The sequence below is a fragment of the Rutidosis leptorrhynchoides genome, chromosome 2, assembly GCF_046630445.1.
Source record: "Rutidosis leptorrhynchoides isolate AG116_Rl617_1_P2 chromosome 2, CSIRO_AGI_Rlap_v1, whole genome shotgun sequence".
Lineage (NCBI taxonomy): Eukaryota > Viridiplantae > Streptophyta > Magnoliopsida > Asterales > Asteraceae > Rutidosis > Rutidosis leptorrhynchoides.
Window position 1 is genome coordinate 423,822,513 of NC_092334.1, and position 144,179 is coordinate 423,966,691.

Below are 144,179 nucleotides of genomic sequence, written 5' to 3' on the forward strand. Positions count from 1 at the left end.
TTATCATTCAGCAAACAAACGCCAATATATTTGGAAACTTTGGTAAAAATTTAATCATTTTCACACTAATCACCCTCAATAATTTAAATTGTTACTGATTTCTTGCAAATGAGGGCATTGCAAGATCTTAAGTGTGGGAAGGGGTTAAATTCTTTCGGATTTTAAAAATTTTTACTTTATACACTTGGTTACCATTAAAAATACTAGTAAAGCAGTAGTTGTATTAGAATCTAGTGCTCGCTGATAATAAAGAACAGCCCTGGTCTTATATACTGACTACCCAATTCTAGTAAAATTTTTCAAAATTTTCAATTAAATGAACTCGAAATCATGTTTATACATATTTATGAACGATAAAACTAGGTTTTAACACCGAAATTATTGTTACCTCGGAAAGGACATAAATTGAGAAACAAACCAAAATGCTAAAATTCATTTAAAATGGAATAGAGGACGATAAAAAGGAAAATAAAAGTCAAGTGTGGGAAAATTTACCAAGTTATCTTAAACATATGTCACATATTTCTGTAACAAATAACTGAAAATACTTTTGCTTTGGGCTAAACTAAACTGTTTTACCCGATGAAAGAAAAGAAGAGATGGATCTACACGATGAATTAATTCCATCATTAAAAGGAAGTAAAGTCTTCCGAAAAAGACACGCGCTTCTTGATTTAGGTCATGAAGTTGTCGTCCAGACCAGCTGTAGGTTGACGAAAAATCTAGAAAAGTCATCACTAAAATCAGCAGGAAATCCACGGACCTCAGCATTAAACAGGGTCGCCAAGTGGTCAGATTTATCCTAACCATGAGAAGGATTTATCTTGTACAATGGGGGGGCACCATGCAAATTAGCTGGATAAGACTAATGAATCAGATCCCCAGAAAGGATAATCTCCTTAAAGATTAAAAATCAGCTTTTAAGACTGATATTACTCAATCCTAGAGATTGACCTTAAAGATTGAGAATTCAAACTCATGGAATTCAATGATATCTAAACTCGAGCTTGAACGAGAAAATATTTTGATCAAAATTATAAACCGATTTGTTTTCTGAAAACCCTATTTTCAATGCGTTCATTACCATTGAACGTAAAATCCTAGGAATTCACCTGGAATTCATTAGGTCACCTGAACTAAATCGGGTGTCAACCGTAAGAACGGTGGTTGCATAGCATGGTCAAAGACAGGACCTTGTGCCATACCGAAAAATTATAAGGGTGAGCTTTACTATTGCTCCTACCAAGGATAGTAATTGCGTCCGACACGTTATAGACCATAATTAAAAGCATGTCAGGGGACATTGCCTTAAAAGTTGCTTGTTCAACGCTTTCCTTTACAACCGGACGGTAGTTTACCGAAAGGTAATATACGGGACAAGTAAACTGGACGTGTTGCTTTCCAAATACAAGGTTAGCAAGTGGGTGACACAAAACCGCAAGTTTTGAGCTAAAATTTTCAAATCTAAAACCCACCAAACCCACAAAAATATTTTGCAAACACCGGTAAAGGGTTATTCCGGAAAACTTATCTAGGGTAAAAACTAGATTTAATTTTCAAAAGATCAAATGTTTTCATAAAGATCCAATTTCCTTAATGGATCTAAATTTTTATAGTCATGTGGGACTGTAAACCATATCGTTACTACCATTGTTTATACCGCCGTATAGAAATCACTGATGTACAAAGTGTGAAGAATAAAGAAGTGATTCTAGTATTTCAAGACGATATTGCTTGAGGACAAGCAACGCTCAAGTGTGGGAATATTTGATAATGCTAAAAACGAACATATATTTCATAGCATTATTTCTCAAGAAAGACAAGATTTTAGTTGCAATTGTTCTATTTACAAGTGATATTCGTTTAAATAATAAAAGGTGAAGACAAAAGACAGATTCGACGAATTGAAGACGCAAACGACCAAAAAGCTCAAAAGTACAAAAGACAAGCTAAATGGTTAACCGATGGCGTTTTCGCGAGCGTCGTTCCCTTGTACTATTGGTTAACCATGGTTATTTGTGTTGTAAGCGTATTATATTATTCGAGTTATATTCATATGCGGTTGTTATGCTAGCTTGTGGTATTGGAGATTTATAGCTTGTTATTGTGACGATAAGCTAAATGTGCATGCTAGCGTGTTTGCGGTTTGGTGTGTAAGTGTATGCAAGTAGGTATAATTATATATGTATTCGTATAATTATTGCATTCACTAAGCTTTGCTTACCCTCTCGTTGTTTACTATTTTTATAGGTTCGGTTTTGGACAAGGGTAAGGGCATCGTTTTGGACTAGAGATCCCGCTTGATGCTAGGGGACGCTTTTGGCTTTAGTAGCTCTTGGAGTTTGACCGATAGTTGGGTAGTTTAATCCCAAACGCCATGCTCATTGTGTAGTTTGGAACTTAAACTTTTTGGTGGTCGAAACTCGTAAATTGTATTAAACTCGTAAAACGGCTGATGTGGGCCTCGCTTGTAAAACATTGATTTTATATTTGAAACAGGTTAGTTTTACATATTTGGATGTATGGTAAAAAGCGTTTCGTCTAAAAGTGTCGGGAACTAGTCAATCTTTTTCGCATTTTGAGACTTTCCGGATAGACCCGAATGGCGCGCCGCGCGGCCATCCTGGCGCGCCGCGCCATTTCACTGTGCAGCAAATTTTTTTTATTTTGTATTTTCACGTGGTTTGTTCGTGGGTTGGTTTGGGTCGTTACATATTATTATTATAAAGGTAGGTTTTTACCGTTTAATGACCGGTTTGTCGATTTTAAAACTTTAGTCGCAGTTAAAACCAAATGTAAAATATCAAATAAATAAAAGACTTAATTTAAAGCGTAAAGTAAATAACGATAATGAAATTGCGATAAATGAAAGTGCGATAAAATAAACTTGCGATAATTAAAAAGTACGATAATTAAAAGTGCAATTAAATACAATAACAATAAAAATGCGATAATTAGAAGTGCAATTAAATATAAAATAAAGGAAATTAAATATGAAATAAAAGAATTATGCTTATTTAAACTTCCATAATCATGATTTTTGACGTGTTGATTTTAGTTTTATGCCCATGGGTTAATTGTCCTTTGTCCTGGATTATTTAATATGTCCGTCTGGTTTTTGTCCATAACAGTCCATCAGTCATAAATATAAAGTGCGAGTGTCCTCGTCAAATTATTCTTATACCCGAAGTTAAATATTCCAACTAATTGGGGACTTAAACTGTAACAAGATTTTAATACTTTGTTTAATAATTACACCAGGATGTCGACTGAGTGTAACCCAAGGTTTTAATATTTTGTTATCAATTATACCAAGTGTCCTTGTACATAATTTCACCTATGTTTTAATTATTCTAGTGGCTATTAATCCATTCCCGTGTCCGGTTAAATGAACGATTATTCGTACATATAAATACCCCGCCCATCTTGTCCGATCGAGTGTATATGGTAATTTATAAGGACGCCCAATTGTAAATCTTTATATTAACAATAACAAACTATCATTTAGTTAAACAAATATAAAGCCCATTAATAGCCCATAGTCTAATTTCCACAAGTGTCGTTCTTTTATCCAAACCCCAATTATGGTACAAAGTGTAGTGACCCGAACTTTTCCATGTTATATATATTAATTGAGATTGATATTTACATGATTAAATGTTTCCAACATGTTAAGCAATCAAACTTGTTAAGACTTGATTAATTGAAATATGTTTCATATAGACAATTGACCACCCAAGTTGACCGGTGATTCACGAACGTTAAAACTTGTAAAAACTATATGATGACATATATATGGATATATATATATATATATATATATATATATATATATATATATATATATATATATATATAGTTAACATGATACTATGATAAGTAAACATATCATTAAGTATATTAACAATGAACTACATATGTAAAAACAAGACTACTAACTTAATGATTTTTAAACGAGACATATATGTAACGATTATCGTTGTAAAGACATTTAATGTATATATATCATATTAAGAGATATTCATACATGATAATATCATGATAATATAATAATTTAAAATCTCATTTGATATTATAACCATTGGGTTAACAACATTTAAAAAGATCATTAACCTAAAGGTTTCAAAACAACACTTACATGTAACGACTAACGATGACTTAACGACTCAGTTAAAATGTATATACATGTGTTGTTTTAATATGTATTTATACACTTTTGAAAGACTTCAATACACTTATCAAAATACTTCTACTTAACAAAAATGCTTACAATTACATCCTCGTTCAGTTTCATCAACAATTCTACTCGTATGCACCCGTATTCGTACTCGTACAATACACAGCTTTTAGATGTATGTACTATTGGTATATACACTCCAATGATCAGCTCTTAGCAGCCCATGTGAGTCACCTAACACATGTGGGAACCATCATTTGGCAACTAGCATGAAATATCTCATAAAATTACAAAAATATGAGTAATCATTCATGACTTATTTACATGAAAACAAAATTACATATCCTTTATATCTAATCCATACACCAACGACCAAAAACACCTACAAACACTTTCATTCTTCAATTTTCTTCATCTAATTGATCTCTCTCAAGTTCTATCTTCAAGTTCTAAGTGTTTGATAATGCTAAAAACGAACATATATTTCATAGCATTATTTCTCAAGAAAGACAAGCTTTTAGTTGCAATTGTTCTATTTACAAGTGATATTCGTTTAAATAATAAAAGGTGAAGACAAAAGACAGATTCGACGAATTGAAGACGCAAACGACCAAAAAGCTCAAAAGTACAAAAGACAATCAAAGAGGTTCCAATTATTGATAAGAAACGTCTCGAAATTACAAAAGTACAAGATTCAAAACGCAAAGTACAAGATATTAAATTGTACGCAAGGACGTTCAAAAATCCGGAACCGGGACATGAGTCAACTCTCAACGCTCGACGCAACGGACTAAAAATTACAAGTTAACTATGTATATAAATATAATATAATATATAATTAATTATATTAATTATATATATATTATATTTATAAATAAAAACCGTCGGCAGAGAAAGACTCCAAGTTGTGAGCTGTAATTTCAAACTCCGCGACTCGCGGAGTTTGAAGGCCAAAATGGCCGCGAGTCGCGGAGCCCCAAAATGAAAAACTCCCTATAAAGCAAACCGAAATCTGATCATTTTCATCAATCTTTTTCTTCCTCATTCATACGTAAAATTTATATTTATATTTATAATTTATATTTTAATTTTAATTATAATTCTAATAATAAGGGTATGTTAGCAAATGTTGTAAGGGTGTAAGTCGAAATTCTGTCCGTGTAATGCTACGCTATTTTTAATCATTGTAAGTTATGTTCAACCTTTTTACATTAATGTCTCGTAGCTAAATTATTATTATGCTTATTTAAAACGAAGTAATCATGATGTTGGGCTAATTACTAAAATTGGGTAATTGGACTTTGTACCATAATTGGGGTTTGGACAAAAGAACGACACTTGTGGAAATTAGACTATGGGCTATTAATAGGCTTTATATTTGTTTAACTAAATGATAGTTTGTTAATGTTAATATAAAGATTTACAATTGGGCGTCCTTATAAATTACCATATACACTCGATCGGACACGATGGGCGGGGTATTTATATGTACGAATAATCGTTCATTTAACCGGACACGGGAATGGATTAATAGCCACTAGAATAATTAAAACAGGGGTGAAATTACATTCAAGGGTAATTGGTGTAATTGCTAACAAAGTAGTAAAACCTTGGTTTACACGCAGTTGATAACCTGGTGTATTCATTAAACAAAGTATTAAAACCTTGTTACAATTCGAATCCCCAATTAGTTGGAATATTTAACTTCGGGTATAAGAATAATTTGATGAGGACACTCGCACTTTATATTTATGACTGATGGACTGTTATGGACAAAAACCAGGCGGACATATTAAATAATCCAGGACAAAGGACAATTAACCCATGGGCATAAAACTAAAATCAACACGTCAAACATCATGATTACGGAAGTTTAAATAAGCATAATTCTTTTATTTCATATTTAATTTCCTTTATTTTATATTTAATTGCACTTCTAATTATCGCATTTTTATTATTATTGTATTTAATTGCACTTTTAATTATCGTACTTTTTAATTATCGCAAGTTTATTTTATCGCACTTTTATTATTCGCAATTTCATTATCGTTATTTACTTTACGCTTAAAATTAAGTCTTGTATTTATTTATTATTTTACATTTGGTTTTAACTGCGACTAAAGTTTTAAAATCGACAAACCGGTCATTAAACGGTAAAAACCCCCCTTTATAATAATATTACTTATATATATGTATTTGTATTTTTATAAAAGTAAACTAATATAGCGTTAAGCTTTGTTTAAAGATTTTCCTGTGGAACGAACCGGACATACTAAAAACTACACTACTGTACGATTAGGTACACTGCCTATAAGTGTTGTAGCAAGGTTTAAGTATATCCATTCTCTAAATAAATAAATATCTTGTGTAAAATTGTATCGTATTTAATAGTGTTTCGTTGTAAACTTCAATAGTATTTTATACCCCTTAGCTTTGACATCAGTGTTCTTCATAAATTCTACAAGTTCTAGTTACATAAAATCAAGAATACTTTCAAGTTTGCTAGCTCACTTCCAATCTTGTAAGGTGATCATCCAACCTCAAGAAATCTTTGTTTCTTACAGTAGGTTATCATTCTAATACAAGGTAATAATCATATTCAAACTTTGGTTCAATTTCTATAACTATAACAATCTTATTTCAAGTGATGATCTTACTTGAACTTGTTTTCGTGTCATGATTCTACTTCAAGAACTTCGAGCCATCCAAGGATCCGTTGAAGCTAGATCCATTTTTCTCTTTTCCAATAGGTTTATCCAAGGAAATTAAGGTAGTAATGATGTTCATAACATCATTCGATTCATACATATAAAGCTATCTTATTCGAAGGTTTAAACTTGTAATCACTAGAACATAGTTTAGTTAATTCTAAACTTGTTCGCAAACAAAAGTTAATCCTTATAACTTGACTTTTAAAATCAACTAAACACATGTTCTATATCTATATGATATGCTAACTTAATGATTTAAAACCTGGAAACACGAAAAACACCGTAAAACCGGATTTACGCCGTCGTAGTAACACCGCGGGCTGTTTTGGGTTAGTTAATTAAATACTATGATAATATTTGATTTAAAAGTTGTTATTCTGGGAAAATTATTTTTATTATGAACATGAAACTATATCCAAAAATTATGGTTAAACTCAAAGTGGAAGTATGTTTTCTAAAATGGTCATCTAGACGTCGTTCTTTCGACTGAAATGACTACCTTTACAAAAACGACTTGTAACTTATTTTTCTGACTATAAACCTATACTTTTTCTGTTTAGATTCATAAAATAGAGTTTAATATGAAACCATAGCAATTTGATTCACTCAAAACGGATTTAAAATGAAGAAGTTATGGGTAAAACAAGATTGGATAATTTTTCTCATTTTAGCTACGTGAAAATTGGTAACAAATCTATTCCAACCATAACTTAATCAACTTGTATTGTATATTATGTAATCTTGAGATACCATAGACACGTATACAATGTTTCGACCTATCATGTCGACACATCTATATATATTTCGGAACAACCATAGACACTCTATATGTGAATGTTGGAGTTAGCTATACAGGGTTGAGGTTGATTCCAAAATATATATAGTTTGAGTTGTGATCAATACTGAGATACGTATACACTGGGTCATGGATTGATTCAAGATAATATTTATCTATTTATTTCTGTACATCTAACTGTGGACAACTAGTTGTAGGTTACTAACGAGGACAGCTGACTTAATAAACTTAAAACATCAAAATATATTAAAAGTGTTGTAAATATATTTTGAACATACTTTGATATATATGTATATATTGTTATAGGTTCGTGAATCAACCAGTGGCCAAGTCTTACTTCCCGACGAAGTAAAAATATGTGAAAGTGAGTTATAGTCCCACTTTTAAAATCTAATATTTTTGGGATGAGAATACATGCAAGTTTTTTAAATGATTTACAAAATTGACACAAGTACGTGAAACTACATTCTATGGTTGATTTATCGAAATCGAATATGCCCCTTTTTATTAAGTCTGGTAATCTAAGAATTAGGGAACAGACACCCTAATTGACGCGAATCCTAAAGATAGATCTATTGGGCCTAACAAACCTCATCCAAAGTACCGGATGCTTTAGTACTTCGAAATTTATATCATATCCGAAGGGTGTCCCGGAATGATGGGGATATTCTTATATATGCATCTTGTTAATGTCGGTTACCAGGTGTTCACCATATGAATGATTTTTATCTCTATGTATGGGATGTGTATTGAAATATGAAATCTTGTGGTCTATTGTTACGATTTGATATATATAGGTTAAACCTATAACTCACCAACATTTTTGTTGACATTTAAAGCATGTTTATTCTCAGGTGAATACTAAGAGATTCCGCTGTTGCATACTAAAATAAGAACAAGATTTGGAGTCCATGTTTGTATGATATTGTGTAAAAACTGCATTCAAGAAACTGATTTCGATGTAACATATTTGTATTGTAAACCATTATGTAATGGTCGTGTGTAAACATGATATTTTAGATTATCATTATTTGATAATCTACGTAAAGCTTTTTAAACCTTTATTTATGAAATAAAGGTTATGGTTTGTTTTAAAAATGAATGCAGTCTTTGAAAAATGTCTCATATAGAGGTCAAAACCTCGCAACGAAATCAATTAATATGGAATGTTTTTAATCAATAAGAACGGGACATTTCAGTTGGTATCAGAGCGTTGGTCTTAGAGAACCAGAATTTTGCATTAGTGTGTCTTATCGAGTTTGTTAGGATGCATTAGTGAGTCTGGACTTCGACCGTGTTTACTTGAAAAATGATTGCTTAACAAATTTTGTTGGAAACTATATATTTTTAACATGTGAATATTATGTGATATATTAATCTCTTAACGCGTTTGATATTATGTGATAGATGTCTACCTCTAGAACAAGTCCCATTGACTCACCTAATAATAATGAAGAGTCAAATATAAATTAGAATGATTCGTGGACTGATTCACAAGTTCCCGAAGAGGAACCGGAAGAAGAGTCGGAACCGGAAGAAGAATCGGAACCAGAAGAAGAATCGGAACCGGATGAAGAAATAGAACCGGTGGGGGAAATAATAAAACGGTTAAGTAAAAGAAAATCCTCAACCAACCGACCAAGGTTAATTATGGTCAATGATGTTTCCGCCAAGGAAGCAAAATATTGGGAGGATTACCAATTCTCCGATGAATCGGATTCCGACGAGAATTCCGATGATGTTATAGAAATTACCCCAACTGAATTTAAAAAGGCAAAAGAAAATAATAAGGGAAAGGGCATAAAAATAGAGAAATCTAATTCCAACCCCGATGAACTTTATATGTATCGTCAAACCCCGAAGCCCTTAAGTTGTAACAATGACCCGGGAACCTCTAAACCACCAGGTTTTTCTAAACCAATGTGGAAAACGATGGCTCGTATTAGGGGAACATCATATATCCCTAGAAACTTGGCAAAACGAACCAAAACCGAAGAAGAAGAAACAAGAGAGTCGGAATAAGATAGTTGTATTCGTGTGGTGTAATATATGTAATATAGTGTGCTTATGCTTTATGATATATGTAAAAATTGCTTGTATTAATAAGTATTTTTTTTATGAATCTAACTCTTGTCTATTTTACAGTATAAAAACATAAAATGGATAGACAACCCAATATTTTAAGAGACCTATCCGGAGACATGATTGATGAAATCTTGTCTAGAGTCGGTCAGAATTCTTCGGCACAACTATTTAAGGCGAGATCAGTTTGTAAGACATTCGAAGAACGTTCCAAGAATGCCTTGGTTTATAAAAGGCTTTCGTTCGAAAGATGGGGGATATCACATTGGGAAATCCATAAGTTACGATGTGTTTACTTTGACGCATATATTGCGGGGAACCCAAATGCTATTTTACGCAATGGGTTAAGAAATTATTTTGACTCAATATATCCGAATATTGGACTTCGTGATTTAGAAAAAGCGGCTAACATGCAACATAAAGAAGCATGTTATGCTTATGGATTAGTAATGTTCGCTTCTCACCAAAGTGAGAACAAGAACATCGGGCTACAACTATTAAACAAAACGTTCCCACAAGTGACAGAGTCGGTAATTGGGGTAAGAAATGAGGTTTTTAGATTGTTACGGGACTGTTGGACATTACGTAACCCTCGTCCCTTTGACGACGTTACAACACGCTGTATTATCAACGGCCATAACGGTTATGTTCCACAAGACCAAGGATGGGAAGTAGTCCTAGTAAAACCAGAATGCATGACTTGTTTCTGGACGTATGAATTACGTGTCTTTATTGCCTTTGCTGAACGACTTGTGTACTAGCTAGAATTATCTTCACAACTATCTTGTATCAAAGTTATTGTGTGCTATATTTCATGCTATATGTAAAATAAGCGGTATTGTAAGTTTGTAAAATATTGTATAAAAGTTTGAACGCGAAATATTATTATAATCAGTTTTTCATATAGAATTGTAGTAGTTGAATTGTATATTAGCTACTAAGTATGAACTTAACGGGTAGGTACTACCCAAATTTAAACTTATAAAACGCTAATATGAAGAAAAAGCTTTTATAAATGAGTTCATATTATGCTACGAAATACTATTAACTACTCTTAATATTCTGTATGATTAACTTGTTCTATTTGACTATTTTGAAGGAAATGGCACCGATTACTCGACACACCGTGAATATGAATGAAGAGGAATTCCGTACTTTTCTAGCTTCAAACATAGTCGCAGTACAGGCTGCGCTACATACCAACAATAACCTTGGATCTAGCAGTACAGGAAATCGTGTAGGATGCACCTACAAAGAATTCACTGCCTGCAAACCTTTGGAATTTGATGGAACCGAAGGACCGATCGGATTGAAACGGTGGACCGAGAAGGTCGAATCGGTGTTTGCCATAAGTAAGTGTACTGAAGAGGACAAAGTGAAGTACGCTATGCATACCTTCACAGGTTCTGCGTTAACATGGTGGAATACCTATCTAGAGCAAGTGGGACAAGACGATACGTACGCACTACCGTGGTCAGCATTCAAGCACTTGATGAACGAGAAGTACCGTCCCAGAACTGAGGTCAATAAGCTCAAGACAGAACTTAGAGGGTTACGAACCCAAGGATTTGATATTACCACGTACGAAAGACGATTCACAGAATTGTGCCTATTGTGTCCGGGAGCATTCGAAGATGAGGAAGAGAAGATCGACACGTTTGTGAAAGGATTACCGGAAAGAATCCAAGAAGATATAAGTTCACACGAGCCCACCTCCATACAACAGGCATGTAGAATGGCTCACAAACTAGTGAACCAGATTGAAGAAAGAATTAAAGAACAGACTGCTGAAGAGGCCAATGTGAAGCAAGTCAAAAGAAAGTGGGAGGAAAACGGTGATAAGAATCACCAATACAACAACAACAGCAATTACAACAATAATCGCAACAATTATCCCAACAATCGCAACATCAATCGCAACTACAACAAACGGCCCAACAACAACAACAACAACAACAACAACAGCAACTACAACAATCATCCCAACAACAATAATAACCGCAACAACAACAACAATCAGAAGCAGCTATGCCAAAGGTGTGAAAAGTATCACTCGGGGTTCTGCACCAAATTTTGCAACAAGTGTAAAAGAAATGGTCATAGCGCGGCGAAGTGTGAGGTCTACGGACCAGGGGTTAATAGAACGAAAGGAACAAATGGTGTCGGAACGAGTAATGGCGGAGCAAGTAGTGTCGGAGCAAGTTATGCCAATGTAGTTTGTTATAAATGTGGAAAACCGGGCCACATTATTAGAAATTGCCCGAACCAGGAGAACACGAATGGACACGGCCGCAGAAGAGTTTTCAATATTAATGCGGCAGAGGCACAGGAAGACCCGGAGCTTGTTACGGGTACGTTTCTTATTGACAATAAATCTGCTTACGTTTTATTTGATTCGGGTGCGGATAGAAGCTATATGAGTAGAGATTTTTGTGCTAAATTAAGTTGTCCATTGACGCCTTTGGATAGTAAATTTTTACTCGAATTAGCAAACGGTAAATTAATTTCAGCAGATAATATATGCCGGAATCGAGAAATTAAACTGGGTAGCGAAATATTTAAGATTGATTTGATACCAGTAGAGTTAGGGAGTTTTGATGTAATAGTTGGCATGGACTGGCTGAAGAAGGTGAAAGCAGAGATCGTATGTTATAAAAATGCAATTCGCATTGTACGAGAAGAAGGAGAACCCTTAATGGTGTACGGAGAAAAGGGCAACATGAAGCTACATCTTATTAGTAATTTGAAGGCACAAAAACTAATAAGAAAAGGTTGCTATGCTGTTCTAGCACACGTCGAGAAAGTACAAACCGAAGAAAAGAGCATCAATGATGTTCCCGTCGCAAAAGAATTTCCCGATGTATTTCCGAAAGAATTACCGGGACTACCTCCACATCGATCTGTTGAATTTCAAATAGATCTTGTACCAGGAGCTGCACCAATAGCTCGTGCTCCTTATATACTCGCACCCAGCGAGATGAAAGAACTGCAAAGCCAACTGCAAGAACTATTAGAACGTGGTTTCATTCGACCAAGCACATCACCATGGGGAGCTCCTGTTTTGTTTGTCAAGAAGAAGGATGGTACATTTAGGTTGTGTATTGACTACAGAGAGTTGAACAAACTTACCATCAAAAACCGTTATCCACTGCCGAGAATTGACGACTTATTTGATCAACTACAAGGCTCGTCAGTTTATTCGAAGATCGATTTACGTTCTGGATATCATCAAATGCGAGTAAAGGAGGATGATATTCCAAAAACTGCTTTTAGGACGCGTTATGGTCATTACGAGTTTATGGTTATGCCGTTTGGATTGACTAATGCACCAGCTGTGTTCATGGACCTTATGAACCGAGTGTGTGGGCCATATCTTGACAAGTTTGTCATTGTTTTCATCGATGACATACTTATTTACTCAAAGAATGATCAAGAGCACGAGGAACATTTGAGAAAAGTGCTAGAAGTATTGAGGAAAGAAAAACTGTACGCTAAGTTTTCAAAGTGTGCATTTTGGTTGGAAGAAGTTCAATTCCTCGGTCACATAGTGAACAAAGAAGGTATCCAGGTGGACCCGCCAAAGATCGAAACCGTTGAAAAGTGGGAAACCCCAAAAACTCCGAAGCATATACGTCAATTTTTAGGATTGGCTGGTTACTACAGAAGATTCATCCAAGATTTCTCCAAAATAGCAAAACCCTTGACTGCATTAACGCATAAAGGGAAGAAATTTGAATGGAATGATGAACAAGAAAAGGCGTTTCAATTATTGAAGAAAAAGCTAACTACGGCACCTATATTGTCATTGCCTGAAGGGAATGATGATTTTGTGATTTATTGTGACGCATCAAAGCAAGGTCTCGGTTGTGTATTAATGCAACGGACGAAGGTGATTGCTTATACGTATAGACAATTGAAGATTCACGAGCAAAATTATACGACGCATGATTTGGAATTAGGCGCGGTTGTTTTTGCATTAAAGACTTGGAGGCACTACTTATATGGGGTCAAAAGTATTATATATACCGACCACAAAAGTCTTCAACACATATTTAATCAGAAACAACTGAATATGAGGCAGCGTAGGTGGATTGAATTGTTGAATGATTACGACTTTGAGATTCGTTACCACCCGGGGAAGGCAAATGTGGTAGCCGACGCCTTGAGCAGAAAGGACAGAGAACCCATTCGAGTAAAATCTATGAATATAATGATTCACACTAACCTTACTACTCAAATAAAGGAGGCGCAACAAGGAGTTTTAAAAGAGGGAAATTTAAAGGATGAAATACCCAAAGGATCGGAGAAGCATCTTAATATTCCGGAAGACGGAACCCGGTATAGGGTTGAAAGAATTTGGGTACCAAAATTTGGAGATATGAGAGAAATGGTACTTAGAGAAGCTCATAAAACCAGATACTCAATACATCCTGGAACGGGGAAGATGTACAAGGATCTTAAGAAATATTTTTGGTGGCCAGGTATGAAAGCCGATATTGCTAAATATGTAGGAGAATGTTTGACGTGTTCTAAGGTCAAAGCTGAACATCAGAAACCATCAGGTCTACTACAACAACCTAAAATCCCGGAATGGAAATGGGAAAACATTACCATGGATTTCATTACTAAATTGCCAAGGACTGCAAGTGGTTATGATACTATTTGGGTAATAGTTGATCGTCTCACCAAGTCAGCACACTTCCTGCCAATAAGAGAAGATGACAAGATGGAGAAGTTAGCACGACTGTATTTGAAGGAAGTCGTCTCCAGACATGGAATACCAATCTCTATTATCTCTGATAGGGATGGCAGATTTATTTCAAGATTCTGGCAGACATTACAGCAAGCATTGGGAACTCGTCTAGACATGAGTACTGCCTATCATCCACAAACTGATGGGCAAAGCGAAAGGACGATACAAACGCTTGAAGATATGCTACGAGCTTGTGTTATTGATTTTAGAAACAGTTGGGATCGACATCTACCATTAGCAGAATTTTCCTACAACAACAGCTACCATTCAAGCATTGAGATGGCACCGTTTGAAGCACTTTATGGTAGAAAGTGCAGGTCTCTGATTTGTTGGAGTGAAGTGGGGGATAGACAGATTACGGGTCCGGAGATTATACAAGAAACTACCGAGAAGATCATCCAAATTCAACAACGGTTGAAAACCGCCCAAAGTCGACAAAAGAGCTACGCTGACATTAAAAGAAAAGATATAGAATTTGAAATTGGAGAGATGGTCATGCTTAAAGTTGCACCTTGGAAAGGCGTTGTTCGATTTGGTAAACGAGGGAAATTAAATCCAAGGTATATTGGACCATTCAAGATTATTGATCGTGTCGGACCAGTAGCTTACCGACTTGAGTTACCTCAACAACTCGCGGCTGTACATAACACTTTCCACGTCTCGAATTTGAAGAAATGTTTTGCTAAAGAAGATCTCACTATTCCATTAGATGAAATCCAAATCAACCAAAAACTTCAATTCATCGAAGAACCCGTCGAAATAATGGATCGTGAGGTTAAAAGACTTAAGCAAAACAAGATACCAATTGTTAAGGTTCGATGGAATGCTCGTAGAGGACCCGAGTTCACCTGGGAGCGTGAAGATCAGATGAAGAAGAAATACCCGCATCTATTTCCAGAATATTCGTCAACACCTTCAACAACTTAAAATTTCGGGACGAAATTTATTTAACGGGTAGGTACTGTAGTGACCCGAACTTTTCCATGTTATATATATTAATTGAGATTGAAATTTACATGATTAAATGTTTCCAACATGTTAAGCAATCAAACTTGTTAAGACTTGATTAATTGAAATATGTTTCATATAGACAATTGACCACCCAAGTTGACCGGTGATTCACGAACGTTAAAACTTGTAAAAACTATATGATGACATATATATGGATATATATATATATATATATATATAGTTAACATGATACTATGATAAGTAAACATATCATTAAGTATATTAACAATGAACTACATATGTAAAAACAAGACTACTAACTTAATGATTTTTAAACGAGACATATATGTAACGATTATCGTTGTAAAGACATTTAATGTATATATATCATATTAAGAGATATTCATACATGATAATATCATGATAATATAATAATTTAAAATCTCATTTGATATTATAAACATTGGGTTAACAACATTTAAAAAGATCATTAACCTAAAGGTTTCAAAACAACACTTACATGTAACGACTAACGATGACTTAACGACTCAGTTAAAATGTATATACATGTGTTGTTTTAATATGTATTTATACACTTTTGAAAGACTTCAATACAATTATCAAAATACTTCTACTTAACAAAAATGCTTACAATTACATCCTCATTCAGTTTCATCAACAATTCTACTCGTATGCACCCGTATTCGTACTCGTACAATACACAGCTTTTAGATGTATGTACTATTGGTATATACACTCCAATGATCAGCTCTTAGCAGCCCATGTGAGTCACCTAACACATGTGGGAACCATCATTTGGCAACTAGCATGAAATATCTCATAAAATTACAAAAATATGAGTAATCATTCATGACTTATTTACATGAAAACAAAATTACATATCCTTTATATCTAATCCATACACCAACGACCAAAAACACCTACAAACACTTTCATTCTTCAATTTTCTTCATCTAATTGATCTCTCTCAAGTTCTATCTTCAAGTTCTAAGTGTTCTTCATAAATTCTACAAGTTCTAGTTACATAAAATCAAGAATACTTTCAAGTTTGCTAGCTCACTTCCAATCTTGTAAGGTGATCATCCAACCTCAAGAAATCTTTGTTTCTTACAGTAGGTTATCATTCTAATATAAGGTAATAATCATATTCAAACTTTGGTTCAATTTCTATAACTATAACAATCTTATTTCAAGTGATGATCTTACTTGAACTTTTTTTCGTGTCATGGTTCTACTTCAAGAACTTCGAGCCATCCAAGGATCCGTTGAAGCTAGATCCATTTTTCTATTTTCCAATAGGTTTATCCAAGGAAATTAAGGTAGTAATAATGTTCATAACATCATTCGATTCATACATATAAAGCTATCTTATTCGAAGGTTTAAACTTGTAATCACTAGAACATAGTTTAGTTAATTCTAAACTTGTTCGCAAACAAAAGTTAATCCTTATAACTTGACTTTTAAAATCAACTAAACACATGTTCTATATCTATATGATATGCTAACTTAATGATTTAAAACCTGGAAACACGAAAAACACCGTAAAACCGGATTTACGCCGTCGTAGTAACACCGCGGGCTGTTTTGGGTTAGTTAATTAAATACTATGATAAACTTTGATTTAAAAGTTGTTATTCTGGGAAAATGATTTTTATTATGAACATGAAACTATATCCAAAAATTATGGTTAAACTCAAAGTGGAAGTATGTTTTCTAAAATGGTCATCTAGACGTCGTTCTTTCGACTGAAATGACTACCTTTACAAAAACGACTTGTAACTTATTTTTCCGACTATAAACCTATACTTTTTCTGTTTAGATTCATAAAATAGAGTTTAATATGAAACCATAGCAATTTGATTCACTCAAAACGGATTTAAAATGAAGAAGTTATGGGTAAAACAAGATTGGATAATTTTTCTCATTTTAGCTACGTGAAAATTGGTAACAAATCTATTCCAACCATAACTTAATCAACTTGTATTGTATATTATGTAATCTTGAGATACCATAGACACGTATACAATGTTTCGACCTATCATATCGACACATCTATATATATTTCGGAACAACCATAGACACTCTATATGTGAATGTTGGAGTTAGCTATACAGGGTTGAGGTTGATTCCAAAATATATATAGTTTGAGTTGTGATCAATACTGAGATACGTATACACTGGGTTGTGGATTGATTCAAGATAATATTTATCTATTTATTTCTGTACATCTAACTGTGGAGAACTAGTTGTAGGTTACTAACGAGGACAGCTGACTTAATAAACTTAAAACATCAAAATATATTAAAAGTGTTGTAAATATATTTTGAACATACTTTGATATATATGTATATATTGTTATAGGTTCGTGAATCAACCAGTGGCCAAGTCTTACTTCCCGACGAAGTAAAAATCTGTGAAAGTGAGTTATAGTCCCACTTTTAAAATCTAATATTTTTGGGATGAGAATACATGCAGGTTTTATAAATGATTTACAAAATAGACACAAGTACGTGAAACTACATTCTATGGTTGATTTATCGAAATCGAATATGCCCCTTTTTATTAAGTCTGGTAATCTAAGAATTAGGGAACAGACACCCTAATTGACGCGAATCCTAAAGATAGATCTATTGGGCCTAACAAACCCCATCCAAAGTACCGGATGCTTTAGTACTTCAAAATTTATATCATATCCGAAGGGTGTCCCGGAATGATGGGGATATTCTTATATATGCATCTTGTTAATGTCGGTTACCAGGTGTTCACCATATGAATGATTTTTATCTCTATGTATGGGATGTGTATTGAAATATGAAATCTTGTGGTCTATTGTTACGATTTGATATATATAGGTTAAACCTATAACTCACCAATATTTTTGTTGACATTTAAAGCATGTTTATTCTCAGGTGAATACTAAGAGATTCCGCTGTTGCATACTAAAATAAGGACAAGATTTGGAGTCCATGTTTGTATGATATTGTGTAAAAACTGCATTCAAGAAACTGATTTCGATGTAACATATTTGTATTGTAAACCATTATGTAATGGTCGTGTGTAAACAGGATATTTTAGATTATCATTATTTGATAATCTACGTAAAGCTTTTTAAACCTTTATTTATGAAATAAAGGTTATGGTTTGTTTTAAAAATGAATGCAGTCTTTGAAAAATGTCTCATATAGAGGTCAAAACCTCGCAACGAAATCAATTAATATGGAACGTTTTTAATCAATAAGAACGGGACATTTCACAAAGCCCAATTACCCAATTTTAGTAATTAGCCCAACATCATGATTACTTCGAATTAAATAAGCATAATAAAAACTTAGCTACGAGACATTAAATTAAAAAGGTTGAACATAACTTACAATGATTAAAAATAGCGTAGCGTTACACGGACAGAATTTCGACTTACACCCTTACAACATTCGCTAACATACCCTTATTATTAGGATTAAAATTAAAATTAAAATTAAAATATAAATTATAAATAAATATTACGTATATAGATAGAGAGATTGATATATTATGTTTTTAAAATGATCAGAATTCGTTTGCTTTTATAGGGAGTTTCAGTTTTTGGGGCTCCGCGACTTACGGCCCTTTCCTTCTTCAAACTCCGCGAGTCGCGGAGTTTGTAATTACAGCTCACTACATTTTGGCTCTTTGTTTACCGACGGTTTATTATATAAATATAATATATATATAATTTATATAATTAATTATATATTATATTATATTTATATACATAGTTAACTTGTAATTTTTAGTCCGTTGCGTCGAGCGTTGAGAGTTGACTCTGGTCCCGGTTCCGGATTTTCGAACGTCCTTGCGTACAATTTAATATCTTGTACTTTGCGTTTTGAATCTTGTACTCTTGTAATTTCGAGACGTTTCTTATCAATAATTGGAACCTCTTTGATTGTATTTTGTACTTTTGAGCTTTTTGGTCGTTTGCGTCTTCAATTCGTCGAATCTGTCTTTTGTCTTCACCTTTTAATATTTAAACGAATATCACTTGTAAATAGAACAATTGCAACTAAAAGCTTGTCTTTCTTGGGGAATAATGCTATGAAATATATGTTCGTTTTTAGCATTATCAAATATTCCCACACTTGAGCGTTGCTTGTCCTCAAGCAATATAGTCTTGAAATACTAGAATCACTTCTTTATTCTTCACACTTTGTACATCAGTGATTTCTATACGGCGGTATAAACAATGGTAGTAACGATATGGTTTACAGTCCCACATGACTATAAAAATTTAGATCCATTAAGGAAATTGGATCTTTATGAAAACATTTGATCTTTTGAAAATTAAATCTAGTTTTTACCCTAGATAAGTTTTCCGGAATAACCCTTCACCGGTGTTTGCAAAATATTTTTGTGGGTTTGGTGGGTTTCAGATTTGAAAATTTTAGCTCAAAACTTGTGGTTTTGTGTCACCCACTTGCTAACCTTGTATTAGGAAAGCAACACGTCCAGTTTACTTGTCCCGTATATTACCTTTCGGTAAACTACCGTCCGGTTGTAAAGGAAAGCGTTGAACAAGCAACTGTTAAGGCAATGTCCCCTGACATGCTTTTAATTATGGTCTATAACGTGTCGGACGCAATTTTTGTAGGAGCAATAGTAAAGCTCACCCTTATAATTTGTCGGTCTGGCACAAGGTCCTGTCTTTGACCATGCTATGCAACCACCGTTCTTACGGTTGACACCCGATTTGGTTCAGATGACCTAATGAATTCTAGATGAATTCCTAGGATTTTACGTTCAATGGTAATGAACGCATTAAAAATGGGTTTTCAGAAAACAAATCGGTTTATAATTTGATCAAAATATTTTCTCGTTCAAGCTCGAGTTTAGATATCATTGAATTCCATGAGTTTGAATTCTCAATCTTTAAGGTCAATCTCTAGGATTGAGTAATATCAGGCTTAAAAGCTGATTTTTAATCTTTAAGGAGATTATCCTTTCTGGGGATCTGATTCATTAGTCTTATCCAGCTAATTTGCACGGTGCCCCCCCCCCCATTGTACGAGATAAATCCTTCTCATGGTTAGGATAAATCTGACCACTTGGCGACCCTGTTTAAGCTGAGGTCCGTGGATTTCCTGCTGATTTTAGTGATGACTTTTCTAGATTTTTCGTCAACCTACAGCTGGTCTGGACGACAACTTCCTGACCTAAATCAAGAAGCGCGTTTCTTTTTCGGAAGACTTTACTTCCTTTTAATGATGGAATTGATTCATCATGTAGATCCATCTTTCTTACAGTAAATCAGGTAAAACTTTTTAGTTTAGTCCAAAGCAAAAGTATTTTCAGTTATTTGTACAGAAATATGTGACATATGTTTAAAATATCTTGATAAATTTTCCCACACTTGGCTTTTATTTTCCTTTTTATTGTCCTCTATTCCATTTTAAATGAATTTTAACATTTTGGTTTGTTTCTCAATTTATGTCCTTTCCGAGGTAACAATAATTTCGGTGTTAAAACCTAGTTTTATCGTTCATAAATATGTATAAACATGATATTGAGTTCATTTAGTTGAAAATTTTGAAAAATTTTACTAGAATTGGGTAGTCAGTATATAAGACTATGGCTGTTCTTTATTATCAGAGAGCACTAGATTCTAATACCACTACTGCTTTACTAGTATTTTTAATGGTAACCAAGTGTTTAAAGTAAAAAATTTTATAAAATCCGAAAGAATTTAACCCCTTCCCACACTTAAGATCTTGCAATGCCCTCATTTGCAAGAAATCAGTAACAATTTAAATTATTGAGGGTGATTTGTGTGAAAATGATTAAATTTTATCAAAGTTTCCAAACATATTTGTGTTTGCTTGCTGAATGATAAATGGTGCATATCATTTGTTCATTCCGTCTTGTTGTTATTTCACATATATTTTGCATCTTGTCGTCAAAATTAGTTGCTTTTGCTGAACTTAATGCCAGTATTTGAAAATGCGTTGTTTTACACTGTTGTATACATAAGATAAACTGCAAACATATATACATATTTTTGAAGTTTGGTATATTACCCCACATTCAAAAATTATTACAATCTAATAATAAAATTTAGAAAATTATAAAACTATTACAAATCCAGCATAAGTATTAAATGTATTAACATTACAAATAATAAAATAAATAATAAAACTAAGTAGACTAGGGATGATACTGATACCAGAAGGGGTTCCATGCATAACCATAGGTGCTATAAAATGCTTCGGCTGGGTTATACGTAGGATACGGTGGTTGAATTTCTATAGACCAAGGAGGGAATATGGGCGATGGAGTAGGAATATAGTTTCTACCTATATGTTGGCAATAAGCTATGATTTGGTTTTGATGACCTTGCCAATCTTCAAATACTCTATGTCTAGCATTTTCATACTCTTGTGAAGCTATAAACCTTTGCATTTTTGCCATTTCATTCCCCCATCCTACATTACCTTGCTGTTGGTTTCTCTCAACCTGTGGATGTCTACCATTATATCGTGCTGCGGCATTATTTCGCCTCTTCAAAACTTTCGCACCATGGTATAAATTTAAACCTATTGTATCGCGGGGTTCTGGTTCTTCGATTAGTAATCCCCCCGACTTATATCCACACTGAGATATTCAGCAATCAAAGTAATAAATATACCACCTCCTATTATGCTATGCGGTCTCATCCCCCTAACCATAGCTGATAGATAATAACCCACACAATAAGGTATACTTACAGCGCTTTGTGGGTCTCGAATACACATATGGTAAAACAAATCCTGTTAATTTACCTTTTCCTTATTCTTACCTCTTTGTGTAATCGAATTAGCTAAAAACCTATGAATTACTCTTAACTCTGCTCTATCTATATCCAAATAAGAGTAATTTCCCCCTTTAAATCGGTGATGGCTAGTCATTTGACTCCATACACCATGCGTATCAAAATTTTTGTCTATCTTCCTACCGTTCAATATCAACCCTCTACAATCGGCAGATGCTAACTCCTCAGGCGTATATATACGTAAAGCCTGAGCCATGTCTAGTAAAGACATGTGGCGCATCGAACCTCCTAACAAAAATCTAATAAAAGATCGATCGGTTAAAATAGCTACCCGATCATTTAATTCTATACTACACAACAATTCTTCACACCATACTTTATATACAGGTCTACGCATGTTGAATAACCGTACCCAGTCGTTAAAAGTAAAATTACCATACCTCTGTGCAAGTAATTCCCTAATTGGCCTGGCCAATTCTACAGCTTCTAATGGTCCCCATTCTATGACCCTAGGTACTTCAACAACTTTAGAATGAAGAGTATGCAAACCCCTTTGGTATTTTGGATAATCTATCCAAAGTCTGTCAAATCTCAGGTTCGGGAGCAAATCTTCCAAGTGCATATCAGAAAATGTCATGACTGGATGAGGTATATCTTGTTTGTAGTAGTTATCCACCTCCTGTTGTTCCGCATTCTCAGCAGGAGCATTGCGAGCTTGGGATGAAGATTCACCCCTTTCAGTCTGCAAAACACATCAAACACAATTTTTGTGCATCCAAATATGCATTAGTGTCAGCAAAATCATCAATCAAAATAATTACAATGACATGTCCAATTTATATCAAACTTAAGCTCATTTTCATATTTTTATCAAATCTACACTTTTTTAAATAAGCATATACGAAAATGTTTGCCAAGTTCATAAGCATTCAACTCAAATAATATGTCAAAATAATCATTACTAGCAATTAAACAAGTTTCAAATGGCATTATCTCTCAAAAATCAAGTTCATGAATTTTAGACTTGAAAAAGTCCACTTTAATTCTCAAAATCATGTTTAGGCTCAAAGTTTGGATCATTTAACTACCTAAACATGTTACACTACTTAATTTAGCAACAATTCATGACAAAAATCGGCCATAACCTGTTTATATCAAAAAGCCCCAAATTTGCTCAAGAACACAAACCCTAGATTACTCAAATTTTGAAGTTTAAGGCTTCTAATCATGTTAAATAGCATCAATCTAGGTTATACAAGCATAATACATAAACAATTTAAGCATAATTACACTAAAAAGCATCAAAATCGAATTGGGTATAAAATTGCTCAAGAACACCAATTTTCGGATTAAATGGTGTTTAGGTGTAGAAATTTGCCGTTTTTCTTGAGTAATTCCTTGATAGCATCCTTCTCAACATGATTTTAGTAAAAGATTTGATGATTAACGGTAAAAAATTGTGAATTTGGGGGTGTTTTTTCGGGTTTTTTCGTTTGTTATTTTCGCAGTTTTTTGTGTGGTAATGTTCAACTGATCAGTTTTTGCGTTTACCCTTCAAACTCCGCGAGTCGCGGAGTTTGTATTTTTTTTATATCTTAACTAATTAAAACAATTAAGTAATTAATTCTAAAATTTTGTTTCCCTTGTTATTTAGGACGAGGTCGTTTCGGATCGATGTCCTAGTCCGTCCTTCAACAAAATTTTAAAATTTGTCTTTTTGTAGCGATTGTTTTAAAAGCTAAGATTTTTGGTTTTTTTAATGTTTTTGGCATATTTTAATTCAATAAGATTAAAAATAATGATAATAAAAGTTCTCGTCCCTCCCTCAGGGAAAGCAATTTCGGTTCAAAGACCTAGTCTTCAACTTACGACGAATTTTAAAAATCATATTTTTAACTTAACGAAATAAAGTAAATTTTTGTTTTCAAATTCACACAACTTAAATATAAAATTCAAAATTAATATTAAAAATTCACACCAAACTTACAATTTAAAATGCATAAAAATAAAATTCATATTTTAAAAATTAAAAATTTACACCAAACTTAATTTAAAAATTCATATTATAAAATCACACCAAAGTTATATTATATTTTTCAAATATTTACAATTTTAAATATATTGTTTTTACAAAGTTTACAATATTAATTTAAGATTTATATATTAATTTTAAAAACATGGTAAAAATAAAATTAAATTTTTTTTTGGCTTTTTATCCCACTTTTATCAATCAAATATTATCAAAAATATGCGCCCCTCTTTTCGGTAAAGTAATTTCGGTTCCAAGACCTAATTTAACTCATGACGAATTTTTGAAATAATTTGGGTTGATTGATTAAAGATATTTATACCTTAAGAATAAACGTTAAATTTCGCAGTGATGTAATAAATTTTTGAATGATATCAATAATTTCGGTCGCCAAACCTAATTTTATTCAATACCAATTTAATACTTTATAGCGAACAAATTAGCGTTTATTATCAAAAGGTTAAAAATAAAAATAAAAACTGTACAGACTTACCTGTGAGATAGTATTCTTAGTTATATGATCTATCCCATTCATAAGATAGTCGGTTTAATTGGTTTTCCATGGCTACATAGGCGTAACCTCGAGCATTCAGTGTTTTTTCTTCTAAACATATGAACGGTCCGTCTCTGCATAAAGTAACAAATTCGGTATTTGAATAGGTTTGATTATTTGAACATTTACCTCCATGTGACCATTTTCCGCATTTGTGACATCTTTCTAGGTGTCGTGCTCTTCTTTTTGCTGCGGATTTTGATTTTCCTTTACCAAATTGTAACTTATTATCTTCGCATCTGGATTCTTTTCTTACTCCGTCCAATCTTTCTCTGATTACTGATACTATTTCACTCGGAAGTGTGTCATTATTACGTTTAGTGATCAAAGCGTGTAGCATTAGACCATGGTTTAGTTCACAGGCAGTCTTCATTTCGTAAAAACCTAAAAAAATAAAAATTCACAATGGGGGGAGAAGACTAGTTCTTTAGGGTCTGCTAGGAAAAGACCATTCGGGTTCCATTTTCGAGAACTACACGAAAACAGACAATCTAACTCTAACAGAAATACATATTATCCTTTAAAGACTTGATTCTCCCCACACTTAGTTAGCTGTGGTATCGAAATTGTGATTAACTTCATTGTCAACTTCCATCGGACCATGTATGTAATGTTTAACTCTGTGACCATTAACTTTAAATTCAATTCCATTTGAATTTATTAATTCTATCGTTCCGTATGGGAAAACTCTTTTGACTATGAATGGTCCAGACCATCTTGATTTCAATTTTCCAGGAAATAGCTTGAATCGTGAATTGAAAAGAAGAACTCTATCTCCTTCTTTAAATTCTTTTGAACTTCTGATTCTTTTATCATGCCATTTCTTTGTTCTTTCTTTATAGATTAACGAATTTTCGTATGCTTCATGTCTTAATTCTTCTAATTCGTTTAGTTGACTTAATCGTAGACGTCCAGCTTCATGTAAATCAAGATTACATGTCTTCAAAGCCCAAAATGCTTTGTGTTCAATTTCTACTGGAAGATGACATGATTTTCCATAAACAAGTCTAAAAGGTGTGGTTCCAATTGGAGTTTTGTAGGCTGTTCTAAAAGCCCAGAGTGCATCCTCCAATTTAATGGACCATTCCTTCGGATTTGATCCTACGGTTTTCTCTAGAATACGTTTTAAAGCTCGGTTTGTATTTTCAACTTGTCCACTAGTTTGTGGATGATAAGCAGTGGAGATTTTATGAGTTACTCCATATCTTTTAAGAACTTTCTCAAGTTGATTATTACAGAAATGAGTTCCCCGATCACTTATTAAAGCTTTCGGTGTTCCAAACCTTGCAAAAAGACGTTTTAAAAAATTGACTACAACTCGTGCATCGTTAGTTGGGAGAGCTTGTGCTTCTGCCCATTTAGATACATAATCAATGGCTACGAGAATATATAGATTATTATTAGATTTTGGAAATGGACCCATAAAGTCAATACCCCAAATGTCAAATACTTCACATACTTGAATGACATTTTGTGGCATTTCATCACGTTGACTTATTTTTCCGGCCCTTTGAAAAGCATCACAGGATTTGCAAAGAAGGTGTGCGTCTTTATAAATTGTAGGCCAATAGAATCCAGCATCATAAACTTTTCTTGCTGTTAGTTGAGGCCCATAATGCCCTCCTGTTGGTCCTGTGTGACAATGGTTTAAAATTTTACTAGCTTCATCTCCGAATACACATCGGCGTATTATTCCATCTGGACAACTTTTAAACAGATGTGGGTCTTCCCAAAAATAGTGTTTTATATTACTAAAGAATTTCTTTCGTTTTTGGTACGATAATCCTTTTTCAAGGAATCTACATACTAAGTAGTTTGCATAGTCTGCAAACCATGGAATTTCATTATAATCTATCTTCAATAGATATTCATCAGGAAAGTTGTCTTGTATGGCCGATTCATTTAAAACTTCTAATTCGGGATTTTCAAGACGAGAAAGATGATCAGCGGCGAGATTTTCTGCTCCTCTTTTATCTCGGATTTCAATATCGAACTCTTGTAAGTGTAAGATCCAGCGGATTAATCTTGGTTTAGCATCTTGTTTCAAAAATAGGTATCTAAGAGCAGAATGGTCGGTATAGACCACCGTTTTTGCTAGAACGAGATATGATCGAAATTTGTCAAAAGCAAAGACAATAGCAAGGAGTTCTTTTTCAGTAGTTGTATAGTTCGTTTGTGCTCCTTGTAACGTCTTACTAGCATAATATATAGGTTGAAATCGTTTTTCAATCCTTTGTCCTAAAACGGCTCCCATTGCAAAATCACTTGCATCGCACATTAGTTCAAATGGTAGATTCCAATTTGGTGTTATCATGATCGGCGCATTAGTGAGTTTCTCTTTAAGAATATTAAAAGATTTAATACATTCATCTGAAAAGATGAATGGAGCATCCTTTTCTAGGAGTTTATTCATAGGAGTGGCAATTTTAGAAAAATCTTTTATGAAACGTCGGTAAAAACCGGCATGCCCTAGAAAACTCCTAACTCCTCTAAAATTGGTGGGATGTGGAAGTTTAGCAATTACATCTACTTTAGCTCTATCCACTTCAATTCCTTCTTTTGAAATTTTATGTCCAAGAACGATGCCTTCTTTAACCATGAAATGGCATTTCTCCCAATTAAGAACTAGATTTGATTGTTCGCATCTAATAAGCATTCGTTCCAGATTAACTAGACATGATTCAAATGTATCACCGAAGACTGAAAAGTCATCCATGAAAATTTCCATGCATTCTTCTATCATGTCGTGAAAAATTGCCATCATACACCTTTGAAAGGTTGCAGGGGCGTTGCACAGTCCAAATGGCATGCGTTTGTAAGCAAAAGTACCATAAGGGCACGTGAATGTGGTTTTCTCTTGGTCTCCGGGTGCTATTGGAATTTGAAAATATCTGGAAAATCCATCTAGAAAACAATAGTAACTATTTCCGGCTAATCTTTCCAACATTTGATCAATGAAAGGTAAGGGAAAGTGATCTTTTCTGGTGTCGTCATTTAATTTTCTATAATCAATACATACACGCCATCCTATTACAGTCCTAGTAGGAATAAGCTCATTTTTTTCATTTGTAATGACAGTCATGCCACCCTTCTTAGGTACGCATTGAACTGGGCTTACCCATGGACTATCAGAGATTGGATAAATTAAACCTGCGTCTAGCAGTTTAATAATTTCTTTCTTAACTACATCTTGCATATTAGGATTTAGTCTTCGTTGGCGTTGCACATACGTTTTATGACCTTCTTCCATAAGGATTTTATGTGTGCAATACGAAGGACTTATTCCTTTAATATCATGAATCTTCCATGCAATGGCTGGTTTATGAGCTTTCAACACAGAAATGAGTTGTGATTTCTCATTTTCAGTAAGAGAAGACGATATTATTACAGGTAATTCAGATTCACCATGTAAATAAGCGTATTCCAAATGGTTTGGAAGTGGCTTTAACTCTAATTTCGGAGGTTCTTCTATCGATGATTTGTATCGATATCTGTCTTCTTCTTTTAGCATTTGAATTTCTTCTATTATTGGTTCATATCCATTAGCTATAAGTGTTGCTAACATTTCAGCTTCATCAATTGGTTCATTACCTTCTCCTAAAGAACAATCTCCTGTTCCTTGTAATTATGGAAATTCTTCTAACAATTCTGCATGTGAATCTATAGTTTGAATATAATAACATGTATCATCTGCAGATTGCGGTTGTTGCATTGCTCTATCAACTGAAAAGGTAACACTCTCATCCTCTATACTTAGGGTCAATTTCTTACCAAACACGTCTATCATTGCTTTAGCCGTGTTTAAGAATGGTCTTCCTAATATGAGAGGAACTTGAGAATCTTCTTCCATGTCCAGAACAACAAAATCTACTGGAAATACTAAAGTACCAACTTTAACTAGCATGTTCTCCATTATCCCTCTAGGATATTTTATTGATCGATCGGCTAGTTGTATGCTTATTCTTGTTGGTTTCAATTCTCCAAGGTCTAGTTTAGTGTATAGTGAAAACGGCATTAAATTTATACTAGCACCTAAGTCTGCCAATGCTTCTATTGAACTAAGACTACCCAGAAAACATGGAATTGTGAAACTTCCTGGATCAGATAATTTTTCTGGTATCTTATTCAACAGCACTGCTGAACAATTAGCGTTCATAGTAACAGCCGAGTGTTCTTCCATTTTCTTTCTATTTGAGATTAGATCTTTCAAGAATTTAGCATATCTAGGCATTCCTCAAATCACATCAATGAAAGGAAGATTTACATTTATCTGTTTAAACATATCCAAGAATTTGGATTGCTCGGCTTCAAGTTTCTCTTTCTTCATTTTACTCGGGTAAGGAAGTGGTGGTTGGTATGGTTTAACATAAGGTTTAGCCTTAACTGTGTTATCTTCATTAACCTTTTCAACTACCGGTTCTGTTTCCTTATCTTGATCAGGTTGTGGTTCTTGTGGAGTAGGAATAGCTTCATCAGAAGTTACAGGTATTTCAGGTGGTTTAAGTGTTGTACCACTTCTTGTGGTAATAGCTTTAGCTGTTTCATTTCGGGGGTTAGCATTTGTATCACTAGGTAAACTTCCCGGTTTTCTTTCACCTATTAACCTTGCTAGGTTACTTACTTCTTGTTCTAGATTTTGAATAGAAGCTTGTTGATTTCTAAATGCTTGAGCATTTTGTTCATTGGTTTGTTTTTGAGATGTGAAAAACTGCGTTTGAGTTTCAACTAGCTTCGTCATCATATCTTCTAAATTCGGCTTTTTATCATCGGTTTGTTGTGGTGGTTTGTTTTGAAAATTAGGTCTTTGCTGGTTGTAAGTATTGTTAGATACTTATTGATTGCTAGGACCTTGTTGGTTGTTGTATGGAATATTTCTATTATAATTCTGGTTTTGATTGTAGATTGGTCTTGGCGGTTTATAATTATTCTGATAATTATTTCCAGGCCTTTGGTTTATGTATGAAATATTCTCTCTTTGTTCCATTGTTAATTCAATACTGAGACAATCTTTTGTCAAATGTGGTCCTCCACACTGCTCACAACTAATTCGTATTGAGTGAATATCCTTAGTCATCTTTTCCATTCGTCTCTCGACAGCATCTATCTTTGCGGAAATGGAATCTAAGTCATGGCTAGAATCGGCTCTAGCTGCTTTAGATGATCTGACGATATCTTTTTCTTGGTGCCACTCATGTGAGTGGGAAGCAGTGTTATCAATAATTTTGTAAGCATCAGTTTCTGTTTTTTTCATAATAGAACCACCAGCTGCTATATCTATGTCTTTCCTTGTAGTGATGTAGCATCCTTGGTAGAATATTTGTACTATTTGACAGGTGTCTAAGCCATGTTGCGGACATCCTCTTAATAACTTTCCAAATCTTGTCCACGCCTCATATATAGTTTCATTTGGCTTCTGTGTGAACGTAACAATTTCTCCTTGAAGTCTTACGGCTTTAGATGCCGGAAAGAATTGTTTAAGAAATTTTTCAACTAAAACGTCCCATGTATCAATCGCCCCTTCAGGTAACGATTCCAACCAATCTTTGGCTTCTCCCTTTAAAGTCCAGGGAAATAACATGAGATATATCTGTTCATCCTCTACTTCTCGGATTTTAAATAGTGTGCAGATCCTATTAAAGGTACGTAGATGTTCATTTGGATCTTCCTTCGGTGCACCACTAAATTGGCATTGATTAGTCACCATGTGTAGAATTTGTCCTTTGATTTCATAATCTGGCGCATTAATGTCTGGATGAGTAATTGCGTGACCTTGGCCAGTGCATTTAGCTCTCATTCGGTCTTCCATACTTAAAGGTTCCAGATTCTCCATAATTGAATTTGTTGAATTCGAATCACTAGAGGATTCTGATTTAATGGTTCGTTCCTCAACAATCTCTGTTTGAATGGTTGGTGGTTCCGGAGGAAAATTTAATGGTTCAGGATCTATGAATCGTCCCTGAATATTCTCCGAATTCTCAATTGTGAGGTCGGGTTCAAAAAATGGATTATCGGAAATTTGAACTGGAGTACTTGGTTGACTGGATGACGATTCTAAAGAAAAATCAACGGCGGTAATATTTGCTAAATGTCTTGATCTATTTACAGGTGGTGAACGTACAAAAGGTGGTGAACGTCTTGCTCGGTGCATTCACTGAATATCTTATTAGTTTTTAAAAGGAAAGAAAAATTATATAAGTTATCCAATCAATAGAGTTTTCTGATTTTGCCCACGTTTCGAATAGCCAAAAGATGCAGCAGAGGGGCAGGATTCGTTTGGTCTCAATATAATTGAGGACTGTTTGGCTCCAATAACCCGGTCCACGTACAAATCCAACTATTACTACGAACCAGAAAATTTTGATGTCTATCAATTTAACCACTTAAAATAAATTTTCGTAATTTTAAGAAATTTAGATAAGAAGTAGAATAAAAATCTATGTCCTAAAAACTAGAATGACGAGAAATAAGAAAGAAAAAGAGCGTGTCGGAAAAAGGTCGAAAAATAAAAATAAGAAAGAAAAAGAGTAACTTATAGAACTTAAAAACACTAGACTAACCCAACCTTATTACTATCACTAACTTAAAATTATAATCGCAAATCGAGATTACTAATTGGAATGATAATTGATACATAGGTAAAAGTCGTCTAAAAATATTAAAGCTTACAGGAAAAACTAAATTCCAAATGGAAATAACTTAAAAAGAAACTAAAACTTAAAAAGGCGTCGCAAAATTCTAAAGCACCTAAATCTTAGTCTAAAGAAAAAGCACTTAAGGAATTTTACGGAAAAGTCTAAAATTTTAGAAGTAAAAATAACTATGGCAAAAACTAAGTCTAAAACTAAATATGAGCTAAAAATACAAATATTACGCTAAAACGATTAAAAAGGGACAAAAATATAAAAATATACAAAAAGTTGTAAAAAGTACAAATTTTATAAAAATATTATTTTTATATTAATTATTTATTAAAACTATTAATTTTACAATTTAATTAAACTAATTTAACTAAAATATAAATTAAATAAAAAGTAAAACTAATTATAATAATAATAAGTAATTAGGGTTAATAATAATAATAATTAATAATTACTCCGTATTTAATGCGAATTAGGGTTTCAGTCATGGGTTTCAGGGCTGCTCCGCGAGTTGCGGTATTCGAGGCTGCAAACTCCACGAATCGCGGGGTTTCAATTTTCAACTCAGGTACAGTTTAAAATTCGACGCGTTTTTTTATTTTATTTTATTTTATATTTTTTTCTGTTTTCTGTTTTAAAATCTAAAATATTTATATAATAAAAACTTATATTTAAAAACTAAAATAAAAATAGAACTACTTTATAATTTTAAAAATATCTTAAAAATAGATTTATATATATTAATTTTTTTTAAATAAACATATTTAAATAAAACTTATATTTTTATAAAATAAAAATAAAGAAACTTTATAAAACTTAAATATTTGACAAAATCTTAAAAAAAATATATAAATTTTTGGTTTTCTTTTTATATTTTCGAATAATAAAAAACGTATTTTTACAAAAGTGAATTTTAATAAAAGTAAACTAAAAATAAAAATCTTTTTTTTATTATATTTAGCATTGCGCTTTCGGCGTTTAAGATTCCCCGGCAGCGGCGCCAAAAATAACTTGATGTCAAAGCTAAGGTGTATAAAATACTATTAATTTTTACAAGGAAATACTATTAAATACGATACAATTTTACACAAGATATTTATTTATTTATTGAATGGATATACTTAAACCTTGCTACAACACTTATAGGCAGTGTACCTAATCGTACAGTAGTGTAGTTTTTAGTAAGTCCGGTTTGTTCCACAGGGAAAATCTTTAAACAAAGCTTAACGCTATATTAGTTTACTTTTATAAAAATACAAATATATATATATATATATATAAGTAATATTATTATTATAAAGGGGGTTTTTACCATTTAATGACCGGTTTGTCGATTTTAAAACTTTAGTCGCAGTTAAAACCAAATGTAAAATATCAAATAAATAAAAGACTTAATTTAAAGCGTAAAGTAAATAACGATAATGAAATTGCGATAAATGAAAGTGCGATAAAATAAACTTGCGATAATTAAAAAGTACGATAATTAAAAGTGCAATTAAATACAATAACAATAAAAATGCGATAATTAGAAGTGCAATTAAATATAAAATAAAGGAAATTAAATATGAAATAAAAGAATTATGCTTATTTAAACTTCCATAATCATGATTTTTGACGTGTTGATTTTAGTTTTATGCCCATGGGTTAATTGTCCTTTGTCCTGGATTATTTAATATGTCCGTCTGGTTTTTGTCCATAACAGTCCATCAGTCATAAATATAAAGTGCGAGTGTCCTCGTCAAATTATTCTTATACCCGAAGTTAAATATTCCAACTAATTGGGGACTTAAACTGTAACAAGATTTTAATACTTTGTTTAATAATTACACCAGGATGTCGACTGAGTGTAACCCAAGGTTTTAATATTTTGTTATCAATTATACCAAGTGTCCTTGTACATAATTTCACCCATGTTTTAATTATTCTAGTGGCTATTAATCCATTCCCGTGTCCGGTTAAATGAACGATTATTCGTACATATAAATACCCTGCCCATCTTGTCCGATCGAGTGTATATGGTAATTTATAAGGACGCCCAATTGTAAATCTTTATATTAACATTAACAAACTATCATTTAGTTAAACAAATATAAAGCCCATTAATAGCCCATAGTCTAATTTCCACAAGTGTCGTTCTTTTATCCAAACCCCAATTATGGTACAAAGCCCAATTACCCAATTTTAGTAATTAGCCCAACATCATGATTACTTCGGATTAAATAAGCATAATAATAACTTAGCTACGAGACATTAAATTAAAAAGGTTGAACATAACTTACAATGATTAAAAATAGCGTAGCGTTACACGGACAGAATTTCGACTTACACCCTTACAACATTCGCTAACATACCCTTATTATTAGGATTAAAATTAAAATTAAAATTAAAATATAAATTATAAATAAATATTACGTATATAGATAGAGAGATTGATATATTATGTTTTTAAAATGATCAGAATTCGTTTGCTTTTATAGGGAGTTTCAGTTTTTGGGGCTCCGCGACTTGCGGCCCTTTCCTTCTTCAAACTCCGCGAGTCGCGGAGTTTGTAATTACAGCTCACTACATTTTGGCTCTTTGTTTACCGACGGTTTATTATATAAATATAATATATATATATATAATTTATATAATTAATTATATATTATATTATATTTATATACATAGTTAACTTGTAATTTTTAGTCCGTTGCGTCGAGCGTTGAGAGTTGACTCTGGTCCCGGTTCCGGATTTTCGAACGTCCTTGCGTACAATTTAATATCTTGTACTTTGCGTTTTGAATCTTGTACTCTTGTAATTTCGAGACGTTTCTTATCAATAATTGGAACCTCTTTGATTGTATTTTGTACTTTTGAGCTTTTTGGTCGTTTGCGTCTTCAATTCGTCGAATCTGTCTTTTGTCTTCACCTTTTAATATTTAAACGAATATCACTTATAAATAGAACAATTGCAACTAAAAGCTTGTCTTTCTTGGGGAATAATGCTATGAAATATATGTTCGTTTTTAGCATTATCACCATGGCGGCTTCGCATAAGTCCATGGTCGCAAGATTTTGTGTGCGTTGCGCAACGCTTTGCATGTGTCGCGCGCACTTTTCCTTTGCACCATGGTGGCTTCGCATATGTCCATGGTCGCAAGATTTTGTGTGCGTTGTGCAACGCTTTACATGTGTTGCGCGCACTTTTCTTTTGCACCATGGCGGCTTCGCATAAGTCCATGGTCGCAAGATTTTATGTGCGTTGTGCAACGCTTTACATGTGTTGCGCGCACTTTTCCTTTGCACCATGGCGGCTCCGCGTAAGGCCATGGTCGCAAGATTTTGTGTGCGTTGCGCAACACTTTACATGTGTTGCGCGCACTTTTCCTTTGTACCATGGCGGCTCCGCGTAAGGCCATGGTTGCAGTGTTTTACATAGTTTCTTGTGGGCACTGTACCTTGTACATTTCCATACGATGGTAAATCATAGAATTGGGGGCTAGCGGTGTGCTAGGTTAGTAGTGGGAAAGATGTGTTCCATCGTCATGTGCGGTCGTACAACTTATTTTTGGTGGCCAGTTTGCACAATATTTGTTCTTAGGAGTATCTCCCCTTTGGGAGGAGCGTCATTATGCCACTATATAACACCGGGTCGCTCCCGTTTCATATTTCGTTGTGTCGTTGTTGACTATACTAGTTTTCAGAACCGACGCACTTCATTAACTTTTTTATGATAAAGGCGTAGACTTATGACGCAAATATTTCGCAACACGCTTCAACAATACACGGTATCTTCCCATACTACCTTTATGTGTTGAGTGTCATTTATGGCATTACTCCCGCATAGCACCATTCGCGCTTCTCACGACTCTATTGTGTAGCGACCCCGACAAATCGTCAAGTGACGGCGTCGTCTACGTACGGTCCCATTACATGGTTATAAGTATTTATAACAAAGTTTGACCGAAAATATGTCGCATACATTTCATAAAGGATGTTTCAATGTTTACAAAAGTAATTCCCAAGACAAGTACATAACAAAAGTTATTGTTCATATGAAACACGTGCGACATAGTTTAAAATAGCCAAAAAGACGCTCCACGTATGCAAGTACACTCGACATCCAATGCAAGTATCAAAAAGTATGTGCGGAAGCATGTATCACCTAAGTTCAAGGACCTGAGAAAAACATAGAGAATCTGTCAACGAAAACGTTGGTGAAATCATAGGTTTAAATAAGTAAATGAGTAAAAGCAAGCTGAACCACAAGAGTTGCAATATTGATAAAGTCATAGTACATTCTAAAAGTTAATATTCACGAGCACCCAATTATCAAAGCTTAACATTCCGTCCGTTGAATACCCCATAAATTAGTGCTAGAACAACACTGTTTCCCGAAAATATATTTCATCCGTAGACGGTAGCGAACCGTCAAAGATGAGGGTTGTCAACCCATATGGCCATATAACATAAGTTCTCGCTTACACCATCTGATGTAACTAATGATAATCGGATTGAGGATTTTCGTTCTAAACTCGTATGTAGAATGTTTGTTTTCCCGTTCTTGTGTTCACTTAGTTCAAAAGAATCGTTTATGTTTTCTCATCCCAAAAGTAAGTTTAAAAGAGTAAAAGTGGGACTATGATCTCACCTTGTATGCACGAACAAAAAGTACTTCAACAAGTAATGTGCGCAAAGGACAACGCTAGTCTCGACCTAAACAAATAGGTTGTATCAATAACGATAGTCACGAAGGGTCAAAGATGTTCAATTAGTCCTATGGCTCAATACGACTCGATTAATATAGCATGTGAAGCAAATTGTCAAGTTTCATGCAAGATACAAGTATAAAAGCATGTTAGGAAGATTTCATAATTAATTGGTTAAGTTTGACAAAAAGTCAAACTTGGTCGGGTCAAAGTCAACGAAAAAGTCAACATGTTCGGGTCGGGTCCCGGACAAATTTTCTATGCTAATTATTCATATACAAGTATATTAAAACAAGTTTCATGTGAATCGGAGGTCGGTAACTAGTCAAACATTTCGCGTGAATTGGGACCAAGAGGTCAGAATCTGTCCAGCATAATCTGCGCGCCGCGCGGGTAAGGGACGCGCCGCGCCACCACCTGTACAGACATTTTTCTGTTTTGCAAAACTATGCACGAGCCAAAATCAATTTTAACACAAAACTTGACCCGCAAACACTTATAACGCCTATCATACATCGTTGGAAAGGTATTTTGACGAGGAATGCAACTAAACACATATCATCAATCAAACTTGCACTTAAAACAACCAAAAACCGCAATTAATGTTCCATAATCAATGCATACAAGCCAAAATTGCAATTTAATGATTTGGCAACCAATTTACATGAACGATATGCCGTTTCGAAGGTAATTAAGCATACAACACAACCTAACACTTACAAGTAACATTAACAAGCATTTAATGCATCAAAAATTCAATTTACTTCTATCAAACCCTAACCCAAAATCACAAATTCAACAATCTTGCATATGAAACTAATCCATGTCAACCTACATACCAATTTGAAGCTAGTGATGTTTGGAACACAATTAAAACATGAACTTTCATCATTCAACAACATATGAACACCTAAAACTCAAGATTAAGCAAGCATTCTTTCAATATGAACTAGTTACACCAAAATAGCAAGAACAAGCATACAAATCACATAATTATACTAGACTTGAGCCATAGACACTAATTAACAACCTTTTAACTCAAAAATCTCAAGAACATATAAAATTAGTGATTTTAGAAAGTTACCCAAATGAAATGATATTGGTATGGAATCGAAGAGGAGATCACGAGGAGTTCAAATATGTAATTTGTTTGGCAAGATGACCGCTAGCTCGATTTTGGATGATGAATCTTTGTATGGAAGTTGAGAGAAAAGTTGAAGTAGTAAGAGTGAAAGAGATGAGATTGAATGGATGAGGATGAGGGTTGACTCTTTGACCTAGTCAAAAGTTTCAACCCTTGGCAAGTTTGGTCCCTTAACTTTAAAACGGGTGTGGGAATTACCTAAACAAGATAATTCAAACACGTATCAACGAGACGTGTTATAAACATATAACGGAACATAAATAGTTAAACGGAAAAGTTGACGGAAAAAGGCGGGATGTTACATTACCTACACCTTAAAAGAAATTTCGTCCCGAAATTTAGGTAGGCGTAGTAGTCGTTGTTTCTTCCTCGGAATCTGACGTTTCCGGAACCGGGAATAGATGAGGGTGTTTCTTTCGCATTTGATCTTCTCTTTCCCAAGTAAACTCGGGTCCTCTTTTGGCGTTCCAACGAACCTTAACAATCGGGATCCGGCTTTGTTTTAATTCCTTCTCGACGTAGTCCACAATTTCAACCGGTTCCTCCACAAAATGGAGTTTGTCGTTAATATGAGTTCCTCAAGAGGAACGACGATATCGGGCTCGGCAAGACATTTCTTCAAGTTAGATACGTGAAAAGTAGGATGGACGGAGCTTAGTTGGGGCGGAAGATCCAAACGATACGCAACGGTTCCAACTCGTTCTAAGATTTCGAAAGGACCAACGTACCGCGGATTTAGTTTCCCACGTTTCCCAAAACGGATGACACCTTTCCAAGGTGCGACTTTTAACATTACTCGGTCACCGACTTGAAATTCAAGATCGTTGCGTCGTTTGTTGGTATAGCTCTTTTGACGACTTCGGGCCGTCCTAAGCCTATCTTGGATTTGAACGATTTTCTCGGTGGTTTCGTGAATGAGTTCGGGTCCGGTGATTTGCACGTCGCCTACCTCGGCCCAACAAAGAGGTGAACGACATTTGCGGCCATATAGCGCTTCAAAAGGTGCGGCTTTAATACTCGCGTGATAACTATTGTTGTAAGAGAACTCGGCGAGAGGTAAGTGCTTGTCCCAAGCTTTTCCGAAATCAACCACGCAAGCTCGTAACATGTCCTCTAAGGTTTGAATTGTACGTTCGCTTTGTCCATCGGTTTGAGGATGATATGCGGTGCTCATGTCCAAACGCGTTCCCAACGCTTCTTGTAACGTACGCCAAAATCTAGAAACGAAACGGCCATCTCGGTCGGAGATAATCGATAACGGTACTCCGTGTCGGGCTACAATCTCTTTAATGTAAAGTCGTGCAAGTTTCTCCATTTTGTCGGTTTCTTTCATGGCGAGAAAGTGCGCGGATTTGGTGAGACGGTCAACAATGACCCAAATTGTATCATAACCGCCCGACGTTTTCGGTAGTTTGGTGATAAAATCCATCGTGATCCTTTCCCACTTCCATTGCGGGATCTCGGGTTGTTGAAGTAACCCGGACTGTCTTTGGTGTTCGGCTTTGACTTTAGCGCAAGTCAAACAATTGGCGACGTATCTAGCAACCTCCTTTTTGATGTTCGGCCACCAATATTGTTCTTTAAGGTCATGGTACATCTTATTGGCGCCGGGATGAATCGAGTATCGCGATTTGTGGGCTTCGTCTAGGATGAGGTTTCGTAGATCGCCATATCTAGGCACCCAAATTTTTACTGCGTAATATCGAAGTCCGGTCTCCTTAACTTCGAATCGGGAGACGAGAATGTTTAAAAGTTCGCGTGCGATGTTGTTGTCCTTAAGAGCTTCATCTTGGGCTACCCGAATTTGGCTATTAAGGTTGGAGTGGATGGTGATATTCAAAGCTCGGACACGAAGAGGCACCGCTCTTTCCTTTCGACTTAAGGCATCGGCCACTACATTTGCCTTCCCGGGGTGGTAACGAAGCTCGCAATTATAATCGTTCAAGGTCTCAATCCACCTTCGTTGTCTCATGTTTAGTTGCTTTTGATCGAAGATATGTTGGAGACTTTTGTGATCGGTAAAGATAGTACTCTTGGTACCAAGAAGATGATGTCTCCATAACTTAAGTGCAAAGATGACGGCACCGAGTTCAAGATCATGTGTTGTGTAGTTTCGTTCGTGGACTTTGAGTTGTCGAGAGGCATAAGCAATGACTTTCTTTTGTTGCATTAATACGCATCCATAACCGTTTTTCGAGGCATCACAATATACAACAAAATCATCATTTCCTTCGGGAAGTGACAAGATAGGAGCGGTGGTTAGCTTAGTTTTCAGGATTTGAAAAGCGGTTTCTTGTTCGGAGGTCCAAACGAATTTTCGTTCCTTGTGAGTTAACGCGGTTAAAGGACGAGCGATTAGGGAGAAATCCTTGATGAATTTACGATAGTATCCGGCGAGACCCAAGAATTGACGAATTTGAGTAGGAGTAGTAGGAGTCTCCAATTTACTAATGGCTTCGATTTTTGCGGGATCGACTTTAATGCCTTGATCACTTACAACATGACCAAGAAATTGAACTTCCTTTAACTAAAATTCACACTTGGAGAACTTGGCATATAGTTGCTCTTTTCTCAAGAGCTCGAGCACGAGTCGGAGATGTTCTTTGTGTTCCTCTTCGTTTTTAGAATAGATCAAAATATCATCGATGAACACGATAACGAATTTGTCAAGGTAAGGTTTGCACACGCGGTTCATGAGATCCATGAACACCGCTGGTGCGTTAGTGAGACCGAAAGGCATGACAAGGAATTCATAACTACCATAACGAGTCCGGAAAGCGGTTTTGGAGACATCTTCCCCTTTAACCCTTAGTTGATGATAACCCGAACGGAGATCGATTTTTGAGTATACACGAGAACCTTGTAGTTGATCAAAAAGGTCATCAATGCGAGGAAGAGGATATCGGTTCTTAACCGTCAATTTGTTTAGTTCACGATAATCAATGCACATTCGTAGGGATCCGTCTTTCTTCTTGACGAACAAAATCGGAGCGCCCCAGGGTGAATGGCTAGGTTGAATGAAACCACGGTCAAGTAACTCTTGGATTTGACTTTGTAATTCTTGTAATTCGGATGGAGCGAGTCTATACGGTGCACGCGCTACGGGTGCGGCTCCTGGAATAAGATCGATTTGAAATTCAATCGGTCGATGAGGTGGAAGACCCGGTAATTCGTCGGGAAATACATCGGAAAAGTCACTAACAATTGGCACACCTTCGATGCGCTTTTCGTCGGCCTCAACTTTCTTAACGTGAGCAAGAATCGCGAAACAACCCTTGCGAAGTAGCTTTCGAACTTTAAGGCACGAAACGAGATTGAGTCCGGTGCAATTTTTGTCGCCATAGACAATCAATGGTTCACCATTCTCGATAGGAATTCGGATTGCGTGAAGATCGCAAAAAATGTGAGATTTATTTTTGACCATCCAATTCATACCGATTATTACATCAAAACTCCCTAATTCCATGGGTATCAAGTCAATTTCAAATTCCTTACCCAAAATGTTCAAAGTACACCCCCGGTAATATGTGTCGGCACTTAAGAGTTTTCCGTCGGCCACTTCGATGGAATAAGTAGTATCTAAAGGGTGTGGTGGAGTGCAAAGGGTAGGATCCAAAGTCTTAGACACAAAACATTTATCGGCACCCGAATCGAATAAGCAAGTAACATAAGTGTTGTTGAGAAGAAACGTACCCGTGACTAGTTCATTGTCATCTCGGGCTTCCTCGGTGTTGATGTTGAAGGCTCGGCCTCGGTTGTTGGGGTTGGCTTTCTTTTTCGGGCATTCGTTCTTATAATGGCCCGTTTGGCCACATTCGTAACAAGTGACCGTTTTTGGAGGATTGGGCCCCTTTCGAGCGACGGGGGCGGTGCTTGTGCAATTGTTGGCCCTATGACCAACTCCTTGGCAACGGTGACAAATTAGCTTGTTACATTCGCCGTAATGATGTTTGTGGCACTTGTTGCACAAGGGTAAGTTTCCGACATAACCCTTCTTGACGTCGTTGTTGAAGGGCTTTTTGGTGAAGGTGTTGTTGTTGTAGTTGGTTGATGGAGTGGCTTCCCATTTCCTTTTGTTGCCACCCGACTTGTCCTCGGCCTTAGGAGCCGGCACTACGATTTCGTCAACCGTTTCAATTAGTTGGCGAGCCATGTTCATAGCGGCTTGATGAGTAGTAGGTTTGGATGACATCACCCCTTGTTTGATGCTTTTTGGAAGACCGAGCATGTAGAGCTCAATCCTTTGAGATTCAGGGTTAACAAGATTAGGACACATCAAGGATAGTTCGGCGAAGCGTTGATTATAAGCTTTAAGATCGTTTCCGACCGCTTTCAAAGCTCTTAGTTCTTCCTCAAGCTTTCGGGTTTCTTCGCGCGGAAAATATTCAACAATCATCTTTTCCTTTAGATCAGCCCAAGAGAGGGCATGAGCTTCATCGGTACCCACCGATTGAACATAGGTGTTCCACCATGTTAGAGCAATTCCGGAGAAAGTGTGGGTGGAGTATTTGACCTTGTCTTGATCCCGACAACCGCTTATGCTAAAGACGGCCTCGGTTTGTTCAAACCAACGAGTAAGCACAACCGGTCCCCCGGTTCCATCATAAGTGTGAGGTTTGCACCCCATGAAAGCTTTGTAGGAGCACCCTTCGCTAGAGTTACCGGCCCCATTGTTGTTGTTGTGGTTGTTGTTATTGTTATTGTTGTTGGAAGAGTGACCGGCCATGGCCGCATCTACGGCGGTAGCTATCATCCGTTCGAGAGCTTGTTCGGGAGTTTCATTGCGGCGTACACGACGAGGAGCCATTGTTCCTTCAAAACAAAAGAATACCGTTGGTTAGTATTCTAAATAATACTAACTGTGATATGGGATAAAGATAGAGAGAAAATTATCCTTGACCCGCCTTAAATTCTTTATGTCATAATGTCGGTATGTTCATATGAGTCACCGTAATATAATTTCCGGGAATTATATTACCCTAATTCATATGTGCATTCGACATTACATCATATAGTCAAGGTGGCGTGTCAATTAAATTATATAACGCAAGATTTAGATAGAATAAGAGTAGACATGAGTAGAAGAGTCAGAGTATAAATGCACAATTTGTCAGGTAATTCCTATGTCAAGTCTATATGCCGATTGTAGTCTAGACTCACCAATGTACCCTATGACTCGGGGTTGACACCAATGAACTCTAAATCCCTACAACCTGGCTCTGATACCACTTGTAGCGACCCCGACAAATCGTCAAGTGACGGCGTCGTCTACGTACGGTCCCATTACATGGTTATAAGTATTTATAACAAAGTTTGACCGAAAATATGTCGCATACATTTCATAAAGGATGTTTCAATGTTTACAAAAGTAATTCCCAAGACAAGTACATAACAAAAGTTATTGTTCATATGAAACACGTGCGACATAGTTTAAAATAGCCAAAAAGACGCTCCACGTATGCAAGTACACTCGACATCCAATGCAAGTATCAAAAAGTATGTGCGGAAGCATGTATCACCTAAGTTCAAGGACCTGAGAAAAACATAGAGAATCTGTCAACGAAAATGTTGGTGAAATCATAGGTTTAAATAAGTAAATGAGTAAAAACAAGCTGAACCACAAGAGTTGCAATATTGATAAAGTCATAGTACATTCTAAAAGTTAATATTCACGAGCACCCAATTATCAAAGCTTAACATTCCGTCCGTTGAATACCCCATAAATTAGTGCTAGAACAACACTGTTTCCCGAAAATATATTTCATCCGTAGACGGTAGCGAACCGTCAAAGATGAGGGTTGTCAACCCATATGGCCATATAACATAAGTTCTCGCTTACACCATCTGATGTAACTAATGATAATCGGATTGAGGATTTTCGTTCTAAACTCGTATGTAGAATGTTTGTTTTCCCGTTCTTGTGTTCACTTAGTTCAAAAGAATCGTTTATGTTTTCTCATCCCAAAAGTAAGTTTAAAAGAGTAAAAGTGGGACTATGATCTCACCTTGTATGCACGAACAAAAAGTACTTCAACAAGTAATGTGCGCAAAGGACAACGCTAGTCTCGACCTAAACAAATAGGTTGTATCAATAACGATAGTCACGAAGGGTCAAAGATGTTCAATTAGTCCTATGGCTCAATACGACTCGATTAATATAGCATGTGAAGCAAATTGTCAAGTTTCATGCAAGATACAAGTATAAAAGCATGTTAGGAAGATTGCATAATTAATTGGTTAAGTTTGACAAAAAGTCAAACTTGGTCGGGTCAAAGTCAACGAAAAAGTCAACATGTTCGGGTCGGGTCCCGGAAAAATTTTCTATGCTAATTATTCATATACAAGTATATTAAAACAAGTTTCATGTGAATCGGAGGTCGGTAACTAGTCAAACATTTCGCGTGAATTGGGACCAAGAGGTCAGAATCTGTCCAGCATAATCTGCGCGCCGCGCGGGTAAGGGGCGCGCCGCGCCACCACCTGTACAGACATTTTTCTGTTTTGCAAAACTATGCACGAGCCAAAATCAATTTTAACACAAAACTTGACCCGCAAACACTTATAACGCCTATCATACATCGTTGGAAAGGTATTTTGACGAGGAATGCAACTAAACACATATCATCAATCAAACTTGCACTTAAAACAACCAAAAACCGCAATTAATGTTCCATAATCAATGCATACAAGTCAAAATTGCAATTTAATGATTTGGCAACCAATTTACATGAACGATATGCCGTTTCGAAGGTAATTAAGCATACAACACAACCTAACACTTACAAGTAACATTAACAAGCATTTAATGCATCAAAAATTCAATTTACTTCTATCAAACCCTAACCCAAAATCACAAATTCAACAATCTTGCATATGAAACTAATCCATGTCAACCTACATACCAATTTGAAGCTAGTGATGTTTGGAACACAATTAAAACATGAACTTTCATCATTCAACAACATATGAACACCTAAAACTCAAGATTAAGCAAGCATTCTTTCAATATGAACTAGTTACACCAAAATAGCAAGAACAAGCATACAAATCACATAATTATACTAGACTTGAGCCATAGACACTAATTAACAACCTTTTAACTCAAAAATCTCAAGAACATATAAAATTAGTGATTTTAGAAAGTTACCCAAATGAAATGATATTGGTATGGAATCGAAGAGGAGATCACGAGGAGTTCAAATATGTAATTTGTTTGGCAAGATGACCGCTAGCTCGATTTTGGATGATGAATCTTTGTATGGAAGTTGAGAGAAAAGTTGAAGTAGTAAGAGTGAAAGAGATGAGATTGAATGGATGAGGATGAGGGTTGACTCTTTGACCTAGTCAAAAGTTTCAACCCTTGGCAAGTTTGGCCCCTTAACTTTAAAACAGGTGTGGGAATTACCTAAACAAGATAATTCAAACACGTATCAACGAGACGTGTTATAAACATATAACGGAACATAAATAGTTAAACGGAAAAGTTGACGGAAAAAGGCGGGATGTTACATATTGCACGTTGTACATGCTTGGATCAACCTTATATTGTGCCTCAGCGGCTCCGCATAAGCCCACGACCGCAGTTTTACTTCGCGCACCTTGCATAGTTCTTTTAGCGGTTATTTGTGCAGGGTCTTTTGCACAACGCAATGCGCGGTCCTTTCTATGCCCCTTTTGCCCATTCGAGCGCAGTTCTTTATGTAATGCTTTGCGCAGTTCTTTTCTATTAGAATTTCTATGCGCGTTTATGTATCACCCTTGAAGGTGGTGTCAACTTAATGTTGGATTTTGTGATGACCCGGAAAATTTCGACTAATTTAAACCAATTCTCTATACGATTTATTATTTTGACACGTTAAACAAAGTCTGTTAGATTGAGTCTCAAAATTTTAGAACTGTTTCATATATAAAATTACCTTTGATTACTCTCGACGATTCATGAACAATTATATGTATGTATGTATATGTATATATATATATATATATATATATATATATATATATATATATGTACAAGTAAAAATGACTTTCCTACAGTAAAACCCTATTTGCTACAGTAAAAAATACTTTGCTACAGTAAAACACTATTTGCTACAGTAAAACACTATTTGCTACAGCGAAACCGTATTTGCTACAGTAAAATACTATTTGATGTCGACGAACTAGCAAACAAAAACAGAAAAGGCGGCCATGCGATCGCATTGCAAAAACACTGAAAACTCATGCGATCGCATGAGCTACAGTAAATCGAAAAGTACTATAAAAGGTCCGTTTTGCTCGACGAATATTTCATAAATTTTCTTCTGTAATTTATTTTTATTTATATTATAATTATAATTTTAAATTTAAGTTTAATAATAATAAGGTATATACGAGAGTGTTTTAATTCGGGTTTCAAACCGCTTTAAGCTAAGGAAGTATTGGGTATTGTTCGGGGTATTGTTCTTGAATCCAAGGCCAACCATACAGTCTTCTACCATCATTACGTCTACGCAATTTACCTACAATATTGAATCGCAATATTAAACTGTGAGTTATAGTCTCCCTTTTTAAATGCTTTAAATATTTTTGGGCTGAGAATACATGCAATTTATTTTAAACGCTGATAATGCTAAAAACGAACATATATTTCATAGCATTATTCCTCAAGAAAGACAAGCTTTTAGTTGCAATTGTTCTATTTACAAGTGATATTCGTTTAAATAATAAAAGGTGAAGACAAAAGACAGATTCGACGATTTGAAGACGCAAACGACCAAAAAGCTCAAAAGAACAAAAGACAATCAAAAAGGTTCCAATTATTGATAAGAAACGTCTCGAAATCACAAGAGTACAAGATTCAAAACGCAAAGTACAAGATATTAAATTGTACGCGAGGACGTTCGAAAATCCGGAACCGGGACCAGAGTCAACTCTTAACGCTCGACGCAACGGACTAAAAATTACAAGTTAACTATGTATATAAATATAATATAATATATAATTAATTATATTAATTATATATATATTATATATATATTAAAAACCGTCGGCAGCAGGAAACTCCAAGGGTGTGAGCTGTAAATATCTCTCCGCGACTCGCGGAGTTTGAAGGGTATTTTGCCGCGAGTCGCGGAGCCCCAATTTTCAACCCTGGCTATAAAGCAACCCGAATTCTGATCAAAATCAACATCTTTTTCTCTTCCTCTTCATACGTAAATATATTTATATTTATAATTTATATTTTAATTTTAATTAAAATTCTAATAATAAGGGTATGTTAGCGAATGTTGTAAGGGTGTAAGTCGAAATTCTGTCCGTGTAACGCTACGCTATTTTTAATCATTGTAAGTTATGTTCAACCTTTTTACATTAATGTCTCGTAGCTAAGTTATTATTATGCTTATTTAAAACGAAGTAATCATGATGTTGGGCTAATTACTAAAATTGGGTAATTGGGCTTTGTACCATAATTGGGGTTTGGACAAAAGAACGACACTTGTGGAAACTAGACTATGGGCTAATAATGGGCTTTATATTTGTTTAACTAAATGAAAGTTTGTTAATGTTAATATAAAGATTTACAATTGGGCGTCCCTATAAATTACCATATAAACTCGATCGGACACGATGGGAGGGGTATTTATATGTACGAATAATCGTTCATTTAACCGGACACGGGAATGGATTAATAGCCACTAGAATAATTAAAACAGGGGTGAAATTACATTCAAGGGTAATTGGTGTAATTGTTAACAAAGTAGTAAAACCTTGGTTTACACGCAGTCGATAACCTGGTGTATTCATTAAACAAAGTATTAAAACCTTGTTACAATTCGAATCCCCAATTAGTTGGAATATTTATCTTCGGGTATAATAATAATTTGACAAGGACACTTGCACTTTATATTTATGACTGATGGACTGTTATGGACAAAAACCAGATGGACATATTGAATAATCCAGGACAAAGGACAATTAACCCATGGGCATAAAACTAAAATCAACACGTCAAACATCATGATTACGGAAGTTTAAATAAGCATAATTCTTTTATTTCATATTTTATTTCCTTTATTTTATATTTAATTGCACTTCTAATTATCGCACTTTTATTTATTGTTATTTTATTTAATCGCACTTTTAATTATCGTACCTTTTAATTATCGTAATTTTATTTTATCGCATTTTTATTCGCAATTTCATTATCGTTATTTACTTTACGCTTTAATTTAAGTCTTGTATTTATTTTATATTTTACATTAGGTTTTAACTGCGACTAAAGTTTTAAAATCGACAAACCGGTCATTAAACGGTAAAAACCCCCCTTTATAATAATAATATTACATATATATATATTTGTATTTTTATAAAAGTAAACTAATATAGCGTTGAGCTTTGTTTAAAGATTTCCCTGTGGAACGAACCGGACTTACTAAAAACTACACTACTGTACGATTAGGTACACTGCCTATAAGTGTTGTAGCAAGGTTTAAGTATATCCATTCTATAAATAAATAAATATCTTGTGTAAAATTGTATCGTATTTAATAGTATTTCCTAGTAAAATAATAACTATTTTACACAAGATATTTGTCTTTCTTATTTCTCGCTATTCTAGTTTTAGGACTTAGAATTTTTTCTACTTCTTATCTAAATTTCTTAAAATTACGAAAATTTATTTTGAGTAGTTAAATTGATAGACATCAAAATTTTCTGGTTCGTAGTAATAGTTGGATTTGTACGTGGACCGGGTTATTGGAGCCAAACAGTCCTCAATTATATTGAGACCAAACGAATCCTGCCCCTCTGCTGCATCTTTTGGCTATTCGAAACGTGGGCAAAATCAGAAAAGTCTATTGATTGGATAACTTATTATAATTTTTCTTTCCTTTTAAAAAACTAATAGGATATTCAGTGAATGCACCGAGCAAGACGTTCATCACCTTTTGTACGTTCACCACCTGTAACTCGATCAAGACATCGTTTAACAAATATAACCGCCGTTGATTTTTCTTTAGAATCGTCATCCAGTCGACCAAGTACTTCAGTTCAAATTTCCGATAATCCATTTTTTGAACCCGACCTCACAATTGAGAATCCAGAAAATATTCAGGAACGGTTCGTAGATCCTGAACCACTAAACTTTCCTCCGGAACCACCAATCATTCAAACAGAGATTGTTGAGGAACGAACTATTAAATCAGAATCATTCAGTGATACCGATTCAACAAATTCAATTATGGAGAATCTGGAACCTTTAAGTATGGAAGACCGAATGAGAGCTAAACGCACTGGCCAAGGTCACGCAATTACTCATCCAGACATTAATGCGCCAGATTATGAAATCAAAGGACAAATTCTACACATGGTGACTAATCAATGCCAATTTAGTGGTGCACCGAAGGAAGATCCAAATGAACATCTACGTACCTTTAATAGGATCTGCACACTATTTAAAATACGAGAAGTGGAGGATGAACAGATATATCTCATGTTATTTCCCTGGACTTTAAAGGGAGAAGCCAAAGATTGGTTGGAATCGTTACCTGAAGGGGCGATCGATACATGGGATGTTTTAATTGACAAATTTCTTAAACAATTCTTTCCTGCATCAAAAGCCGTAAGACTTCAAGCAGAAATTGTTACGTTCACACAGAAGCCAAATGAAACTCTATATGAGGCGTGGACAAGATATGGAAAGTTATTAAGAGGATGTCCGCAACATGGTTTAGACACCTGCCAAATAGTACAAATATTCTACCAAGGATGCGACATCACTACAAGGAAAGACATAGATATAGCAGCTGGTGGTTCTATTATGAAGAAAACCGAAACTGATGCTTACAAAATTATTGATAATACTGCTTCCCACTCACATGAGTGGCACCAAGAAAAAGACATCATTAGATCATCTAAAGCAGCTAGAGCCGATTCTAGCCATGACTTAGATTCCATTTCGGCAAAGATAGATGCTTTCGAGAGACGAATGGAAAAGATGACTAAAGATATTCATGCTATACGAATTAGTTGTGAGCAGTGTGGAGGACCACATTTGACAAAAGATTGTCTCAGTATTGAATTAACAATGGAACAAAGAGAGAATATTTCATACATAAACCAAAGGCCTGGAAATAATTATCAGAATAATTATCAACCGCCAAGACCGATTTACAATCAAAACCAGAATTATAACCGAAATATTCCATACAACAACCAACAAGGTCCTAGCAATCAACAAGTATCCAATAATACTTATAATCAGCAAAGACCAAATTTTCAAAACAAACCACCACAACAAACCGATGATAAAAAGCCGAATTTAGAAGATATGATGACGAAGCTAGTTGAAACTCAAACGCAGTTTTTCACATCTCAAAAACAAACTAATGAACAAAATGCTCAAGCATTTAGAAATCAACAAGCTTCTATTCAAAATCTGGAACAAGAAGTAAGTAACCTAGCAAGGTTAATAGGTGAAAGAAAACCGGGAAGTCTACCTAGTGATACAAATGCTAACCCCCGGAATGAAACAGCTAAAGCTATTACCACAAGAAGTGGTACAACACTTAAATCACCTGAAATACCTGTAACTTCTGATGAAACTATTCCTACTCCACAAGAACCACAACCTGATCAAGAAAAGGAAAAAGTACCGGTAGTTGAAAAGGTTAATGAAGATAACACAGTTAAGGATAAACCTTATGTTAAACCATACCAACCACCACTTCCTTACCCGAGTAAAATGAAGAAAGAAAAACTTGAAGCCGAGCAATCCAAATTCTTGGATATGTTTAAACAGATAAATGTAAATCTTCCTTTCATTGATGTGATTTCAGGAATGCCTAGATATGCTAAATTCTTGAAAGATCTAATCACGAATAGAAAGAAAATGGAAGAACTCTCGGCTGTTACTATGAATGCTAATTGTTCAGCAGTGCTGTTGAATAAGATACCAGAAAAACTATCTGATCCAGGAAGTTTCACAATTCCATGTTTTCTGGGTAGTCTTAGTTCAATAGAAGCATTAGCAGACTTAGGTGCTAGTATAAATCTAATGCCGTATTCACTATACACTAAACTAGACCTTGGAGAATTGAAACCAACCAGAATAAGCATACAACTAGCCGATAGATCAATAAAATATCCTAGAGGGATAATGGAAAACATGCTAGTTAAAGTTGGTACTTTAGTATTTCCAGTAGATTTTGTTGTTTTGGACATGGAAGAAGATTCTCAAGTTCCTCTCATATTAGGAAGACCATTCTTAAACACGGCTAAAGCAATGATAGACGTGTTCGGTAAGAAACTGACCCTAAGTATAGAGGATGAGAGTGTTACCTTTTCAGTTGATAGAGCAATGCAACAACCACAATCTGCAGATGATACATGTTATTATATTCAAACTATAGATGCACATGCAGAATTATTAGAAGAATTTCCAGAATTACAAGGAACAGGAGAATGTTCTTTAGGAGAAGGAAATGAACCAATTGATGAAGCTGAAATGTTAGCTACACTTATAGCTAATGGATATGAACCAACAACAGAAGAAATTCAAATGCTAAAAGAAGAAGACAGATATCGATATAAATCATCGATAGAAGAACCTCCGAAATTAGAATTAAAGCCACTTCCAAACCATTTGGAATACGCTTATTTACATGGTGAATCTGAATTACCTGTAATAATATCGTCTTCTCTTACTGAAAATGAGAAATCACAACTCATTTCTGTGTTGAAAGCTCATAAACCAGCCATTGCATGGAAGATTCATGATATTAAAGGAATAAGTCCTTCGTATTGCACACATAAAATCCTTATGGAAGAAGGTCATAAAACGTATGTGCAACGCCAACGAAGACTAAATCCTAATATGCAAGATGTAGTTAAGAAAGAGATTATTAAGCTGCTAGATGCAGGTTTGATATATCCAATTTCTGATAGTCCATGGGTAAGCCCAGTTCAATGCGTGCCTAAGAAGGGTGGCATGACTGTCATCACAAATGAGAAAAATGAGCTTATTCCTACTAGGACTGTAACAGGATGGCGTGTATGTATTGATTATAGAAAATTAAATGACGCCACCAGAAAAGATCACTTTCCCTTACCTTTCATAGATCAAATGTTGGAAAGATTAGCCGGAAATAGTTACTATTGTTTTCTAGATGGATTTTCCGGATATTTTCAAATTCCAATAGCACCCGAGGACCAAGAGAAAACCACATTCACGTGCCCTTATGGTACTTTTGCTTACAAACGCATGCCATTTGGACTTTGTAACGCCCCTGCAACCTTTCAAAGGTGCATGATGGCGATTTTTCATGACATGATAGAAGAATGCATGGAAGTATTCATGGATGACTTTTCAGTCTTCGGTGATACATTTAAATCATGTCTAGTAAATCTGGAACGAATGCTAATTAGATGCGAAAAATCAAATCTAGTACTTAATTGGGAGAAATGCCATTTCATGGTTAAAGAAGGCATCGTTCTTGGACATAAAATTTCAAAAGAAGGAATTGAAGTGGATAGAGCTAAAGTAGATGTAATTGCTAAACTTCCACATCCCACCAATGTTAGAGGAGTTAGGAGTTTTCTAGGGCATGCCGGTTTTTACCGACGTTTCATAAAAGAACTTTCTAAAATTGCCACTCCTATGAATAAACTCCTAGAAAAGGATGCGCCATTCATCTTTTCAGATGAATGTATCAAATCTTTTAATATTCTTAAAGAAAAACTCACTAATGCGCCGATCATGATAACACCAAATTGGAATCTACCATTTGAACTAATGTGCGATGCATGTGATTTTGCAATGGGAGCCGTTTTAGGACAAAGGATTGAAAAACGATTTCAACCTATATATTATGCTAGTAAGACATTACAAGGAGCACAAACGAACTATACAACTACTGAAAAAGAACTCCTTGCTATTGTCTTTGCTTTTGACAAATTTCGATCATATCTAGTTCTAGCAAAAACGGTGGTCTATACCGACCATTCTGCTCTTAGATACCTATTTTCAAAACAAGATGCTAAACCAAGATTAATCCGTTGGATCTTACTCTTACAAGAGTTTGATATGGAAATCCGAGATAAAAAAGGAGCAGAAAATCTCGCCGCTGATCATCTTTCTCGTCTTGAAAATCCCGAATTAGAAGTTCTGAATGAATCGGCCATACAAGACAACTTTCCTGATGAATATCTATTGAAGATAGATTATAAAGAAATCCCATGGTTTGCAGACTATGCAAACTACTTAGTTTGTGGATTCCTTGAAAAAGGATTATCGTACCAAAGACGAAAGAAATTCTTCAGTGATATAAAACACTATTTCTGGGAAGATCCACATCTGTTTAAAAGTTGTCCCGATGGAATAATACGCCGATGTGTATTTGGAGATGAAGCTAGTAAAATTTTAAACCATTGTCACACAGGACCAACAGGAGGGCATTATGGGCCTCAACTAACAGCAAGAAAAGTTTATGAAGCTGGATTCTATTGGCCTACAATTTACAAAGACTCACACCTTCTTTGCAAATCCTGTGATGCATGTCAAAGGTCCGGAAAAATAAGTCAACGTGATGAAATGCCACAAAATGTCATCCAAGTATGTGAAGTATTTGACATTTGGGGTATTGACTTTATGGGTCCATTTCCAAAATCTCATAATAATCTATATATACTCGTAGCCATTGATTATGTATCTAAATGGGCGGAAGCACAAGCTCTCCCAACTAACGATGCACGAGTTGTAGTCAACTTTTTAAAACGTCTTTTTGCAAGGTTTGGAACACCGAAAGCTTTAATAAGTGATCGGGGTACTCATTTCTGTAATAATCAACTTGAGAAAGTTCTTAAAAGATATGGAGTAACTCATAAAATCTCCACCGCATATCATCCACAAACAAGTGGACAAGTTGAAAATACCAACCGAGCTTTAAAACGTATTCTAGAGAAAACCGTAGGATCAAATCCGAAGGAATGGTCCATTAAATTGGAGGATGCACTCTGGGCTTTTAGAACAGCCTACAAAACTCCAATTGGAACCACACCTTTTAGACTTGTTTATGGAAAAGCGTGTCATCTTCCAGTAGAAATTGAACACAAAGCATTTTGGGCTTTGAAGACATGTAATCTTGATTTACATGAAGCCGGACGTCTACGATTAAGTCAACTAAACGAATTAGAAGAATTAAGACATGAAGCATACGAAAATTCGTTAATCTATAAAGAAAGAACGAAGAAATGGCATGATAAAAGAATCAGAAGTCCAAAAGAATTCAAAGAAGGAGACAGAGTTCTTCTTTTCAATTCACGATTCAAGCTATTTCCTGGAAAATTGAAATCAAGATGGTCTGGACCATTCATAGTCAAAAGAGTTTTCCCATACGGAACGATAGAATTAATAAATTCAAATGGGATTGAATTTAAAGTTAATGGTCACAGAGTTAAACATTACATACATGGTCCGATGGAAGTCGACAACGAAGTTACTCACAATTTCGATACCACAGCTAACTAAGTGTGGGGAGAATCAAGTCTTTAAAGGATAATATGTATTTCTGTTAGAGTTAGATTGTCTGTTTTCGTGTAGTTCTCGAAAATGGAACACGTATGGTCTTTCCCTAGCAGACCCTAAAGAACTAGTCTTCTCCCCCCATTCTGAATTTTTATTTTTTTTTAGGTTTTTACGAAATGAAGACTGCCTGTGAATTAAACCATGGTCTAATGCTACACGCTTTGATCACTAAACGTAATAATGACATACTCCCGAGTGAAATAGTATCAGTAATCAGAGAAAGAATGGACGGAGTTAGAAAAGGATCCAGATGCGAAGATAATAAGTTACAATTTGGTAAAGGAAAATCAAAATCCGCAGCGAAAAGAAGAGCACGACACCTAGAACGATGTCACAAATGCGGAAAATGGTCACATGGAGGTAAATGTTCAAATAATCAAACCTATTCAAATACCGAATTTGTTACTTTATGCAGAGACGGACCGTTCATATGTTTAGAAGAAAAGACAATGAATGCTCGAGGTTACGCCTATGCAGCCATGGAAAACCAATTAAACCGACTATCTTATGAATATAATAGATCATATAACTAAGAAATCTATTTCACAGGTATGTCTGTACAGTTTTTATTTTTATTTTTATTTTTAACCTTTTGATAATAAACGCTAATTTGTTCGCTAAAAAGTATTAAATTGGTATTAAATAAAATTAGGTTTGGCGACCGAAATTATTGATATCCTTCAAAAAAAATTTATTACATCACTGCGAAATTTAACGTTTATTCTTAAGGTATAAATATCTTTAATCAATCAACCCATAATATTTCAAAAATTCGTCATGAGTTAAATTAGGTCTTGGAACCGAAATTACTTTACCGAAAAGAGGGGCGCATATTTTTGATAATATTTGATTGATTAAAGTGGGATAAAAAGACAAAAAGATTTTCAATTTTATTTTTACCATGTTTTTAAAAAAAAAATTAATATTTAAATCTTAAATTAATATTGTAAACTTTGTAAAAACAATATATTTAAAATTGTAAATATTTGAAAAATTAATATAAGTTTGATATGAATTTATAAATTTTTAAATTAAGTTTGGTATGAATTTTTAATTTTTAAAATATGAAATTTTAATTTTATGCATTTCAAATTTTAAGTTTGGTGTGAATTTTTAATTTTTAATTTTGAATTTTATATTTAAGTTGTGTGAATTTAAAAACAAAAATTTACTTTATCTCATTAAGTTAAAAATATGATTTTTAAAATTCGTCGTAAGTTGAAGACTAGGTCTTTGAACCGAAATTGCTTTACCCGAGGGAGGGACGAGAACTTTTATTATCATTATTTTTAATCTTATTGATTTAAAGTATGCCAAAAACATTAAAAAAAAAAAAAAACCCAAAAATCTTAGCTTTTAAAACAATCGCTACAAAAAGACAAATTTTAAAATTTTGTCGCGGGACGGACTAGGACATCGATCCGAAACGACCTCGTCCTAAATAACAAGGGAAACAAAATTTTAAAATTAATTACTTAATTGTTTTAATAAGTTAATGATATAAAAAAAAAAAAAAAAAAAAAAAAAAAAACCAAACTCCGCGACTCGCGGAGTTTGCAGTGCAAACCTCCGCGACTCGCGGAGGGTCCAAAACCCAGAAAAAAAAAATAAAAGAGCTGCTCGATCAGTTTACCTCCCCCACACAAAAACACCCAAATACAGCTCGAAAAAGAACCCGAAAATACACCCAAAAACACTCAAAAAATCTCAATTTTTAACCGTTAATCACCAAATTTTTTGCTAAAATCATGTTGAGAAGGATGATATCTAGGAACTACTCAAGAAAAACGGTAAATTTCTACACCTAAACACCATTTAATTCGAATTTTAGTGTTCTTGAGCTAATTTTTACCCAATTTGATTTTGATGCTTTTTAGTGTAATTAGACTTAAATTGTTTATGTATTATGCTTGTATAACCTAGATTGATGCTGTTTAACATGATTAGAAGCCTTAAACTTCAAATTTTGAATAATCTAGGGTTTGTGTTCTTGAGCAATTTGGGGCTTTTTGATATAAACAGGTTATGGCCGATTTTTGTCATGAATTGTTGCTAAATTGAGTAGTGTAACATGTCTAGGTAGTTAAATGATCCAAACTTTGAGCCTAAACATGATTTTGAGAATTAAAGTGGACTTTTTCAAGTCCAAAATTCATGAACTTGATTTTTGAAAGATAATGCCATTTGAGACTTGTTTATTTGCTAGTAATGATTATTTTGACATGTTATTTGAGTTGAATGTTTATGAACTTGGCGAAAATTTTCGTATATGCTTATTTGAAAAAGTGTAGATTTGATAAAAATGTGAAAATAAGCTTAAGTTTGATATAAATTGATAATGTCATTGTAATTATTTTGATTGATGATTTTGCTGACACTAATGCATATTTGGATGCACAAAATTTGTGTTTGATGTGTTTTGCAGAATGAAAGGGGTGAATCTTCATCCCAAGCCCGCCATGCTCCTGCTGAGAACTTGGAACAACAGGAGGTAGATAACTACTACAAGCAGGATGTACCTCATCCAGTCATGACCTTTTCAGATATGCACTTGGAACAGTTGCACCCGAACCTGCGATTTGACAGACTTTGGATAGATTATCCAAAATATCAACGGGGTTTGCATACTCTTCATTCCAAGGTTGTTGAGGTACCGAGGGTCATAGAATGGGGACCCTTGGAAGCTGTAGAATTGGCCGGGCCAATTAGGGAATTACTGGTACAGAGGTATGGTAATTCTTCTTTTAATGACTGGATATGTTTATTCACCATACGCAGACCTGTATATAAAGTATGGTGTGAAGAGTTGTTATGTAGTATAGAGTTGAATGATCGGGTAGCTAGTTTAACCGATCGTTCTTTTATTAGATTTTTGTTAGGCGGTTCGATGCGCCACATGTCTTTACTGGACATGGCTCAGGCTTTACGTATATACACGCCTGAGGAATTAGCGTCTGCCGATTGTAGAGGATTGATACTAAACGGTAGAAAGATAGATGAGAATTTTGATACACACGGTGTGTGGAGTCAAATGACAAGCCATCACCGTTTTAAGGGGGGAAACTACTCTTATTTGGATATAGATAGAGCCGAATTAAGAGTAATACATAGGTTTTTAGCTAATTCGATTACACAAAGGGGTAAAAACAAAGAAAAGGTAAATGAACAAGATTTGTTTTACCATATGTGTATTCGAGACCCACACAGCGCTGTAAGTATACCATATTGTGTGGGTTATTATTTATCAGCTATGGTTCGGGGGATGCGTCCACATAGCATAATAGGAGGTGGTATTTTTATTACTTTGATTGGTGAATATCTCGGTGTGGATATAAGTCGGGGGGGATTATTAGTAGAAGAGCCGGAACCCCGCGACACTATAGGTTTAAATGTATACCATGGTGCAAAAGTTTTGAAGCGGCGAAATAACGCCGCAGTACGATACAATGGTAGACATCCACAGGTAGAGAGAAACCAGGAACAAGGTAATGTAGGAGGGGGGAATGAGATGCAAGAAATGCATAGGTTTATAGCTTCTCAGGAATACGAAAATGCTAGACAAAGAGCATTTGAAGATTGGCAAGTTCATCAGAACCAGATCATAGCGCATTGCCAACATATAGGTAGAAACTATATTCCTACACCGAAACCCGTCTTCCCTCCTTGGTCGATAGAGATGCAGCCACCATATCCTACGTATGACCCTGCCGAAGCATTCTATAGCACTTATGGTTATGCGTGGAACCCCTATTGGTACCAATATCATCCTTAGTTTACTTATTTTTATTTTTATTTTGTAATTTGTAATTATTGATATGTTTAATACTTTTGTTAATATTGTAATCATTTTTATAATTATCTAACTTTTATTCTTAGATTTTAATAATTTTTTAATGTGGGGTAATATACCAAACTTCAAAAATATGTATATATGTTTGCAGTTTATCTTATGTACACAACAGGGTAAAACAACGCATTTTCAAAGACTGGCATTAAGTTCAGCAAAAGCAACTAATTTTGACGACAAGATGCAAAATATATGTGAAATAACAACAAGACGGAATGAACAAATGATGTGCACCATTTATCATTCAGCAAACAAACGCCAATATATTTGGAAACTTTGGTAAAAATTTAATCATTTTCACACAAATCACCCTCAATAATTTAAATTGTTACTGATTTCTTGCAAATGAGGGCATTGCAAGATCTTAAGTGTGGGAAGGGGTTAAATTCTTTCGGATTTTAAAAATTTTTATATTAAACACTTGGTTACCATTAAAATACTAGTAAAGCAGTAGTAGTATTAGAATCTAGTGCTCTCTGATAAAAAAAGAACAGCCCTAGTCTTATATACTGACTACCCAATTCTAGTAAAATTTTTCAAAATTTTCAAATAAATGAATTCAAAATCATGTTTATACATATTTATGAACGATAAAACTAGGTTTTAACACCGAAATTATTGTTACCTCGGAAAGGACATAAATTGAGAAACAAACTAAAATGTTAAAATTCATTTAAAATGGAATAGAGGACGATAAAAAGGAAAATAAAAGCCAAGTGTGGGAAAATTTACCAAGTTATTTTAAACATATGTCACATATATCTGTAACAAATAACTGAAAATACTTTTGCTTTGGACTAAACTAAACTGTTTTACCCGATGAAAGAAAAGAAGAGATGGATCTACACGATGAATCAATTCCATCATTAAAAGGAAGTAAAGTCTTCCGAAAAAGACACGCGCTTCTTGATTTAGGTCATGAAGTTGTCGTCCAGACCAGCTGTAGGTTGACGAAAAATCTAGAAAAGTCATCACTAAAATCAGCTGGAAATCCACGGACCTCAGCATTAAACAGGGTCGCCAAGTGGTCAGATTTATCCTAACCATGAGAAGGATTTATCTCGTACAATGGGGAGGCACCGTGCAAATTAGCTGGATAAGACTAATGAATCAGATCTCCAGAAAGGATAATCTCCTTAAAGATTAAAAATCAGCTTTTAAGCCTGATATTACTCAATCCTTGAGATTGACCTTAAAGATTGAGAATTACAAACTCATGGAATTCAATGATATCTAAAACTCGAGCTTGAACGAGAAAATATTTTGATCAAAATTATAAACCGATTTGTTTTCTGAAAACCCTATTTTCAATGCGTTCATTACCATTGAACGTAAAATCCTAGGAATTCACCTGGAATTCATTAGGTCACCTGAACTAAATCGGGTGTCAACCGTAAGAACGGTGGTTGCATAGCATGGTCAAAGACAGGACCTTGTGCCAGACCGAAAAATTATAAGGGTGAGCTTTACTATTGCTCCTACCAAGGATAGTAATTGCGTCCGACACGTTATAGACCATAATCAAAAGCATGTCACGGGACATTGCCTTAACAGTTGCTTGTTCAACGCTTTCCTTTACAACCGGACGGTAGTTTGCCAAAAGGTAATATACGGGACAAGTAAACTGGACGTGTTGCTTTCCAAATACAAGGTTAGCAAGTGGGTGACACAAAACCGCAAGTTTTGAGCTAAAATTTTCAAATCTGAAACCCACCAAACCCACAAAAATATTTTGCAAAACACCGGTAAAGGGTTATTCCGGAAAACTAATCTAGGGTAAAAACTAGATTTAATTTTCAAAAGATCAAATGTTTTCATAAAGATCCAATTTCCTTAATGGATCTAAATTTTTATAGTCATGTGGGACTGTAAACCATATCGTTACTACCATTGTTTATACCGCCGTATAGAAATCACTGATGTACAAAGTGTGAAGAATAAAGAAGTGATTCTAGTATTTCAAGACAATATTGCTTGAGGACAAGCAACGCTCAAGTGTGGGAATATTTGATAATGCTAAAAACGAACATATATTTCATAGCATTATTCCTCAAGAAAGACAAGCTTTTAGTTGCAATTGTTCTATTTACAAGAGATATTCGTTTAAATAATAAAAGGTGAAGACAAAAGACAGATTCAACGAATTGAAGACGCAAACGACCAAAAAGCTCAAAAGTACAAAAGACAATCAAAAAGGTTCCAATTATTGATAAGAAACGTCTCGAAATCATAAGAGTACAAGATTCAAAACGCAAAGTACAAGATATTAAATTGTACGCGAGGACGTTCGAAAATCCGGAACCGGGACCAGAGTCAACTCTTAACGCTCGACGCAACGGACTAAAAATTACAAGTTAACTATGTATATAAATATAATATAATATATAATTAATTATATTAATTATATATATATTATATATATATATTAAAAACCGTCGGCAGCAGGAAACTTCAAGGGTGTGAGCTGTAAATATCTCTCCGCGACTCGCGGAGTTTTAAGGCCATTTTGCCGCGAGTCGCGGAGCCCCAAATTTCAAGTCTGGCTATAAAGCCAACCGAATTCTGATCAAAAAAAACACATCTTTTTTCTCTTCCTCTTCATACGTAAATATATTTATATTTATAATTTATATTTTAATTTTAATTATAATTCTAATAATAAGGGTATGTTAGCGAATGTTGTAAGGGTGTAAGTCGAAATTCTGTCCGTGTAACGCTACGCTATTTTTAATCATTGTAAGTTATGTTCAACCTTTTTATATTAATGTCTCGTAGCTGAGTTATTATTATGCTTATTTAAAACGAAGTAATCATGATGTTGGGCTAATTACTAAAATTGGGTAATTGGGCTTTGTACCATAATTGGGGTTTGGACAAAAGAACGACACTTGTGGAAACTAGACTATGGGCTATTAATGGGCTTTATATTTGTTTAACTAAATGAAAGTTTGTTAATGTTAATATAAAGATTTACAATTGGGCGTCCCTATAAATTACCATATAAACTCGATCGGACACGATGGGCGGGGTATTTATATGTACGAATAATCGTTCATTTAACCGGACACGGGAATGGATTAATAGCCACTAGAATAATTAAAACAGGGGTGAAATTACATTCAAGGGTAATTGGTGTAATTGTTAACAAAGTAGTAAAACCTTGGTTTACACGCAGTCGATAACCTGGTGTATTCATTAAACAAAGTATTAAAACCTTGTTACAATTCGAATCCCCAATTAGTTGGAATATTTATCTTCGGGTATAATAATAATTTGACAAGGACACTTGCACTTTATATTTATGACTGATGGACTGTTATGGACAAAAACCAGATGGACATATTGAATAATCCAGGACAAAGGACAATTAACCCATGGGCATAAAACTAAAATCAACACGTCAAACATCATGATTACGGAAGTTTAAATAAGCATAATTCTTTTATTTCATATTTTATTTCCTTTATTTTATATTTAATTGCACTTCTAATTATCGCACTTTTATTTATTGTTATTTTATTTAATCGCACTTTTAATTATCGTACCTTTTAATTATCGTAATTTTATTTTATCGCATTTTTATTCGCAATTTCATTATCGTTATTTACTTTACGCTTTAATTTAAGTCTTGTATTTATTTTATATTTTACATTAGGTTTTAACTGCGACTAAAGTTTTAAAATCGACAAACCGGTCATTAAACGGTAAAAACCCCCCTTTATAATAATAATATTACATATATATATATTTGTATTTTTATAAAAGTAAACTAATATAGCGTTGAGCTTTGTTTAAAGATTTCCCTGTGGAACGAACCGGACTTACTAAAAACTACACTACTGTACGATTAGGTACACTGCCTATAAGTGTTGTAGCAAGGTTTAAGTATATCCATTCTATAAATAAATAAATATCTTGTGTAAAATTGTATCGTATTTAATAGTATTTCCTAGTAAAATAATAACTATTTTATATACACCTCGCGAAACATCAAGTATTTTTGGCGCCGCTGCCGGGGAATAACTCTTAAAAGCCGGAAGCGCAACGCTAATATAAAAAAAAAAAAAAAAATTTTAGTTACTTTTATTAAAAATTCGCTTTTGTAAAAATACGTTTTAATTATTCGAAAAATATAAAAAGAAAAACAAAAATATTAGTATTTTTAAGATTTTGTTAAATATTTAAGTTTTATAAGTTTCTTTATTTCTATTTTAGTTTATAAAAATATAAGTTTTATTTTAAAATCGTTTATTTAAATTAAAAACAGAAAACATAAAATAAAATAAAAAAATAAAGAAAACGCGTAAAAAAGTAAAACCTGTCAACTGAATTCCTGAACCCCGCGACTCGCGGGGATTTCTTCTTTATTTGCCGCGACTCGCGGAGACCTTCTGACACACGGACAAAAACCCTAAAACCGCATTAATTACGGGTTTTAATTTATTATTATTATTATTTAACCTTATTATTATTATTATTATTATTATTAGTTTTAAGTTTTATTTAATTAATGTATTTAGTTTAAATAAGTTTAATTAAATTATAAAATTAGTAATTTTATAAAATAAATAATATAAAAATAATATTTTTATAAAAAATTGTACTTTTTACAACTTTTTGTATATTTTTATATTTTGTACCTTTTTAATCGTTGTAGTGTAATATTTGTATTTTTTAGCTCATATTTAATTTTAAACTTAGTTTTTGCTATAGTTATTTTTACTCCTATATTTTTAGGCTTTGCCGTAGAATTCCTTAAGTGCTTTTTCTTTAGACTAAGATTTAGGTGCTTTAGAATTTTGCGACGCCTTTTTAAGTTTTAGTTTCTTTTTAAAGTTATTTCCATTTGGGATTTAGTTTTTCCTGTAAGCTTTAATATTTTTAGAGACCTTTTACTATGTATCAATTATCATTCCAATTAGTAATTTCAATTTGCGATTATAATTTTAAGTTAGTTGTAGTAATAAGGTTAAATTAGTTAAGTATTTTTAAGTTTTTATAAGTTTCTTTTATTTTTCCGTCACCTTTTATTTTTTAACCATTTTTCTTGTAAATAGAACAATTGCAACTAAAAGCTTGTCTTTCTTGAGGAATAATGCTATGAAATATATGTTCGTTTTTAGCATTATCAAATATTCCCACACTTGAGCGTTGCTTGTCCTCAAGCAATATTGTCTTGAAATACTAGAATCACTTCTTTATTCTTCACACTTTGTACATCAGTGATTTCTATACGGCGGTATAAACAATGGTAGTAACGATATGGTTTACAGTCCCACATGACTATAAAAATTTAGATCCATTAAGGAAATTGGATCTTTATGAAAACATTTGATCTTTTGAAAATTAAATCTAGTTTTTGCCCTAGATTAGTTTTCCGGAATAACCCTTTACCGGTGTTTTGCAAAATATTTTTGTGGGTTTGGTGGGTTTCAGATTTGAAAATTTTAGCTCAAAACTTGCGGTTTTGTGGCACCCACTTGCTAACCTTGTATTTGGAAAGCAACACGTCCAGTTTACTTGTCCCGTATATTACCTTTTGGCAAACTACCGTCCGGTTGTAAAGGAAAGCGTTGAACAAGCAACTGTTAAGGCAATGTCCCGTGACATGCTTTTGATTATGGTCTATAACGTGTCGGACGCAATTACTATCCTTGGTAGGAGCAATAGTAAAGCTCACCCTTATAATTTTTCGGTCTGGCACAAGGTCCTGTCTTTGACCATGCTATGCAACCACCGTTCTTACGGTTGACACCCGATTTAGTTCAGGTGACCTAATGAATTCCAGGTGAATTCCTAGGATTTTACGTTCAATGGTAATGAACGCATTGAAAATAGGGTTTTCAGAAAACAAATCGGTTTATAATTTTGATCAAAATATTTTCTCGTTCAAGCTCGAGTTTTAGATATCATTGAATTCCATGAGTTTGTAATTCTCAATCTTTAAGGTCAATCTCAAGGATTGAGTAATATCAGGCTTAAAAGCTGATTTTTAATCTTTAAGGAGATTATCCTTTCTGGAGATCTGATTCATTAGTCTTATCCAGCTAATTTGCACGGTGCCTCCCCATTGTACGAGATAAATCCTTCTCATGGTTAGGATAAATCTGACCACTTGGCGACCCTGTTTAATGCTGAGGTCCGTGGATTTCCAGCTGATTTTAGTGATGACTTTATTTATTTATAGAATGGATATACTTAAAAGCCGGAAGCGCAACGCTAATATAAAAAAAAAAAAAAAAAAAATTTTTAGTTACTTTTATTAAAAATTCGCTTTTGTAAAAATACGTTTTAATTATTCGAAAAATATAAAAAGAAAAAAAAAAAATATAAGTATTTTTAGGATTTTGTTAAATATTTAAGTTTTATAAGTTTCTTTATTTTTATTTTAGTTTATAAAAATATAAGTTTTAATTTTAATATCTTTTATTTAATTAAAAAACAGAAAACAAAAAAATAATAAAAAAAAAAAAAACAAAGAAAAACGCGTAAAAGTGAAACCTGTCAGCTCAAATTCTGAACCCCGCGACTCGCGGGGTTTTCTTCTATTTTTGCCGCGACTCGCGGAGACCTTCTGACACACGGACAAAAACCCTAAAACCGCATCAATTACGGGTTATTATTTATTATTATTATTTAAACCTTATTATTATTATTATTATTATTATTATTATTATTAGTTTTAAGTTTTATTTAATTAATGTATTTAGTTTAAATAAGTTTAATTAAATTATAAAATTAGTAGTTTTATTAAATAAATAATATAAAAATAATATTTTTATAAAAATTGTACTTTTTACAACTTTTTGTATATTTTTATATTTTGTACCTTTTTAATCGTTGTAGCGTAATATTTGTATTTTTTAGCTCATATTTAATTTTAAACTTAGTTTTAGCTATAGTTATTTTTACTCCTATATTTTTAGGCTTTGCCGTAGAATTCCTTAAGTGCTTTTTCTTTAGACTAAGAATTAGGTGCTTTAGAATTTTGCGACGCCTTTTTAAGTTTTAGTTTCTTTTTAAAGTTATTTCCATTTGGGATTTAGTTTTTCCTGTAAGCTTTAATATTTTTAGAGACCTTTTACTATGTACCAATTAACATTCCAATTAGTAATTTCAATTTGCGATTATAATTTTAAGTTAGTTGTAGTAATAAGGTTAAATTAGTTAAGTATTTTTAAATTTTGATAAGTTTCTTTTATTTTTCCGTCACCTTTTATTTTTCAACCATTTTTTTTCTTTTTCGACATTTTTCGACGCGCAATCTTTTTCTTTCTTATTTCTCGCTATTCTAGTTTTAGGACTTAGAATTTTTTCTACTTCTTATCTAAATTTCTAAAAATTACGAAAATTTATTTTAAGTGGTTAAATTGATAGACATCAAAATTTTCTGGTTCGTAGTAATAGTTGGATTTGTACGTGGACCGGGTTATTGGAGCCAAACAGTCCTCAATTATATTGAGACCAAACGAATCCTGCCCCTCTGCTGCATCTTTTGGCTATTCGAAACGTGGGCAAAATCAGAAAAGTCTATTGATTGGATAACTTATTATAATTTTTCTTTCCTTTTAAAAACTAATAGGATATTCTGTGAATGCACCGAGTAAGACGTTCATCACCTTTTGTACGTTCACCACCTGTAACTCGATCAAGACATCGTTTAACAAATATAACCGCCGTTGATTTTTCTTTAGAATCGTCATCCAGTCGACCAAGTACTTCAGTTCAAATTTCCGATAATCCAGTTTTTGAAACAAACCTCACAATTGAGAATCCAGAAAATATTCAGGAACGGTTCATAGATCCTGAACCATTAAACTTTCCTCCGGAACCACCAATCATTCAAACAGAGATTGTTGAGGAACGAACTATTAAATCAGAATCATTCAGTGATACCGATTCAACAAATTCAATTATGGAGAATCTGGAACCTTTAAGTATGGAAGACCGAATGAGAGCTAAACGCACTGGCCAAGGTCACGCAATTACTCATCCAGACATTAATGCGCCAGATTATGAAATCAAAGGACAAATTCTACACATGGTGACTAATCAATGCCAATTTAGTGGTGCACCGAAGGAAGATCCAAATGAACATCTACGTACCTTTAATAGGATCTGCACACTATTTAAAATCCGAGAAGTGGAGGATGAACAGATATATCTCATGTTATTTCCCTGGACTTTAAAGGGAGAAGCCAAAGATTGGTTGGAATCGTTACCTGAAGGGGCGATTGATACATGGGATGTTTTAATTGACAAATTTCTTAAACAATTCTTTCCTGCATCTAAAGCCGTAAGACTTCAAGCAGAAATTGTTACGTTCACACAAAAGCCAAATGAAACTCTATATGAGGCGTGGACAAGATATGGAAAGTTATTAAGAGGATGTCCGCAACATGGTTTAGACACCTGCCAAATAGTACAAATATTCTACCAAGGATGCGACATCACTACAAGGAAAGACATAGATATAGCAGCTGGTGGTTCTATTATGAAGAAAACCGAAACTGATGCTTACAAAATTATTGATAACACTGCTTCCCACTCACATGAGTGGCACCAAGAAAAAGATATCATTAGATCATCTAAAGCAGCTAGAGCCGATTCTAGCCATGACTTAGATTCCATTTCAGCAAAGATAGATGCTTTCGAGAGACGAATGGAAAAGATGACTAAAGATATTCATGCTATACGAATTAGTTGTGAGCAGTGTGGAGGACCACATTTGACAAAAGATTGTCTAAGTATTGAATTAACAATGGAACAAAGAGAGAATATTTCATACATAAACCAAAGGCCTGGAAATAATTATCAGAATAATTATCAACCGCCAAGACCGATTTACAATCAAAACCAGAATTATAACCGAAATATTCCATACAACAACCAACAAGGTCCTAGCAATCAACAAGTATCCAATAATACTTATAATCAGCAAAGACCAAATTTTCAAAACAAACCACCACAACAAACCGATGATAAAAAGCCGAATTTAGAAGATATGATGACGAAGCTAGTTGAAACTCAAACGCAGTTTTTCACATCTCAAAAACAAACCAATGAACAAAATGCTCAAGCATTTAGAAATCAACAAGCTTCTATTCAAAATCTGGAACAAGAAGTAAGTAACCTAGCAAGGTTAATAGGTGAAAGAAAACCGGGAAGTCTACCTAGTGATACAAATGCTAACCCCCGGAATGAAACAGCTAAAGCTATTACCACAAGAAGTGGTACAACACTTAAATCACCTGAAATACCTGTAACTTCTGATGAAACTATTCCTACTCCACAAGAACCACAACCTGATCAAGATAAGGAACAAGAACCGGTAATTGAAAAGGTTAATGAAGATAACACAGTTAAGGATAAACCTTATGTTAAACCATACCAACCACCACTTCCTTACCCGAGTAAAATGAAGAAGGAAAAACTTGAAGCCGAGCAATCCAAATTTTTGGATATGTTTAAACAGATAAATGTAAATCTTCCTTTCATTGATGTGATTTCAGGAATGCCAAGATATGCTAAATTCTTGAAAGATCTAATCACGAATAGAAAGAAAATGGAAGAACTCTCGGCTGTTACTATGAATGCTAATTGTTCAGCAGTGCTGTTGAATAAGATACCAGAAAAACTATCTGATCCAGGAAGTTTCACAATTCCATGTTTTCTGGGTAGTCTTAGTTCAATAGAAGCATTAGCAGATTTAGGTGCTAGTATAAATCTAATGCCGTATTCACTATACGCTAAACTAGACCTTGGAGAATTAAAACCAACCAGAATAAGTATACAACTAGCCGATAGATCAATAAAATATCCTAGAGGGATAATGGAGAACATGCTAGTTAAAGTCGGTACTTTAGTATTTCCAGTAGATTTTGTTGTGTTGGACATGGAAGAAGATTCTCAAGTTCCTCTCATATTAGGAAGACCATTCTTAAACACGGCTAAAGCAATGATAGACGTGTTCGGTAAGAAACTGACCCTAAGTATAGAGGATGAGAGTGTTACCTTTTCAGTTGATAGAGCAATGCAACAACCACAATCTGCAGATGATACATGTTATTATATTCAAAATATAGATGCACATGAAGAATTATTAGAAGAATTTCCAGAATTACAAGGAACAGGAGAATGTTCTTTAGGAGAAGGAAATGAACCAATTGATGAAGCTGAAATGTTAGCTACACTTATAGCTAATGGATATGAACCAACAACAGAAGAAATTCAAATGCTAAAAGAAGAAGACAGATATCGATATAAATCATCGATAGAAGAACCTCCGAAATTAGAATTAAAGCCACTTCCAAACCATTTGGAATACGCTTATTTACATGGTGAATCTGAATTACCTGTAATAATATCGTCTTCTCTTACTGAAAATGAGAAATCACAACTCATTTCTGTGTTGAAAGCTCATAAACCAGCCATTGCATGGAAGATTCATGATATTAAAGGAATAAGTCCTTCGTATTGCACACATAAAATCCTTATGGAAGAAGGTCATAAAACGTATGTGCAACGCCAACGAAGACTAAATCCTAATATGCAAGATGTAGTTAAGAAAGAGATTATTAAGCTGCTAGATGCAGGTTTGATATATCCAATTTCTGATAGTCCATGGGTAAGCCCAGTTCAATGCGTACCTAAGAAGGGTGGCATGACTGTCATCACAAATGAGAAAAATGAGCTTATTCCTACTAGGACTGTAACAGGATGGCGTGTATGTATTGATTATAGAAAATTAAATGACGCCACCAGAAAAGATCACTTTCCCTTACCTTTCATTGATCAAATGTTGGAAAGATTAGCCGGAAATAGTTACTATTGTTTTCTAGATGGATTTTCCGGATATTTTCAAATTCCAATAGCACCCGAGGACCAAGAAAAAACCACATTCACGTGCCCTTATGGTACTTTTGCTTACAAACGCATGCCATTTGGACTTTGTAACGCCCCTGCAACCTTTCAAAGGTGTATGATGGCGATTTTTCATGACATGATAGAAGAATGCATGGAAGTATTCATGGATGACTTTTCAGTCTTCGGTGATACATTTAAATCATGTCTAGTAAATCTGGAACGAATGCTAATTAGATGCGAAAAATCAAATCTAGTACTTAATTGGGAGAAATGCCATTTCATGGTTAAAGAAGGCATCGTTCTTGGACATAAAATTTCAAAAGAAGGAATTGAAGTGGATAGAGCTAAAGTAGATGTAATTGCTAAACTTCCACATCCCACCAATGTTAGAGGAGTTAGGAGTTTTCTAGGGCATGCCGGTTTTTACCGACGTTTCATAAAAGATTTTTCTAAAATTGCCACTCCTATGAATAAACTCCTAGAAAAGGATGCGCCATTCATCTTTTCAGATGAATGTATCAAATCTTTTAATATTCTTAAAGAAAAACTCACTAATGCGCCGATCATGATAACACCAAATTGGAATCTACCATTTGAACTAATGTGCGATGCAAGTGATTTTGCAATGGGAGCCGTTTTAGGTCAAAGGATTGAAAAACGATTTCAACCTATATATTATGCTAGTAAGACATTACAAGGAGCACAAACGAACTATACAACTACTGAAAAAGAACTCCTTGCTATTGTCTTTGCTTTTGACAAATTTCGATCATATCTCGTTCTAGCAAAAACGGTGGTCTATACCGACCATTCTGCTCTTAGATACCTATTTTCAAAACAAGATGCTAAACCAAGATTAATCCGTTGGATCTTACTCTTACAAGAGTTTGATATTGAAATCCGAGATAAAAAAGGAGCAGAAAATCTCGCCGCTGATCATCTTTCTCGTCTTGAAAATCCCGAATTAGAAGTTCTGAATGAATCGGCCATACAAGACAACTTTCCTGATGAATATCTATTGAAGATAGATTATAAAGAAATCCCATGGTTTGCAGACTATGCAAACTACTTAGTTTGTGGATTCCTTGAAAAAGGATTATCGTACCAAAGACGAAAGAAATTCTTCAGTGATATAAAACACTATTTCTGGGAAGATCCACATCTGTTTAAAAGTTGTCCCGATGGAATAATACGCCGATGTGTATTTGGAGATGAAGCTAGTAAAATTTTAAACCATTGTCACACAGGACCAACAGGAGGGCATTATGGGCCTCAACTAACAGCAAGAAAAGTTTATGAAGCTGGATTCTATTGGCCTACAATTTACAAAGACTCACACCTTCTTTGCAAATCCTGTGATGCATGTCAAAGGGCCGGAAAAATAAGTCAACGTGATGAAATGCCACAAAATGTCATCCAAGTATGTGAAGTATTTGACATTTGGGGTATTGACTTTATGGGTCCATTTCCAAAATCTCATAATAATCTATATATACTCGTAGCCATTGATTATGTATCTAAATGGGCGGAAGCACAAGCTCTCCCAACTAACGATGCACGAGTTGTAGTCAACTTTTTAAAACGTCTTTTTGCAAGGTTTGGAACACCGAAAGCTTTAATAAGTGATCGGGGTACTCATTTCTGTAATAATCAACTTGAGAAAGTTCTTAAAAGATATGGAGTAACTCATAAAATCTCCACCGCATATCATCCACAAACAAGTGGACAAGTTGAAAATACCAACCGAGCTTTAAAACGTATTCTAGAGAAAACCGTAGGATCAAATCCGAAGGAATGGTCCATTAAATTGGAGGATGCACTCTGGGCTTTTAGAACAGCCTACAAAACTCCAATTGGAACCACACCTTTTAGACTTGTTTATGGAAAAGCATGTCATCTTCCAGTAGAAATTGAACACAAAGCATTTTGGGCTTTGAAGACATGTAATCTTGATTTACATGAAGCCGGACGTCTACGATTAAGTCAACTAAACGAATTAGAAGAATTAAGACATGAAGCATACGAAAATTCGTTAATCTATAAAGAAAGAACGAAGAAATGGCATGATAAAAGAATCAGAAGATCAAAAGAATTTAAAGAAGGAGACAGAGTTCTTCTTTTCAATTCACGATTCAAGCTATTTCCTGGAAAATTGAAATCAAGATGGTCTGGACCATTCATAGTCAAAAGAGTTTTCCCATACGGAACGATAGAATTAATAAATTCAAATGGGATTGAATTTAAAGTTAATGGTCACAGAGTTAAACATTACATACATGGTCCGATGGAAGTCGACAACGAAGTTAATCACAATTTCGACACCACAGCTAACTAAGTGTGGGGAGAATCAAGTCTTTAAAGGATAATATGTATTTCTGTTAGAGTTAGATTGTCTGTTTTCGTGTAGTTCTCGAAAATGGAACACGAATGGTCTTTCCCTAGCAGACCCTAAAGAACTAGTCTTCTCCCCCCATTCTGAATTTTTAATTTTTTTAGGTTTTTACAAAATGAAGACTGCCTGTGAACTAAACCATGGTCTAATGCTACACGCTTTGATCACTAAACGTAATAATGACATACTCCCGAGTGAAATAGTATCAGTAATCAGAGAAAGAATGGACGGAGTTAGAAAAGGATCCAGATGCGAAGATAATAAGTTACAATTTGGTAAAGGAAAATCAAAATCCGCAGCGAAAAGAAGAGCACGACACCTAGAACGATGTCACAAATGCGGAAAATGGTCACATGGAGGTAAATGTTCAAATAATCAAACCTATTCAAATACCGAATTTGTTACTTTATGCAGAGACGGACCGTTCATATGTTTAGAAGAAAAGACAATGAATGCTCGAGGTTACGCCTATGCAGCCATGGAAAACCAATTAAACCGACTATCTTATGAATATAATAGATCATATAACTAAGAAATCTATTTCACAGGTATGTCTGTACAGTTTTTATTTTATTTTTATTTTTAACCTTTTGATAATAAACGCTAATTTGTTCGCTAAAAAGTATTAAATTGGTATTAAATAAAATTAGGTTTGGCGACCGAAATTATTGATATCGTTCAAAAATTTATTACATCACTGCGAAATTTAACGTTTATTCTTAAGGTATAAATATCTTTAATCAATCAAACCAAAATATTTCAAAAATTCGTCATGAGTTAAATTAGGTCTTGGAACCGAAATTACTTTACCGAAAAGAGGGGCGCATATTTTTGATAATATTTGATTGATTAAAGTGGGATAAAAAGACAAAAAGATTTTCAATTTTATTTTTACCATGTTTTTAAAAATTAATATTTAAATCTTAAATTAATATTGTAAACTTTGTAAAAACAATATTTTTAAAATTGTAAATATTTGAAAAATTAATATAAGTTTGGTGTGAATTTATAATATGAATTTTTAAATTAAGTTTGGTGTGAATTTTTAATTTTTAAAATATGAATTTTAATTTTATGCATTTTAAATTTTGAGTTTGGTGTGAATTTTTAATTTTAATTTTGAATTTTATATTTATGTTGTGTGAATTTAAAAACAAAAATTTACTTTATCTAATTAAGTTAAGAATATGATTTTTAAAATTCGTCGTAAGTTGAAGACTAGGTCTTTGAACCGAAATTGCTTTACCCGAGGAAGGGACGAGAACTTTTATTATCATTATTTTTAATCTTATTGATTTAAAGTATGCCAAAAATATTGAAAAAACCCAAAAATCTTAGCTTTTAAAACAATCGCTACAAAAAGACAAATTTTAAAATTTTGTCGAAGGACGGACTAGGACATCGATCCGAAACGACCTCGTCCTAAATAACAAGGGAAACAAAATTTTAAAATTAATTTCTTAATTGTTTTATAAGTTAAAGATTATAAAAAAAAAAAAAAAAAAAAAAAAGGGGCAAACTCCGCGACTCGCGGAGTTTGCAGTGAAAAACCTCCGCGACTCGCGGAGGGACAAAATTACAGAAAAAAAATATAACAAGCTGAACGATCTGTACACACAAAACACAAAAACACTGCGAATTCTGCTGCGAAAACACCCCGAAAAAACCCGAAAATCACCTCCAAAAATCTCAATTTTTAACCGTTAATCAACAAATTTTTTGTTAAAATCATGTTGAGAAGGATGATATCTAGGAACTACTCAAGAAAAACGGTAAATTTCTACACCTAAACACCATTTAATTCGAATTTTAGTGTTCTTGAGCTAATTTTTACCCAATTTGATTTTGATGCTTTTTAGTGTAATTAGACTTAAATTGTTTATGTATTATGCTTGTATAACCTAGATTGATGCTGTTTAACATGATTAGAAGCCTTAAACTTCAAATTTTGAATAATCTAGGGTTTGTGTTCTTGAGCAATTTGGGGCTTTTTGTTATAAACAGGTTATGGCCGATTTTTGTCATGAATTGTTGCTAAATTGAGTAGTGTAACATGTCTAGGTAGTTAAATGATCCAAACTTTGAGCCTAAACATGATTTTGAGAATTAAAGTGGACTTTTTCAAGTCCAAAATTCATGAACTTGATTTTTGAAAGATAATGCCATTTGAGACTTGTTTATTTGCTAGTAATGATTATTTTGACATATTATTTGAGTTGAATGCTTATGAACTTGGCGAAAATTTTCGTATATGCTTATTTGAAAAAGTGTAGATTTGATAAAAATGTGAAAATAAGCTTAAATTTGATATAAATTGATAATGTCATTGTAATTATTTTGATTGATGATTTTGCTGACACTAATGCATATTTGGATGCACAAAATTTGTGTTTGATGTGTTTTGCAGAATGAAAGGGGTGAATCTTCATCCCAAGCCCGCCATGCTCCTGCTGAGAACTTGGAACAACAGGAGGTAGATAACTACTACAAGCAGGATGTACCTCATCCAGTCATGACCTTTTCAGATATGCACTTGGAACAGTTGCACCCGAACCTGAGATTTGACAGACTTTGGATAGATTATCCAAAATATCAACGGGGTTTGCATACTCTTCACTCTAAGGTTGTTGAGGTACCGAGGGTCATAGAATGGGGACCCTTGGAAGCTGTAGAATTGGCCGGGCCAATTAGGGAATTACTGGTACAGAGGTATGGTAATTCTTCTTTTAATGACTGGATATGTTTATTCACCATACGCAGACCTGTATATAAAGTATGGTGTGAAGAGTTGTTATGTAGTATAGAGTTGAATGATCGGGTAGCTAGTTTAACCGATCGTTCTTTTATTAGATTTTTGTTAGGCGGTTCGATGCGCCACATGTCTTTACTGGACATGGCTCAGGCTTTACGTATATATACGCCTGAGGAGTTAGCGTCTGCCGATTGTAGAGGATTGATACTAAACGGTAGGAAAATAGATGAAAATTTTGATACACACGGTGTGTGGAGTCAAATGACAAGCCATCACCGTTTTAAAGGGGGAAACTACTCTTATTTGGATATAGATAGAGCCGAATTAAGAGTAATACATAGGTTTTTAGCTAATTCGATTACACAAAGGGGTAAAAACAAAGAAAAGGTAAATGAACAAGATTTGTTTTACCATATGTGTATTCGAGACCCACACAGCGCTGTAAGTATACCATATTGTGTGGGTTATTATTTATCAGCTATGGTTCGGGGGATGCGTCCACATAGCATAATAGGAGGTGGTATTTTTATTACTTTGATTGGTGAATATCTCGGTGTGGATATAAGTCGGGGGGGATTATTAGTAGAAGAGCCGGAACCCCGCGACACTATAGGTTTAAATGTATACCATGGTGCAAAAGTTTTGAAGCGGCGAAATAACGCCGCAGTACGATACAATGGTAGACATCCACAGGTAGAGAGAAACCAGGAACAAGGTAATGTAGGAGGGGGGAATGAGATGCAAGAAATGCATAGGTTTATAGCTTCTCAGGAATACGAAAATGCTAGACAAAGAGCATTTGAAGATTGGCAAGTTCATCAGAACCAGATCATAGCGCATTGCCAACATATAGGTAGAAACTATATTCCTACACCGAAACCCGTCTTCCCTCCTTGGTCGATAGAGATTCAGCCACCATATCCTACGTATGACCCTGCCGAAGCATTCTATAGCACTTATGGTTATGCGTGGAACCCCTATTGGTACCAATATCATCCTTAGTTTACTTATTTTTATTTTTATTTTGTAATTTGTAATTATTGATATGTTTAATACTTTTGTTAATATTGTAATCATTTTTATAATTATCTAACTTTTATTCTTAGATTTTAATAATTTTTGAATGTGGGGTAATAAACCAAACTTCAAAAATATGTATATATGTTTGCAGTTTATCTTATGTACACAACAGGGTAAAACAACGCATTTTCAAAGACTGGCATTAAGTTCAGCAAAAGCAACTAATTTTGACGACAAGATGCAAAATATATGTGAAATAACAACAAGACGGAATGAACAAATGATGTGCACCATTTATCATTCAGCAAACAAACGCCAATATATTTGGAAACTTTGGTAAAAATTTAATCATTTTCACACAAATCACCCTCAATAATTTAAATTGTTACTGATTTCTTGCAAATGAGGGCATTGCAAGATCTTAAGTGTGGGAAGGGATTAAATTCTTTCGGATTTTAAAATTTTTATATTAAACACTTGGTTACCATTAAAAATACTAGTAAAGCAGTAGTTGTATTAGAATCTAGTGCTCTCTGATAAAAAAGAACAGCACTAGTCTTATATACTGACTACCCAATTCTAGTAAAATTTTAAAAAAATTTCAATTAAATGAATTCAAATCATGTTTATACATATTTATGAACGATAAAACTAGGTTTTAACACCGAAATTATTGTTACCTCGGAAAGGACATAAATTGAGAAACAAACTAAAATGTTAAAATTCATTTAAAATGGAATAGAGGACGATAAAAAGGAAAATAAAAGCCAAGTGTGGGAAAATTTACCAAGTTATTTTAAACATATGTCACATATATCTGTAACAAATAACTGAAAATACTTTTGCTTTGGACTAAACTAAACTGTTTTACCCGATGAAAGAAAAGAAGAGATGGATCTACACGATGAATCAATTCCATCATTAAAAGGAAGTAAAGTCTTCCGAAAAAGACACGCGCTTCTTGATTTAGGTCATGAAGTTGTCGTCCAGACCAGCTGTAGGTTGACGAAAAATCTAGAAAAGTCATCACTAAAATCAGCTGGAAATCCACGGACCTCAGCATTAAACAGGGTCGCCAAGTGGTCAGATTTATCCTAACCATGAGAAGGATTTATCTCGTACAATGGGGAGGCACCGTGCAAATTAGCTGGATAAGACTAATGAATCAGATCCCCAGAAAGGATAATCTCCTTAAAGATTAAAAATCAGCTTTCAAGACTGATATTACTCAATCCTAGAGATTGACCTTAAAGATTGAGAATTCAAACTCATGGAATTCGATGATATCTAAACTCGAGCTTGAACGAGAAAATATTTTGATCAAAAAAATACAAACCGATTTGTTTTCTGAAAACCCTATTTTCAATGCGTTCATTACCATTGAACGTAAAATCCTAGGAATTCACCTGGAATTCATTAGGTCACCTGAACTAAATCGGGTGTCAACCGTAAGAACGGTGGTTGCATAGCATGGTCAAAGACAGGACCTTGTGCCAGACCGAAAAATTATAAGGGTGAGCTTTACTATTGCTCCTACCAAGGATAGTAATTGCGTCCGACACGTTATAGACCATAATCAAAAGCATGTCACGGGACATTGCCTTAACAGTTGCTTGTTCAACGCTTTCCTTTACAACCGGACGGTAGTTTACTGAAAGGTAATATACGGAACAAGTAAACTGGACGTGTTGCTTTCCAAATACAAGGTTAGCAAGTGGGTGACACAAAACCGCAAGTTTTGAGCTAAAATTTTCAAATCTGAAACCCACCAAACCCACAAAAATATTTTGCAAACACCGGTAAAGGGTTATTCCGGAAAACTTATCTAGGGTAAAAACTAGATTTAATTTTCAAAAGATCAAATGTTTTCATAAAGATCCAATTTCCTTAATGGATCTAAATTTTTATAGTCATGTGGGACTGTAAACCATATCGTTACTACCATTGTTTATACCGCCGTATAGAAATCACTGATGTACAAAGTGTGAAGAATAAAAAAAAAGTGATTCTAGTATTTCAAGACAATATTGCTTGAGGACAAGCAACGCTCAAGTGTGGGAATATTTGATAATGCTAAAAACGAACATATATTTCATAGCATTATTCCTCAAGAAAGACAAGCTTTTAGTTGCAATTGTTCTATTTACAAGTGATATTCGTTTAAATAATAAAAGGTGAAGACAAAAGACAGATTCGACGATTTGAAGACGCAAACGACCAAAAAGCTCAAAAGAACAAAAGACAATCAAAAAGGTTCCAATTATTGATAAGAAACGTCTCGAAATCACAAGAGTACAAGATTCAAAACGCAAAGTACAAGATATTAAATTGTACGCGAGGACGTTCGAAAATCCGGAACCGGGACCAGAGTCAACTCTTAACGCTCGACGCAACGGACTAAAAATTACAAGTTAACTATGTATATAAATATAATATAATATATAATTAATTATATTAATTATATATATATTATATATATATATATTAAAAACCGTCGGCAGCAGGAAACTCCAAGGGTGTGAGCTGTAAATATCTCTCCGCGACTCGCGGAGTTTGAAGGGTATTTTTCCGCGAGTCGCGGAGCCCCAATTTTCAACCCTGGCTATAAAGCAACCCGAATTCTGATCAAAATCATCATCTTTTTCTCTTCCTCTTCATACGTAAATATATTTATATTTATAATTTATATTTTAATTTTAATTAAAATTCTAATAATAAGGGTATGTTAGCGAATGTTGTAAGGGTGTAAGTCGAAATTATGTCCGTGTAACGCTACGCTATTTTTAATCATTGTAAGTTATGTTCAACCTTTTTACATTAATGTCTCGTAGCTAAGTTATTATTATGCTTATTTAAAACGAAGTAATCATGATGTTGGGCTAATTACTAAAATTGGGTAATTGGGCTTTGTACCATAATTGGGGTTTGGACAAAAGAACGACACTTGTGGAAACTAGACTATGGGCTAATAATGGGCTTTATATTTGTTTAACTAAATGAAAGTTTGTTAATGTTAATATAAAGATTTACAATTGGGCGTCCCTATAAATTACCATATAAACTCGATCGGACACGATGGGCGGGGTATTTATATGTACGAATAATCGTTCATTTAACCGGACACGGGAATGGATTAATAGCCACTAGAATAATTAAAACAGGGGTGAAATTACATTCAAGGGTAATTGGTGTAATTGTTAACAAAGTAGTAAAACCTTGGTTTACACGCAGTCGATAACCTGGTGTATTCATTAAACAAAGTATTAAAACCTTGTTACAATTCGAATCCCCAATTAGTTGGAATATTTATCTTCGGGTATAATAATAATTTGACAAGGACACTTGCACTTTATATTTATGACTGATGGACTGTTATGAACAAAAACCAGATGGACATATTGAATAATCCAGGACAAAGGACAATTAACCCATGGGCATAAAACTAAAATCAACACGTCAAACATCATGATTACGGAAGTTTAAATAAGCATAATTCTTTTATTTCATATTTTATTTCCTTTATTTTATATTTAATTGCACTTCTAATTATCGCACTTTTATTTATTGTTATTTTATTTAATCGCACTTTTAATTATCGTACCTTTTAATTATCGTAATTTTATTTTATCGCATTTTTATTCGCAATTTCATTATCGTTATTTACTTTACGCTTTAATTTAAGTCTTGTATTTATTTTATATTTTACATTAGGTTTTAACTGCGACTAAAGTTTTAAAATCGACAAACCGGTCATTAAACGGTAAAAACCCCCCTTTATAATAATAATATTACATATATATATATTTGTATTTTTATAAAAGTAAACTAATATAGCGTTGAGCTTTGTTTAAAGATTTCCCTGTGGAACGAACCGGACTTACTAAAAACTACACTACTGTACGATTAGGTACACTGCCTATAAGTGTTGTAGCAAGGTTTAAGTATATCCATTCTATAAACTCTTAACGCAAAGTACAAGATATTAAATTGTACGCGAGGACGTTCGAAAATCCGGAACCGGGACCAGAGTCAACTCTTAACGCTCGACGCAACGGACTAAAAATTACAAGTTAACTATGTATATAAATATAATATAATATATAATTAATTATATTAATTATATATATATTATATATATATATTAAAAACCGTCGGCAGCAGGAAACTTCAAGGGTGTGAGCTGTAAATATCTCTCCGCGACTCGCGGAGTTTTAAGGCCATTTTGCCGCGAGTCGCGGAGCCCCAAATTTCAAGTCTGGCTATAAAGCCAACCGAATTCTGATAAAAAAAAACACATCTTTTTCTCTTCCTCTTCATACGTAAATATATTTATATTTATAATTTATATTTTAATTTTAATTATAATTCTAATAATAAGGGTATGTTAGCGAATGTTGTAAGGGTGTAAGTCGAAATTCTGTCCGTGTAACGCTACGCTATTTTTAATCATTGTAAGTTATGTTCAACCTTTTTACATTAATGTCTCGTAGCTAAGTTATTATTATGCTTATTTAAAACGAAGTAATCATGATGTTGGGCTAATTACTAAAATTGGGTAATTGGGCTTTGTACCATAATTGGGGTTTGGACAAAAGAGCGACACTTGTGGAAACTAGACTATGGGCTAATAATGGGCTTTATATTTGTTTAACTAAATGAAAGTTTGTTAATGTTAATATAAAGATTTACAATTGGGCGTCCCTATAAATTACCATATAAACTCGATCGGACACGATGGGCGGGGTATTTATATGTACGAATAATCGTTCATTTAACCGGACACGGGAATGGATTAATAGCCACTAGAATAATTAAAACAGGGGTGAAATTACATTCAAGGGTAATTGGTGTAATTGTTAACAAAGTAGTAAAACCTTGGTTTACACGCAGTCGATAACCTGGTGTATTCATTAAACAAAGTATTAAAACCTTGTTACAATTCGAATCCCCAATTAGTTGGAATATTTATCTTCGGGTATAATAATAATTTGACAAGGACACTTGCACTTTATATTTATGACTGATGGACTGTTATGGACAAAAACCAGATGGACATATTGAATAATCCAGGACAAAGGACAATTAACCCATGGGCATAAAACTAAAATCAACACGTCAAACATCATGATTACGGAAGTTTAAATAAGCATAATTCTTTTATTTCATATTTTATTTCCTTTATTTTATATTTAATTGCACTTCTAATTATCGCACTTTTATTTATTGTTATTTTATTTAATCGCACTTTTAATTATCGTACCTTTTAATTATCGTAATTTTATTTTATCGCATTTTTATTCGCAATTTCATTATCGTTATTTACTTTACGCTTTAATTTAAGTCTTGTATTTATTTTATATTTTACATTAGGTTTTAACTGCGACTAAAGTTTTAAAATCGACAAACCGGTCATTAAACGGTAAAAACCCCCCTTTATAATAATAATATTACATATATATATATTTGTATTTTTATAAAAGTAAACTAATATAGCGTTGAGCTTTGTTTAAAGATTTCCCTGTGGAACGAACCGGACTTACTAAAAACTACACTACTGTACGATTAGGTACACTGCCTATAAGTGTTGTAGCAAGGTTTAAGTATATCCATTCTATAAATAAATAAATATCTTGTGTAAAATTGTATCGTATTTAATAGTATTTCCTAGTAAAATAATAACTATTTTATATACACCTCGCGAAACATCAAGTTATTTCCTGCTGCCGACGGTTTTTAATTATATATATATTATATATATATATTAAAAACCGTCGGCAGCAGGAAACTCCAAGGGTGTGAGCTGTAAATATCTCTCCGCGACTCGCGGAGTTTGAAGGGTATTTTGCCGCGAGTCGCGGAGCCCCAATTTTCAACCCTGGCTATAAAGCAACCCGAATTCTGATCAAAATCAACATCTTTTTCTCTTCCTCTTCATACGTAAATATATTTATATTTATAATTTATATTTTAATTTTAATTAAAATTCTAATAATAAGGGTATGTTAGCGAATGTTGTAAGGGTGTAAGTCGAAATTCTGTCCGTGTAACGCTACGCTATTTTTAATCATTGTAAGTTATGTTCAACCTTTTTACATTAATGTCTCGTAGCTAAGTTATTATTATGCTTATTTAAAACGAAGTAATCATGATGTTGGGCTAATTACTAAAATTGGGTAATTGGGCTTTGTACCATAATTGGGGTTTGGACAAAAGAACGACACTTGTGGAAACTAGACTATGGGCTAATAATGGGCTTTATATTTGTTTAACTAAATGAAAGTTTGTTAATGTTAATATAAAGATTTACAATTGGGCGTCCCTATAAATTACCATATAAACTCGATCGGACACGATGGGCGGGGTATTTATATGTACGAATAATCGTTCATTTAACCGGACACGGGAATGGATTAATAGCCACTAGAATAATTAAAACAGGGGTGAAATTACATTCAAGGGTAATTGGTGTAATTGTTAACAAAGTAGTAAAACCTTGGTTTACACGCAGTCGATAACCTGGTGTATTCATTAAACAAAGTATTAAAACCTTGTTACAATTCGAATCCCCAATTAGTTGGAATATTTATCTTCGGGTATAATAATAATTTGACAAGGACACTTGCACTTTATATTTATGACTGATGGACTGTTATGGACAAAAACCAGATGGACATATTGAATAATCCAGGACAAAGGACAATTAACCCATGGGCATAAAACTAAAATCAACACGTCAAACATCATGATTACGGAAGTTTAAATAAGCATAATTCTTTTATTTCATATTTTATTTCCTTTATTTTATATTTAATTGCACTTCTAATTATCGCACTTTTATTTATTGTTATTTTATTTAATCGCACTTTTAATTATCGTACCTTTTAATTATCGTAATTTTATTTTATCGCATTTTTATTCGCAATTTCATTATCGTTATTTACTTTACGCTTTAATTTAAGTCTTGTATTTATTTTATATTTTACATTAGGTTTTAACTGCGACTAAAGTTTTAAAATCGACAAACCGGTCATTAAACGGTAAAAACCCCCCTTTATAATAATAATATTACATATATATATATTTGTATTTTTATAAAAGTAAACTAATATAGCGTTGAGCTTTGTTTAAAGATTTCCCTGTGGAACGAACCGGACTTACTAAAAACTACACTACTGTACGATTAGGTACACTGCCTATAAGTGTTGTAGCAAGGTTTAAGTATATCCATTCTATAAATAAATAAATATCTTGTGTAAAATTGTATCGTATTTAATAGTATTTCCTAGTAAAATAATAACTATTTTATATACACCTCGCGAAACATCAAGTTATTTTTGGCGCCGCTGCCGGGGAATAACTCTTAAAAGCCGGAAGCGCAACGCTAATATAAAAAAAAAAAAAAAATTTTTAGTTACTTTTATTAAAAATTCGCTTTTGTAAAAATACGTTTTAATTATTCGAAAAATATAAAAAGAAAAACAAAAATATTAGTATTTTTAAGATTTTGTTAAATATTTAAGTTTTATAAGTTTCTTTATTTCTATTTTAGTTTATAAAAATATAAGTTTTATTTTAAAATCGTTTATTTAAATTAAAAACAGAAAACATAAAATAAAAAATAAAAAAATAAAGAAAAACGCGTAAAAACTCAACCCTGTCAACTGAATTCCTGAACCCCGCGACTCGCGGGGATTTCTTCTTTATTTGCCGCGACTCGCGGAGGGTTTCTGACACACGGACAAAAACCCTAATCAAGCATTGATTACGGGTTTTAATTTATTATTATTATTATTAAAACTTAATTATTATTATTATTATTATTAGTTTTATTTTTACTTTTACTTTTTATTTATATATTTTAGTTAAATTAGTTTTATTAAATTGTAAAATTAGTAATTTTATAAAATAAATAATATAAAAATAATATTTTTATAAAAATTGTACTTTTTACAACTTTTTGTATATTTTTATATTTTGTACCTTTTTAATCGTTGTAGTGTAATATTTGTATTTTTTAGCTCATATTTAATTTTAAACTTAGTTTTAGCTATAGTTATTTTTACTCCTATATTTTTAGGCTTTGCCGTAGAATTCCTTAAGTGCTTTTTCTTTAGACTAAGATTTAGGTGCTTTAGAATTTTGCGACGCCTTTTTAAGTTTTAGTTTCTTTTTAAAGTTATTTCCATTTGGGATTTAGTTTTTCCTGTAAGCTTTAATATTTTTAGAGACCTTTTACTATGTACCAATTAACATTCCAATTAGTAATTTCAATTTGCGATTATAATTTTAAGTTAGTTGTAGTAATAAGGTTAAATTAGTTAAGTATTTTTAAATTTTGATAAGTTTCTTTTATTTTTCCGTCACCTTTTATTTTTCAACCATTTTTTTTTCTTTTTCGACATTTTTCGACGCGCAATCTTTTTCTTTCTTATTTCTCGCTATTCTAGTTTTAGGACTTAGAATTTTTTCTACTTCTTATCTAAATTTCTAAAAATTACGAAAATTTATTTTAAGTGGTTAAATTGATAGACATCAAAATTTTCTGGTTCGTAGTAATAGTTGGATTTGTACGTGGACCGGGTTATTGGAGCCAAACAGTCCTCAATTATATTGAGACCAAACGAATCCTGCCCCTCTGCTGCATCTTTTGGCTATTCGAAACGTGGGCAAAATCAGAAAAGTCTATTGATTGGATAACTTATTATAATTTTTCTTTCCTTTTAAAAACTAATAGGATATTCTGTGAATGCACCGAGTAAGACGTTCATCACCTTTTGTACGTTCACCACCTGTAACTCGATCAAGACATCGTTTAACAAATATAACCGCCGTTGATTTTTCTTTAGAATCGTCATCCAGTCGACCAAGTACTTCAGTTCAAATTTCCGATAATCCAGTTTTTGAAACAAACCTCACAATTGAGAATCCAGAAAATATTCAGGAACGGTTCATAGATCCTGAACCATTAAACTTTCCTCCGGAACCACCAATCATTCAAACAGAGATTGTTGAGGAACGAACTATTAAATCAGAATCATTCAGTGATACCGATTCAACAAATTCAATTATGGAGAATCTGGAACCTTTAAGTATGGAAGACCGAATGAGAGCTAAACGCACTGGCCAAGGTCACGCAATTACTCATCCAGACATTAATGCGCCAGATTATGAAATCAAAGGACAAATTCTACACATGGTGACTAATCAATGCCAATTTAGTGGTGCACCGAAGGAAGATCCAAATGAACATCTACGTACCTTTAATAGGATCTGCACACTATTTAAAATCCGAGAAGTGGAGGATGAACAGATATATCTCATGTTATTTCCCTGGACTTTAAAGGGAGAAGCCAAAGATTGGTTGGAATCGTTACCTGAAGGGGCGATTGATACATGGGATGTTTTAATTGACAAATTTCTTAAACAATTCTTTCCTGCATCTAAAGCCGTAAGACTTCAAGCAGAAATTGTTACGTTCACACAAAAGCCAAATGAAACTCTATATGAGGCGTGGACAAGATATGGAAAGTTATTAAGAGGATGTCCGCAACATGGTTTAGACACCTGCCAAATAGTACAAATATTCTACCAAGGATGCGACATCACTACAAGGAAAGACATAGATATAGCAGCTGGTGGTTCTATTATGAAGAAAACCGAAACTGATGCTTACAAAATTATTGATAACACTGCTTCCCACTCACATGAGTGGCACCAAGAAAAAGATATCATTAGATCATCTAAAGCAGCTAGAGCCGATTCTAGCCATGACTTAGATTCCATTTCAGCAAAGATAGATGCTTTCGAGAGACGAATGGAAAAGATGACTAAAGATATTCATGCTATACGAATTAGTTGTGAGCAGTGTGGAGGACCACATTTGACAAAAGATTGTCTAAGTATTGAATTAACAATGGAACAAAGAGAGAATATTTCATACATAAACCAAAGGCCTGGAAATAATTATCAGAATAATTATCAACCGCCAAGACCGATTTACAATCAAAACCAGAATTATAACCGAAATATTCCATACAACAACCAACAAGGTCCTAGCAATCAACAAGTATCCAATAATACTTATAATCAGCAAAGACCAAATTTTCAAAACAAACCACCACAACAAACCGATGATAAAAAGCCGAATTTAGAAGATATGATGACGAAGCTAGTTGAAACTCAAACGCAGTTTTTCACATCTCAAAAACAAACCAATGAACAAAATGCTCAAGCATTTAGAAATCAACAAGCTTCTATTCAAAATCTGGAACAAGAAGTAAGTAACCTAGCAAGGTTAATAGGTGAAAGAAAACCGGGAAGTTTACCTAGTGATACAAATGCTAACCCCCGGAATGAAACAGCTAAAGCTATTACCACAAGAAGTGGTACAACACTTAAACCACCTGAAATACCTGTAACTTCTGATGAAATTATTCCTACTCCACAAGAACCACAACCTGATCAAGATAAGGAAAAAGAACCGGTAGTTGAAAAGGTTAATGAAAATAACACAGTTAAGGATAAACCTTATGTTAAACCATACCAACCACCACTTCCTTACCCGAGTAAAATGAAGAAAGAAAAACTTGAAGCCGAGCAATCCAAATTCTTGGATATGTTTAAACAGATAAATGTAAATCTTCCTTTCATTGATGTGATTTCAGGAATGCCTAGATATGCTAAATTCTTGAAAGATCTAATCACGAATAGAAAGAAAATGGAAGAACTCTCGGCTGTTACTATGAATGCTAATTGTTCAGCAGTGCTGTTGAATAAGATACCAGAAAAACTATCTGATCCAGGAAGTTTCACAATTCCATGTTTTCTGGGTAGTCTTAGTTCGATAGAAGCATTGGCAGACTTAGGTGCTAGTATAAATCTAATGCCGTATTCACTATACGCTAAACTAGACCTTGGAGAATTAAAACCAACCAGAATAAGCATACAACTAGCCGATCGATCAATAAAATATCCTAGAGGGATAATGGAGAACATGCTAGTTAAAGTTGGTACTTTAGTATTTCCAGTAGATTTTGTTGTTTTGGACATGGAAGAAGATTCTCAAGTTCCTCTAATATTAGGAAGACCATTCTTAAACACGGCTAAAGCAATGATAGACGTGTTCGGTAAGAAACTGACCCTAAGTATAGAGGATGAGAGTGTTACCTTTTCAGTTGATAGAGCAATGCAACAACCACAATCTGCAGATGATACATGTTATTATATTCAAACTATAGATGCACATGCAGAATTATTAGAAGAATTTCCAGAATTACAAGGAACAGGAGAATGTTCTTTAGGAGAAGGAAATGAACCAATTGATGAAGCTGAAATGTTAGCTACACTTATAGCTAATGGATATGAACCAACAACAGAAGAAATTCAAATGCTAAAAGAAGAAGACAGATATCGATATAAATCATCGATAGAAGAACCTCCGAAATTAGAATTAAAGCCACTTCCAAACCATTTGGAATACGCTTATTTACATGGTGAATCTGAATTACCTGTAATAATATCGTCTTCTCTTACTGAAAATGAGAAATCACAACTCATTTCTGTGTTGAAAGCTCATAAACCAGCCATTGCATGGAAGATTCATGATATTAAAGGAATAAGTCCTTCGTATTGCACACATAAAATCCTTATGGAAGAAGGTCATAAAACGTATGTGCAACGCCAACGAAGACTAAATCCTAATATGCAAGATGTAGTTAAGAAAGAGATTATTAAGCTGCTAGATGCAGGTTTGATATATCCAATTTCTGATAGTCCATGGGTAAGCCCAGTTCAATGCGTACCTAAGAAGGGTGGCATGACTGTCATCACAAATGAGAAAAATGAGCTTATTCCTACTAGGACTGTAACAGGATGGCGTGTATGTATTGATTATAGAAAATTAAATGACGCCACCAGAAAAGATCACTTTCCCTTACCTTTCATTGATCAAATGTTGGAAAGATTAGCCGGAAATAGTTACTATTGTTTTCTAGATGGATTTTCCGGATATTTTCAAATTCCAATAGCACCCGAAGATCAAGAGAAAACCACATTCACGTGCCCTTATGGTACTTTTGCTTACAAACGCATGCCATTTGGACTTTGTAACGCCCCTGCAACCTTTCAAAGGTGTATGATGGCGATTTTTCATGACATGATAGAAGAATGCATGGAAGTATTCATGGATGACTTTTCAGTCTTCGGTGATACATTTAAATCATGTCTAGTAAATCTGGAACGAATGCTAATTAGATGCAAAAAATCAAATCTAGTACTTAATTGGGAGAAATGCCATTTCATGGTTAAAGAAGGCATCGTTCTTGGACATAAAATTTCAAAAGAAGGAATTGAAGTGGATAGAGCTAAAGTAGATGTAATTGCTAAACTTCCACATCCCACCAATGTTAGAGGAGTTAGGAGTTTTCTAGGGCATGCCGGTTTTTACCGACGTTTCATAAAAGATTTTTCTAAAATTGCCACTCCTATGAATAAACTCCTAGAAAAGGATGCGCCATTCATCTTTTCAGATGAATGTATCAAATCTTTTAATATTCTTAAAGAAAAACTCACTAATGCGCCGATCATGATAACACCAAATTGGAATCTACCATTTGAACTAATGTGCGATGCAAGTGATTTTGCAATGGGAGCCGTTTTAGGACAAAGGATTGAAAAACGATTTCAACCTATATATTATGCTAGTAAGACATTACAAGGAGCACAAACGAACTATACAACTACTGAAAAAGAACTCCTTGCTATTGTCTTTGCTTTTGACAAATTTCGATCATATCTCGTTCTAGCAAAAACGGTGGTCTATACCGACCATTCTGCTCTTAGATACCTATTTTCAAAACAAGATGCTAAACCAAGATTAATCCGTTGGATCTTACTCTTACAAGAGTTTGATATTGAAATCCGAGATAAAAAAGGAGCAGAAAATCTCGCCGCTGATCATCTTTCTCGTCTTGAAAATCCCGAATTAGAAGTTCTGAATGAATCGGCCATACAAGACAACTTTCCTGATGAATATCTATTGAAGATAGATTATAAAGAAATCCCATGGTTTGCAGACTATGCAAACTACTTAGTTTGTGGATTCCTTGAAAAAGGATTATCGTACCAAAGACGAAAGAAATTCTTCAGTGATATAAAACACTATTTCTGGGAAGATCCACATCTGTTTAAAAGTTGTCCCGATGGAATAATACGCCGATGTGTATTTGGAGATGAAGCTAGTAAAATTTTAAACCATTGTCACACAGGACCAACAGGAGGGCATTATGGGCCTCAACTAACAGCAAGAAAAATTTATGAAGCTGGATTCTATTGGCCTACAATTTACAAAGACGCACACCTTCTTTGCAAATCCTGTGATGCATGTCAAAGGGCCGGAAAAATAAGTCAACGTGATGAAATGCCACAAAATGTCATCCAAGTATGTGAAGTATTTGACATTTGGGGTATTGACTTTATGGGTCCATTTCCAAAATCTCATAATAATCTATATATACTCGTAGCCATTGATTATGTATCTAAATGGGCGGAAGCACAAGCTCTCCCAACTAACGATGCACGAGTTGTAGTCAACTTTTTAAAACGTCTTTTTGCAAGGTTTGGAACACCGAAAGCTTTAATAAGTGATCGGGGTACTCATTTCTGTAATAATCAACTTGAGAAAGTTCTTAAAAGATATGGAGTAACTCATAAAATCTCCACCGCATATCATCCACAAACAAGTGGACAAGTTGAAAATACCAACCGAGCTTTAAAACGTATTCTAGAGAAAACCGTAGGATCAAATCCGAAGGAATGGTCCATTAAATTGGAGGATGCACTCTGGGCTTTTAGAACAGCCTACAAAACTCCAATTGGAACCACACCTTTTAGACTTGTTTATGGAAAAGCATGTCATCTTCCAGTAGAAATTGAACACAAAGCATTTTGGGCTTTGAAGACATGTAATCTTGATTTACATGAAGCCGGACATCTACGATTAAGTCAACTAAACGAATTAGAAGAATTAAGACATGAAGCATACGAAAATTCGTTAATCTATAAAGAAAGAACGAAGAAATGGCATGATAAAAGAATCAGAAGATCAAAAGAATTTAAAGAAGGAGACAGAGTTCTTCTTTTCAATTCACGATTCAAGCTATTTCCTGGAAAATTGAAATCAAGATGGTCTGGACCATTCATAGTCAAAAGAGTTTTCCCATACGGAACGATAGAATTAATAAATTCAAATGGGATTGAATTTAAAGTTAATGGTCACAGAGTTAAACATTACATACATGGTCCGATGGAAGTCGACAACGAAGTTAATCACAATTTCGACACCACAGCTAACTAAGTGTGGGGAGAATCAAGTCTTTAAAGGATAATATGTATTTCTGTTAGAGTTAGATTGTCTGTTTTCGTGTAGTTCTCGAAAATGGAACACGAATGGTCTTTCCCTAGCAGACCCTAAAGAACTAGTCTTCTCCCCCCATTCTGAATTTTTAATTTTTTTAGGTTTTTACAAAATGAAGACTGCCTGTGAACTAAACCATGGTCTAATGCTACACGCTTTGATCACTAAACGTAATAATGACATACTCCCGAGTGAAATAGTATCAGTAATCAGAGAAAGAATGGACGGAGTTAGAAAAGGATCCAGATGCGAAGATAATAAGTTACAATTTGGTAAAGGAAAATCAAAATCCGCAGCGAAAAGAAGAGCACGACACCTAGAACGATGTCACAAATGCGGAAAATGGTCACATGGAGGTAAATGTTCAAATAATCAAACCTATTCAAATACCGAATTTGTTACTTTATGCAGAGACGGACCGTTCATATGTTTAGAAGAAAAGACAATGAATGCTCGAGGTTACGCCTATGCAGCCATGGAAAACCAATTAAACCGACTATCTTATGAATATAATAGATCATATAACTAAGAAATCTATTTCACAGGTATGTCTGTACAGTTTTTATTTTTATTTTTATTTTTAACCTTTTGATAATAAACGCTAATTTGTTCGCTAAAAAGTATTAAATTGGTATTAAATAAAATTAGGTTTGGCGACCGAAATTATTGATATCGTTCAAAAATTTATTACATCACTGCGAAATTTAACGTTTATTCTTAAGGTATAAATATCTTTAAACAATCAAACCAAAATATTTCAAAAATTCGTCATGAGTTAAATTAGGTCTTGGAACCGAAATTACTTTACCGAAAAGAGGGGCGCATATTTTTGATAATATTTGATTGATTAAAGTGGGATAAAAAGACAAAAAGATTTTTAATTTTATTTTTACCATGTTTTTAATCTTAAATATTTAAATCTTAAATTAATATTGTAAACTTTGTAAAAACAATATTTTTAAAAAATTGTAAATATTTGAAAAATTAATATAAGTTTGATATGAATTTATAAATTTTTAAATTAAGTTTGGTGTGAATTTTTAATTATTTTTAAAATATGAAATTTTAATTTTATGCATTTTAAATTTTGAGTTTGGTGTGAATTTTTAATATTAATTTTGAATTTTATATTTATGTTGTGTGAATTTAAAAACAAAAATTTACTTTATCTCATTAAGTTAAGAATATGATTTTTAAAATTCGTCGTAAGTTGAAGACTAGGTCTTTGAACCGAAATTGCTTTACCCGAGGGAGGGACGAGAACTTTTATTATCATTATTTTTAATCTTATTAATTTAAAGTATGCCAAAAACATTGAAAAAACCCAAAAATCTTAGCTTTTAAAACAATCGCTACAAAAAGACAAATTTTAAAATTTTGTCGAAGGACGGACTAGGACATCGATCCGAAACGACCTCGTCCTAATTAACAAGGGAAACAAAATTTTAAAATTAATTTCTTAATTGTTTTATAAGTTAAAGATTATAAAAATAAAAAAAAAAAAAAAAAAAAAAAAAAGGGTAAACTCCGCGACTCGCGGAGTTTTCAGGGCAAAACCTCCGCGACTCGCGGAGGGTCCAAAACCCAGAAAAAAAAATAAAAGAGCTGCTCGATCAGTTTACCTCCCCCACACAAAAACACCCAAATACAGCTCGAAAAAGAACCCGAAAATACACCCAAAAACACTCAAAAAATCTCAATTTTTAACCGTTAATCACCAAATTTTTTGCTAAAATCATGTTGAGAAGGATGATATCTAGGAACTACTCAAGAAAAACGGTAAATTTCTACACCTAAACACCATTTAATTCGAATTTTAGTGTTCTTGAGCTAATTTTTACCCAATTTGATTTTGATGCTTTTTAGTGTAATTAGACTTAAATTGTTTATGTATTATGCTTGTATAACCTAGATTGATGCTGTTTAACATGATTAGAAGCCTTAAACTTCAAATTTTGAATAATCTAGGGTTTGTGTTCTTGAGCAATTTGGGGCTTTTTGTTATAAACAGGTTATGGCCGATTTTTGTCATGAATTGTTGCTAAATTGAGTAGTGTAACATGTCTAGGTAGTTAAATGATCCAAACTTTGAGCCTAAACATGATTTTGAGAATTAAAGTGGACTTTTTCAAGTCCAAAATTCATGAACTTGATTTTTGAAAGATAATGCCATTTGAGACTTGTTTATTTGCTAGTAATGATTATTTTGACATATTATTTGAGTTGAATGCTTATGAACTTGGCGAAAATTTTCGTATATGCTTATTTGAAAAAGTGTAGATTTGATAAAAATGTGAAAATAAGCTTAAGTTTGATATAAATTGATAATGTCATTGTAATTATTTTGATTGATGATTTTGCTGACACTAATGCATATTTGGATGCACAAAATTTGTGTTTGATGTGTTTTGCAGAATGAAAGGGGTGAATCTTCATCCCAAGCCCGCCATGCTCCTGCTGAGAACTTGGAACAACAGGAGGTAGATAACTACTACAAGCAGGATGTACCTCATCCAGTCATGACCTTTTCAGATATGCACTTGGAACAGTTGCACCCGAACCTGAGATTTGACAGACTTTGGATAGATTATCCAAAATATCAACGGGGTTTGCATACTCTTCACTCTAAGGTTGTTGAGGTACCGAGGGTCATAGAATGGGGACCCTTGGAAGCTGTAGAATTGGCCGGGCCAATTAGGGAATTACTGGTACAGAGGTATGGTAATTCTTCTTTTAATGACTGGATATGTTTATTCACCATACGCAGACCTGTATATAAAGTATGGTGTGAAGAGTTGTTATGTAGTATAGAGTTGAATGATCGGGTAGCTAGTTTAACCGATCGTTCTTTTATTAGATTTTTGTTAGGCGGTTCGATGCGCCACATGTCTTTACTGGACATGGCTCAGGCTTTACGTATATATACGCCTGAGGAGTTAGCGTCTGCCGATTGTAGAGGATTGATACTAAACGGTAGGAAAATAGATGAAAATTTTGATACACACGGTGTGTGGAGTCAAATGACAAGCCATCACCGTTTTAAAGGGGGAAACTACTCTTATTTGGATATAGATAGAGCCGAATTAAGAGTAATACATAGGTTTTTAGCTAATTCGATTACACAAAGGGGTAAAAACAAAGAAAAGGTAAATGAACAAGATTTGTTTTACCATATGTGTATTCGAGACCCACACAGCGCTGTAAGTATACCATATTGTGTGGGTTATTATTTATCAGCTATGGTTCGGGGGATGCGTCCACATAGCATAATAGGAGGTGGTATTTTTATTACTTTGATTGGTGAATATCTCGGTGTGGATATAAGTCGGGGGGGATTATTAGTAGAAGAGCCGGAACCCCGCGACACTATAGGTTTAAATGTATACCATGGTGCAAAAGTTTTGAAGCGGCGAAATAACGCCGCAGTACGATACAATGGTAGACATCCACAGGTAGAGAGAAACCAGGAACAAGGTAATGTAGGAGGGGGGAATGAGATGCAAGAAATGCATAGGTTTATAGCTTCTCAGGAATACGAAAATGCTAGACAAAGAGCATTTGAAGATTGGCAAGTTCATCAGAACCAGATCATAGCGCATTGCCAACATATAGGTAGAAACTATATTCCTACACCGAAACCCGTCTTCCCTCCTTGGTCGATAGAGATGCAGCCACCATATCCTACGTATGACCCTGCCGAAGCATTCTATAGCACTTATGGTTATGCGTGGAACCCCTATTGGTACCAATATCATCCTTAGTTTACTTATTTTTATTTTTATTTTGTAATTTGTAATTATTGATATGTTTAATACTTTTGTTAATATTGTAATCATTTTTATAATTATCTAACTTTTATTCTTAGATTTTAATAATTTTTGAATGTGGGGTAATAAACCAAACTTCAAAAATATGTATATATGTTTGCAGTTTATCTTATGTACACAACAGGGTAAAACAACGCATTTTCAAAGACTGGCATTAAGTTCAGCAAAAGCAACTAATTTTGACGACAAGATGCAAAATATATGTGAAATAACAACAAGACGGAATGAACAAATGATGTGCACCATTTATCATTCAGCAAACAAACGCCAATATATTTGGAAACTTTGGTAAAAATTTAATCATTTTCACACAAATCACCCTCAATAATTTAAATTGTTACTGATTTCTTGCAAATGAGGGCATTGCAAGATCTTAAGTGTGGGAAGGGATTAAATTCTTTCGGATTTTAAAATTTTTATATTAAACACTTGGTTACCATTAAAAATACTAGTAAAGCAGTAGTTGTATTAGAATCTAGTGCTCTCTGATAAAAAAGAACAGCACTAGTCTTATATACTGACTACCCAATTCTAGTAAAATTTTAAAAAATTTTCAATTAAATGAATTCAAATCATGTTTATACATATTTATGAACGATAAAACTAGGTTTTAACACCGAAATTATTGTTACCTCGGAAAGGACATAAATTGAGAAACAAACTAAAATGTTAAAATTCATTTAAAATGGAATAGAGGACGATAAAAAGGAAAATAAAAGCCAAGTGTGGGAAAATTTACCAAGTTATTTTAAACATATGTCACATATATCTGTAACAAATAACTGAAAATACTTTTGCTTTGGACTAAACTAAACTGTTTTACCCGATGAAAGAAAAGAAGAGATGGATCTACACGATGAATCAATTCCATCATTAAAAGGAAGTAAAGTCTTCCGAAAAAGACACGCGCTTCTTGATTTAGGTCATGAAGTTGTCGTCCAGACCAGCTGTAGGTTGACGAAAAATCTAGAAAAGTCATCACTAAAATCAGCTGGAAATCCACGGACCTCAGCATTAAACAGGGTCGCCAAGTGGTCAGATTTATCCTAACCATGAGAAGGATTTATCTCGTACAATGGGGAGGCACCGTGCAAATTAGCTGGATAAGACTAATGAATCAGATCCCCAGAAAGGATAATCTCCTTAAAGATTAAAAATCAGCTTTCAAGACTGATATTACTCAATCCTAGAGATTGACATTAAAGATTGAGAATTCAAACTCATGGAATTCGATGATATCTAAACTCGAGCTTGAACGAGAAAATATTTTGATCAAAAAAATACAAACCGATTTGTTTTCTGAAAACCCTATTTTCAATGCGTTCATTACCATTGAACGTAAAATCCTAGGAATTCACCTGGAATTCATTAGGTCACCTGAACTAAATCGGGTGTCAACCGTAAGAACGGTGGTTGCATAGCATGGTCAAAGACAGGACCTTGTGCCAGACCGAAAAATTATAAGGGTGAGCTTTACTATTGCTCCTACCAAGGATAGTAATTGCGTCCGACACGTTATAGACCATAATCAAAAGCATGTCACGGGACATTGCCTTAACAGTTGCTTGTTCAACGCTTTCCTTTACAACCGGACGGTAGTTTACTGAAAGGTAATATACGGAACAAGTAAACTGGACGTGTTGCTTTCCAAATACAAGGTTAGCAAGTGGGTGACACAAAACCGCAAGTTTTGAGCTAAAATTTTCAAATCTGAAACCCACCAAACCCACAAAAATATTTTGCAAACACCGGTAAAGGGTTATTCCGGAAAACTTATCTAGGGTAAAAACTAGATTTAATTTTCAAAAGATCAAATGTTTTCATAAAGATCCAATTTCCTTAATGGATCTAAATTTTTATAGTCATGTGGGACTGTAAACCATATCGTTACTACCATTGTTTATACCGCCGTATAGAAATCACTGATGTACAAAGTGTGAAGAATAAAAAAAAAGTGATTCTAGTATTTCAAGACAATATTGCTTGAGGACAAGCAACGCTCAAGTGTGGGAATATTTGATAATGCTAAAAACGAACATATATTTCATAGCATTATTCCTCAAGAAAGACAAGCTTTTAGTTGCAATTGTTCTATTTACAAGTGATATTCGTTTAAATAATAAAAGGTGAAGACAAAAGACAGATTCGACGATTTGAAGACGCAAACGACCAAAAAGCTCAAAAGAACAAAAGACAATCAAAAAGGTTCCAATTATTGATAAGAAACGTCTCGAAATCACAAGAGTACAAGATTCAAAACGCAAAGTACAAGATATTAAATTGTACGCGAGGACGTTCGAAAATCCGGAACCGGGACCAGAGTCAACTCTTAACGCTCGACGCAACGGACTAAAAATTACAAGTTAACTATGTATATAAATATAATATAATATATAATTAATTATATTAATTATATATATATTATATATATATATTAAAAACCGTCGGCAGCAGGAAACTCCAAGGGTGTGAGCTGTAAATATCTCTCCGCGACTCGCGGAGTTTGAAGGGTATTTTGCCGCGAGTCGCGGAGCCCCAATTTTCAACCCTGGCTATAAAGCAACCCGAATTCTGATCAAAATCAACATCTTTTTCTCTTCCTCTTCATACGTAAATATATTTATATTTATAATTTATATTTTAATTTTAATTAAAATTCTAATAATAAGGGTATGTTAGCGAATGTTGTAAGGGTGTAAGTCGAAATTCTGTCCGTGTAACGCTACGCTATTTTTAATCATTGTAAGTTATGTTCAACCTTTTTACATTAATGTCTCGTAGCTAAGTTATTATTATGCTTATTTAAAACGAAGTAATCATGATGTTGGGCTAATTACTAAAATTGGGTAATTGGGCTTTGTACCATAATTGGGGTTTGGACAAAAGAACGACACTTGTGGAAACTAGACTATGGGCTAATAATGGGCTTTATATTTGTTTAACTAAATGAAAGTTTGTTAATGTTAATATAAAGATTTACAATTGGGCGTCCCTATAAATTACCATATAAACTCGATCGGACACGATGGGCGGGGTATTTATATGTACGAATAATCGTTCATTTAACCGGACACGGGAATGGATTAATAGCCACTAGAATAATTAAAACAGGGGTGAAATTACATTCAAGGGTAATTGGTGTAATTGTTAACAAAGTAGTAAAACCTTGGTTTACACGCAGTCGATAACCTGGTGTATTCATTAAACAAAGTATTAAAACCTTGTTACAATTCGAATCCCCAATTAGTTGGAATATTTATCTTCGGGTATAATAATAATTTGACAAGGACACTTGCACTTTATATTTATGACTGATGGACTGTTATGGACAAAAACCAGATGGACATATTGAATAATCCAGGACAAAGGACAATTAACCCATGGGCATAAAACTAAAATCAACACGTCAAACATCATGATTACGGAAGTTTAAATAAGCATAATTCTTTTATTTCATATTTTATTTCCTTTATTTTATATTTAATTGCACTTCTAATTATCGCACTTTTATTTATTGTTATTTTATTTAATCGCACTTTTAATTATCGTACCTTTTAATTATCGTAATTTTATTTTATCGCATTTTTATTCGCAATTTCATTATCGTTATTTACTTTACGCTTTAATTTAAGTCTTGTATTTATTTTATATTTTACATTAGGTTTTAACTGCGACTAAAGTTTTAAAATCGACAAACCGGTCATTAAACGGTAAAAACCCCCCTTTATAATAATAATATTACATATATATATATTTGTATTTTTATAAAAGTAAACTAATATAGCGTTGAGCTTTGTTTAAAGATTTCCCTGTGGAACGAACCGGACTTACTAAAAACTACACTACTGTACGATTAGGTACACTGCCTATAAGTGTTGTAGCAAGGTTTAAGTATATCCATTCTATAAATAAATAAATATCTTGTGTAAAATTGTATCGTATTTAATAGTATTTCCTAGTAAAATAATAACTATTTTATATACACCTCGCGAAACATCAAACGCAATATGACACAAGTACATACTAAATTCTACACTGAGTTAAACCGAAAATCCCTTAGCTTTGGTAACTAGTAGCTGCCAGTACATAGGATATGGACTGGTGGGCGCGAATAATTGTATATGGATCCATAGGGCTTAACATCCCCGTCCGAGCTAGAGCGCTAGCCTTTTAACGGACGTATGTTATTTGAGTTTAAGACACGTTGGTTTGCGTGTATTAAAACGAATGGGGTAATTATCACTATAGCGTTAAGTTTAGTTACCAGGGTGCTCTGTTACGTAGAATCTATTGATAAACTTTTGATGAAATCTTGTGATCTATCTTTATATATGTTTATGACTCGAGCAATTAAACCTATAACTCACCAACATTCGTGTTGACTTTTTAGCATGTTTTATTCTCAGGTCCTTAGAATGCTTCCGCTGTGATGTGCTTGTTGCCTGCATGGAGTCTCTCATGCTTTGTACAAAGTTTATTGCATTCAAAATAAAACTGCGTTGTGTAATAAATAATTGGACTGTGATGTCAACCTGTAAATTAAAGACTTATGTATTTCGGGGTTTTGCTTATACCTAAGCACTCGCCCATATGTTTATAACTTTCTATGTTTAGAAAGTCACTTATTTTAATGAATGCAATATTTTATCAAAACGTATCATATAGAGGTCAAAACCTCACTTTGGAATCAATGATTAACGTGCCGCGTCAATAGCGATTTTGACGGGTCGTTACAGTTGGTATCCGAGCTTGAGGTCATAGGGAACCAGAAATTACATTAGTATGTTTAACTGGTAATTGTTAGGATGTATTAGTGAGTCTGGACTATGACCATATTTGTTTTTACTGATTTTTGCTTATCATTTGGTCAAAAACATTATATGTAATATATTTATATGCTAACGTAATTGTTGTTTCAATTATGTGATAGATGACTTCTTCTAATCCTATCATTTTGTACGACTCGGAATCGGACACTGAATCTATTCTATCCACAACTGAAAAGGGCGTTCCAATACCTATTAAAGAAGAAATTGTGTTAGCCGGGGAATCTCAACTCCCGGTAAACCCAGAGGAGGTTCCAGCTCCACCCAACTCTAGTTTTTCGGAGCCACGGTATCGTTGGCATGGACCCATGATCCCTGGAGTAAACGAGGATCGTCCATTTCTAAACAAATATGGACATTGGTCCAGATATACCACCGACGGGCGGGTTGTGCCGATTACGCCTGGCAGATTTCTGTTCATGACCACCGGTACATATTATCACAGTTCGTCATCATATTCTCCTACACATGACTCAGACAGTTCGTCATCAGACGAGATCAGTAAGGAGGAGGATTTCGCTAATGAAATAAAAGAGATCACTAAGGAGAAATTCCAACTTGCTATAGATAATAAAAATAACCACAATAATAAAAAGTCCTTAATTATTAAAAAGGAACAGGACCATTCGATCCGTAACCACCCTTATTGTATTAAATAAACTGAGGCAACGAGTACCTCAAAACCCCAACCAAAAATAAAATACACTGCCAGAATGTCTGTCGGACCATGTGCACACAAACAATTGGCAGAGAGAACCAAATGGGAAGAAGTTTCTAATAGTTATGAATAAACGACCTCGCAACCATAAATCTTCCATGCGCTATCCTATTGTTTATGTGTGCTACTCTATCTTGTTATGTAGAATAATCATATGTAAAATATCGGTATTGTATGGTATTGTATTATTTTAGTTTATTAATAATAAATACATGGAATGATTATTTGTATTATTAATACTTATTATTATTATTACATAATAACGTAGTAACTCGCTATAATTTTTCATAGTGGAATATTATTAGGATTTTAGTAGTTAATTCCTTGTACTAGCTATTATGTATGAATTTAACGGGTAGGTAATACCCTAGAAATAATTATAAAATGCTAATAAGAAGAAAAGGCTTTTATAATAATCGGTTCATATTATTAATATGCTACGATTAACTATTGACAACTCATTTTACCTATAATATTCTATATGATTAAATTATATCTGTTGTGTTTATTGAAGAAACATGTCTCAAATGTCGGATGCTGAGTTTGAGCAATTAGTCGAGAAACGTGTGAATGAAAGAATTGCTGCAGCCGAGGCAGCAAAAGCAACAGCCGAAGCAGCAGCCAAAGCAGCAGCCATAAACACAAACTCACGAAACGGATGCTCATACAAAACTTTTCAAGGATGCAAACCACAGAAGTTTAGTGGAACCGAGGGACCAGTCGGTCTAACCCGATGGTTTGAAAAGATGGAGTCCGTTTTCAAAATCAGTAATTGTGCGAACGGAGACAAGTCAAAATATGCTTCGTGCACGTTGCAAGACGGTGCACTTACTTGGTGGAACAATTATGCTAAAGCAGAAGGAATATATACGGCATATGATATCTCTTGGGAAGAACTGAAAAAGATGCTAATCGAGGAGTACTGTCCTCGAAACGAGATCAGAAAAATGGAATCTGAGTTACGTAATCTGAAGGTTATCGGCGCGAATCTCAATAACTATGAAAAGCGTTTCATGGAACTAGCCTTGTTGTGTCCCGAATTGGTGCCAAACGAGAAACGAAAGATAGAAATGTATATTGACGGTTTATCGATCAATATCAAAGGAAATGTTACATCGTCCAAACCGAATACGATGCAGGAAGCCATGACAATGGCACACCAACTCATGGACCAGATCACAGAGAGTTCGATTAAGGCACCAATTACCGAAGTCAAGACAACTGAAGGAAAGAGGAAATGGGAAGACTATAAGGGCAAAAGTACTCACCTGAAGAAACAAGAAACTTTTAAAGGTAAACAAGATGGGGCAACTGCAAGTCCAAACTATAAGGGACCTCATCCGTTCTGCAAAATATGTTACACACATCATGCAGGCTATTGCCAAGTGGTCTGTGATAAGTGCAACAAGAAAGGACATGTGGCGAAAGATTGTTATGCCACCGTTTCTGAAGTAAAGACAAAATCGACCGATGTCAAGAAATGTTATGGATGCGGGAAGTCTGGTCACTTTATAAATCAATGATCTGATAAGGAGAAGAACAAAGAACCCGCACGTGGGAGGGCATTTAATGTTAGTGCCAGTAAAGCACGTGAGGATCCTAATCTTGTCACGGGTACGTTTACCGTTAATAATCAACTAGCTTCTATTATGTTTGATACGGGTGCTGATAGAAGTTATATGTGTAAAGACTTTAGTTTTAAACTAAAATGTGCATCATTACCTCTAGACAATAAATATACTATTGAATTAGCTAATGGTAAACTGATAAAAGCCGATAAAATTTGCCATGGTTGCGAAATGAATCTCGCTGGTGAAACCTTCAAAATTGATTTGATACCCGTAGAATTAGGAAGTTTTGATGTAATCGTTGGCATGGACTGGATGTCCAAAACAAGAGCGGAAGTTGTTTGCGCTGAGAAAGCAATCCGCATCCCTCGTAAGGATGAAACGTCATTAATGATTTATGGGGAGAAGAACAACTCAAAACTGAACTTTATCAGCTGTATGAAGGCCCAGAAACTTATAAGAAAAGGTTGTTATGCTATTCTGGCACACGTAAAGAAGATCGATACTGAAGAAAGAAGCATTGATGACATGCCGGTTGTAAGAGAATATCTCGGAGTATTTCCAGAAGAATTACCGGGGCTACCTCCACACAGATGTGTAGAATTCCAGATTGATCTCATACCAGGAGCTGCACCTGTAGCCCGATCTCCATATAGACTTGCACCTTCAGAAATGCAAGAATTACAAGACCAGTTGCAAGAATTATCGGACCGTGGATTTATTCGTCCTAGTTTTTCACCTTGGGGTGCTCCTATTCTGTTCGTCAAGAAGAAGGATGGATCTATGAGAATGTGCATAGATTACCGAGAATTAAATAACTTAACGATCAAGAATCGGTACCCATTACCGAGGATTGATGATTTGTTTGATCAATTGCAAGGATCAAGTGTTTATCCTAAGATTGATCTACGCTCCGGATATCATCAGCTGAGAGTGAAGGAAGAAGATGTTCCTAAAACCGCGTTCAGAACCCGTTACGGTCACTATGAATTTTTAGTCATGCCTTTTGGATTGACTAATGCTCCAGCAGTATTCATGGATCTAATGAATCGCATCTGTAGACCGTATTTAGACAAATTTGTCATTGTTTTTATCGACGACATATTGATTTACTTGAAGAACAAGGAAGAACATGAGCAACACTTAAGACTGGTACTAGAGATACTCAAGAAAGAAGAATTGTACGCAAAATTTTCGAAGTGTGATTTCTGGTTACAAGAAGTACAATTTTTGGGCCATGTTGTCAGTAAACATGGAATTAAAGTTGACCCCGCCAAGATCGAAGCCATTAGTAAATGGGAAACACCGAAGACTCCAACACAAATCCGCCAATTCTTAGGTCTTGCTGGTTACTATCGAAGATTCATTCAAGATTTCTCTAGAATCGCCAAACTCTTAACTGCATTGACTCAAAAGGGAAAGAAGTATGATTGGTCCACGGAACAGGAATCCTCATTCCAGTTATTAAAGAAGAAGTTAACGTCTGCAACCATTTTGTCATTACCGGAAGGAAATGATGATTTCGTGATCTATTGTGACGCTTCGTGCCAAGGTTTAGGATGTGTATTAATGAAACACACAAAAGTTATCTCATATACCTCACGACAACTAAAAATTCATGAAAAGAACTATACGACGCACGATTTGGAACTTGGAGCAGTAGTTTTTGCACTCAAAATATGGAGACACTATCTATATGGCACCAAGTGTACAATGTACACCGACCATAAGAGTCTTCAGCATATTTTTGATCAAAAACAACTCAATATGAGGCAACGTCGCTGGGTAGAGTTATTAAACGATTACGATTATGAAATCCGTTACCACCCCGGAAAAGCTAATGTTGTAGCTGATGCCCTAAGTCGAAAAGAAAGAGTAAAACCTTTTAGGGTCCGAGCTTTGAATATTACAATTCGTACTGATCTCACAAAGCAAATTCAAGCAGCACAGTTAGAAGCTTTAAAAGAAGAAAACGAAAAAGGTGAAATGAGCAAAGGGTTAGAAAAACAACTTGAAGTAAAAGCCGATGGAACCCTGTATTTTGCTGGTAGGATATGGGTACCAAGACATGGTAACCTAAGGCAACTAGTACTAGATGAAGCACACTAAACTAGGTACTCAATTCACCCAGGAAATGGGAAAATGTACCACGATCTCAAGAAGTTCTATTGGTGGCTTAATATGAAGACAGAAATTGCTACTTATGTAAGCAAATGTTTGACGTGTGCAAAGGTTAAAGCTGAGCACCAAAAGCCATCAGGATTACTGCAACAACCAGAAATTCCGCAGTGGAAATGGGAAAGAATAACCATGGATTTCATTACGAAATTGCTAAGGACTGCAAGTAGTCATGATACTATTTGGGTGATAGTTGATCGTCTAACTAAATCAGCTCACTTCCTACCAATAAAGGAGACAGACAGTATGGAGAAATTAGCACGCCTATATTTGAAGGAAGTAGTTTCCAGGCATGGTGTACCCATCTCCATCATATCTGATCGCGACACCCGATTCACATCACGTTTTTGGCAATCATTACAAAAAGCATTGGGAACTCGATTAGATATGAGCACCGCTTATCACCCACAGACAGATGGTCAAAGTGAAAGAACAATACAAACATTGGAAGACATGTTACGGGCATGCGTGATTGACTTTGGAACCAGTTGGGATCGACACTTACCGTTGGCAGAATTTTCATACAATAACAGCTATCATACGAGCATCAACGCAGCGCCATTTGAAGCACTTTACGGTAGAAAGTGCAGATCTCCTATATGTTGGAGTGAAGTAGGAGAAAGACAACTTACTGGACCAGAAATTATTCACGAAACCACCAAAAAGATCATTCAAATACAACATCGATTGAAAACGGCCATGAGTCGCCAAAAGAGTTATGCTGATGTAAGAAGAAAACAGCTAGAATTTCAAGTGGGCGACAAAGTCATGTTGAAAGTGTCACCCTGGAAAGGCGTTGTACGATTCGGTAAACGAGGAAAGCTAAGTCCTAGGTACGTAGGACCCTTTGAAATCACCGATAGAATTGGAATAGTTGCTTATCGATTAAAGCTACCGCAAGAACTTAGTAGTGTTCACAACACATTTCACGTGTCAAATTTGAAAAAAATGTTTAGCTGAAGAGGATGTCGTAATTCCTCTTGACGAAATACGAATCAATGATAAACTCCATTTTATCGAAGAACCTGTTGAAATCATGGACCGTGAGGTCAAACAATTAAAACAAAGCAAAATACCGATAGTTAGGGTTCGTTGGAATGCTAGACGAGGACCCGAGTTTACTTGGGAACGTGAAGATCAAATGAAGCAAAAGTATCCACATTTGTTCACTAATATCGCTCATGAAACAGGTACTACTCAAAATTTCGGGACGAAATTTTCTTTAATGGGGAGGTACTGTGATGACCCGGAAAATTTCGACTAATTTAAACCAATTCTCTATACGATTTATTATTTTGACACGTTAAACAAAGTCTGTTAGATTGAGTCTCAAAATTTTAGAACTGTTTCATATATACAATTACCTTTGATTACTCTCGACGATTCATGAACAATTATATGTATGTATGTGTGTATATATATATATATATATATATATATATATATATATATATATATGTACAAGTAAAAATGAGTTTCCTACAGTAAAACCCTATTTGCAACAGTAAAAATTACTTTTCTACAGTAAAACACTATTTGCTACAATGGAACCGTATTTGCTACAGTAAAATACTATTTGCTACAGTAAAATACTATTTGATGTCGACGAACTAGCAAACAAAAACAGAAAAGGCGGCCATGCGATCGCATGGCAAAAACACTGAAAACTCATGCGATCGCATGAGCTACAGTAAATCGAAAAGTACTATAAAAGGTCCGTTTTGCTCGACGAATATTTCATAAATTTTCTTCTGTAATTTATTTTTATTTATATTATAATTATAATTTTAAATTTAAGTTTAATAATAATAAGGTATATACGAGAGTGTTTTAATTCGGGTTTCAAACCGCTTTAAGCTAAGGAAGTATTGGGTATTGTTCGGGGTATTGTTCTTGAATCCAAGGTCAACCATACAGTCATCTACCATCATTACGTCTACGCAATTTACCTACAATATTGAATCGCAATATTGAACTGTGAGTTATAGTCTCCCTTTTTAAATGCTTTAAATATTTTTGGGCTGAGAATACATGCAATTTATTTTAAACGCAATATGACACAAGTACATACTAAATTCTACACTGAGTTAAACCGAAAATCCCTTAGCTTTGGTAACTAGTAGCTGCCAGTACATAGGATATGGACTGGTGGGTGCGAATAATTGTATATGGATCCATAGGGCTTGACATCCCCGTCCGAGCTAGAGCGCTAGCCTTTTAACGGACGTATGTTATTTGAGTTTAAGACATGTTGGTTTGCGTGTATTAAAACGAATGGGGTAATTATCACTATAGCGTTAAGTTTAGTTACCAGGGTGCTCTGTTACGTAGAATCTATTGATAAACTTTTGATGAAATCTTGTGGTCTATCTTTATATATGTTTATGACTCGAGCAATTAAACCTATAACTCACCAACATTCGTGTTGACTTTTTAGCATGTTTTATTCTCAGGTCCTTAGAATGCTTCTGCTGTGATGTGCTTGTTGCCTGCATGGAGTCTCTCATGCTTTGTACAAAGTTTATTGCATTCAAAATAAAACTGCGTTGTGTAATAAATAATTGGACTGTGATGTCAACCTGTAAATTAAAGACTTATGTATTTCAGAGTTTTGCTTATACCTAAGCACTCGCCCACATGTTTATAACTTTCTATGTTTAGAAAGTCACTTATTTTAATGAATGCAATATTTTATCAAAACGTATCATATAGAGGTCAAAACCTCACTGTGGAATCAATGATTAACGTGCCGCGTCAATAGCGATTTTGACGGGTTGTTACAGATTTCAACACCACTAGATACTTAGTAGTATTGAAATGGGGGCTACCAGGATATATGGCTTAAAGTGATTGGTTCCTTTGGCGACGACTTCAAGCCGAAACTCCTTTTACGCATTTTGTATTGTTCCATGGCGGCTCCACGTAAGACCATGGTCGCAAGATTATTTGTACGTAGCGCAACACTTTTCATGTGTTGCGCGCACTTTACTTTGCGCCGTGGCGGCTCCGCTTAAGCCCAGGGCGGCATTTCATTTGTGCATTTCGCACGTTGCTTTAGACCATGGTGGCTGTGCATAAACCCATGGCCACACCTCATTTGGCATGCGACGACAAAGAGACGTAGTATATAGCTAGTTGGACTTGATCACCCACATCATGAGCTTATGCATGATACACCTCTTCTTCGTATGGCTTCTCGCCTACTTCCTTGCCTACAATCATCTTCATGATTGGTTTTCGGGTTTTAACCGTATGATTAACTATATGGGTTTTCCCGGTTCGTCACATGATTACAATCATTCAACGGAGGACGCGACGTCACGTAGATTATACTCTATAGAATCGGTAGTCGAGTTATGTGCACCATCATCATCATCATTCATTCATGCGTGGTTAAAGTTAACAGGTCAGTCTCTTGCGACGGTAACCTACAACCTTCACGGGGCCATCGATCAACGAACGTCATCGATGGTGGACTTAACATTTAACCACCCCATCGATATCATCATATCGATATGGGTTATTCACGGTAGCCGGACCGGAGAGTTAAATTCTAAGATCCTTAAACCCCACATTACTCGCAATCCCGCTAGGATTGTCTACGGTTTACGAACCGAAGAGTGGAATTCTGTTGTCCTCAAAAATCTATTGTTCATGGCAAGACTAAACGCGTCGCGGATATAATAACTTTCAAATGCCAATAAATCTCTCGCACATATTTTATCAATAGTTTGTTGTGCGGTTCCTGCCTACTTAAGGGGTGTCCTCTAGCCCCCGCGCGGCGAGAGCCTGTTTGGTTACAAGGCTAGAATATAACGGCACGTGAAGGGAATTGGGTTTCCCCTAGCCAAGAGCCACGCAGACTAGAAGGCAGCCAAGTCGACTTAAAATACGAGCATTGGTTTGCTTGTGCATATTAAATTGTCCTAAGTATTGGTTTACTTGGGGAAACTCTTAAGTATAAAAACATTGGTTTGTTTTTAGTTAGCATTGCCTTACCACACAACTAAGTGTACCCCTAGTACGTGACAGAGCAAGTGATGTTGTAACTTATGAGTATAAACACGCTTCGTGCGGACTCGCACATGGGCTTTTTGTTAAAATATTGGTTTATTTTACGCAGCGCCCGAAATTGAGCATAAATTTTGGTTAACTTATGCGCACATTGTGTGAATTGTCTTAATTCGCGATGATAGGCAATTACAATCAAATGCATAAATGTCCATGATTACGCTGCGTAAGCGCATGGTTACTTGATATCCCTCACGAATATGTGGTAGGGATGCCTCAGTATGACTCTGAGATCGGACTCCGCGAGTCTGAGATGCCTTGTATACAACTACAAGTTCTGATAAGCTATTTGTTTCAGGATGTCATTTTGACGTGGTCTTATTTATAGTTCGCCATGACATGCTTTCACATTTCATACCGAACTGGGGAGAGTGATGGTACACTATCAGTATCCCTTCAGTTTTGTTTTTGCTACATCGATGTTTTGTACATTGCGGATGGTAGTGGAAGTTAGCATGTTCACATCGTTGCATTGCGTTAAGCGCAAGGATGCATCGCGAGTAGTTGTGGTTAACATGCAAGCGTCACATTTGGTCGTATCACGCATGATTGCAATGCGCGGGGCTATGTCGCGCATAGTTATGATGTGTGGGCCGTAGTATGCAGGGTTCAACCCTACAGATCCCTGCTCACCGCATGACTATATGGCGTGCGAAATTATTACATCACGTCATCGCATTGCTATGTGGATACGTTATGCATTGCGCTTGACTTCGTAATCTGTGCGGGTTATGTGATGAGTTATTTGCGGTGGCATATTTGTAACTTCGATATGACATTACTATGTCACACCGAACTTGGGGGACTTGATGATGTGCGGAGCCCATCGGGCCGAGTAATTGGGCTTGGTCCATGGGCCGCGGTCAAGTCTTCCTCCTAAACCCTAATTCCCTCTTATAAATAGAAGGGTCACCAATCAATTAGGACACCCAATCAGGACACATTCTCACTAGGGTTTTTACCTACCACTCTTGGTAGGGTTTTTCCCTTCGCTGCCAATCGGAGCGTCGTCCATCGGCCGGCGGTCAGCCCTTAGGCTATGTTCCCAAGTTTCAAATTAAAGGAAATGGAAGGAATTGAAATGAAATGAAAGGGGAGGAAGATGAATCCTTCCAAATTGGAAGGAAGCATATGAAGGAAAATTGCACTGAATCATCTCTTCTTTTCATTTCATTTCTCTTCAAAATAAAACTCAGGAACACAAAATTTTTAAATTATCTTTTCACTTCATTCCCTTTCTTCTCAAAACAAAACTTGGGAACAAAGCCTTAGCCACCCTCCCGAGATCATCATCTCGGCTAGGGTTATCACGGTAACCGGACCGGAGGTTAACGCCGCTGAACTAATAAAACACTCCTCTATTGCACTCAAGCGTGTTTCTATCCTAGGCGGAAATATGCTTGATCAGTATCATGTTGTGCAATATTGCACAATTGTACATTTTGACTTCTCATATTGTTAACGCTCATTGCTCTCGTCGGGGCCCTTTAAAATTGCTAACAAGTACACATGAAGCTCGCTTGACAATCTTTAGTGCACTTTCTTGAAACATCTTGACAATCTTTCGTGCACTTTCTTGAAACATCTTGAACTTCTTTCATTTCTTCAGTAGGATATGAATACGCCTTGACCACCGAGGATAAATATTGTCGGCGAGGTAATACCCTTTCGTGTAGTGATTATCGTCCACATCATATGGTGTTTGAAGAACTGTATTGTTTTCAACAAAATCGAACAATAGAAGTTTTCTTAAAACATTAATGACGTTTGATCCGACCATTTTAGAAAATGCATGTCAGATCAACATGTCGTAAAAACAGTGACTTCATACATGATCGTAGGGTGTCGTGATACCCCGTGTGAATTGGGCTTTCGATGCGTTCAGACAGTTCTTCCATTTTCAAGGTGTATAGTCAATGCTAACAAATATCTATTTAAAATTATACAGTTCTTCCCTTTTCAAGGTGTATAGTCAATGCTAACAAACATCTATTTAAAATTATGTTTGTCCTCGTGTGCACTATATTATTGATCAATATCACTATTCGTCGGCATTTTCAAATACTTCATTGAATATAGATCGAATACACACTCACACAAAATTGTAAGACAAACGACCACCGTCTTTTTCAACCATTTGTAAATATTACAACAACAACAATACCCAATCCCACATGTATAGGGTATGGGGAGGTGAGACGTAAACAATCCTTTCTCTATCCTAGAATAGAGAGAAATCATTTCTTTATCCCGATTGAAACACTGTAGAGAATTGTAAGTATTAATTATATATAATCGCCCATGTCCCGTAAGCCTAATTGCGTAATGCAGACATGCACTTTTGTAGGGGATTCAAACCAGGCCGGCATAGTGCATCCGACCGATGTTTAAACTAAGTTAAGGGAATGGGTTTGGTAGAGTACACAGAAATATCTCTTACGATTGAAGAAACAACTCAGGTTGCATGTAAAAACATTTTTTAAACAAGTTTGGGGGATACTTTGACTGATAGGCAAATTAGACAATTACTCATCCCCCTCAACCCGATGTGTGGCACATTTCTGATCCCTTTGAATGTATGTTGGTATTTTGATTGACTTTGAATATTGACTTGAACTTTCGTCAATCTCATTTTCCGCTACTTCAACACACGCCTTTGCAAAAGTTGCATAAAAAAGTCATCTGCCTACGAAGAATCGAGTACAACTTCAAAGACATCCATTTTTATGTGTATAGATATAGTTATTTATGGATATTATTTTTTTTAAAAGCTCTATTTTATTGTCCAAAAGTTTAAAATGTTTCAAAGTGGAATATGAACAGAAAGAATTGTGTTCCTGTATCTATCTTCATGCTCACGGGGCGAAATTTTATGGAAAAGCAGGACATGCAACCGACATCTCTCTATTAAACATTTGTTTGACTATTTCAGCAAGATTGGCAAGTCCCTTGAATTTTAATTTTTAGGATCATAGTTATCCCGAACCTGAACCATTAAACTATTAGTTGAACCACTTAACTATTAGTTAAGTGGTAAAAAACTTATTGGACCTATAAACTTAATATTTTTACGAGGAATATTCATTTGATTCCATAAATTAAGTTGAGATTCAAGGGACCAATGAGAGCGCGACATGTGTCGCGAAAATCACATGTGATTGGAAAAAAATTCAAAAAATTTTTTTCAAAATTTTTTTATTAAAATTTTTTTAAAATTTTTTTTTTTGTTTTACAATCACATGCGATTTACCTGCACAATAACATGTGATTGAATTGTACAATCATATGTGATTGGATTTGCCATGCATAATCACATGTGATTGGGTTTATAATCACATGTGATTTACCTGCACAATCACATGTGATTGAATTGTACAATCATATGTGATTGGATTTGCCATGCATAATCACATGTGATTGGCAGGCATAATCACATATGATTTAAAAAAAAAATTATTTCGAAAAAAAAATTTTGAAAAAAAATTCGAAAAAAGTTTTTCGAAAAAAAAAAAATTTCTAATTTTTTTTTAATCACATGTGATTTTCGCGCCACATGTCGCGTTCTCATTGGTCCCTTTATTTTCAAGCAAATTTATGGATGCAAGTGATTACAACTCTATATTATAAACTTATTGGACCTATAAACTTAATGAACCACATGTCATTTTTAATATTTTTTATTTCCACATCATTTCCATATCATTTTTATATTCTTTTATTTTCATATAATTTTTTATTTAACATTCTTTTTTTCATCTTCATTCATCTCCAAATTTTTCATAAGGCCTGAATTCATCCCAATCAAACATATCGTTCAATTCAATTTAGTCATAAGCAAATTAAATTAAATCCAATATAAATATAAACCTTTTGCCACATTAATTATAATGAGATTCGGTACTAAACACTATAACACTCAAATTGATTAGTTAGATCTGAACAACAACAATTTGCCATATTCGTATATTTGATTGAAAAAATGGATAGCAACAACAATAATCAGAACATGAATAATAAAGGGTGAAAGTTGTGGCGGTGGGGTGTTTGAGGGCGGCGCTGTGGCGGCGTTTAAAATCGGTTCAGCTACTTTTCTTCATTCTTCGTCGTTGAAAGGCATGTTCAAACACGATTACCCGTTGTGGCTGACGCAATTTGCAACGAACAATAAAGGGTGAAAGTTGGTCTGGGCAGATTCCAGTTAGAAACAAAAGAGGAGAAAGATTTGATATTATTGCGATAAATATGCCATTGAACTGAAGAAATATAAAAAAAAATGTCAACGGTGAAAGGACCCGTTCATATATATTATAAACGATTCACAATAGTTGATTACATCGCGAGGTATTTGACCTCTATATGATACATTTTACAAACATTGCATTCGTTTTTAAAAGACAAACTTTCTTTACAACGAAAGTTGACTGCATGCACACCATTTGATAATACATCCAACTATAATTGACATAATAATAATCTTGATGAACTCAATGACTCGAATGCAACGTCTTTCAAAATATGCCATGAATGACTCCAAGTAATATCCTTAAAATGAGCTAATGCACAGCGAAAGATTTCTTTAATACCTGAGAATAAACATGCTTTAAAGTGTCAACCAAAAGGTTGGTGAGTTCATAGGTTTATCATAACAATCATTTCAATATATTAATAGACCACAAGATTTTCGTTTATAAATATATGTACACTCGCAAGTGTATAAAAATATTTTATAAGTTGTAGGCACTAGGTAACAAGCCTTAACGTTCATGTTTTACCCTCTGAAGTACACCAGATCAGGTGTGTTTAAAATAACCTCGAAGTACTAAAGCATCCCATAGTCAGGATGGGGTTTGTCAGGCCCAATAGATCTATCTTTAGGATTCGCGCCTACCGTACATAGACAAGTAGTTTAATGTTACCAAGCTAAGGGTATATTTCTGGTTTAAACCCACGTAGAATTAGTTTTAGTACTTGTGCCTATTTCGTAAAACATTTATAAAAACAGCGCATGTATTCTCAGTCCCAAAAATATATATAAAAGGGAGCAAATGAAACTCACCTTACTGTATTTCGTAGTAAAAATACATATAACGTCATTTAACAAGTGCAAGGTTGGCCTCGGATTCACGAACGTATCAATATTGAGATTCAATATTGCAGGACAGTACGTAGACGCAACGGAGATGATAAACACTAGATTGACCTCACGAGCATACCCATGAACCATACCCATCACCTCCATAGCTATAACCCATAATTTCCTTAGCTTCGACTCATTCAAAAAACTATTTTGAAATCACTCGGACATCACTCCGTCGTAATATTTTATGTATACTAATAATATCTTGAAATAATACAGAGCAAATATATATATATATGTAAATCGATTGAGAGAGTTTAGAGAAATATATTTTCAAGTTTCTATGAAATAATGAAACCTATTGAATTCTATTTATAATAGATTTTTGAATTATTAAAGTGAATTATTAAAGTATGAATTATTAAAGTGAATTATTAAAGTATGAATTATTAAAGTAAATTATTAAAGTATGAATTATTAAAGTGAATTATTAAAGTTAAAGTAAAGTAAAAGTAAAGTAAAGGTAAAGTTAAAGTATAGTAAAAGTATAAAAACTATGTATGTATAATACGCGTATAAATATATATAATATTAATTTAAATCGTTATATATATTTAATGAAATAAAATATAAATATCGTTATATTTATTATACTGGTTAAGTAATGAGTTGTCAAAAGTGATTCTAGATATTTATAAAAGTTATATACGTTTTAATAATAAAGTTCTTTTTAAACTGAAAATGTTTTTGTACGTTTGAAAATAGATTAATAGAATATTATGGAAACCAATTTTCCACTAGCTTTTGTCTAACTTTCGTAAATGACACTTTTTATTTTTATTTATAAATAGCTTTACAAATTATTCCGAATATCGTTAAGAGGAATAGATTTTCTCAAATCATAGTGGACCTCTCAACAGAGACTTATAATCATAATTCAATGTTTCTGATAATTCAATCATTTAATATATTTTTTTTTTAATTTCGTCGATAATCATATTGAAACAAATACGTTCATATAAAGCATTATACATTTAAATACTTTGTTGACATTTTCAATTTATAACATATACACATATACATACATATTCATATATGTTCATTTAATGGTTCGTGAATCATTGGAATTTGGTCGAGGTTTAAATGAATGTATAAACATAGTTTAAAATCCTTGAGATTTAACTTAACAAACTTTGCTTATCATGTCGGAATAATATAAAGATTAAAGTTTAAATTTGGTCAGAAATTTCCGGGTCGTCACAGTACCTACCCGTTAAAGAAATTTCGTCCCCGAAATTTGATAGAGGTCGTCATGACTAACAATGAGAATGTTATTATAACGATTATAGAGTTTTATCATGTTCAAGAAGAATGGATAAAATAATTCGATTACTCGAAGCGTGTGAGTGAAGTTATCATAAATGAATGAAATAAGATAATAGTGATTCGTCGTATCTTTTGACGTCATCACGATTGATCTCCGAAATGAAAATCTTTGTAATCTATATTGGATTTGATTATTCGGCGATTAAGGAAATTATGATCCTCTTCGAATTAATGCGATAATCCATTTTGATTTCTCTGTCGGATATTTCACTATAAATCCACCTCATTTGTTTTCTTACAACTCACACCTTCTCAACTCATACTTTAAAGTATTTGTCAATATGCTTCATCCAGTGCTGATTCTTGATATACTCCTCACTTTCATATCTGTCGCTCTTCTTTTTCATCTGCCTCCGGAAGAATCTATTTACTTCTACTATACTCTTGATTTTATAGTGTTTTTAGTTCTCCCGTGTCTTTATATTGCTATATGCATTGATATATACGGTTTGTGATTTCTGGGTTGTTGTTGGGTTTTATATCTTCCCTTATATTTCAAAGTCCTTGCTTCTTCTATAATCATTGTCATCCACAGTTAATGCTCTCTTCTATTTGCTATGATTTATACTCCCATTTCTAGTTCGGAGTTTTGTCCTTTCGTTTCTTCTTCTTGCGATTAAGCACCGCTTGTAATAGTCCAAAATTCGCAGATATAAATTTCGGAATGAACATTGTTATTGTTCTAGGAAGAAAATTGTAATGGCACGATCTTGACTTGTCAAATTACCAGAATACCTCGGAAAAGGCCGAATCATCAAGAAATATTTTCTTGATATTTAGAGATCAAAGAGAATACAAGAGTCGTGTAACATAGCACATGATGACGTTATGATCTGTGAATCATCATGTTCCATTTAGAAACTCAGCATGAATTACTGTAATATAATCACGTTGATCAAGTGTCATTATATTATACTAACTCATGCTTCAGCTCCCAATACTTCTTCAAGAATATTCCTATTTTAAATTCAAATTTTTTTTTTTAGAATTTAGAAACTAACACAGTTTCTTTTTATGTTGTAACACAGATATTGCGAAGAGATAAAAGATTTCAGATAAGAATAGTTGTGAAAATATCTTCAGGAATATCGAAGATATTATAATAAAAGATACGATAATATGGATGATGAAGAGGATTTGTCTATGAAGGTTTAGAATAAGAAGTAAGGTGTTTGCTAACGATTTCAGTAGACACTGAATCATTTGGATCCTTTGAAGGCTGGTTTAGTCTTTGTGATTTATCCACAGCCTCCTTCATGGTCTGCTCAATCCGTTTTTCAGTTTCAAACCTTCTCTTTTTCTCAGCTTTACCACCATACTATTCTTTATCATCAAACTTTTGACTGTTAAAGTCGTTTACAGTTTTTGCTGCTTCATCAGCATTTTTCCAATTTCGGAGAACTAGTTCATATTTTGGGATGTTTTTCAGAAAATTCACATTCGAAGTATGTAAGTCTAGAAGATAGACGTTATATATATAACTTTTGACGTAAAATTGTCGCGAAATTCAAAATACTGATTGCTAATTCCCAGTAGTTGGTGTGACAATTATTGTTACAGGATGTAGGTGAGTACATGTTGGGGTTTTAATGAATAAGTATAGTGGCTTTTCGGAGAGGCTTAAGTCGAAGGTTAATGAAGTTGTTGATAAGTTTACTGCTAATGTGGCGAGATATGAAAGGTTCCCCAGTAACAATGATGAAGGGGTAATTGTTATAATAAGGTTTATTCGTATAAATAAATGAAGGTGATTTGCTGGAGCTGTGACAAAACTGTCTATTTTGGAAAGAGAATGAAAAATTATATTTGGTAATAAATATCAAAGGATCTGACACGGATACGTGTTAAACTATAACTTTAGTTTCAAGAGCTTTTCAGATGCATGACAGTGGGTAATATGTGGTTGGATCATCATCTCGCATGTCTTTAGGAATTTTGAAGTGTTTGAACACATATTGTAATTGTTAATATACATATGATGTTCTAAGATTTTGAATGATACAAATATTTTTGTGAGTTCCATGAATAGAAATGAGGTTCTAGGACAGTTTTGAAGTCAAAGTATAGTTTTGAAAGATGTAGGAATCTAAGAGTGATGATTTCGGTTATATCTTGAATCGAATTATGAGATTTCAAAATTAGAATATGTAATTAGATTTTGAATGAGTATGGTTGTTTTGATTTCTATAAAAGAATGTATATTGTTGTGAAAATAGGGAGTATAATGGATGATTTGCTGAATCAGATTCGAAGAATGTAACATATTAATTGTGAATTTATATATCTCTCAGGTATTACCTACCCGTTAAAAAAAATTTCACAATTAATATTTTGTACAAAAGAATTTTATTACAGTCTTTATGGAAATATATATGTGTATATTTCTTCAGATGTAATATTGATTTAATGAGTTAATATTAAATTAAACTCATTTGATTTATGGTTAAGGCTAGGATAGATAATTTCTAAACTTTAGAAATTACATAATAGCCGTAGAATGTTTCTCCAATGAAGTTATGAATCAATACTTCATCATTGTGGTATTTCTTGGTATCTACATGGCGTATGACGTCGATGCTCGTGGGACAGATTGTGAAGTTGAGGTTTGCGATGCGGTTGTTGTTGATGGTGGTAATGGTACTGTTGATGTTGTTGATGGTGGTACTAGTTATGCTGCTGGTGCTGCTGCTGGTGTTTGTAACCTTTGCACCATATTCTCCAAAGCTACTACCCGAGCGCGAAGCTCGTTGACTTCTTCTATTACACCGGGGTGATTGCCAGTTCGGATGAGCGGATAAATAAGATCTAGAATTTGGTGTAGTATATAATCATGACGAGATACTCTGGAAATGAGAGAGAAAATGGTGTTTCGGACAGGTTCGCCGGTAAGTGCTTCAGGTTTATTGCCAAGAGGGCAATGTGGTGGATGAAAGGGATCACCTTCTTCTTATCTCCAATGGTTAAGTAGATTACGAACCCATCCCCAATTCATCCAGAATAGATGATGGCTAATTGGTTGATCCATTCCGGTCACGCTGCTTTCGGAGCTCATGTGGAAATCCATATCGGCATAGCTGTCGGAATCCGAGGAACTCGAACTGGTTGAGGGATCCATCTTGTATGATAAGGGAAAGAATTTTTGGTATGAAATAGATTGTAGAATTTAGATTTGGTATTCTTCAATACATAATTTACATATGTATATATAATACCAAAATCCCATAAATTACGGAGGAATTTACGTGATATGTCAGGCAAAGTTTACAGTAACAGATACGCTAAGATATGGATTAGCAGATACGCTAAGATATGAATTTTGTCTATACACTATTTATGCAATCAATGCAGTAAGACGTGTCTAGACTAAGAATGATAAGCAGGCAATTCCGACAAAAATGATAAGCAAAAATTTTGACATGCAGACACGGTCGAAGTCCAGGCTCACTAATGCATCCTAACGACTATCAGTTAGACACACTAATGCAGACCTGGTTCGCTAAGACCACCGCTCTGATACCAACTGAAAGGACCCGTTCATATATATTATAAACGATTCACAATAGTTGATTACATTGCGAGGTATTTGACCTCTATATGATACATTTTACAAACATTGCATTCGTTTTTAAAAGACAAACTTTCTTTACAACGAAAGTTGACTGCATGCACACCATTTGATAATACATCCAACTATAATTGACATAATAATAATCTTGATGAACTCAATGACTCGAATGCAACGTCTTTCAAAATATGCCATGAATGACTCCAAGTAATATCCTTAAAATGAGCTAATGCACAGCGGAAGATTTCTTTAATACCTGAGAATAAACATGCTTTAAAGTGTCAACCAAAAGGTTGGTGAGTTCATAGGTTTATCATAACAATCATTTCAATATATTAATAGACCACAAGATTTTCGTTTATAAATATATGTACACTCGCAAGTGTATAAAAGTATTCTATAAGTTGTAGGCACTCGGTAACAAGCCTTAACGTTCATGTTTTACCCTCTGAAGTACACCAGATCAGGTGTGTTTAAAATAACCTCGAAGTACTAAAGCATCCCATAGTCAGGATGGGGTTTGTCAAGCCCAATAGATCTATCTTTAGGATTCGCGCCTACCGTACATAGACAAGTAGTTTAATGTTACCAAGCTAAGGGTATATTTCTGGTTTAAACCCACGTAGAATTAGTTTTAGTACTTGTGCCTATTTCGTAAAACATTTATAAAAACAGCGCATGTATTCTCAGTCCCAAAAATATATATAAAAGGAAGCAAATGAAACTCACCATACTGTATTTCGTAGTAAAAATATATATAACGTCATTTAACAAGTGCAAGGTTGGCCTCGGATTCACGAACGTATCAATATTGAGATTCAATATTGCAGGACAGTACGTAGACGCAACGGAGATGATAAACACTAGATTGACCTCATGAGCATACCCATGAACCATACCCATCACCTCCATAGCTATAACCCATAATTTCCTTAGCTTCGACTCATTCAAAAAACTATTTTGAAATCACTCGGACATCACTCCGTCGTAATATTTTATGTATACTAATAATATCTTGAAATAATACAGAGCAAATATATATATATATATATATATATATATATATATATATATATATATATATATATATATATATATATATATATATATATATATATATATATATATATATGTAAATCGATTGAGAGAGTTTAGAGAAATATATTTTCAAGTTTCTATGAAATAATGAAACCTATTGAATTCTATTTATAATAGATTTTTGAATTATTAAAGTGAATTATTAAAGTATGAATTATTAAAGTGAATTATTAAAGCATGAATTATTAAAGTGAATTATTAAAATATGAATTATTAAAGTGAATTATTAAAGTATGAATTATTAAAGTGAATTATTAAAGTTAAAGTAAAGTAAAAGTAAAGTAAAGGTAAAGTTAAAGTATAGTAAAAGTATAAAAACTATGTATGTATAATACGCGTATAAATATATATAATATTAATTTAAATCGTTATATATATTTAATGAAATAAAATATAAATATCGTTATATTTATTATACTGGTTAAGTAATGAGTTGTCAAAAGTGATTCTAGATATTTATAAAAGTTATATACGTTTTAATAATAAAGTTCTTTTTAAACTGAAAATGTTGTTATACGTTTGAAAATAGATTAATAGAATATTATGGAAACCAATTTTCCACTAACTTTTGTCTAACTTTCGTAAATGACACTTTTTATTTTTATTTATAAATAACTTTACAAATTATTCCGAATATCGTTAAGAGGAATAGATTTTCTCAAATCATAGTGGACCTCTCAATAGAGACTTGTAATCATAATTCAATGTTTCTGATAATTCAACCATTTAATATATATTTTTTTAATTTCGTCGATAATCATATTGAAACAAATACGTTCATATAAAGCATTATACATTTAAATACTTTGTTGACATTTTCAATTTATAACATATACACATATACATACATATTCATATATGTTCATTTAATGGTTCGTGAATCATTGGAATTTGGTCGAGGTTTAAATGAATGTATAAACATAGTTTAAAATCCTTGAGATTTAACTTAACAAACTTTGCTTATCATGTCGGAATAATATAAAGATTAAAGTTTAAATTTGGTCAGAAATTTCCGGGTCGTCACAGTACCTACCCGTTAAAGAAATTTCGTCCCCGAAATTTGATAGAGGTCGTCATGACTAACAATGAGAATGTTATTATAACGATTATAGAGTTTTATCATGTTCAAGAAGAATGGATAAAATAATTCGATTACTCGAAGCGTGTGAGTGAAGTTATCATAAATGAATGAAATAAGATAATAGTGATTCGTCGTATCTTTTGACGTCATCACGATTGATCTCCGAAATGAAAATCTTTGTAATCTATATTGGATTTGATTATTCGGCGATTAAGGAAATTATGATCCTCTTCGAATTAATGCGATAATCCATTTTGATTTCTCTGTCGGATATTTCACTATAAATCCACCTCATTTGTTTTCTTACAACTCACACCTTCTCAACTCATATTTTAAAGTATTTGTCAATATGCTTCATCCAGTGCTGATTCTTGATATACTCCTCACTTTCATATCTGTCGCTCTTCTTTTTCATCTGCCTCCGGAAGAATCTATTTACTTCTACTATACTCTTGATTTTATAGTGTTTTTAGTTCTCCCGTGTCTTTATATTGCTATATGCATTGATATATACGGTTTGTGATTTCTGGGTTGTTGTTGGGTTTTATATCTTCCCTTATATTTCAAAGTCCTTGCTTCTTCTATAATCATTGTCATCCATAGTTAATGCTCTCTTCTATTTGCTATGATTTATACTCCCATTTCTAGTTCGGAGCTTTTCCCTTTCGTTTCTTCTTCTTGCGATTAAGCACCGCTTGTAATAGTCCAAAATTCGCAGATATAAATTTCGAAATGAACATTGTTATTGTTCTAGGAAGAAAATTGTAATGGCACGATCTTGACTTGTCAAATTACTAGAATACCTCGGAAAAGGCCGAATCATCAAGAAATATTTTCTTGATATTTAGAGATCAAAGAGAATACAAGAGTCGTGTAACATAGCACATGATGACGTTATGATTTGTGAATCATCATGTTCCATTTAGAAACTCAGCATGAATTACTGTAATATAATCACGTTGATCAAGTGTCATTATATTATACTAACTCATGCTTCAGCTCCCAACACTTCTTCAAGAATATTTCTATTTTAAATTCAAATTTTTTTTTTTTAGAATTTAGAAACTAACACAGTTTCTTTTTATGTTGTAACACAGATATTGCGAAGAGATAAAAGATTTCAGATAAGAATAGTTGTGAAAATATCTTCAGGAATATCAAAGATATTATAATAAAAGATACGATAATATGGATGATGAAGAGGATTTGTCTGTGAAGGTTTAGAATAAGAAGTAAGGTGTTTGCTAACGATTTCAGTAGACACTGAATCATTTGGATCCTTTGAAGGCAGGTTTAGTCTTTGTGATTTATCCACAGCCTCCTTCATGGTCTGCTCAATCCGTTTTCCAGTTTCAAACCTTCTCTTTTTCTCAGCTTTACCACCATACTATTCTTTATCATCAAACTTTTGACTGTTAAAGTCGTTTACAGTTTTTGCTGCTTCATCAGCATTTTTCCAATTTCGGAGAACTAGTTCATATTTTGGGATGTTTTTCAGAAAATTCACATTCGAAGTATGTAAGTCTAGGAGATAGACGTTATATGTATAACTTTTGACGTAAAATTGTCGCGAAATTCAAAATACTGATTGCTAATTCCCAGTAGTTGGTGTGACAATTATTGTTACAGGATGTAGGTGAGTACATGTTGGGGTTTTAATGAATAAGTATAGTGGCTTTTCGGAGAGGCTTAAGTCGAAGGTTAATGAAGTTGTTGATAAGTTTACTCCTAATGTGGCGAGATATGAAAGGTTCCCCAGTAACAATGATGAAGGGGTAATTGTTATAATAAGGTTTATTCGTATAAATAAATGAAGGTGATTTGCTGGAGCTGTGACAAAACTGTCTATTTTGGAAAGAGAATGAAAAATTATATTTGGTAATAAATATCAAAGGATCTGACACGGATACGTGTTAAACTATAACTTTGGTTTCAAGAGCTTTTCAGATGCATGACAGTGGGTAATATGTGGTTGGATCATCATCTCGCATGTCTTTAGGAATTTTGAAGTGTTTGAACACATATTGTAATTGTTAATATACATATGATGTTCTAAGATTTTGAATGATACAAATATTTTTGTGAGTTCCATGAATAGAAATGAGGTTCTAGGACAGTTTTGAAGTCAAAGTATAGTTTTGAAAGATGTAGGAATCTAAGAGTGATGATTTCGGTTATATCTTGAATCGAATTATGAGATTTCAAAATTAGAATATGTAATTAGATTTTGAATGAGTATGGTTGTTTTGATTTCTATAAAAGAATGTATATTGTTGTGAAAATAGGGAGTATAATGGATGATTTGCTGAATCGGATTCGAAGAATGTAACATATTAATTGTGAATTTATATATCTCTCGGGTATTACCTACCCGTTAAAAAAAATTTCACAATTAATATTTTGTACAAAAGAATTTTATTACAGTCTTTATGAAAATATATATGTGTATATTTCTTCAGATGTAATATTGATTTGAGTTAATATTAAATTAAACTCATTTGATTTATGGTTAAGGCTAGGATAGATAATTTCTAAACTTTAGAAATTACATAATCGCCGTAGAATGTTTCTCCAGTGAAGTTATGAATCAATACTTCATCGTTGTGGTATTCCTTGGTATCTACATGGCGTATGACATCGATACTCGTGGGACAGATTGTGAAGTTGAGGTTTGCGATGCGGTTGTTGTTGATGGTGGTAATGGTACTGTTGATGTTGTTGATGGTGGTACTAGTTATGCTGCTAGTGCTGCTGCTGGTGTTTGTAACCTTTGCACCATATTCTCCAAAGCCACTACCCGAGCGCGAAGCTCGTTGACTTCTTCTATTACACCGGGGTGATTGTCGGTTCGGATGAGCGGATAAATATGATCTAGAATTTGGTGTAGTATATAATCATGACGAGATACTCTGGAAATGAGAGAGAAAATGGTGTTTCGGACAGGTTCGCCGGTAAGTGCTTCAGGTTTATTGCCAAGAGGGCAATGTGGTGGATGAAAGGGATCACCTTCTTCTTATCTCCAATGGTTAAGTAGATTACGAACCCATCCCCAATTCATCCAGAATAGATGATGGCTAATTGGTTGATCCATTCCGGTCACGCTGCTTTCGGAGCTCATGTGGAAATCCATATCGGCATAACTGTCGGAATCCGAGGAACTCGAACTGGTTGAGGGATCCATCTTGTATGATCAGGGAAAGAATTTTTGGTATGAAATAGATTGTAGAATTTAGATTTGGTATTCTTCAATACATAATTTACATATGTATATATAATACCAAAATCCCATAAATTACGGAGGAATTTACGTGATATGTCAGGCAAAGTTTACAGTAACAGATACGCTAAGATATGGATTAGCAGATACGCTAAGATATGAATTTTGTCTATACACTATTTATGCAATCAATGCAGTAAGACGTGTCTAGACTAAGAATGATAAGCAGGCAATTCCGACAAAAATGATAAGCAAAAATTTTGACATGCAGACACGGTCGAAGTCCAGGCTCACTAATGCATCCTAACGACTATCAGTTAGACACACTAATGCAGACCTGGTTCGCTAAGACCACCGCTCTGATACCAACTAAAAGGACCCGTTCATATATATTATAAACGATTCACAATAGTTGATTACATCGCGAGGTATTTGACCTCTATATGATACATTTTACAAACATTGCATTCGTTTTTAAAAGACAAACTTTCTTTACAACGAAAGTTGACTGCATGCACACCATTTGATAATACATCCAACTATAATTGACATAATAATAATCTTGATGAACTCAATGACTCGAATGCAACATCTTTCAAAATATGCCATGAATGACTCCAAGTAATATCCTTAAAATGAGCTAATGCACAGCGGAAGATTTCTTTAATACCTGAGAATAAACATGCTTTAAAGTATCAACCAAAAGGTTGGTGAGTTCATAGGTTTATCATAACAATCATTTCAATATATTAATAGACCACAAGATTTTCGTTTATAAATATATGTACACTCGCAAGTGTATAAAAGTATTCTATAAGTTGTAGGCACTCGGTAACAAGCCTTAACGTTCATGTTTTACCCTCTGAAGTACACCAGATCAGGTGTGTTTAAAATAACCTCGAAGTACTAAAGCATCCCATAGTCAGGATGGGGTTTGTCAGGCCCAATAGATCTATCTTTAGGATTCGCGCCTACCGTACATAGACAAGTAGTTTAATGTTACCAAGCTAAGGGTATATTTCTGGTTTAAACCCACGTAGAATTAGTTTTAGTACTTGTGCCTATTTCGTAAAACATTTATAAAAACAGCGCATGTATTCTCAGTCCCAAAAATATATATAAAAGGGAGCAAATGAAACTCACCATACTGTATTTCGTAGTAAAAATACATATAACGTCATTTAACAAGTGCAAGGTTGGCCTCGGATTCACGAACGTATCAATATTGAGATTCAATATTGCAGGACAGTACGTAGACGCAACGGAGATGATAAACACTAGATTGACCTCACGAGCATACCCATGAACCATACCCATCACCTCCATAGCTATAACCCATAATTTCCTTAGCTTCGACTCATTCAAAAAACTATTTTGAAATCACTCGGACATCACTCCGTCGTAATATTTTATGTATACTAATAATATCTTGAAATAATACAGAGCAAATATATATATATATATATATATATATATATATATATATATATATATATATATATATATATATATATATATATATATATGTAAATCGATTGAGAGAGTTTAGAGAAATATATTTTCAAGTTTCTATGAAATAATGAAACCTATTGAATTCTATTTATAATAGATTTTTGAATTATTAAAGTGAATTATTAAAGTATGAATTATTAAAGTGTGAATTATTAAAGTGAATTATTAAAGTATGAATTATTAAAGTGAATTATTAAAGTATGAATTATTAAAGTGAATTATTAAAGTTAAAGTAAAGTAAAAGTAAAGTAAAGATAAAGTTAAAATATAGTAAAAGTATAAAAACTATGTATGTATAATACGCGTATAAATATATATAATATTAATTTTAATCGTTATATATATTTAATGAAATAAAATATAAATATCGTTATATTTATTATACTGGTTAAGTAATGAGTTGTCAAAAGTGATTCTAGATATTTATAAAAGTTATATACGTTTTAATAATAAAGTTCTTTTTAAACTGAAAATGTTGTTATACGTTTGAAAATAGATTAATAGAATATTATGGAAACCAATTTTCCACTAGCTTTTGTCTAACTTTCGTAAATGACACTTTTTATTTTTATTTATAAATAGCTTTACAAATTATTCCGAATATCGTTAAGAGGAATAGATTTTCTCAAATCATAGTGGACCTCTCAACAGAGACTTGTAATCATAATTCAATGTTTCTGATAATTCAATCATTTAATATATATTTTTTTAATTTCGTCGATAATCATATTGAAACAAATACGTTCATATAAAGCATTATACATTTAAATACTTTGTTGACATTTTCAATTTATAACATATACACATATACATACATATTCATATATGTTCATTTAATGGTTCGTGAATCATTGGAATTTGGTCGAGGTTTAAATGAATGTATAAACATAGTTTAAAATCTTTGAGATTTAACTTAACAAACTTTGCTTATCATGTCGGAATAATATAAAGATTAAAGTTTAAATTTGGTCAGAAATTTCCGGGTCGTCACAAACGGGGCTTTGCCCCATTGGTAACCATGCTTGCATGGTTTTCGAGGAGACCCGGGTTAGAGTCTCACCAGGGGATTTTCCCCACCTGCCCGTTTGGATGGTGGCGGTTTCCTCCTGGAAAGTGCGATGCGATCTAACCACTAACCGTGCGATGAAAACTAACATGCCTTTCAAAAAAAAAAAAAAAAAAAAAAATATAAAAAAAAATGTTACATAAAAATGATATGAAAATAAAAATAATATAAAAATGGTGTGGAAATGATGTGGACCTAAAAAACATATAAAAAATGACATGTGGAATATACAAGTCAGTAAAAAAAATAATTAAAAATGCCACATGTCGTATATTACCTCAATTTCAACAATTTTTCAATTACATACCCTTTTTAAACACTAAATCAAAATCAGATTCCTTTATGAGCACAAAAATAACTGATATATCCTTTATTGTGAAAAAATGGGTTTTATGTTATCTTTCTGGGCAATTTGCCCTTAAAAATTTCACACAAGATATAGAGAATTTACTCCATCTGAGCATCCTAACTTTTTTTTAACAAAGTCGGATTGGAAACCCTTTTTATCTTCTTAATACCATACATTATCATTTAACTATCTTGGAGATTGTTATATGCATAGCGATTATATGTGCGGCATAGCTCGTCTAAAGATGTACAAATAATTGTTTCAAACTTTGTGAAAAGACTATGCATGTTTGTTTTTCTTTTCTAATTAGTTAAGTTCAGTTATTTGAAGCATATATATTTTTTTTGGTAACCTGGGTATCCAATATTTTTTAACTGACTATTTTCAGGGCGACTACCCACTTTACGAGCAGCCCGGAGTCATTGCAGGCAAACCTCCGTGGCCATGAGGGAGAATAACTTTGTGGGTGCAAGGAATCAAACCCTTAACATCCACATTGGAACGTCAGGGTCTTACCATGTCACCACCACCCTCATGGTTATTTGAAGCATATATATGATATATGTGATATGCGAAAAATAAATGATGAATAAATAATTAGTGTTTGTATTATCTACTTAATAATTATCTGAATAATTTAAATATCGAAGTAACCTTTTATAGGGTAGTTAAAAAAAATACTCCGTAGTAGTTAATAATAAATTTTATAATATCAAGACCTAAATGTAAATTCATATTTAATACGTGTCTTATTACTATACTAGACAAAAATGATGAATAGTAGCTAGAGACGTTTTCATCTTTTCACCTTTTTTTTCTTCCTAAATTTCATTTCACTTACAAAGCCCCCCCCCCAAACATTTTTCAAAAAAACAAATCAACCCCCAAACAGGGGGGTAAAGTGTCAAATAACCATTTTCATAAAAAATCTTAAATAAACTCCACCCAAATATTCAACGGGTCATATCCTCTCGCTCGCAACGAGTTAAATTTTTCCGACACCATCGTTAAAATCGAAATAATTTAGGAACACAATGTCACTAACTATACGGAAAACGGACGCTCTTTAAAAAACGTTAAATGTTTGGGGTACTTTCATATACGTTGATTTTGCGTTAAATTTTTTAAAAATCGACAATTCCATAGCGAAACGCGGAGATGCACATATATTGTTAATATAAAATAACATTTAAATCTTTTACGGGTTATACCTTTTAGTTCGACTCGAGTTGCGCTTCAATGACATCATTGTTAGTCACGCAATAATTTTACAAATTAAACGCAATAAAATACATTAAAAATCGAACCCCCGGCGCGAAGCGAGGGTTCGAAAACTAGTTTAAGTCAAATGCAAACATTATCGATGACTCTCCATAATAATTTCCGTACTATCAATTCCATTAAATTTTATCTACCAATACCATTTACGATGAGGATACGCTGTTCATTCAAAACAAATGACATAACTATAGACCGTAAACTGTGTGTCTATATCTAATAATTAAATAAAAATGATAAATAAATGTAGAAAAACAAAACGATACACAAAAGAGTTTTAATTTAGGGAGATACATGGTGACTTCAATGACTATATAATTTTTTAAATATTAAAATTTGTAATTCATACCCACATTAAAAAGTAAATATTGGTTTAAACTGTTTAGTGTTAAATGAATTGTAATCCCTTGAATTCAAAAATTTGTTTGAAATCCAACGGATCAATCATAGTGTGACATGTGACGCGACAATTACATGTAATTGAAAAAAAATTCAAAATTTTTTTTCAAATTTTTTTAATTTAGCATGTCAAATCCAATCACATATGATTGTAAAACCCAATCACATGTGATTCCGCATGTCAAATTCAATCACATGTGATTGAAAAAACAAATTTCAAAAAATTGTTTTTTTTTTTAAATATTTTTTTTTCAATCACATGTGATTGAACTTGACATGCAGAATCACATGTGATTAGGTATTACAATCACATGTGATTGACATGCAGAATCACATGTGATATACTGCATGTTAAATTCAATCAAATGTGATTGAAAAACAAAATTGAAAAAAAAAAATTCGAAAAAAAAATTTTGAATTTTTTTTTTTCAATCAAACATCGAAAACGAAAAAAATTCCAACTTAATTATTTTTTTTTAGACAAACTCACACATTTAATAGGAATTTTTTACGAATATTTATAAACGTCTATCCTTAAACTCAAACTCATAACATCGACCAATGACTCTTTAACAACTTCAACTAAATTAATACGGAGTAAACTCTTAATTACATTTATATATACATACTAGATTTAACAGCACGTGCGTTGCACGGAGACTCTTCAACAAACAAACTTGAATTGTAAAATGTTATATTAATTAACGATATGATAAAGACAGTATTACAAGTATTGTTGTGGGTGAACTGCTTAAATATTGTTGTTTTACACAAAACACATAGATTATTAAGACTACTAAATCCGACATGTTTAAGTACTACAATGGGTATGCTCGAAGAGGTATTTTTAGTGAACACCTTAAACACTTACAAAATGACAACTAAAATGGCCTCCAAACGATGACAAAAAAAAAAAAAAAAATTTATTAAGAATGTTTTAATGCACATCCAAAATCCACTTGTCATACTTTTATTTACTTATGACAAAAAAAAAATTATACATAGACCAATATAATAACATATGCCTTAAAAAAACAAAATAAGCTAATCAGAAATAAGAATGAATGCATTCCATCTCTCATGCCAATCTTGCTACTATCAACATTTATATACCTTGGATCACCAACGATATCAATATCCCAACACTCATCACCCATAACAGTATACGCAATCCCCAAAATCATAAACCATAGTCATTGGGGCTTGCAAATTCTGGAGTTATATGCAAAAAACCAAGAAGATATATATATATATATATATATATATATATATATATATATATATATATATATATATATATATAGAGAGAGAGAGAGAGAGAGAGAGAGAAATGAAAGATTAGACATATCATCAAGCTAAAGATTAAGGTCACCTAAAACTATAACCATGTGTGCTTTCTTTTAGTTTAGATGCAATAATTGCATTTAGCAATTGGGTTGGATGATGTGATTTCTTTACATAATTTGAGATAAAGTATCAATTTGGAAAACAGAGCCTATGCACATAGCCTAATATGCCATGTTTTGCATTAACTAAAAAGACTCATTTCGACACCATTCATATGTGACCCATGATCCAACTCTAACCAACCGACTCTTGTTGATATCTAAAGGCGTTTATCTTACCCTGAAACTCTACAAACACATGATTTATCAGAATCTACATAACATCATGAACGAATGCCCATTTCTTATAAAACGAAATTGGGTATATCAAAGACAAAAGTAGCATTACTTGGAAAGCAGATTACGTCCATTTGGTGATATATACTCGCCATTGGTTGATGAAGGTTGTTGCATATAAGTAAAAGGTGGGACAAGATAAGTGGGTAAGTTCTTTGAGTATAAATAACTTTGGCATCGAAAAATTCAAGAAAAACTCAAGTTGTGTCCATGTAAACACTAGTAAAGTTATAAATGCTAATACTTGATACTAAGAAAAGTAAGAAAAACTACTTCCATACAATACCCTGCCCTTAAAGCATGCATCTTCTTAATTGAGGATCAATTTTGAAATATATTATGCAAGAGCCATGAACTCATTTACAAATAGCACATGTCTCCATTATACAAAATATAAAGGGATAATTAGAGATTAATGTATATTTAAATAATATACTATATACTATCATGTATATATCTTCACTGTTAAAGTTACTGATTCTGTGTAATCTTGGTGACAATATAGCTTGAATTGAACTAAAATAAAATGAAAAAGAAGCAAGCAAACCTTGGGCAACACAAATTATCGCATAGCAAAACACCTAAATCCACATCCAATAATTGTTCAATTACTATGCATGTAGCATGTGAATTGGTAAAAAAAAGAAATACAATAAAAAAAATGAATCGCAATAAGAGTAAACAGAAAGCATAAAGACTAAGTAGGACGATGATTACCTTCAAATGAAAAAAACCCGCTGCACAGCAAAACACCTATATCCACACAAAATCAACAACAACAAATTTACCATATGTTTTATGGTAGTGAAATATGTGACAACCCGGAAATTTCCAACCAAATTTAAACTTTATCTTTATATTATTCCGACACGATAAGCAAAGTTTGTTAAGTTAAATCTCAAGAATTTTAAACTGTGTTCATACATTCATTATAACCTCTACCAAATTTCGACGATTCACGAACCGTTATATATAAATAGATATGTATATATATATATATATATATATTATAACTTGAGAATATTAATAAAGTATTAACCGTATAATACTTTACATAAACGTGATTGTTTCAAAATATATATTCAAATAGTTATCGATGGAATTAGAAGATGTTATCAAATGAGTGATTTAACAGTTACATTGAATTATGATTACGAGTCTCTATTAAGAGGTCCACTTTGATTTATAAAACCTTTCTTTTTTTAACGGCATTCGGAATATCTGGTAGAAGTGATTTACAAAATATCATTAACGAGAGTTAGTCAAAAGTTACTAATCATTTCCGTTTAAATTTCAAAGGTGCACTTTACTATGATTAACTCGCGTCCTTTGATAAATCAACTAGTTAGTTTTCGTATTAAAAACATTATTTGGTAAAATAACTACTATTTTACAAAACGAGTTAAAAGTATATAAAACGAACTTTGAAATATATTTAGCTTTGAAAGATTAAATATTATATCATTAGTTAACATAATTCAAATATATTTATTATGTACAAATTTACGATTCTAAATATATATATATATATATATATATATATATATATATATATATATATATATATATATATATATATATATATATATTTTAACTTAGTCATAAAACGTCTCAATTTAAAATAAAATATTTTGACAAACAACGAGCCACTGATTTATAGAAGCAAATAACCACAACGCTCAATTATATAAGTCACATTTTTCATAAGGTAATTTATTGATGAAAAAGTCAAATTATTAATAAGGGTACATGTCGCGTAACGTAAAAGGCTAGTTTTCTAAACGTACGAAAGTGCGCTCGAAAAACCGAAAGTGGTACATGAGTCGAGTGACAACGTCCGTGTCATTTGTGTAAAAATTTCATTTTTACCATGCACGTAAATATAATATAATATATAATTAATTATATGAATTAAATAATAATTTATATAAAATAACATGTAGAAAACGTTGGCAAATATGCTTGTATCCATGCGAATATGCGAATATTCTTGTACCTTAATCCTAGTCTATAAATGGATATCGAGTTATGGGTCCAAATTCATTTCTCAAATCTCTCGTCATCCCTATATATAACAATATATTATTATTATTATTATTATTATTATTATTATTATTATTATTATTATTATTATTATTATTATTATTATTATTAATCTTAATATTATTTTGAGTAGTATTAGTGTTATTGTTAGTAGTATACATAAAATACTACGACGAGGTCATGAGTGCATTAATTTCAAAACGGATTTTATGAGCGGGATGAAGCTAAGGAAATTATGGGTTATAGCTATGGAGGTTATGGGTAATGTTCGGGGATATACTCATGAGGCCAAACTAGTGTTTATCGTCTTCGTTGCGTCTACGTACTTTTCCTGCAATATTGAATCTCAATATTGATACGTGAACACTCATAACTTAACTTTTATATATTATTAGTGTATCCCTGACTAGTGCTCGAGTATATAGAATTATGCATGCTTATACGTTCGTTATTGTCATTAGATAGGTTATGTCGAATCTTGAATTAAATACATATGCTATTAAGATAAGGTAAATGATATGCGTGTCGTTGTAAAGCTAGCGAAAAATTGAGAACTTTTCATTTAGATATCGAATGGTTTCGATGAACGGTTTAGAAGTTATAGTCAATTGAATTTTTGTATTACTATTATTAAAAATGATTATTATTATCGTCATTATTATCGTCGTTATAATCTAATAATTATTATTATTATTATTATTATTATTATTATTATTATTATTATTATTATTATTATCATTGTCCTTATTAATAAAAGATATTATTGTTATTTTTATTATTATTACTATCGTTATTATCGTTAAGGTTATAATAATAATAATAATAATAATAATAATAATAATAATAATAATAATAATAATAATTATTATTATTATTATTATTATTATTATCATTCAAATAGTTATTAGTATTATCATTAATATTATTATTATTAGTATTATTATAATTAAAACTAATATTAGTAACATCTAATTATTATGATTACTATTATTATTGTTAATATGAACGCGATATAAAAGAGGACTAAAAGCTATTAAACGAAGCAATTAAGAAATAATGAGTATGAGTATCATGATGAAATTAAGATATTGTAAGATATTGATTTAAAGGAAAAATATCGTTTTCATTATTTTACTATTATTATTATTAAAAGTATTATTAATATTAAAACTATCATTTTTACTAAAATCATTATTTTTAATAAAAAATATCATTGTTAATATGAAACATCATCATTATTATTATTTTAGTACTATTATTAATAAAAATTATCATTTTATCATTTTTAGAAAATATAATTATTGTTATTTTTATTAGTAGAATAATAATAATTATTACAAAATAATACAACTTTTACTTATTATTATTATTATCAATATTATTTTATCAAATAAATATGTGATACAAAGATATTTTACTACGTATAATATAATTACATTAATAATACCTATCATATTATTTTTATGATATTAAATGAACTTTATAAATTTTGTTACTTAAGATATATAAAAGTATATTTTTATTATATAAATTTTAATATAAAATTTTATTTATTAATAAAAGAACTATACTATTTACTTTAATAAAATCTGTTAAAAATATTTAAATATATAAAACGACTATATTTAAACTATATAATAATCATGTATAAATTTTGGAAGACATTTTGGTCAATATGATTTTTGTTGACTTTTGCATATTTAGTCTCGAACATTAGGATTGTGATACACTACGACTTGACCTAAAATGTTGGACAGATATTGATCAAACATATAAATATATATAATTAATATAGGTTCGTGAATCCAAGGCCAACCTTGCACTTGTTCAATGACGTCATATGTATTTTTACTACAAAATACAGTATTGTGAGTTTCATTACCCCTTTTTTTATATATATTTTTTTGGGACTGAGAATACATGCGTTGCTTTTATAAATATTTTACGAAATAGACACAAGTACTTAAAATTACATTATATAGTTGGATTATTAAACCGAATATCGCCCTTCAAGTCTGGTAACCTAAGAATTTAGGGAAATGGCCCCTGATTGACGCGAATCCTAAAGATAGATCTATGGACCTTGACAAGTCCCATTCTGTAACATCCCGCCTTTTTCCATTTACTTTTCCGTTATACTAATATAAAGTCCGTTATATGTTTATAACATCTCCCGTTGATACGCGTTTTAAATTATCTCGTTTAGGTAATTCCCGCACCCGAACGAAAGTTGAGGGACTAAACTTGACAAGGGATCAAACCCTTGACTAGGTCAAAGGGTCAAACCCCTTTCACCCATTCATTTCCACCTCCATCTCTCTCTTTCTCTCTAGCAAGAACACACACTCAAAACCAAATTCATTCAATCATCATCTAAATTCGATCTAGGAGGCTTACAACAAAATAAATTACATATTCGTGATCCTCTCTTCATCCTCTTCGTTTTGGTACCAACTTCATCTCATTTGGGTAACTTTCTAAAATCACTAGATTTTGTGTTCTTGATGTTTTTAACCTATAAAAGTGTTAATTAGTGTCTATGGCTCAAGTCTAACATGAATATATGATTTATATGCTCGATCTCGTTGTTTTAGTGTAACTAGCATGAACTTGAATTTTGGTGTGTTATTCTTGAATTTTGGATGATCATATGTTGTTAGATGTTAAAAGTTGATGTTTTAATTGTGCTACTAGCATCACTAGCTTCAATTTGATGTGTAGGTTGCTTTAGAAAAGTTCATGAACTCGATTTATGATTTTGGTGAAATTGGGTTAGGGTTTGATGAACTTGAAATGGACTTTTGATGCATTGAATGCCATGGATTATGGTTGGTAAGTGTTTAGTTAGAATGTATGCTTGATTACCTTCGAAACGGCATATCATTCATGTAAATTGGTTGCCCGAATCATTGAATTGCATTTATGAACTTGTATGCGATTAATGTTGAGCATTAGATGCGGTTTTGGTTGTTATAATAGGTAGATTGATTGATGAAATGTGTTTAGTTGTGTTCTTTGTCAAATTACCTTTTCAACGATATAAGGTGCGAGTTCTAAATGTTAGCGGTTTGTAATTTATGCTTGAAAGAGTTTTGATTTGGGACTTGAACAATTGAGACTGACCAGGTACCAGCGCACGGCCAATGCCGCGGCGCGGCCAGACTATGTCGCGGCGCGACATAAGCCGTGGTCAGGTTCTGACCACCATGTCCAAATTACGAAAAATGTTTGGCATACTATGGACCTCCGATTCACATGAAACTTGTTCTAACATACTCATATATGATTAAAAACCTCAGAAAAATAGTTCGGGACACGACCCGAACGTGTTGACTTTTTCGTTGACTTTGACCGACCAAAGTTTGACTTTTTGTCAAACTTAACCAAATGATTTTGCAACCTTCCTAACTTGTTTATATACTTGTATCTTGCATGAAACTTGACAATTTGATTTCACATGCTAAATAATCGAGTCGTAACGAGCCATAGGACTAATTGAACATCTTTAACCTATCGTGTTTACCGTTATTGATACGACCTATTTGTTTAGGTCAAGACTAGCACTATCCTTCGCACACGTTATTTTGTGAAGTACTTTTCGTACGTGCACTCAAGGTGAGATCATAGTCCCACTTTTACTCTTTTTGAACTTATATTGGGATGAGAAAACATAAACGATTCTTTTGAACTAAGTGAACACAAGAACGGGAAAACAAACATTCTACATACGAGTTTAGAACAAAATCCTCAATTCGATTATCATTAGTTACACTTGCCGGGTGTAAGCGAGAACTTATGTTATATGGCCATATGGGTTGACAACCCTCATCTTTGACGGTTCGCTACCGTCTACGGATGAAATATATTTTCGAGAATCAGTGTTTGTTCTAGCACTAAGTGATGGGGTATACAATGGAAGGAATGTTAAGCTTTGATAATTGGGTGCTCGTGAAACAAACTTTTGGAATGTATTACTATTATTTCATTGATGCAAATCTTGTGGTTCACTTGTACTTACTCACTTAAACCTATGATTTCACCAACGTTTTCGTTGACAGATTTCTATGTTTTTCTCAGGTCCTTGAACGATACATGATACATGCTTCCGCTCATTATTTTGATACTTGCATTGGATGTCGAGTATATATGCATACATGGAGCGTCTTTTGGATACTTTTAAATCGTGTCGCATAAGTTTCATTTGTACTTAAAACTTGGTATCGTAACTTGTGGTGGAACTATTCTTGTAAAACTTGAACAACCTTTACATTTGAAATGAATGCGACATATCTTTTGGTCAAACGTTGTTTTAAAGACTTATGACCACGTAACGGGACCTAAGTAGACGGCGCCGTCAATGACGATTTGGTCGGGTCGCTACAGATGGTATCAGAGCCAGGTTTAACCTTAGCCGTAAAGGTAGTCACGCGCGCCGGCTGTTAGGCCGGGCACTCATACGGACTATGCTTTTTGGCGGGTTAATCGTAGAGGGGGTTCTCACAGTGTTACCTGTGACGAAGCATTGGCTCTTACCCCTTGCGATCCCTTGGAATTTGAGGGTTGGCAGTTTGGCAGAAATGCGGGCCGTAAAATCAGTGTCTGAGGTACACTCAGTGGTCACCAAGCGGTTAGCTGGAAAGGCACTGGGTGGGTTTCTACCCCATCTGTCGCTACAGATGGTATCAGAGCGTTGGTTGTAGGGATTTAGAGTTCATTAGTGTCAACCCCGAGTCATAGGGTACATTGGTGAGTCTAGACTACAACCAGCATATAGACTTGAAGTAGGAATTACTTGACTACTTGTGCATTTATACTCGAACGCTTCTACTCATATCTACTCTTAGTTCATCTTAATCTCACGTTGTTTAATTTGATTGACACGCCACCTTGACTTTATAGAATAATGTCGAATGCACATATGAATCAGGGTAATATAATTTCCGGGATTATATTACGGTGACTCATATGAACGTTCCGACATTATGGCATAAAGAATTTAAGGCGAGTCGAGGAAAAACTTCTCTTTATCTTTATTCTATATCACGGTTAGTATTATTGAGAATACTAATCAATGATATTCTTGTGTCTTGAAGGAACAATGGCTCCTCGTCGTGTACGCCGCAATGAAACTCCCGAACAAGCTCTCGAACGAATGATAGCCACCGCCGTAGATGCGGCCATGGCCGGTCACTCATCCAACAACAATAATAATAACAACCACAACAACAACAACAACAACAACAACAACAACAATGGAGCCGGAAACTCAAACGAGGGATGCTCCTATAAAGCTTTCATGGGGTGCAAACCTCACACTTTTGATGGAACCGGGGGACCGGTCGTGCTCACCCGATGGTTTGAGCAAACGGAAGTCGTCTTTAGCATAAGCGGTTGTCGGGACCAAGACAAGGTCAAATACTCCACTCACACTTTCTCCGGAATTGCTCTAACATGGTGGAACACCTATGTTCAATCGGTGGGTACCGATGAAGCTCATGCCCTCTCTTGGGCCGATCTAAAGGAAAAGATGATTGTTGAATATTTTCCGCGCGAAGAAACCCGAAAGCTTGAGGAAGAACTAAGAGCTTTGAAAGCGGTCGGAAACGATCTTAAAGCTTATAATCAACGCTTCGCCGAACTATCCTTGATGTGTCCTAATCTTGTTAACCCCGAATCTCAAAGGATTGAGCTCTACATGCTCGGTCTTCCAAAAAGCATCAAACAAGGGGTGATGTCATCCAAACCCACTACTCATCAAGCCGCTATGAACATGGCTCGCCAACTAATTGAAACGGTTGACGAAATCGTAGTTCCGGCACCTAAGGCCGAGGATAAATCGGGCGGCAACAAAAGAAAGTGGGAACCCTTCCAATCAAGCAACAACAACTTTGCTAAGAAGCCTTACACCTCCGACGGCAAGAAAGGTTATGCCGGGAACCTACCTCTTTGCAACAAATGCAACAAGCATCACTTTGGCGAATGTAGTAAGTTAATTTGCCACCGGTGCCAAGGAATTGGTCATAAGGCCAACGATTGTAAAAGTGCCACTCCCGTCGCTCGAAAATGGCCCAATGCACCAAAGACGGGCACTTGTTATGAATGTGGCCAAACGGGCCATTATAGAAATGCATGCCCGAAGAGGAAAGATAACCCCAATACGCGCGGCCGAGCTTTCAACATAAACACCGAGGAAGCCCGGGATGACACTGAACTAGTCACGGGTACGTTTCTTCTCAACAATTCTTATGTCTCTTGCTTATTCGATTCGGGTGCCGATAAATGCTTTGTATCCAAGACTTTGACTCATTCTTTTAGCACTCCACCTCTTCCATTAGATACCACTTATACCATTGAAGTGGCTAACGGAAAACTATTAAGTGCCGACACATATTATCGGGGGTGTACGTTAAATATTTTGGGTAGGGAATTTGAAATTGACTTGATACCCATGGAATTAGGAAGCTTTGATGTAATAATCGGTATGAATTGGTTAGTCAAAACGAAATCTCACATTCTTTGTGATCTTAACGCAATCCGAATTCCTATCGAGAATGGTGAACCTTTGATTGTTTATGGCGATAAGAGTTGCACCAGACTCAACCTCGTTTCGTGCCTTAAAGTTAGAAAACTACTCCGTAAGGGTTGTTTTGCGATCCTTGCCCACGTTAAGAAAGTCGAGTCCGATGAGAAGCACATCGATGATGTGCCAATTGTTAGTGACTATTCCGATGTATTTCCCGACGAATTGCCGGGTCTTCCGCCTCATCGACCGGTTGAATTCCAAATCGATCTAATTCCGGGAGCCGCACCCGTAGCGCGTGCACCATATAGACTCGCTCCATCTGAAATGCAAGAATTGCAAAGTCAAATCCAAGAACTACTTGATCGAGGTTTTATCCAACCTAGCCATTCACCTTGGGGCGCTCCGATTTTGTTTGTTAAAAAGAAAGACGGATCCCTACGAATGTGCATTGATTATCGTGAACTAAATAAATTGACGGTTAAGAACCGATATCCTCTTCCTCGCATCGATGACCTCTTTGATCAACTACAAGGGTCTTGTGTATATTCGAAAATCGACCTCCGCTCGGGTTATCATCAATTAAGGGTTAAGGGGGAAGATGTCTCCAAAACCGCTTTCCGGACTCGTTACGGTAGTTATGAATTCCTTGTCATGCCATTTGGTCTCACTAACGCACCGGCGGTGTTCATGGATCTTATGAACCGCGTGTGCAAACCGTATCTCGATAAATTTGTTATTGTGTTCATCGATGACATATTGATCTATTCTAAAAATGAAGAAGAGCACGAACAACATCTCCGACTTGTGCTTGAACTTTTAAGACAAGAACAACTCTATGCCAAATTCTCCAAGTGTGAATTTTGGTTAAAGGAAGTTCAATTTCTTGGTCATGTTGTAAGTGACCAAGGTATTAAAGTCGATCCAACGAAAATCGAAGCCATTAGCAAATGGGAGACTCCTACTACTCCTACTCACATTCGTCAATTTTTGGGTCTCGCCGGGTACTATCGTAGATTCATCGAAAATTTCTCTTTGGTTGCACGTCCTCTAACCGCATTGACTCACAAGGGAAATAAATTCATTTGGGCGACCGAACATGAATCCGCGTTTCAAATCTTGAAAACGAAGCTAACCACCGCTCCTATCTTGTCACTTCCCGAAGGCAATGATGACTTTGTTGTATATTGCGATGCCTCAAAACATGGTTTTGGGTGTGTATTGATGCAACGAACGAAAGTCATTGCTTATGCTTCTCGAAAACTCAAAATTCATGAACGAAACTATACGACACATGATCTCGAACTCGGAGCCGTTGTCTTTGCACTTAAAATGTGGAGACACTATCTTTATGGAACCAAGAGTACTATCTTCACCGATCACAAAAGCCTTCAACACATCTTCGATCAAAAGCAACTAAACATGAGACAACGAAGGTGGATTGAAACCTTAAACGATTACGATTGCGAGCTTCGTTACCATCCCGGGAAGGCAAATGTAGTAGCCGATGCCTTAAGTCGAAAAGAAAGAGTGGTGCCTCTTCGTGTCCGAGCCTTAAACATCACCATCCACACAAACCTTAATAGCCAAATTCGGGTAGCCCAAGATGAGGCTCTCAAGGATGAAAACATCTCTCTCGAACACTTGAACGTCCTCACCTCTCGATTCGAAGTTAAAGAAACCGGACTCCGATATTTCGCCGGAAGGATTTGGGTGCCTAGTTATGGGGACCTACGAAGCCTTATTTTAGATGAAGCCCATAAGTCACGATACTCGATTCACCCCGGTGCCAATAAGATGTACCACGACCTTAAACAGCTATATTGGTGGCCGAACATCAAAAGGGACGTAGCTACTTATGTTTCCAAGTGTTTGACATGTTCCAAAGTCAAAGCCGAACACCAAAGACCGTCCGGACTACTTCGACAACCCGAGATCCCGCAATGGAAGTGGGAAAGGATAACGATGGATTTTATCACCAAACTACCAAAAACGACGGGCGGTTATGATACCATTTGGGTTATTGTTGACCGTCTCACCAAATCCGCACACTTCCTTGCCATGAAAGAAACGGACAAAATGGAGAAACTTGCACAACTTTACATTAAGGAGATCGTAGCCCGACACGGTGTACCTTTATCGATTATCTCCGACCGAGATGGCCGTTTCGTTTCTAGATTTTGGCGTACACTGCAAGAAGGGTTGGGAACGCGTTTAGACATGAGCACCGCATATCATCCTCAAACCGATGGACAAAGCGAACGTACAATTCAAACCTTAGAAGACATGTTACGAGCTTGCGTGGTCGATTTCGGAAAAGCTTGGGACAAGCACTTACCTCTCGCCGAGTTCTCTTATAACAATAGTTATCACGCGAGTATTAAAGCCGCACCTTTTGAAGCGCTATATGGCCGCAAATGTCGTTCACCTCTTTGTTGGGCCGAGGTAGGCGACGTGCAAATCACCGGACCCGAACTCATTCACGAAACCACCGAGAAAATCGTTCAAATCCAAGATAGGCTTAGGACGGCCCGAAGTCGTCAAAAGAGCTATACCGACAAACGACGCAACGATCTTGAATTTCAAATCGGTGACCGAGTAATGTTAAAAGTCGCACCTTGGAAGGGTGTAATCCGTTTTGGGAAACGCGGGAAGCTAAATCCGCGGTATATTGGTCCTTTCGAAATCTTGGAGCGTATTGGAACCGTTGCTTATCGTTTAGATCTTCCGCCTCAATTGAACTCCGTTCATCCTACCTTCCATGTATCTAACTTGAAAAAGTGTCTTGCCGAACCCGATATCGTCATCCCTCTTGAGGAACTTACTATTGATGACAAGCTTCATTTTGTGGAGGAACCGGTTGAAATTGTGGATACCTCCGTCAAGACATTGAAACAAAGCCGAATCCCGATTGTTAAGGTCCGTTGGAACGCCAAAAGGGGACCCGAGTTTACTTGGGAAAGACAAGATCAAATGCGAAGGAAGTATCCTCATCTATTTGTGAATTCAGAAACGCAAGATCTCGAGGAAGAAACAACGACTACTACGCCTACTTAAATTTCGGGACGAAATTTCTTTTAAGGAGTAGGTAATGTAACATCCCGCCTTTTTCCATTTACTTTTCCGTTATACTAATATAAAGTCCGTTATATGTTTATAACATCTCCCGTTGATACGCGTTTTAAATTATCTCGTTTAGGTAATTCCCGCACCCGAACGAAAGTTGAGGGACTAAACTTGACAAGGGATCAAACCCTTGACTAGGTCAAAGGGTCAAACCCCTTTCACCCATTCATTTCCACCTCCATCTCTCTCTTTCTCTCTAGCAAGAACACACACTCAAAACCAAATTCATTCAATCATCATCTAAATTCGATCTAGGAGGCTTACAACAAAATAAATTACATATTCGTGATCCTCTCTTCATCCTCTTCGTTTTGGTACCAACTTCATCTCATTTGGGTAACTTTCTAAAATCACTAGATTTTGTGTTCTTGATGTTTTTAACCTATAAAAGTGTTAATTAGTGTCTATGGCTCAAGTCTAACATGAATATATGATTTATATGCTCGATCTCGTTGTTTTAGTGTAACTAGCATGAACTTGAATTTTGGTGTGTTATTCTTGAATTTTGGATGATCATATGTTGTTAGATGTTAAAAGTTGATGTTTTAATTGTGCTACTAGCATCACTAGCTTCAATTTGATGTGTAGGTTGCTTTAGAAAAGTTCATGAACTCGATTTATGATTTTGGTGAAATTGGGTTAGGGTTTGATGAACTTGAAATGGACTTTTGATGCATTGAATGCCATGGATTATGGTTGGTAAGTGTTTAGTTAGAATGTATGCTTGATTACCTTCGAAACGGCATATCATTCATGTAAATTGGTTGCCCGAATCATTGAATTGCATTTATGAACTTGTATGCGATTAATGTTGAGCATTAGATGCGGTTTTGGTTGTTATAATAGGTAGATTGATTGATGAAATGTGTTTAGTTGTGTTCTTTGTCAAATTACCTTTTCAACGATATAAGGTGCGAGTTCTAAATGTTAGCGGTTTGTAATTTATGCTTGAAAGAGTTTTGATTTGGGACTTGAACAATTGAGACTGACCAGGTACCAGCGCACGGCCAATGCCGCGGCGCGGCCAGACTATGTCGCGGCGCGACATAAGCCGTGGTCAGGTTCTGACCACCATGTCCAAATTACGAAAAATGTTTGGCATACTATGGACCTCCGATTCACATGAAACTTGTTCTAACATACTCATATATGATTAAAAACCTCAGAAAAATAGTTCGGGACACGACCCGAACGTGTTGACTTTTTCGTTGACTTTGACCGACCAAAGTTTGACTTTTTGTCAAACTTAACCAAATGATTTTGCAACCTTCCTAACTTGTTTATATACTTGTATCTTGCATGAAACTTGACAATTTGATTTCACATGCTAAATAATCGAGTCGTAACGAGCCATAGGACTAATTGAACATCTTTAACCTATCGTGTTTACCGTTATTGATACGACCTATTTGTTTAGGTCAAGACTAGCACTATCCTTCGCACACGTTATTTTGTGAAGTACTTTTCGTACGTGCACTCAAGGTGAGATCATAGTCCCACTTTTACTCTTTTTGAACTTATATTGGGATGAGAAAACATAAACGATTCTTTTGAACTAAGTGAACACAAGAACGGGAAAACAAACATTCTACATACGAGTTTAGAACAAAATCCTCAATTCGATTATCATTAGTTACACTTGCCGGGTGTAAGCGAGAACTTATGTTATATGGCCATATGGGTTGACAACCCTCATCTTTGACGGTTCGCTACCGTCTACGGATGAAATATATTTTCGAGAATCAGTGTTTGTTCTAGCACTAAGTGATGGGGTATACAATGGAAGGAATGTTAAGCTTTGATAATTGGGTGCTCGTGAAACAAACTTTTGGAATGTATTACTATTATTTCATTGATGCAAATCTTGTGGTTCACTTGTACTTACTCACTTAAACCTATGATTTCACCAACGTTTTCGTTGACAGATTTCTATGTTTTTCTCAGGTCCTTGAACGATACATGATACATGCTTCCGCTCATTATTTTGATACTTGCATTGGATGTCGAGTATATATGCATACATGGAGCGTCTTTTGGATACTTTTAAATCGTGTCGCATAAGTTTCATTTGTACTTAAAACTTGGTATCGTAACTTGTGGTGGAACTATTCTTGTAAAACTTGAACAACCTTTACATTTGAAATGAATGCGACATATCTTTTGGTCAAACGTTGTTTTAAAGACTTATGACCACGTAACGGGACCTAAGTAGACGGCGCCGTCAATGACGATTTGGTCGGGTCGCTACACATTCGGGGTACGAATGCTTTAGTACTTCGAGATTATTATTATACAGACGAGAGGTTCTGTTTGGGGATATTCTATGCATTAAAGTTAACGTCGGTTACCAGGTGTTCAATCCATATGAATGATTTTTAATTCGCGGGTTACGCGTATTATTTTGTACTCGGGCTACGTGTACAATTAAATATATGAAATCTTGTGGTCTATTAAAATGATGAAAATGAATGATTATGATAAACTAATGAACTCACCAACCTTTTGGTTGACACTTTAAAGCATGTTTATTCTCAGGTATTAAAGAAATCTTCCGTTGTGCATTAACTCATTTTAAGGATATTACTTGGAGTCATTCATGGCATATTTTGAAAGACGTTGCATTCGAGTCATTGAGTTCATCAAGATTATTATTAAGTCAATTATAATTGGATGTATTATGAAATGGTATGCATGCCGTCAACTTTAGATGTAAAGAAAGTTTGTCTTTTAAAAACGAATGCAATGTTTGTAAACTGTATCATATAGAGGTCAAATACCTAGCAATGAAATTAACTATTGTGAATCGTTTATAATGTATATGAACGGGTCCTTTCAAAATAGAGTCCAGAAAAAAACTATAATTAAATGAAAAAAAAAGACTACTACATGATGATTACCTCTTCATCGACAACAATTAAGTTCAGAAAAGGTCTACCTTGATCAAAATTCTTGTTCACCATTGTCTCCATTGTCAGAAGGTTAAACCATAGGCTAACATTGACCATCATTTAGTTGGCTGCCTTGATCAAAACCATGTTAGACGGCATTTTTAATTTAAAAGTAAAGAATGGATGGCTGTGGGGTAAGAAAATAAATTTAAAGTATATGTTGGTGTATTTACTGTTGTGGTGAAGTGATATATATATATATATATATATATATATATATATATATATATATATATATATATATATATATATTGTTGGTCCCTTGATAAACCACGAGAGTATTGTAGGGGGGGGGGGGGGTGAATACAATTCTCTTTAATTAACTTAATAGTTAAACATAATTTAGTATTCAAGCAAGTAAATTAAATAGAGTCAAAGGTAATTTTCAATGGTTATTCTTTATTGATTAAATCACAAAGAATTACAACTATCCTTGGCGGAATGATAGTTGGTTGATACAGATTTACCTAAGTATAGCTACAGAGGGTGTTCTAAGCTATTACACGTTTTGGACTCTAAATAAACAAACTCACACCACTAGTTGTTACAATAGTGGATACAACAATTTATAGTAGTCCTATTATCCATGTAATGGTTCTATTGTCCACCGGTATATAGGATGTCTGTACTTGTGGGGACAACTGCATCAGAGAGCATGCTCTCCTCTTTCCACTTTGGTAGCTATTTGCAGGAACACCCCAATTCGGTTTGGCACCACTATTTGTTTAAACAAATAGAATGTTGTGTTCCCTAGGCGTTGACAAAGTATAACACATGTCTGCACATGCGTTAAACTTCTGCATTCCCATGTGGTCTTGTAAGGTCACTTGTCAGCAGCCGACACGTGTCCTTTTCTGTTCAACTTTGTCTTTGACTTCTGTTGAATAGTACAATTGATGTAGACCACTTAGGAAACCACTATGCTTGTAATAGAGCATAGCTGTCTTGTGTAGTAAGCTGCATTCTAGCAGTGCTGGTTCTTCATTACTGAGACACTTGATATTCTTGAATTGCTGGGTACACATCATGTGCTGATTGAAGACTACTGTCTATTTTGTGCTGGTAGACTAAGCAGCAAACTAAACACTTGACACAACAATATCTGCTGTCTATACATGAACAAACTTGTGCTGGTTGCACATAACATTTTAGTGCAAATAAATTACAGTTTTGTCATAATTAAATCCTTAATTATTCTGGAGACTCAACAATCTCCCCCTATTTGATGATGATAAAACCTATGACATTAAGAGAAAACACTAAAACCAGCTTTAAGGGACTTAATGAAAAATAGGCAGTACGTTTGTCCCTTTTTGGTTTGTTTTGGGATCTTTTGCTGAGTTATCTATATCTTATAAAATGATATGATTTTGAAGATAAACTCATTTCATTTTCATTACAGCAGAGTATATACAGACATTTACAAAATAGTGTAGTGAAAAATGAAAATAACAAAAGATACAAT